Genomic DNA, 113,988 nt, shown 5'->3' with positions numbered 1-113,988 from the left:
GCAGTCTAATTTCATACTTGTCCTAATGGAATGCGCTCTTTAACGCAACTCTTCCACTTTTAAGGCCCCCACATTTTACGACTTTGATGCTAAAAATCCCTAACGTGGTTTTTATCCAAGGTACATATAGTATATTGCACTGTAAGTACTTTTGACACAATTTTGATAAGTGGTTATACCCCACGGACTGAGTTTTCATCAGACCTTATAAAATTTTTGGAAAAGTTCCCGTCGTTTTCGATGTCGAACTTCAGAAATAATTTAACTAACCAAAACGCAATAATTTTATTATTTTGGCACTTGTACCTTGTAGATAAAATAGTTCTGCAGTAGGGGACACAAAAAGATTATTAAAATTTATTTTCGAAACAATTTTACCATTAATTTTCCAAATAAGTTCACGAGTTTTTTAGGATTCCGCGACAGCTGATTAACTCGGGTCCTTCTCTAAAACTGTTTATACAAAATCTTGACTGTTTGTTTTAATATTACTTAGGACACTTCCAGCTTTACCCTCAATCTTCATTTGACCCAGTCTGTCCGTTTTCAAGGTCAGCAGGTCAATTTCCCGGTGCACGGTCCGATTTATCACTTTTCATGGAAAAGTATCAGCGACGATGGAGGCACAACGTTATGTAATTCATTGTGGATTCTTTTATTATTTCATGCAATGATTATCTAGGGTTGTAATATTAACAATCATCCACCTCTGACCTCTTGGGTTATCATGCTATATGAGTAATTCAGTTTGGAAAGTGTTTTTTTGGCTCCTTCCAACTCTGGGGGCACTGGAGGGGGCATTTTTGAAGCTATCGCCCTAAAATTTTAAACATATCTTTCTGAGAGTATGATCTTACAGCCTACAAAAAATCAGTTCAAAATTCAACTCCCCGCCAGAGATATTCATCCGCGAATTCGTCAAAACCATGTCCTAACGCCTTTTGTACCCATGACGAAGGCACCCTCTATTTGACCAATATCCACTTCTGGCGAAAGACTCAGACCCGCGTCTTGTGCCAGATCCACTCGAACGATCTGTGCACCATTTTTAAAACAAATATTTATTCGATAAATAAACAACGCATTGTTTTTCCTACTCATATTTGCATATTTATTACAGCATGGAATTTGCCCTATTTTTGAATAAATTCTATTCTGGGGCTTACCTTATATTCACCCGTGAGCACGTCAACGTCAACTTCAGTAACACAAACGGCCCAGACATCGTAACTTTTCAGTTCGTCACCAGGTTTGTCTCTGAATACAAATAATTGCAATTTCTGAAATTTGTAATATGCTTAGTAAGATGCAAAAAAATGAGGGCACAAACTTACTGATATTGAGCCGTAAGAAGGATATTTTGATTGTGACACGCTGTGACCACGTTCTCCCAGGTCGGGTCTTTTATTTCCTGTCGGAGGGGCTCCATTTTTTTCAATAAGATTTCACAAGCCTTCATCGCAGCCTAATGAAGAATTTAGAATTACACACGATTTCAATTCCTGTGAAATTTCTGCTCCACTTTTTAAGTCATAAATAGATATTATTACATATGTAAATATATTTATATATAAAAGCCTAGTACCCAGGACGGATTTTTCGAAATGAAAGGTTCCTCGTTTTTTATAAAATTACGCTTCCACCAAAATTACGTTAAGTGTACCAAAGGGGTGCGCTTCTTAAATAAATTGCTAATCTTGTTGAGGTTTGTTAATTCGACTTTTGCTGAAGAATCCGTCCCGAGTACCAGGCTTAAACTCACATGACACACCAGATCGCTACCCATAGAACTTCCAGTAAATCCACCATTTGGCGATACAAAACTATTCGTCGGCTTTATGCGAACTTTCTCCAGTGGAATGTTCAGAAATTTTGCAACGGTTTGAGCGCACTGGAGAAATACGTTTGTATAGTAAATTAGATTATGAATGTCTCAATTTAGCAGAATTTCTGTGATCTGGCACCTTCGTATTGATCCCTTGTCCCATTTCAATCCCTGCGAGAAAAATAATTATTTTACACATACAGAATTCTCAACTGTTATCAAAGCTGTTCACTTTCATTCATTTGACTGACTGATGATAATGAATTATATTTAGTAAATGAAAATGAATTTTCCGTCATTTCAGATGAATGACTGAATAAAGGGGTTGTTCACGCCTTTTATGTTTCACCCTAAGGTTTATTACATGGGGCGAAGTAATAAATGAAGTCCAATGAAGTGATATGAAATGAAATGAATTTGAAAGAAAATGGCTAAATATGAATGATAATCTTCAGTCAGAAAACGGGATGACTGAACTTCGAATGAAAAATATTGAACAGGTATGATTCGTAAATGTAGATTTTTAACTCATCTCCATGACTCACAGTCACGGAACCGTCCACCTAATCGGAAGTCGAATTAAGAAACCATACTTGCTACAAGATTGATTTATATGTTTACGGTAAAATTTTAATCTTACATGATAAACAGAAATAAAGACTGGAAACCGGACATTAAAGTCGAGATAATGCATCGGATATCTCATCGGCATTAAATGCATTCCACGTTTCCGGAACCTGTTTGTCTATTTATAGCACAACCACCAAGCAGAATTAAGCATACATAAGTAATTCAACAAACCTAATCTTAATAAGACAAGATACTTAAGTGGTGGCACCTTGTTAAAATTTTCGACAAACTTTTTTCTGACATCATAATCTGCAGAGGTTTTAAGATCCTCGATCATCTTACTGATGGGATTTTCCCCTTGGAAAGTTTCTCCAGGAAGGCCGAAGAGTGGGTCGCCCGCTTTGATAAAATTTGTCGCTCTTACTTCCATCGGGTCCTGAGATTAATGAGGTAACTTTTATGTGAAATTGGATTCTAGGTGAGAATCCTTTAGTGTTTCTTACATATTTACATACCTTCTTTAAGATATGAGCTATATGTTCGATAATCGCCTCGATAGATGCAATTCCTTGTGTGGTTCCTACAGAAGAGAAAAATCTTCTTAATATCTGATACCTGTTCACTTTCATTTATGTACATATGTGATTGATTATAATAACGAATCATTGTGAATGAAAACCATTTTTTTGAACAGGTATGGAATATAATATGTGTTTTTTTCACTGAGATTTACCAGTACCTGGCCCAGTAAGAAAATTTTGGATATTACTTAAATAATATGTTCGGGAAATCGTCCATAATATATGCTGGTTTCTGTAAGAGGATGGCAGACGTTCCAAAACAAAATACTCATCAAAAAATGTACCTTTCACGCACCTTTTATCCAAGTATTATTTACCGGAGTCAATTCCATAAAACGTACATATTATGTGCGTATTTTCCGGTCCATTTTATTTACATAAAATAATCGTTTCCGACCATGTATATTCGGTATTTATTAAAATTTTATGCAATAAAAATGGAAGGCAATTTTTTTTACTTTTACTTTTTAATTATTTTTATTTTATAAACTTGAAGTTAAAGCATGGGAATACAGTATAGCATAAATTTATCTACACTATCACCTGGAATTACAATACATTTTTTAGATAACTTATAAATATCAATTTCACAGGATGATGTAAATTGAGAATTTAAAAAACAAATTCCCAGCAAAGAACTACGAATTGGATATCCCTTAACATCAGTACAATTAAGATAAACTTTACAATTTACAACTGGCTTATTATCAACTACAAATATTTTATCTACTTTAACAAAACGACCATCTTCAGTAACAAAGTGATTATCACCATCCTTTATTCTAATACAAAATTTGTCAAGTTCAAACTTTTTAAATTCACCATTCTTCTTTGGCACATTTATTTTATGCTTAGATTTAATTGTAGAATAATGACTTGAGCTACAGTTATCATATTCTTGTACCCGTTTAACAACTTGCTCAAGCTGACGATTGTTGCCCCTAATTAATTTTTTCAAAAACTGTAAATAGCTTTCAAACTCAAAAGCGCTAACATTATCTAATTTTCCAAATTTTAATGCATCATCGGATAGATGTAACAATGAATGCACATTATAAACAATAACAGAACCTCCATAATATCTTTGTAAATCTTTAACAAATAATTCTATTAGCTCTCTTGCCGTATTATTCCAATTAATATTATTTGCGGAAGACGAGAGCAAAATATATATAGCAGTGTGAAATATGAGAAAATGGTTATAAAGATTGCTGGGAAGTATATTGCGTAAAGCTGCGGGGCCTACATATAAAAGAAACTGTCTGAATTCAGTAGCTTTAAATCTTTTTATGTCTTTTAAATCTCTAGGTTTTCTTGAAAATTCGCAAGGAAAAATCTTGGCAATTTTAGAAAAATTTTCTGAGATTATTTTAACTTTTGCTGTTGGAAGTCTAGTTTTTATGGGACCACTCAACCAAAGCAATAGAAGTTTTCTAGTAACACCTAAGCAAACTAAGTGCATATAATCCAAAACAACCTCTGACACTAAATCAATTTTAGTTTTAAGAAAGGGCGAGTCGCGCAAATGATGGTCGGAATCGATTTGTGAACGGAAGCTTAAGTCGGTACGTTTACTACCAGAAAAAGTCGGAAAAACTATTCTCTTTCCATCCCATTCACCTTCAACATCACATCTCTCACAACTACTCCTACCATTGTGAGGTTTAATTCCTTTAATAAAACTTCTTGCAGGAGCGTCAGCTATTATGCATTTAACACGGACAGAAAAATTTGTTGTCCTCATTAATATTCCACTAGTTTCTAGTTCAGTTAATTCCGTAATAAATTGGTTAAGAAATTCATCCAAGCTACTGGGCTTCCTGTCACCACAAAACAAGCCGGCAATTATTGGTCTAGAATTACTAATCTCATTAATCTTGAATAAAATAGGCCACATATCAGTTCCAGAACTCTTGCAAATTGGAAAACCATCTGTGCCAATCGTTAATGTCAACTCACTAAAAGGAAAATCTGCAGGTATAATTTTTAGAATTTGACTTTTTATCCCGAAATAGAAAAACTTTCCACCTGCAAGAGTTTGGATACAAATATTACGTGGCGTTTTCAACAATGTTTTTGAACATATTGGCAAACTACTCGAATCAAGAAAATGAGGCTTAATAATTTTTAGTAAGTCTGAGAGCGCGGAGTGTGTGACATTGTGCTTAATTGCCCAATCCCTAATTTCATGATCTATAGTAACTTTAGATGATAGGACATTAATATTCTCTACAGTAACTACTCGTCTATCTACACTAATACTTTGCGGTGGATATTGAATGCCTTGTACATTAACAACATAATTTCTATTAATAGTGGTTTCACCTACGCCAATATGTCTAATACTATTGTTAAGCTCTTGAAGTAATGTATTTGCTTCTTCGTTAACCCTCCTCCTCCTCGTCCGGTACGACGACATTCGTTGTTTTTCTGGAAGTTCTGCCACCATCCAAGTCTTTTGCGTTCCCTAACCAGCGTTGAATAATTCCCACAATTTCCGATATTGTCAATTTTTTCCCAAATTCACTGGCTAGGGTGGCTTCTAGTTAAACAGAAATGGCGTGTTAGTGAAACATAAAGCTAAATATCCAATCATACACCCACCATTAATCTATTCAATAAAAGCTTACCGATAACTAGACGATTCAATTTTAAATTGTTAAATGCTGTTTTCCCATTTGTGCCAACGTAATTTATTTTTTCAGCCAAGCCTTTAGTGAGGGTACTTGCTAAAATTCCAGTAACAACTTTCAGTGCTGATTTGCCTCCATTTCTCTTGAAAATTTCTACCTAGAAACGAGTACAAAAATTATTTCCGTCTTGGGATATGAGAATAAAAATTGCCAAATTGGTGTAAATAATAAATATCTATTAATAGCATACGAGCTTCGAGCAATTATCTTTTTCCTTTAGCCAATCCTCCAGAATTAAAACATCAGATTCGTTTTCCAGGGGGAGGTTCACTGGAATAACAACACTATTTTCTACAGATGAATTAGCGTCATCTGTCCGGAGTAGCAGAGTGCGAATATCTTGGCGAATATCTGAGATTCCATTTGCGACCATTCGCTCCAGTGCTAGTAGAAATTATATACAAATTTAAAAGATTTTAAACCATTTGAGAATTCAAAATACATGCGTGATAGAGAAAGTTCTTACCAACTTGACGAAGATAAATATCTTCCAAAGTCACTCCACGAATACGGGTAGCAGCGATTTCTGCATTCCCAGCCTGAGTCCTCACAGGAGGCGGGACATCAACTTGTGAGAGAGGGGGGGATGACCAATAATGATTTCCTGACCCTGCGGCTACTTGATGTTCATTATTTGGACTTGGTAATGTTGGTATTTGTGATGTTGGCGAATTCAACCCAGCTGGATCGTTGACAACGACATGAAGTTGGTATTTACTTCCGTCAAATTCTAGTAAATCTGAAACAAGAAATATGGTAATGTTATGGTATCGGTAGTATTTCTTATACTTTTGAATTTAACAGGCTTGAACTTAGAATTATAATTTACGTACCCTCTTCCCTAATACTTATCGATTTACTTGAGAAACTTTGAGAATGGTTCCTTTCTTCCTCTTCAGATGACGATGACGGTCGTCGCTGTCTTTTTCTTGTAGGTTTCAAACCCCTATCCTTTTCGCCAAGTTCGTCTTCTTCAGCTTCAGTTGTGTCAAGGTCCGATGAAGTGGTGGCCTATTTTTCCAAATTCTTGGCTTCAAGATAATTATCTGAGTAAAATATAATCTAATTTTATATGATGATGACTTATGTGTGAGTAAAATATTAATAAAATGAGATTCTCAATTATAATGTATTTAAATGGCGAGTGGAATTTATATAAATTAATTAAATAAGCTGATTTTTCTTACTAGTTGATTTAAATATCCGTATATCAAATAAAGGCCAATGGTCACCCGGTTTTTTGACTGCCCGTATATCTGCACTTATATCCTTACAAGGACCTGGTGGCCATTTACATTGACCTTTGTTAGTTGACAGCCAGGATGAGGGAACTACCTGAACACTACTGTCAATTTTAAATTTGACTACTGAAAACATTTCGAGCAAACAAAATTTCGGTCAACTGTATTCCTACTGGTGTGAGGTGGACTGGGAGAGCGCGTCATATATCGCGCACTTTTTCTCTTTGTGTACAAGTGATGCATATTATTTGGATAAAATGTTAGGGAAGGACCGACTGAATTACAACGTACATAATATGCAGCTTTTATGGAAACAACTTATGAAGGTTTTATTCACCCGATGCTGGTGAATAAAATGTTATTTTAATTTGATGGAAATATTGCAAGAATAAATAATTGAGTATTATGCACATAAAATGTTAATGCTTTCCCTAACCAAAATTTCCCTTAAGAAATATCGAGTTCCCTAACCAAATATGCAAGAAATATGATGTCGGTTCTTCATGGGGGGGCTCTGCAGTATGTGTTTGTTGCCGTGTCTGTCAAGGCTCGTCCAGAAGTTATTTCCCACCCATTGGCACGATAACAACTGAAATATGTACATAAATCGTGTAATTTTTCGAATCCATGTGTTTACTTAAAAAAAAAAAATTAAACAAAATATTTGTAATTTTACTTTTGCATGCAGATCATTGCCAAGTATGACGTCGTCTCGTTCGGAGTGTATCCCGAATCGCAGACTATGGAGCCTTTCAAACCAACTATGTTTCCAGAGTCGTCTACGCTTGCCTGTTTCAAAATGTATGAACAGTTGCAAAAATAGATTCGCATATCGTTACTTTGTTCGCTAGAGGTTAGTCGGGTCAAGTATTTTACTCGACCCGATAAATTTCTGAAACCGACCCGACCAAACCTAATCGTCTTAAAGCCGATTGGGCTCGGGTTTAACCGGGTTGACCCGTAACCCCACGTCATATAGGTGAGTCGGGTCACACATTTTGAAAACCCGACCAGCACGACCCGACAAATTTCTGAACCAGATCGTGTTACAGGCGGTTTTAATCGACTAACCTCTATTCACTACACTTACCTCATACGTGGTGAAGTACGGATGTCTCTTGCCAATCATTTTCATATTTATCTCCAAATCCAGAACTATTCGAACGGGTCGATTCGTCACGTGCGCCGCGACCGCACAGGCTGCCGCGGTGGGGCATGATTTTAATATTTTTGCCCCGTACCCCCCTCCAAGTCGTCTCACAATGAGGTTAATGCTGCAATTAATATTGGACAATTACAGCAAAAATATTCCTAAAATTTTGGCAAGAATTTGCGACCAACTTACAAATGATTCGGCACGCCGATGGCGGAAGCCACTACGGATTGAACCAGGTCGGGATACTGCGTAGCGCAGAAGACGTCCATCCCATCCTCTCTTGGCACGCAAATACATCTGTTACATGGTTATTATTAGCAGTAGCCGCGGAACTTTGGGTACCGAGGGACCCACAGGTCCCCATGTTATGCAAACCGCTCTCATTTTCAACCAGTTTCCTATTTTTTTTAGTTTTTTTGCGAAAAGCACGAAAACCCCACTTTTAAACATTGGTCAGTATATGGAAAATTCCAAAATTTGGGGAGAAAAATATCGAAAAAAATCCACTTTTCACCATAGAGTTTTCCATACCGATGAAATATTCTCTTTTTTTTGATAAATTTTGATGTCAAGATAATTTATGTGTTACATAAATTTGGGTATTTCGTCGGAGAATAAAATAGACAAATCTGTGCATTCCGCCGTGAACGGAAAGTAAAATAAGTACTACACAAATGTGTGTACTTCGTCATTAAGAGGTTAATGTAAAATGTTAAAAAAAAGTGAAATTACGACTGCGTCTCCATCGACATGTGATACTGCGATCCAACCCTGAATTCCCCTTTGATCGTTTGTGTCCCCTTTTCGTCCCCAGAGGGGGACGTTTTCCGGATTTCCAAGATACAATTTTCACCCTTTTTCTCCGCCAGTTTGAGCGAATCCTTCATGTCGAGGACGGGTTTCTTCACGTCGCTGTACACAATCCGGACCTTCTTAGCGGCTTCTAATGCAATGGCGCGACTCTCGGCTAAAATCAAGCCGACAGCTTGCCCTGCGTGGCGAACCTTGTCTTTCACAAAGATCTAAACAAAATATTGACCGTATTCATTATACGCTTTCAAAAAGCTAAAGTTTGCAAAAATGTTGGCTTGAAAATTCATTTGCGAACTTGGCCATCTCTAAGGCTAGTATTGGCAAATTATGTAGCCAAGCGAACTCCTCATTCATGATGAATGCATAAAATTGCCATAATTTCAACTTCACCAGATGTATGAATTTATGTATGTACCTCTTCAATAACTGGGTAAAATATGGTAAAGTTGTTCGGTCCTGGAATATCTTTAGCTTGGAGAAAGGTTACCACACCCGGGGTCATTTGAGAAAAAATGCATGAGAACCGTACCATGTACATACATAAATCCCTTCATAAATCATGTAACGCAAAAATTTCGATTTTCTAGAACCCCCCTCCCCTCGTTAAACATGTCGCACAATGTTTCTAGGCACAATATCATTGGTGCCCTAGACCCCCCGCTTCCCATGACGCACTACATACATAATTTATGAACCAGCCCTCAACACATGGTCAAATATAATATGTACATGTATAAACATATACCAGTGCTTCTGACGCGTCAATACTGGAAATGGTAGCATTGGCGACCGTTGTGAGGACAAAAGCTCCAAACAGTTCGCCAAACTCGGGATCAATGTCATTTATATATTCAGCCTCGCCTGTTGTTTTGTTTAAACAAACATGACAATACAAAATTTAAGTGAGGCAGTACCCTTAACTTTGTCGTAGTAGACTATGAGCAAGTTTTGTGAAACGGCAAACCCACCGGAAGCTTGGACAGCGGCTTCGATTTTGGGAATGGGCTGGTAAAGTGGCCACTCTTTCTGGTCAGAGTCGAAAGTCTGCTGCCCACTCATTGGACCGTGTTCCAAGTCCTGCCCTCCAGATCGTAAGGGTGCTTTTACCGAGTCTCCAAGAATGGAGAGGATTGTCTAAAAAAATGTTTTGGAATTAATAGAAGTTTAATGATGTCACGTGTCCTTGCGCACCTTGTAAAGTAGGGATTGTGCCAGCGTTTTTCTATAAATTGTGGATCCTTCCGTCGGATTATGGTCTGGCTTTAATTCAGCTTCTAAAGTATCCATCGTTTTGATAAGTGCTCCCTTATCTAAGTTCTTACCAAAGAGAAAGTTTTCCGTTTGTGTGGCATGCACCTAATACATATGCCAATTTGAGAACATTGCTATGATCAACTATTACTGTTAAACAATTGAATTAGATGTTTCGATTTTATAAGTTACAAAATCTGGCGAAATTCCACCAAATACAATGCGAGGTTTCTCCAAAACTTTGAAGTTCTTCTTGGTGTCGACTTTAACTAGAATTCCGGCATTTACGTAGGCATGTGCATTTTGATATCGTCTCGTAATCTGGCAAAATATGTAACTTAACCAAATTGGAGAAGAAAGCGTATCCATATCAAGGTGCAAACCTTGTAAGTTCTGAAATAGTAATTTCCTCCCTTGTAAGGCGGGAGAATAATGCAAAGTATCAACTTCCCCCGCATGTCTAGCTCTCTAAATGCTACCATCCCGTACAATTTGGATACCGTGGGAGACGCTCCTGTTTTCAAAAAATGCAAAATATTCTATTATTAATAGCCTGATTTACACTTTGTCAAAGGAAGTTGTGTGGGAATATACTATGTAATTCTACCGCGTGACCAGTTCTCTTCTGAGGGAAAAAATTGCTTCCGGTGTCGGTAATAATCTTATTACCAGAGCATTGACATTTGGGGGCTAGCAGGATATAGTCTCTTTATACTTACATATTGATGTTACTCTTGTGTAATTAATTATTACCGCACCGGTAGAATTCCGTAGTACTCGCTCCGGTAACAATTATTGAGAGCGTATATTTACCAATGAGAAGTTTAGCCCCCACGGCCTCCAGTAGCATAAATATGTCGGAAGGGAAGCTTCGATGAGCGTGTTTCATCATCAAATTTCCGCTTAACGTGCCTGCCTAGAATTCAAACAGAATGGAAAAATGAATCAAAAAAGGAACCTGATATGACTTTGATACTATTTCGTTAATTATTTAAGTCCCAAATGTACATATACCCAATAATATGCAAATGTCTGTATTACTGCTTGCTTACATTTCTAACGGGCACATTAGCAACCCGCTTCAAGTGGTTGCTCATCTGTGCGCAGTACTCATACCCTTTCAATTTCAGACGCCTTTTGTAGCTGGTCCATGGCATAACAAAGTGTCACATTTGCCCCAATCTTCACCCCGTAAGGTTCTATCATACTTCGCTTTAACTCTGGGACTGAATTAACATCGATGAAGGCAGAGAATGGGCCGTCATCCTTAAAAACGCCTGAAAAATAATGGGCGTACTCACGACAACGTCTTATTTTGCATCGCAACTCATTTACCAAACTTGCGAAAATCAAAATCTTTCTGTCGTGAGGGGATTCGCAAAATATGACTTCGCAACTCTCTCCAATCTAGCAAATCTACTGAAAAACCCCATTTTGGTATTGTTTCCATGGATTTCTTTAAGTTCTCCTGATGGGAATCTTCAAGATGAGTTTGCGAAATAATTTTGTGAAATAAGAACATGCACAATTGCTGTGTAAATTTGCGAAAAAAAAATCCCATGGTTTTCCAGCAAAATTTTTGCGAAATCTCGCATATTTCGCAAAACTTCGCAAGTCATGTTGCTATGCTCAATTTGAGAGATATGCGAAATATGCGAAGGTTGACGTGAGTACGCTCAATGCCTCAAAAACGATGAAAGTGATCTCGTCAACTTTTGTATTAAACATTTTCTTTCCCACCTGTCCCCGTGTTTCCAGCCACGATCCGATATTTTATGCCTCGTTCGGTAAATCGTTGCAAAGCTTTGTAAACGTCGACCAACGAGGTGGCAGTGATCCATTCTTCGCCAGACTTGAGTGTGACGTAAACATGGGAAAGGCCAGGGCAGCATTCGATATCTTCAATGTCCTTGTTCTGGCAGCAGTTTATTTTCATGGGGCAGCCATTGCATGCCTGGAGAGGAAATGGGGATGAATAAATACATATGTATCATGCATATTATTTCTCCCTTATAAATTAGTACTTGAAATAGATGAAAGGTTCTTTAAGCACCTACCGAATTGCCGTCGGCCGCTTTTCTTTTTAATTCTTCCGATGCGTCGCTAGCAAGAGCTTTAAAGGCATCCATAATCGGACGGTATCCAGTACAGCGACACAAATTTCCGTCAAAGTTATTTTCAACATCTTGCCTTTTAAAAGTTGGCTTTGACTGTTGCAAACTGTGAGTTGACATTTTTGCACACGTTAAATTAAGGTCATTTTTACACATAAATATGTACGTATCGCCAAACACTACGAACCTGTACATATTCATTGCCGGGAGTACAGAACCCGCATTGGGTAGCGGAAAACTTAACGATTTGTTGCTGAATTGGGTGATATCTTTAAGAATTAATTGTTAAATACGCGAAAAATATGTTGTTAAATTGCTCTGAGAGTATGAAATACCCTTCTTTTTTGTTGCCGAGCCCCTCAACCGTTGTAATTTCCCAGCCGTTGCACTACAGGACAGGAACCAGGCACTATATTTGAACATTGAAATGGATGAGTTCCATAAATAATCGTCATTAATAAAGCGAGAGAGAAAATGAAGTGTGCAGAAATGTTTACAGAATTCACGGCACGAATCTCGCTATGATCTAGAGATTTTACAGATACCACGCAAGCCCCACATCCACCTACAAATTAGCATACATATTCATAAAAAAGCGTTTACACAGTTTTGTAAATAAAAATAAGTTTTCCATGGATTTATTTTTTGAAACAGTAACCTTCTCTGCACATGTATTTTGTCCCAGTAAGTCCAGCCTTGTCTCGAATAAAGTCCACGAGTCGGGAACTGGGGCCGTTTTAACTGGGGGGGGGATAAAGCAGTTTTGTAGTTTTTCAGATTAATTCCTGGTGTATATTTTTTTCAAGATTTGTTTATTTATTTACCATTGTATTCTTTGTCGTTGATAAAGAATGCAACGCTGTTAAGTTTCGCGTTGTCATTTCTGAAACACAAAAAACCTTAATAGAGCTTAACTGTAACTTGGGAGATAGTAATTTGAAATTTTATAACATTATAGCCAATCGCATTTGTGGTCAGGGTTCGGAAAACCCAAGGCTGAGGTTTTTGTGGATTTTTTGTAGCTTTTGGGAGGGTTGAAAGAAAATTCTTAAAATTATGTATATATTAGAGTGAAACTACATAATTAAGTAAATAAGCTTTGTAGTTTAAGTATGTTGATTGGCTTGGAAGTCGAAAGTTCATGTTTAACATGCAAACCTGGAAATATGTAATGTTACTTGGAAATTCAAGTCGCACATGAAATTTCATGCTGAATCTGCAAATTTAATTGGTAAGTATTTTCAAGCGTTGGCTTTTTAGGGCGCCGCTTATTTCTGAGCGTGAACAATTTAATCGGTCTAACTCGGTGATAATCATCCACACCTCCTCATTGTCAGAATAAAAACTAGTTAAGCGGGTCCCCCATATTATTATGGAATAATGGTCTACTAAATTTTACGCAAATTTTAAGGTATCATACATAAAAATCGTAGGAGCGCGAAAATGTTGCTACCTCAATGAATATGTATCCCTGTATGTATATCTACTCTAAAAATAAGAAACGTTAGCATGAATATTTACATACACTCTCAATATTTTTTGACGATATTGTTACCTGCGGAGGTACTATGCAATTCTACCGCTCGGGTAATAATTTATCACCGAAGGGTAGCATATATATATATACAGAGGCTAAATCCTGCTCAGCCCCCAATGTCAGCGCTCAGGTAATAAAAATATCACCGATACCGGAGGAAATTTTCTACCCTCAGAAGACAAATTTGTTACTATAGTGTTACCACGCGGTAGAGTTGTATAGTATCTCCGCGGGTAACAATTTTGTCAAAAAATTATTGAGAGTGTAAGTCTGAAGTTTAAAAAAAACGCATCACTAATCAGAAACATTTTACATCAGTAAAGGCAAACTTTTATTGCACTACTTACTCGGAAAGTTGACTCTGTTCGGCTCCCATGATTCACCAAGAAACACACAATTTGCACCTTCGACTTAAAATATTAATCACACGACTTTTGATTGATAATTTTTAAGAGTCAGAAATCACGACGAGATTAGCAAAGATGAAACAATGAACTAAACCAAATCATTGTCGCTGGTCAGGGTTTTATATATAAATAAGCTATAAAAATGTAATGCAAACCTAAAAATAAAATTATCCAACCCCATTAAGAGCAGACACATAGCATAAAAATTGGATATCGTCGTTACACATACAAATCCAAAAGTTTTACATAGGATTATGTCTTATCTTCAAACACTGTGCATTGCAAATCCAAATCGTACTCATTGCTTTAGGGAACGTCCATATATTACGTCATAAAAAATATCTTACTCTTGTTAAGCTGAACATGAGAAGGAGAGGAAAGGAGCGCATGGGTCGTCTAATAGTCCGAGTTTTTATGATGACGTAATACATGGAGTTCCCTTACGAATACAGTGGATGACGCTTTAATGTTCCAAGTTCAGTGTGGAAACATGTACGAAATGATATGTATGCATGGTTTAGATACATTTCGTACTTACATATGTGTCTAACTCTGTCGATATGAGATACGCCGTAAAGTTTTATAGACATTTCTAAATACCAATGATTGTCTGCGTATTATTTACGTTACAATAAACAGCTAGGTTGGTGGGCAGAAAGTCTACGCAAGGTTGGGTTAGGTTAGTTATTCCGTGCCGGAACGGAATTCGAGTTGTATAATTAAGCCATATGACTTAATTAAGTTGCGTAACTTAATCAATTTAATTGACCAGTCTAGACAAGGTTAATGGGGGCGAAGGCCAACTATGTGTCTATTTAATGCTGGTGAGATACTAGAAGCTCACTATTTTAGGAGCCTCCGAGCTGATTCGCGACGACCTCGACAGCCTTACCTATCGCATCTTATCCTCCAGTGGAAATTTTACCCCCAGAAATTTAGAAAAATCATATTTTTCTGAAAATCATATTAGTGAGCCCTAGGAATCTTACTATGCTAATGCCTCCCCCCCTAATTACTGCTATTTCTCACGCTTACAGTGTATCTGCACGTGTTGGCTATGGCCCATCACTGCAAAATCATGTGCCAATGCAGATGTGTATGGTACATACAAAAACTTTAAGCTGGACACCATGGGAAAGTTTTGATGAAACGCGATCTTTACATGTTTAATTTAATTGCAAAGATTTTCATGAAACGTTTCATCAAAGTTACTGTCGCGCATTCAAAACGATTATGACAAAAGAATGAAGAGTAGCAAACCAGGTTGACTGATTCGGAAGCAATCCCTCAAAATTTACAGCATTTTGAAAAATCATGATTTTGACTGAAAACCCATGTAAAATTTCTGCCGTATTCAGGAAAGCTCAAAAATGCGGGTTCGCTTATGTGTGTATTTACTTCTGTGAACAATTTAAAATTGATCGAGTCAAGATCGGAGGAAACCACTTCATGCCTACGCATGTAAGCATTTATCAACTTTGCAATGATTTACCCTTAAAATTTCCTTTTAATCAAAAATACATCGTGTACACTTACTCTTAATTTTTACAACATTTATTACTTTGGTTAAGATTGTATATGTTAATATGTATGTACATTCACTAAAGCTTATCCATCTCCATAATTAAGTCACTTATTTAATTATGGATTCTTAGTCCCGCAAAATTTATGTTTGCATGTTGCTTCGATCCTGCTAATCACGTTAATAGCTTAAATTAAATGATCGTAAATTTTGTGTGATTACGAAACAACACGCAAACTTTTTTTAAAATCAAACAATGCAATTATGACTTCCGCAAAATTGAGAATTAAATAAATGATTGGCGTGAAGCATATTTCACACTAATGATCTCAAACGCGTTTTGTTCCCTGCTTAGATATTGAGTTAGCTGGTTGCATACGTAAGGAATGCCTGCCAATGATATAAAGTGGAATTCAAACTATGTACCTATGTAAAATTACCTCTTTCCATATTATGTATTCCAATTACATATTATGTTAACTGTCAATATATATTTGCACATTTTATAGATATAAATATGTAAGGTGTGTACGTATACATGTTGGTAGCCAAAATCTGAATTTTATTGCTACCAAGCCATCGTAAAGGCTATTCTTCTATCTATCTATACAGCTACATATGCATAAATAAAAATAAAAAAGCTATTACAATCTGGATATATTTTTTTAATTACTTTCTTGGCATTCTTTGTTTTTACCGTTTTAGACATATGTATATACATAGTTTGAGATGAAGATTTCAGAAATCCTCCTCAAGCGACGACCCCGTGACCGTGTGGACGAGGTCAAAGCGCGAAAAGTTAAAGTTTCTCATGTGTGGTGTCTATCTACAAAAGGGATGTGATGACGGAACCCCCTTCGGGAAAAAATGTAATTTTGTAGAAAACAGTCACACTTGTAGAACTGAAGAAACGAATTTGCTCATATTTACATACCTGTGTTTTTACGAGTTTGACCTTCTTTCTACCAATTAAGCATAACATGCTGTCATTCTTATTTACCTACCAGGATCAGGTGCGCTCGTCTACCTCATTAAGATTGCATGTGGAAATTTATAAATGATTCGACCCGACTAGAAATTCTGATTGGTGAAATGGAGGTTAGGTTAGGTTAGTCCTTCAGGTTTGCATATTGAAACACTTACGAGAAATTGCTTACAAGGGAGGCCTCTCACGTGTAAAACTCAGATTTCCATGGGACCTGTTTTATTTTATTCATCGCCAAAATAAATATACGAGTTTTTTTTAGGTTTTTCATAATGTCATAATTTGACCGAGACGCGCGAATTGTAGACGGTTTTCCATCCACAACGGCTGGTTTCCAAAATCCCGTGACATTTCGAATTTTAGCGCCAATTACAAAATTTGAAAATATGTGTCTTCAAAATGACATTTTATTTATTAAAAATCTAATTATAAAATTTGAATTACGCAGAATCTTTACTAGTTTTTTATAATCTAACAAGATTATAAATTTATGGAAACTTGAATACACATTTCTATCAAATATTCCAACTGGATTTTTACCAAATCAAGTAAATTATTTAGATTAAACGTGTTTTCAAATTTTTATATCTGGCGCCAAAATTCGAAAATATACGGAATTTAAAAAATTCTCGGGTAAGGGTGGAAGCCGGTTTAAAATTCGCACATCTCCCGCTCAAATTAGCGCATTTAGACAAACCAAAATATAAATAAGTACCAGCTAAATTTTCGTGCTAAACAAAATAAAATAGGTCCATGTACACAAATCAGAGTTTTACATGTGAAAGCAGTGCATTGTTACGAAAACAGATACCTTACTCGCAACAATACCAATTTTTACCCCGTTGACGACGAAATCGTCGTAAGCTTAACGACATTACGTAACATGTCTGGCCGCACTGTCAAAAATTTGGTGAAATATTTTCCCGTGTTGGGATAGATTTGGGAATAATTTCGTACCAGATTCATTGCAACGACATATTTTTTAAAATGATTCTCACCAGCGGAGATACATAAATATGTACTATGCAATTCTATCCCGTTGTAACTCTACAATAATAAGTTGTCTTCTGAGGGTAAGAGATTGTCTCCTGTGTCGGTAATATTTTTATTACCAGAGCATTGAAATTTGTGGCTCAGGAGGATTTACCCTATGTAAATATATTTATGTATGTATATATGTGACCCTTCAGTAATAAATAATTACCGAAGCGGTGGAATTGCATAGTATCTAGCTCTGCGGGCAACAATCGCATCAACAAATTGTTGAGACTATACGATACGGTAATACCCTTTATTACTGAAGTTATACATATTTACATATGTATGTATACACGAGTCTCTTGTATAAATATGTATGCTCCGGTCGTTAAGATGCAATATCATTTTTCTAAGAGTGCACTCACTAATTTCTCCGAAAATAATTGCATATTTATACATTCTCCCTAGTCTGGTACCAATCGCTTCATTACTTATTTACTGAACTCCAACCCAGCCAATAGTTTACTATTTGGTATAAAATACGATTGGTTTAAACCAATCGTACATATTTTATTTTTCCATCCATCCTTACTCATCAATTTTATATACATCATAAAATACGTGACGTGTAGAAGCGCATGTGCATACTCGTGACAAATATTTACATGTAGCCATTTTAACCTTTGACATATTTATAATCCGGTATTTTTACGCAGCGACTTACGTAACCTTGTCCTCCCAAAAAGACGGGATTTATCTACTAAATAAAATACTCGCAGTTATTACCGACGAATGATTGATTCTCATATCTCCTACCTACCTACGTGAGCATATACAGTCTCATATTATTTATTAAGCCAAAGCACTCTTAAAAATAATGCTACTCTTTTGAGAAGTAAAGGCACACTGAATTCTAAATTGAGTATGCATACTAAACCCACAGAAACATGAGCTTGATAAAAAGTAAAGTTTACTCTGGAGTTTGTAAATACACAAGAACTTATTAGAGTGAAATTCATTTGTAAAAGGCTCCCATTATTTTTAAGAGTGTACATGTCTACGCAGATGGATATCTTTTTCTAGAAATTGACTAAAACTCGTGAAATAAATTCCAAATGAGAACTTGCCTCCACCGGAGTAGAAATAAAAAATGTTCAACTTTTCAAATTTCGTCCCTTTAATCGTCATGGTACTGAGATTCCCCACACTTATCGAATCGACCGAAAAACTTGGCCACTTTGTGTCAAATCTCGTCACAAATTCGCCTCAGCTCTCAAAATGTTCTGTACTCCTGGTTACCCCGTTCGATCAGAATATGTTTGATCTGTCCCCTCTGCTTTACCATCTATCATCCCGTGTAATTCCCTCATTCCATGGGGGACTGGTGGCCATAAATGGGTCTGACGGGGACACAATTTTTGGACCACTAAAATTCGACATCTATTTCAAGCGGAGGCAAAATTACTGCTCAGTTATTCTGGCCTTCTTCTCGTCTGAGGCGGAGTTTGACCCGTTTTACGGAAAAGTTGTGACAAGTCTGCCCACCTTAGTGAAGAAAGATGAAGATTTTTTCGTCCTGGTGGGAAATTCAGGGTCTGTGGTGGAGAGGGCGTTGAGTTCGGAAAATTTGGGTGAAAGAATAAAGCATCGTGCGGGGTTGGTGGTGGGGTTGGAATTTATTGAGGGACGAACAAGATCTTGCTTCCGGTGTGGGGCTGGCTTGGGGATTGAGAGGTTTCTTATTTGGGGAACGGACCGAGTAGAGCTGGGCGGAAGTGGGGATGAATCACTAGCTAAGGTAGCAAATTGAGAACATGAATCAATTGACATATCAGACATCGGTTTACGGCACCGTGCATATAACCCCATGGTGAGGATTCTATCAACTTTTCGAGTCAGTTGGGTCACTCACCCTGCCCCCACCGAGGTAACGGGGTGTGATCGGGACGTGAGATTTTTACTGAAATTGATTCTGCAGATGGATTTACGTGTTCCTGCGCTGTTGTAGGAATGGTTATTAGGGTACCGTCAGACTCCGTGCTACGACTTATGTATTTCCTCTACGCGTACCGTACATATCTGTTCTCTTGCCTTTCAGGCCCTGCTATTCAACCCGGTCCGAAACATGAACTCTGCCGTTCTCTCGGTGAGCAGCCCCCTCTCGACGCGCTGGGTGTACGAGATGGGTTACACCCCATCCGGGCATTTTGGCCCACTTCGAGGTTACTACAAACTGGTCCTCAACCTGTTGGAGGACACTCTCAACTTTACCTCGTCTCACTTTCCCTCCACGGGCGGCGGGACGGGGGGTGAACGGGTCGACATGGGTCGGCACTGTGGGCGACGTGCTCTACGGGAAGGCAGACATTGGACACGTTACGGCAGAAACGTGGACGAGATCACGTGTCGTCGCGCACAGTTATGCAATCTCACACGAATGGCTGACTTTCTCGACGGGTTTGCCACAACCCTTTTTTACTTGGCGTTCGGTGTACCGTCCATTGGCGAACGAGGTGTGGTATTGCGTCGGAGGATCGCTGGTCGTAGGGTGGGGGACATTCTTCTTTTTCGCCAACTGGTCAGGAAGGCAGCCCACAGGGAAGTCATGTGTCATGGGGTTTTGAGTACGGAAATCAAAATTATTAATTCTGAATCTACTATCCACAGAGTTGAATATTTAGGTAGAGGTACTTACCTTTAAGGAGTACTTATAGGCATTTATGTTAGCCAGTTTCTTAAACACCACAAAACATCTAAATTTCACTAGTATTACACTTCTAAATGTCAACTTCTATTAAATTTGCCGCCTTGCAAAATTTTTAACGCCTTCTAGATTATACAGAAATATCCATCTGGCCAAATTTTCTCGGAGTAACTCCCTCTATGATTTCTGCTTTCCTGGTGTTACAGAAAACTGATTGAATACGTCGTGGGAACTTTGTTAGAACAAGATCCCACTTCCCCGCCGAATTCTGCCAGATCGTCTGTAGCCCTACGGACCTTCACTGTCTTTTGGCTTTTGTACGGTCTCCTCATCGCGACCGCGTATCGCTCCAAACTCGTCACGTTTCTGGCCTTTCCGAATGTTGAACAACCGCCAGAAACTTTTGAAGAGTTGGCGAATTCCGACTATGAAATCGGGCTGCAGTACATTAAGGGTGCGGCGTACCAAGTTCTGAAGCATTCAAAAAATCCCACGTACTCGAAAATCTTTAAACGAATGAGTCTCGAGGAGAACGACGTCAACTGTTTTTTAGTCGCTGGTAATCAACCTTTTTCACGTGATAAACTCTTAGAAATCAGAATAATCTAATGATAGGCAGTTTCTGTTTGTGGTTCTACCAAAGTAGCAGTATTGATTAGTAACACCATCTAGTAATACATACATTGCTGTATTAAAGTTTTACCATGTCGATTGCGAACAGGGTATTCCGACCTGGGTTTTAATGGGTTGGGTTTTATTGGGTTTTAATGGGTTACAAATGAATAAAACCCACTGGGTTTTACCATGTTAAGTGGGTTTTATTTGGGTTTTAATGGGTTTTATTGGGTTTTAATTGAGTTTTACCTTAAAACTACATTCTAAAAGTTAAACAGATCTCCTATACGTTAGAAGACGTTATCTCAATTCATTCTAAAGCAGTTTATTTCATTACTATTCTAATGTATGGAAATTCGGAGCAAATCAACAATTGACTCCATTCTTTAGCATCACAGATTTCAAGTGTTATATAAAACCCATTAAAACCCAAATAAAACCCAATTAACATGGTAAAACCCATTAAAACCCATGGGTTTTATAATTCTTGATTAAAACCCTGGGTTTTTCCGAACCCTGATTGCGAATCCATCAGTATGTATGGACTGATGTCATTTGATACCAAAGCTCGGTATTAATTAATACTGAAAAATTAATGTTTAAAGCCTAGTACTCAGGACGGTATTTTCCCGCAAAACGGAGGATTCTGGAAAACTTAACATCCTCCCCTATTGGTAATTGTTTTAGAGTGGTAAAATATCATTACCACAACAACTCCATATTTCATGACTCTACGGTAATCCCCGTTATTACCATGCCGGTGAAGTCATATTTCCACTCGGGACGTGATGATTCATTACCACCTTGCTAACAGTTTTTCACATGAAAAATCCGTCCTGAGTATTAGGCTTACATAAATGACAGATTCTAACAGTGTAATTTTATTTAAAAATACGTGAATCATTCTAAGGATTATGTCCCCACTCGCAGTTAAGTCCAGATTCGCCTGCATTTCTTGGGAGTCCATCGCGGATTTTGTCACACATCGCAATCTTAGCGACGCTCACGGTCAAAGTCCTATCCTCAAGTCACCCTCGTCCACGCTGAACACCAACGCGGGCCTCGTCACGGCAAAGCGGGCCGTATTTAAGGGAGAAATTGACAACGTGTTGCGATGGGCGACGGACACCGGGATCATCACGAAACTGAGGAGGCTGGATTTTCAAGATATTCGAACTCAGAGACACGCCTGGCTTCAGTTGAGCGAGGGGAATAAAAGTGTCTAGTCGATGGGAGGCGAACACAACCCTGATGAAGACGATGCGCTAAAATTGTCTCATTTTTCTGGATGTGCGTACCTATTTTTTGGGGGAATTCTAGTCGCAGGAATCTCTTTCTGGGCAGAACTCGTTGTCAACTTTCATACTGGGAAAAAGAGTCGGTGCTGTTTATGATCTTAAAGTTCCTTTTCAAAATTTTCGGGATTTCGGTATACCAATATTTCAGTGTGCACATTACAAAATAGTCTTTCCTCACAAATGCACCCTGGTCACTAAGTTCGAATCCTCTATCGGGCCAACCGATTTGATTAGTGCCGGCAGGTTTTGGTGTAGGTGAAATTCCGAATACTGCGAAAAAGACCTTTTGAGCGTTAGTGATACCGTCAGGTTTCCCGTCGTTATCACCTAGAAATAAATAAGATTGAACAATTTTTGTGTGTGCAGGAAACATTTTATTCATATTTAACTAAAATCCTATTGTCTAGTAGTTAAGTCTAAAGGTCCGTCCAAATCGAAGAGATTGTGACACTCGATTTTCATTTCATTCAACACTTTCAAAAACTCGCCAAACTGACTTCTGTTCATTGAAATGAACTCAAAAAGCGAATTTCCGCCAATGGTGATGGTAATTTCTTCACCGATTGTCGTACATTGCAAGTAAGACTTTCCTCCGAACCCCTTATTAAACACGATACAACCATTTAGCAAATGATCTGGAAAAAGGTGGTCCATAAGATCTGCATTTACAAATATTAACTAATTATTCTAATCCTTTACAAAGTTTTTAATATTTGAGCGGAGCAGTTTGTGTAGGAAGTTGGGTTTCATAAATTTTCGGTATTTCGTTCAAAAAATTAAGTAATTCATGTAAATAGTGCCCTCGGAATCTCACATGATTATTATAGTATTCTGTACATCTGTAACCGCAAAGCTTAATGTCTAAAACGATATTATTGCCTAAGGTGTACCACTCAATCGAGTGATCATCAATTCTAGCGCTCAACCTTGGCTTGAAAAATGGCTTTGGCATAATTTTGCTCATACCACAAACTGCGGTAAGGTCTGTTCCATGAGCCCCTTCGTTGTCGGATGATGATGCCGACGATGAAGATGTTCCAGACGATGAAAATTCAACACCTACATATGAATATACGATCCTTAGCCAAGCAATGATTCGGAAAAATTCTTCCTATGAAAAACATGAGTACCTGATGCTAACGGAGCTTGTGAAGATTTTTCGATTTTCCTTCTTTTACAGATGAACTTTTTGAGTTTCTGAGCAGTCGACGGTTTACTCGAAGAACCGGCTTTCCCATCCAGATCGGGCTTACCACGCTTGGGTCGCTCATTTGCAGAAACAGGCGCATCTTCAGGCACTTGTTCAGATGTAATTTTTTCGTCGTCTGAGGCTAAGTCCTTCAGATTGTTTTCCATCTTATAGACTTGTGAATAGGTTCGAACTCAGCGAACAAATGCGGATAATACTCGCAAATTTTCTCCTTAAATACTATTGCCTCTATTTATATTTTTATTCGGATATTTTTTTTATGTATTTTATGTTTATTTATAGCTGCTTATTTCATTTTCAAAACCGGTTCGGAAATGCTAATTTAAAAAAAAAATTATAAGCCTCATAATTCAGAGGTTTCCGAGAAACTTTTTCGGGAACTAATTTCAAATTTTTACGAGAGATAATTCCTCAGGATAAAATACACCTAAAATTATTTCCCCTGTATTATCACTTAACTTATATGTCACAGGTATGCTGTTTACGATTTCTCGAATTTTGAACAAGTCAGTGGTGAACGTCGAAGCGTAACCTTTCTCGAATGTTGCTTTTTGAATCTTAATTCTAAGATACTGTCCGATTCGAAATTTAGGAGTAGACGGCTTTGACTTCTGCAAATCCTCGTAACTCTTCATCCAAACATTAAATTGATTGGAAGGCTTTACATCTTTTGGTCGACAGTTTATGGACCTATGCACTGAAGAATTATAGGATTGTACAAAGTCTTGTAAATTGTCTATGTATTTCGTATCATTTGTAAATGTGAAAAACTTATTCAGACGAAGCATTAGTGTTCTATTAAATCTTTCTATCATGGCAGCTTTGAGTTCGGAATGATTATGAAACAAGTTTATTTTATTCATATCTAATATTTTGAGAAAGGCTGCACCTCTAAACTCAAGACCTCGGTCCGTTTGAAGATATTTACATTTACGACCACTGGTGTCTAAAATATCTTGAAATGCTTTTGCTACGACGGAGCAGGTTTTATTTGACAACGGTCTAACAAATGCATAACGGCTTAATACGTCGATTACGGTTAGTAAGACTTTTATACCCTTATTTTTTCTGCTAAATTTCGTAACAGTAATCAAATCACCTTGCCATAAATAGTCAATTGACGGTACAACAATCTTGCGTCTTGGAAATTTGTGACGAACGTACTTATTCCTTGTATATGTTTGGTGGCCTTGCAAAAACTCTTTCGCCTTCTGCAATGAAATATGAGCAACTTTAGAGAGTCGAAACTCATTTACACATATCCAAGGCAGTAATTAAGTCACAATTTTTTAAACAAGCATGTTGTAACGCGAACTAGTGACCTCAATTACGCTCATTGAAATTGCGCAAATTCCCATATATCCAATCCCACTTTCTTTTGCAAACATTAAGAAAATTTTAGCACCAAATTAATTTGAAAAGTTGTCACGCACTCACCTTTGTATACCTCTCTTCCTTCCAACAGGGCTGAAGTAAGGTCCTTACTTTCCTCTCGATACATTGGCAGCTCCAAATCCAAACATTTCAACCCTCCCCAACCCCCACACGCCTTCAGAATCACGCCCAACTTCATCCCAGTCTCCTTCCCCCGAACGTCCTTCCTGGTAAACGTGCACTCTTAGAAAATGCAATATCTTTTCATGAAGTAAAATGGAACGTTATGCGCTTTAAAGTAAACCTCACTTGATTCGAAGTAAAATGGTCAACTTCATTCAAAGTAATGACAAAAGTCACCAAATGTGAAGTAAAACCACTATTTTCTAAACCACAAAGTAAACTATTAGACCATTTAGAGTAAGCAAACCCCATTTAGGATATTCTTGGTCAAACCAGACGCTGACTTTTCCCTCGCTCTGATTACAACTCGCAGCTCAGCCAGTCAGTGCTGGTTAGTTAAATTGATAATTAATTAATTAGTTAGTTAACTCATAAGCAAATAATGGAGGAAACGAGGAGGTTATTGCAACAATTTGGACGGGGACGCTGAAGGGTAAGAAATTCGCATGATTTGCATAATTTATACACAAATTTAATTTACATTGCGTTTAATTTTTATTTTAATTGTCTTTAAACAGATGACGATATTACGGACGAGACTCTGTTAATAATTTCAGAAGAAAATTGTCAGGTTTTCTAGGTCATTTTAGGTCGCCTTTGGAATGCATTGTACAATTTGTGAGAACTTAGCTAGTATATCTTTGTTTTAAGTGCAAAACTAATTTTAAAACTTTAGTATAACATTTAAAAAATTTTCTTAAGTTAACAGGGTCCAGCGTTTACAAATATCCTCACTAGTGGTTCATAATAAGGGTAATTTGTAATGCAATGTTGAATGTGAAATAAAATATATTATTAAGTACTAAATACTGCGACTACGCTTAAGTAACTTTTCCTGGGGTCATCAAAGCAAGAAAGTAAAGTCATAATCAACGCGATTTAGGGTTACGGTCGTTACCCTATTGGGCGCTCAGTTACCCTGTGAATATTGTTACAGGGTAAAATGGCTTACTGTGTGGCCGAGAGAGAGCGATTCGCTATAAGTGGGGTAGTGGCACTTTGGAAGTTATATCGAGTTATATTTTACGTCATATAAAGTATGGATTTCTAAGAGTGTGACCATCTTCAACCTCACCACGTTCGGAAACGCGGTTTTCAACCCCTCCAAAAGCGTGGGATTAAGCATCTCAAAAATTGTCAAATTCTTCACACCTCCGCAAATCTTCCCCGAGGCGAAAACGGGTTGCAAAAACTCGTGCAAACCTGCCATTTTCGTGTCGAATCTGTCTAATCACCAGGGTTTTCAGTGCGGGCATTTTTTCAAAGTGTGACAAGAGTTCGTCGCACTGAAAAACGTCGACCATGGGAGCCTTATACGTTTCCAATTTGCGCATATTTTTCGGTAACCAGAATTTTCCCGGTTCCCCAGAAGGCCCTAATGAATAGGCTTTGCCAAAACGTAGGCTGACCAGTCGGCCTGAAATCGGACGAAGCATTAGTGCGCAACGAGCGATGTCGGCTGGGTCACTTTTCGTTAGTTTGATTTTTAAGGAGTTGAGAAATTTACAACTTTTTAAGTCAGGAAAGATGTCCTCTGGAAACTTTGCCTTCCTTAAATTTGGCGAGGCGTTGACCACGACTTGAATAAAACTGACGAGAGCAGGAATCCCGGTGTGCACCCCGCAATGGAATATGAGCGATTCCAACTTTGCTTTTGGTGGCAAAGGCTCGTCCAAAGTTCGTTCGAGAGTCGAAAGAAAAAATTTCAATTCTAACTCTTTCAAATTCGGACAGCAATTTTTCAAGATTTGATGGACATATTTCAAACAGTCTTCATACATAATTTCAATCGTCAAAATTCGCATGATTTCGCTGAATTTATCGCACACGTGGGTCAGCTTACAGGCGAAGTGGTACACGCGGGGGCCGGCGCTCTCCGACACCATGTAACCAGACGTGGCGTGGATCCGTTTCGCGAGTCGGTGATCTACCGAGAAACAAAAGTCGAAGAAGGAAAAGGGGTCCTGTTCTCCGTAGTGCTCGTAGTTGGACAGTTCTAACTCAAGTTTGGCCAGGGAGAGGACCATGTCGTTCCAAAATTGGCAAACTAGTCGGGCAGTTTTCAATGGGGAGGTGTCCGTATCAATGTCACTATGAATCCGTTTGAATATTTCGCTCAAAATCTGCAAGTTTGCAAATTCATTTTACTCGCCAAATTAACATTGAGCATAGTCAGGACAGAGTATTTTTCGCATGGCAATTCGTTTAGAAAAATAGCGAAGACAAAAAAATTGTGGCATGAGGGGATTCGCAAAATATGGCCAGACGGAGGATATGAGTAATCGATAAAACATAATTATTGAAAAATACCATATTTTTACATTTGGCTTGTGTGACACGCTATGTGTATTTGTATCGATATGTAAAACAAATTCTGGAGCGATTGAATTCATTGCTAATTAATTAAAATACAATTTTTTTCGAATTTCCAAAACCGGTCGGGTTGTAGATAGATAAAAAAATTACGAATCTTTTGGTGAAAGTATCATCTCGATATCTTTTTCCATAATCGAGAAATACGCTTGCCCGCTTGCAGTTTTTACGACTTTCGGCCCCTCCACCTCGGGCTTAAGGCGGATTTGAACCAAATTATGAGTACCGTTGCACTCACAAAAATCATATCTACAAATTGTGCAAATTTTTGAAGAAAATCATTTCTAAATTCCGGTTTAGACTATTGTTACTCTATCTATCCTCAATTTGCGAAGGTTGCCGTGAGTACTCTCCATTCACTCAGGATTGAACTTTTACAGAAATTGAGAATTCTGAGAAACTACGACACTGCTGACAGTCTAAAATTCCCTCAAATAATGCTGACTAGGAATTTTGATTAGTTTCTCAGAATGCTCAATTTCTTTAAAAGTTCAATCCTGAGTGGATGGAGAGTATGCCCATTGTTCAATTCATTCAAGTCTAATCCTAAATGTGTTTGGCTTACGGTCGGATTATTTAATGCGATTTCTAGCGGGGTTCGTTCCTCTAGTTGGGATTCCATTTTCCGAGAGAAATTTGTCAGGGGGTGTGAACGATCCAATTTTACTGTTTCACACATAATTTTTAACATTCATTTGTTAAGTACACTCAAAACAAAAATTTGTCGAATCAACACCGCCGGTGTCAATATATGACTTAACCGCCGTGGTTACAATTGTGATTCCGAGTGGTAATGAAATCTTTTCCGTCCGGTCATAACATTATAACTACCGGTATCAAAATCAACATAACTCGGAATCACAAATTGTGATTCACAATTGTAACCAACAGTAACCAGGCGGTTAAGTCATATATTGACACCGGCGGTGTTGATTCGACAAATTTTTGTTTTGAGTGTACCTATGTAAATAATTATATAAATATATGTATAACTTTGTACATATTTTGTAATTCAGTTTTTATTACAAGTTCAATAGCAAATATTGACGCAATTCACACATTAGTTGGAAATTTTGTATAATCAAAATGCTTAAATTAAGTTACAAACTTTTACAAATATTTGCATGGAAATGAACTTACAAATTTTTTGAACTTACTTCGATGAATAGAGGGATTCTCTTTACTTTGTAAAATTTTGTAAAATAAGTTTACAAAATGTACGGATTTTAAGAGTTACGAATGACTGCGTGAACTGCCTCGGTATTTGAAACTGTCTCTAAGTCTCACCAATAATTCAAGTAGAATAATATTCAGATTTACGGCATCAATCTATTTAAAATAACGGGAAAGAAATGTGTAAAATATTTCCATCTGCTTTTTTTCCTGTTTGAGAACAACTGTTCATTGTTAGACTTTCCTGCCCTTCATTTTATATCGACCCTTTTTTTGTGTAGCGTACCCTTTTTTGGGACCTTGCATCATGGATTTTGTGGTGAAATAGAGAAATTATAGGAGTCGATTTCAAAGGGCAAGTTATCTTTCTAATGATAAGTGCAGCATTGGTGGGCACACTGCAGGAAAAATTGTGACACTCCTTATGCACGTTCCCTTGATATTGTTCCCTTTGTTCATGAAAAGTTTTCGTGGAATGCTTTTTTTGTATTAATGATGCTTATGTATGCATCACGCATAGTTTCCATTGGTTAAACCCGATTTCTATATTATAAATTATGGATGGAGAGCAAGGCCAAGTGTACTGTGCAAATCCTTTTCGCGTCGATGTCACCGAATTTAATTTAAAAAATTGTAAATTTAATTCCTGGTGCAAGGATATATATAACATTACGATTTTTGAAATATGTGCATCTAACCCCCCTTCAAAAATGGGGGAATAAAATTTGGAAAAATGAGAAAGTCAATGCACACTCCGTACAGTAAGAATTAGACATCAACTTGTATTTGACATTCTAATTCCCACTTGAATGCGAACATTTTTATGCATCCAGAGTTTCAAAATTTGAAAATTCGCGGTTTTCCTACATACATATAAATCCTCAAAAAACTCATGGTTCCCACACTTTGCAGTCTGACAACCTAATGCCAGATTTTTCTCCTTAGAAAGACGAACATTTTAAGCTTTTGTTGTCAGACTGCAAAGTGTGGGAACCATGAGTTTTTTGGGGCCAAAGTTTCTGGGGGAGGAGCTTATTTTTGCAAGACCCGTAACAAACTATTGTCACTAATGAGAAAATGAGACATATAATTGCAATTAAAGAGCTTATTCAAATTTGTGATAAAAATTAGCCCCAAATTTAAAACTTAAGCTTTTCTGAATTTTTAATCCCCGTCAACAATTTGCAGAGAATGAGAAGTGCGACAGACCACCATACGGCACTGTCGCAACGAGAGCCAGCGGTGGTGGTGGATACCCACCAGAGTCCGAGTCTCACTCTGCTTTTTGCTAAATATGGAAACGAGTTTTGTAGTACGCTTGGTCTGGTTTTCATCGACAGGCTTATAGGCTAGTTTGGAAATAATTGCGAAACTTTAGTTTGGTCATAGTCGGGGAATTAAGATGTGAGTTAAAGTTTGCATTTAGTTAGGCCTGAAAAACGTGACGTCACGGATCGGCCGAACCCCCCCTCCCCGTATGTCACACTTTGTCACGGATGCTTCGAATCCCTCCCCCCCCCCATCCTCAGCGTGACATAATTTATGGACCACCCCATATTTTGAATCATATCAATAAAGACCGAGGGTTTCCTATTTTTCTATTTCCTAATTTTGGGTGGATGGTAAAAATTGTATTTTCCCCACTTTTCCTCCCTGGTCAATCTGGTTTTTAGCAACCATTTTTTTACTAACAATAAGGATAACGGAAACCCTGCATCGTAAATATTATCCACGCGAGAAATTTTCATGGACACAAAGAGAATGTTGGTTTTACGTGGGGCCATCCGTATATTGCTTCATTTGCGTCATCTAGAATTCTCGATTTTAGCACCCACGGACACAACGCATGCGCATGCATCAGGGGAGAAGGAATTTTAACATGGGATAGGTAGGAAGACCTCATGGATGGATGAAACAACCCACTCACTAAAATGATGACGTAATAAGTATATGGACTCTAGGTCTCATGCAAAAGGAGCTGGCATAAAGCGCATGACATATTTTTAGTGAACATGACAGTTGGAAAAGTAATTATCTTCAGTTCCATAATTAGGGATAGGGTCCCTTTTAAAATAAAATAAATTCAAATCCCATAAATATTTCGGTGGTTCATGAAAATCCACCATGCACGGTCCCAAACAAGGAGTCAGAGCCCGCGAACCAGTCAACATCTGTTCTCTAGTTCCTGCGAGGACTCTAACTGAACACATTTAGAGTTCCTAGAAAGTGTATTTGAAAACCAGCCACCGCAAAACAGATGAAAAAGTGAGATTTTGGAAGCACACACGATTTCGTGCATTTTCTGCCAAACGTGGTGGCTGCAACTCTCATACAGAGTGAGTGGTGGGTGCCATACATCCCACCACTCATATCCACATATCCTGGCATCAAAAAATTACATTTGCAGCACATAGGTGGCGTCCGCACCCCTATTTGAACATATTCTTTCCAATTTCGCCAATTTAGTAATCAGGCTCAGCTTAGTAATTTTTTTTGCAAACATTCTAAGGACGTTGGATGTTAATTTTCGTTATACTCCGAAATTATTTTTAATGCATAAATCACGAAAAATCAAAAACTAAGTAGATTATTTGGTTAATATTTTATTCAAAGCAATATAATTATGGTATTGATTACGAGTTTGTAGCTTTCGCAAAAAATAAAGTTCACAAAAAAATATATCACGGGTTTTCATGCATTTGCATTGCATTACAATTTATTAAAAATGCGAACTGAATACAAGCCTTGGATATGTGCAAGTTTTCGCAAATGAATTTTAAAGCCAAAATTTTTTTTGCGAACGTTGCCAATGATGCGAACTCGTAATGATAATCCCAGTATTTTTTCAAAATTCTGTTGTGATGCGAACATAGCATGTTATCTCGTAAATCGTAATTAATACCCTCAATGTACTTTCACTAATGTGTTAAATTACTTGACATAATAATTTAAAGACATTATTTATTTGTTTAATTTCTCTCAAACTTAGGCGTGCAAACTTTGAAAATTACGGGATGCAATGTAAAACATATAGAACAAGATCTGACAGTGTACGAGTTGGATCTCTTTAAGGAACTACTCCTCGCGATGAATGAGATGGACGAGGTCTTCATTTCCTACCTTCGGGTAAGTTATCATGATTAAATTTCTTGATAAGTCACGTTGGCTGATAAGATTTTAAGATTTGCATATTGGTCCTGATATTGTGTCCAGTTTAGTGAAGAGTCTTAGAGGAAGATATTAAAGCTGATGGTGTCAAACAACCTGACTGTCTCAAAGTTTAGGATTTTTCAAGGGAAATCGTTTTTGGAGCGACTAGTTGAAAATTTGATTTTATACTAAAATTCGACGAATACCTATCTAGACCGACTTTTACGAAAAGTTTGTAGCCATGAATTATCCAATTGTTTAATTAATGAATATATGCTTATTTATTAAAATTAAGTTTTTAGTAATTCCAGTTTAAAATTATTAAATTATGTTTGTTTTAATATATGTTTTTCTATAAAAGTTTAAATGTGAAGATTTACCCTTTTCAATATGTTATGCACAATTGATAAATTTTGAAAAATCTCAACTTCAAATAATTTATAACGACTAGTGGAATGAACAGTGTCACAATGAGCTTGTGGTGTCACATTTCGTTACCTGATGGGCAATTAGTTTATTATTACTTATTAATTATGCTTATTTGTTCTACGTAATTTGTTCATCTAGTTTATTAATGTTTAAACCCCAGAAAAAAAATACTTGAAATATTTCCTCACCCTTTTCATAGTTGCTAAATTTATGAAATGTTTACTTTGTAAATACGCTAATCGCTGAATAAATTTCGTCTTAATTTAAATTTTCTAAAATTCTATAAATTCTCGTCACACCAAGCCTGCCATATTTAATGATTAAATATGGCAGGCTTGGTGTGAAGAGACGATTAAATTTTAATCGTCTCTTCAACCAGAAAAGCAACGCACGCCACACCCAGAAGCATTAACACAATGTAAAAAACGGTCTGAATACTGCTCCCCAACTTTAATGGCGGTCCGCTCAAATCACTTGTTTCCCCTCCCCCCAGGTAATTCCCCCTCCTTGAAAAATTGTCATCTTTCTTCCCATACCGCAAAGTTAGTTGGTCCATCTCCCCATAAATTCCAGATTCTAATAATCGCACAAATTTTCTCGGTACATCGAACTCTTTCGGAACATCAAATTTCCACAAGTACGAAGTCTCCAATATTTTATCCCTGCTTATCTTTAACTTATCTGATTTTACCCATTTATTCAATTTTTCTCGATAAGGCACCAATTTTTTGGACTTTTCAATAAAAACGCTTTTTCCACAAGTCAGCAAATCTTTTTGTATTACGGTTTCAATATTTTTATGATAAGCTCTCCGCAAATTGTGCTCACCTTGCCCCAACTTAGGGAAATAGCGGTGCCTAAAATTTATAAATGTGTACAGCGCCTCATTCAAATTTGGCGGTATTATGGTTCGATACATTAAATTGGTTAACACCGAACGAAAAAATGTGTACTGGTCCATTTTTTGATAATCGATGTCATACGTGAGCGGGAACGAGTATAAAGCGAAACAATCCTTGTCAAACTTGGGGTTATCCGGGTATCCGAACGCGTCCCGGATTAATTTAATTCTACCCGCCTCGCTCGGTAACGTTTTTTGAGAACAGACCAAGTCCTGAAACGTTGTTGGCGTTACCTGGTTTAATTTCGAGTTTAAAACATCAATAGTCCCGCCGGTATAGCAGTTCGTTAAAACAACGGCGAACAGGCACCAGTGCCACGTCAGAAGCCGAAATATGCTTAAATTTTTAAGTTTTCCCGGTATTGGGTAACCCTCTTCGAACACGGACCCCAAGAAGAATATCAGCACCGGGAATTTTAAATTTCCCGCCAGTTTTAAATACAGCGAGACAATTACCGCCAAACTCGAAAGTGTCGTCCCAATCGATATCCAAACCTGGGGATGAAACGGTCTTAAATAAAACCGGAAGCTTAATTCGTATTCCGTGTAACATGTCACAAACTGATAAGCGTCCACCGTCGTTAAGACGATTTCATGGGTCGACGTGTATCGGTGGTTGGTTTGGAAACGCGGTAAATCGTACGAAACGACCGGATAAAGACATTCATCTCGGTAATAAATTACGGTTAAATTTGAATTTCCCGATTCCCTTGGAACACAAGGGAACGCCCAGACTAGCGATGCGTTCACCGATTTTACAACTTGGTACATGATATAGCGCGAAGTTTCTGAAAATCCTGTCCAATGATCATCGCCCTCCTTTCTTAGCGCTAAATAGCGATCCATATTGAGCCGCTGTCCATCAAAATGCCAATACTGTGGTGGAACGCGAAGTCTTGTGAAGGCGGCAAAAATAAATTTATGGCGCGTTTTTTCACATTGAAAGTTCTTTAAGTAAGGAAACGATAGCTGGTGGTGGAGACAAATTGTGATGTCGTAATTATCTCTTGGTAAGAACAATATTGCAAAGTTTTCCACATAGTTGAGTACCTCAGGTTCAAAATTTATGACCGGATTGTAAAACGGGTGGATATTATACGCATCGGATTTCATGGCAGAAATTTCCAATGAAAAAGAAAGAATCAAAATTATTCCAGAAATTTGTCTAGTTCGAATTTCCGACTGGGTGTATGGTGGATCTAACAATTGATTTAAATTTCCAACAAAATTGATTCCAACGAAACGAACAATTTTGCTGAAACGAACGGAGAAATTCTCGTCAAAGGTGGATTCCTTGTTTAAATAGAGTAAAACGTAACTACACGTAGACCGGGAACTTTGAACGGATCCCCAATTATTAAAGTTAGCGGTAACATTCCACATTTCTATGTAGTTGTTCCAGTTGTCATTGTAAAAATTTGGTATGGCTGATAACGTAACTGCCGCCACAAGTGGGATGGCTGTTTGATGATAATTTTCAACTTGGATCGATTGGAACGCCAAGTGCCAGTGACACCTCGAGTGGATGGGGTGGGATAAAATGATATTGTGGAGGAGGGGTGTACTCATGGCGCCAAAGTTTAAAATTTTCTTGTTTTTGGACGTGTGAAAATGATTGATTGTACTGAATGATGATAAGACAAGGAAATTTAATGCGAACAGAGAAATGTAAAACATTGCTAGATAGATACTTATATTCTTATGAAAGATCTGTATTTCGATACCTTTTTGTTTTCAGACAAATTATTGGTATGCATTTTATGTTCTAAATACTTCACGAATTATTTTTCAAACTAGATTTTTGAAAAAATCCTTCTACTGGTTCTTCTCGTTATTTACTCCGAGATAGATATTTAGCTAGGAGGTCCTATATCTACTAGAGTCATTTCCATTACAACGGGTGATATCACGACTAATATTAAGTATTGATTTAATAATAGATTGAGGAATATTATAACTAGGTAAACAACCCGGGAATTTTGGCCGAAAATTTGTTACAGGAAACCGTCTCAAAATTAGACCGTGAATAATTTATTACTCATGATTGCACGTTTTACTAGTTGCAATTTGTTTTGGGCACAAATAAACAAATACATAAATCCATATCAGAAAATTTAACATACATGCAGTATGCATCATTTTGTTATATGTAACTTTGAAAATTACAAGTTTAGTCATGAGCTAAATTATAACTTAAAATTGTGATGTATGACTTATTTTATAACTTATAAGTTATAAGTCAAGTATAATTAGAATTATAAGTTATACATATGTACATATTTACGTACGTCATAATTTTAAGTTATAAGTTTTGCGTCCATGGTATTAATACATAAATTTACAAAACATTTATGTATTTATGTATGTATGTACTTTGCATTATTCGTAAATAATTTAAGCTCGTTCAGGTTGTCATTTACGTATACATCCAGATGAAAACCAGACCAAGCGTACTACAAAACTCGTTTCCATATTTAGCAAAAAGCAGAGTGAGACTCGGACTCTGGTGGGTATCCACCACCACCGCTGGCTCTCGTTGCGACAGTGCCGTATGGTGGTCTGTCGCACTTCTCATTCTCTGCAAATTGTTGACGGGGATTAAAAATTCAGAAAAGCTTAAGTTTTAAATTTGGGGCTAATTTTTATCACAAATTTGAATAAGCTCTTTAATTGCAATTATATGTCTCATTTTCTCATTAGTGACAATAGTTTGTTACGGGTCTTGCAAAAATAAGCTCCTCCCCCAGAAACTTTGGCCCCAAAAAACTCATGGTTCCCACACTTTGCAGTCTGACAACAAAAGCTTAAAATGTTCGTCTTTCTAAGGAGAAAAATCTGGCATTAGGTTGTCAGACTGCAAAGTGTGGGAACCATGAGTTTTTTGAGGATTTATATGTATGTAGGAAAACCGCGAATTTTCAAATTTTGAAACTCTGGATGCATAAAAATGTTCGCATTCAAGTGGGAATTACAATGTCAAATACAAGTTGATGTCTAATTCTTACTGTACGGAGTGTGCATTGACTTTCTCATTTTTCCAAATTTTATTCCCCCATTTTTGAAGGGGGGTTAGATGCACATATTTCAAAAATCGTAATGTTATATATATCCTTGCACCAGGAATTAAATTTACAATTTTTTTAATTAAATTCGGTGACATCGACGCGAAAAGGATTTGCACAGTACGCTTGGCCTTGCTCTGTCTTAAAGACAGGCCATATATAATTTTTTTAATGTTGTTAAGGAATTTTTTTAACGTTGCTAGGGAATTTTTTTAACGTTGCTACGGAATATTTTTAACGTTGCTAAGGACATTTTTAAACGTTGCTAGGGAATTTGTTGACGTTGCTAGGGAATTTTTAACGTTTCTAGGGAATTTTTGTAACGTTGATAGGGAACTTTTTTACTGTCGCTAGGGAATTTTTAACGTTGCTAACGAATTTTTTTAACGTTGCTAAGGAATTTTTTTAACGTTGCTAAGGAATTTTTTTAACGTTGCTAAGGAATTTTTTATAACATTGCATAGGAATTTCTTAGCGTTCCTTGGGATTCATAATTGTCCATTGTAATTCATAATTGGGATTGTCCAGGTCCACATCCATAATCATATTCATAATCATATTCATAATCATATTCATAATCATATTCATATTCATAATCATATTCATAATCATATTCATAATCATATTCATAATCATATTCATAATCATATCCATAATCATATTCATAATCATATTCATAATCATATTCATAATCATATTTAGAATCATGTTCATAATCATATTCGTAATCATATCCATAATCATATTCATAATCATATTAAGAATCATATTCATAATCATATTAAGAATCATATTCATAATCATATTCATATGAATAATCATATTCAGAATCATGCTCAGAATCATATTCATAATCATAATCAGAAATCTTATCTCTTTCCTGATTGGTTCACCCAGAAAGCCGGCAACCAATCAGAATGCAGGAATGTCACGGAAAATTTCACGGGACGGACTTTTCGAAATTATATAATATAGATATATGTCCAACCGAATATCAAACCTTTAATCCAAAGCATCCAAAATTTCAACCAAGTTTTAGATTTTGAGATTTTCAACCAAGTTTCTAAATTTTGTTCAAACCTTCAAATAATTTGCACAATATCCAATTATTTGTAAACAAGCTTATAAGCCCGTCTCCCGCCGGGCGTAAATTATAAGCTGGAAATATTTGTCGGAGTGTTAGCAACGTTCCGTAGAAGAAGAGAAAGTACAGAAAATCATGTTTTGATATTAAGCAGAATATTCCGAATATTCTAAATGTTCTGAATATTTATCTCATATTTGATGGTGGTTATCTAGGAGTTGATAACCAACATAAAACAATCATCCCAAGACAGCTATAATCAGACTTTTTTTTACCTTTGAATTTTCGCGCCATTCGAAATATGACTTTCTTTACTTTCACTTCCGTTGCGGAACACTTCCGTTGCCGTCAGACATTTCCAGCTTATAATTAGGGAATTCAAAACCGGACCCTTTTCTGAAAACCGGTTTTCGGTTTTTCCGGTTTCCCACCCACCAAAACCGGTGAAAAACCGGTTTTTCACCGTTTTTTCAAAATAATATTTTGTGCACTAGACCGGTAGAAAAATTAAGTACCGTAAATACTCTATTTATAGCCGGGACTGAAATCCAAAATTCAGTGTCACAGACCCGGCTATAATTGAAGACCGGCTATAAATAGAGACCCGGCTAAATTCTGTTTTGGTTATAATTTGGATTTCAAATTTTAAATTTTGAAACAATATAAGTTCAACTTACACAATTTGAGTAATGATTTTCCAGTTTTATCAATTAACAAAAGATCCGATAAGTACACCAGTAGATTTGCTAAAGATGAGAGGCTGGGAATACAGAGACGTTATGGGAACCCATAAATAGAGACCCGGCTATAATTAGAGACCGGCTATAATCAGAATAGGGCTATAAATAGTGGTTTTACGGTATGTGGGTATCGTAGGTTTAAAAGCTCTAACCTTAGGAACAATGGCCTAACAGAAAAATTCACGAAAAACATCAAACTAATTAAAAAATTTATCTTCTCTAATTCTTTGAGGAAATAAATATGCTAACTTAAGGGATTATCTGTCAACGTAATATGAAGATGCCTATTAATTGTAAATTTGTAACCGAAGCCTAGTGTTATTCTAAAAATTATAGGAAATCACTATCTACTTCTACATGTAATCCAGAACAAAATATTTACTACATTCGTAGGAAATGAGATAAAACGATTCCACCCATTTGCAAAGTTGTGCAGTTTTGGCGAAAGCCTTCACGACCAACCTTACTGTAACATTTGCACTGGATTTTGACCAGACAAATTTTTATCTATTCATGGACAAGATACGCATTTTCTTAGTGAACAAGTCGGACCGCACATATGTACATATATATGTATGATTTTTCAAAATACGCATTTATACAATTTTCGACCAAAGCTTAAAGCTGTTAAAATGCTATAACTTCAGGTTTTGCACGTGTTTCTACCTATTACTGCCATATATTCTGTCTCAAGCATTCCGCGCGCAAAAAACATCAGTAGCAGTTACGTTAGCCAGTTGTACTATTTTTTATTGAATTCCCCATGCAATTGTCTATCAGAAACCATCTTTCGAAATTTTTTGTGATACAAGGTGCTAAAATGACAGATCGGACAAATCGACGTGTTGCAATTTTTCAGAAACATTTTTGCAAACATAAAAATTCGGCATTTTTCAATAAATCATTAAAAATCGGAACTAATTGCAAGATGGTCGACCATACCATAAAATGATCCACTAACATTGGCAGTGTTGATAACCGAAAACCGAATTGAAGGGAACGGTCAAAAAGGTCACAAAAAATCACGAAGGCGCACAAAACCTGAACTCGGCTGAATTCACGCCGGATCCTAAGAAAAATTTCCCTACAAATGAACGGTCCAAGTAAAACTACGTCCCAGGCCCCTAAACTCGACCTTGGACTTATGTTTTTAAGATGTGAAAAGAAACACTTGCTAACTTCACGCCAAGTAAAAATAGGACCCTTGAAAGCCGGGCACTGATCATGCGGTACGCGCTTGAAAAATGGAAATAAGTATTTTTCAAAGATAAGTAAACTTTCACAATAAAGGTCATATAAAATTAGCAAAAGCACTTTGTCCACACCCCACCAGTCCATATTATTCATAAAATTTTTTAAAATATTAATCGGACCCACCATCCAGATTCTGTGATTTTTTTATTCGGCGTAGATTGGATTTGGTCAAAAAAGTGAATTGTCTTCCTCTGGGGGTGAAATTTCTTGTCAAAAAGTATTTTTTGAAGTTATCGAGCGAATGGAAGAACCACTGGACCACAATCTATTAAAAAATAGCTGCTAAGTATTCGAGCAGGGCTCAGGACCTGCTGATAAGGCCAAAATAGTAAAAATGGGGTAAAATTCCAAAATTTCTTACTCCATTTCGGATCAAGAATAAAATTCACTGTCGCCGAACCTCAACCTTCTGGAATACGATATGTGGTCCAAACTGAAGCTAGATACATGTGCTAAACACCACACAAGTTTGGAATCCGAGAAAAAATCTGTCGCTTAGAAATGAGACTAATATTCCTTGGAATGAGTGCGTACCGCGAGTGAGATGTGGATATCTAGACTTTGGGCTATTGTAGCTTCGAAAGGAGGAAATTTTGAAAAGTGCCCGGTATATTTTGTAGGGAATTTAATAGGCTTTCTCATGATATCGTTCGTTTTTTAAAATTCACTAAACTGAGTCCGCTACATTAATTTGTTTAGTAGTCAAAACTTATGGCAGTAGTAGGTAGGTTAGAACCACGTTCGAGGTTTACTCGAAAATATAATTTATGAAAATATAAATTTGAAGTTCGGAGTATTAATTTATGAATGAAATACGGAATCGCTTAAAAAGTTAAAGGGGTTAAACAGCCGTTATCGCAGTTGGGTCGACCACCTCCCATGCAACATTCCATATCGATCTGATATCAGAACAAGATCATTCTAAGATATTGCCTGATATCAGGAATCGATTGTCATATTGATATCGGAACGACATCAGTGATCATGTCTCCAGCACGTCATTTACATGATTTAAAAACGACATCAGTTTGCGATATCTATATGATATCGTAACGACATCAGACTATGATGTCGTTGACATATCACGAGATATGACATGAATAGGATATGGTCCAAGTTGAAACTGAACCGCAATATTCAATTAGTGCAAGTTGGAGTGTAGCGGCGTGGACATCAAGTTCTGTTAAAAAGGTAATTTTTTAAGTAGAATTTGTTTACAATAAAAATGAGAAAAAGTATAGTAGGTAAAAAGAGATTACAACAACTTGCAAAAAAAGAAACTAACGAAATATCTGTTGGTATAACTTATCAATCAAGTAGTCAGTTACACGAACCAGATCAGTTAATAAATAGTTTGTCCGAGGAGGGAATTGATAATCACGAGGAAAGTTATATTAATTCCACAAGTTCTAGTGACAATTCCATCCAATTTTCAGATTGTGATGATGAAAGTGATTATAAAAATTGTGAAAAAGTGACCTCATCCTCTACTGAAACCCTAGAAAGCATAAAATCTTGGGCCTTTGACTACTCAATTAATCACAGTCAGTTAACTGGACTTCTAAAAATCCTAGGTACCCATGATTGTTTTAAAACCTTTCCGTCAGACAGCAGAACTCTTATCAAGCCCGTGAAGTTTAACGCCCCTACAGAAACAGTTGTCCCTGGAGAATATGTGCATTTTGGATTGAAGACATATACTCAGCAGGTCACAAAGCTACACCCGACATTAAATTCAATCCCCCTTCAAATCAATATTGATGGTCTTCAAGTTTTCAAAAGCTGTTCATTATCATTTTGGCCAATACTGGGATATTTTGGTGGATTAAATTTCAATCCATTTGTGATTGGAGTTTATAGTGGAAATAAGAAACCAGAGAATGTCAACTTATACCTTCAAAAATTAGTTGCGGATGTCAATGCAGAACAAATTACAACAAAAGACAAATTTAAAATACAGTGTTTTGTTTGCGACGCGCCGGCAAAGTCGTTTGTGAAGGCAATTAAAGGGCATAATGGCTACCATGGTTGTGATAAGTGCTGCGCGGTTGGAAGGAGTATAAATCGGCGTATGAGTTTTTTCGAAATTAACAAAGAACTGAGAACTGATTTACAATTTCGCCAACAAAATGACGAAGACCATCATATTGGAACAACGGAATTGACGAAGATAGATGGATTGCACATGATTAATTCATTCCCTATCGACTACATGCACTTAGTCTGTTTAGGGGTAGTCAAAAAACTTTTGAAACTGTGGATAAAGGGTAAACCAAAGCATCAAAAATTGTCAGCTTTCCAGATATCTCAAATTTCAGCAAGATTAAAAGTATTCAAAAAATTTACTTCATCTGAATTTTCCCGTCAACCACGATCATTAGAAGAAGTTGACAAATGGAAGGCAACGGAACTGAGATACTTTTTACTTTATTGTGGCCCTGTGGTATTGAAAAATATTATAACTGACGAAAATTACAATTTATTTTTAAGTTTATCCATTGCGATTAGAATATTGTGTTCTGAAACATTACATATTTCCCTTAACAATTATGCAAAGTCATTACTAATTTACTTTGTCCAAGCCTTCAAAATCCTATATGGAGAAGAACAGGTGTCTTACAACATTCACGGTCTCATTCATTTAGCGGAAGACGTGAAAAATTTTGGTGTGTTGGACAGATTTAGCACATTCAAATTTGAAAATGAACTTGGACAGTTAAGAAAATTAGTTAGGACGCCCAATTTGCCACTGGAGCAACTGAAACAAAGATTATTGGAGAGGGAACTAAAATTGGAGGCGCGAAACATTCAAATAAACGGGCCATCCTCACAGCACAACAATGGACCACATCTAGAAGAATCTATGGGAAATTTTACTCAGTATCACGTATTAATTACACCGAATTATACAATTAACTGTAGGCTTCGCCGCGATACTTTCGTGTTAATACGTGAATGCGCAGTGCTTCGGATTCTTAACATTCTTCAAGACAATGATACCAGTGAGATTTATTTAGTTGGACATAAGTACAGTAAATTGGACTCGTTATTTTCCCAGCCGTGTTCGTCAAAAGTGCTTCAGATTTATAGAGCTGACGAAAATCATTATAAACTCTGTCAAATTCGTGCTTCCGAGGTTGTATATAAATGCCAAGTATTTCCTATCTCTGCGGGAGTTATCGCCGTCTTTCCACTAGTTCACCAGCTTTAAGATGTTCTACATTGTTGAAATGAAGGAGGACGAAAAGAAATGGGTTGCAGTGGTGCCACAATCATATTTCGACAACCAGACGTGTGCATGGCCAAATTCAAAAAATGCAGCAGTAGTCGTAAAATCCGGCCGCCCCCCAAAATCATCCTTTCCCCGATATGCCGCTAGGATTCTTCATGCATATGGTGTGATATTTTATGATTTAGTTAATTGCGTTGGTATTGTTCCTTGTTCTTAGTTATTTTGTTATTATTTCAGCCACATACGAGGAGGCCCGGAAGAAAATTGTGCAAGCCGAGTTGACTTCAGATTTATCTAGTACCGAGGCGGATGATTTACCTCACAAAAGGACTAGAAAACCGCAACGATTCACATCTCCTGGAAGCGATAATGACGTAGAGGACTCAGATGACGACAACGTTTTACACGATTTAAGAGGTCAGAAACGTAAATAAAAGTCTGTTTTATCGCTTCTCTTATCTCCTTAATATTTCATTAATTTTATTTTTCTCAACAGCTTCCGCACATTCGAAAATAACCACTGAGGTCGTCAAAACTCACCTTCCGGAAATGCCTAGTCTTGCACTAGTTGGACATTGTACCGATGATAAAACATCGGATTCATTAGAAAACGCGGACGTCGTACTTGAGAATGCAGATGGTGCTATTCTAGCAAATTCGTCATCATCACAAATTGTGATGACGAATTTGGACGTGGGTAAGTAAAAAATTATACAATGCATTTATCATTTATCTTCTCCCATTTACTTTATCCTTAGTTCCTTTTGTTGTATTAAAATATTATTAATTAAAAATAGGTGAACTAAACATGGATCAGCTCAACTGCGCTTCTGGGTCAAGTAGTCAAAATCCTTCGAACGTTGTTGGAAAACTAAACGTTGAGTGCGCCGAAGGTTCTGAAATTTTACGGCAGAACATGGAGTGGACAGTAGCTGAAGCCTCACAGCCATTATTTGTGACCAATATTCCAAAAGGTAACATTTTTTGGTGGACGTAACACTTTTTATTTCCATAAACATTGTAACTTTTATGATTTTATTAAATTTAGCTGAGTGGAGCAAACTTCTTACGGACGTGGCATTAATTAAACTTAACTTGGATAATATAAATAAGAGGCTCACAAATTTTTGCAAGGAGGATTTAAAATCCAAGGAACCGCCAATAATTGAAAAACCATTTGACAATTTAGCTGAGTTTCTCGCATTTGACGAGTCACTTATGCACAATGAAGGAAGACAACTAAGACTTGTAAGATGGCTTGTTTATATATAAATATGAACTATTTTTTGAGAGAATTATTTAAATATTAATCATGTATTTTTTACAGAAGCGTCACATTTCTCGTGGAGGTAGCTCAAAAGTCCCGGAAGTCGTTGGCGACATCCTAAAGAAGCTATTTACTAACTTTTTAGCTCTTGGGATTAGCTTTAAAGGGTTAAAGCAAAATTACAATTTTTCATCAACAACGTGCTGGACTGTCATGTCAGGTACCGTATGCATAATATTATAGTATATAGTAATTGCAATCAGTATAAATATGTACTGATTGTAAATGTCTCATTCCATAGATTACATAGGTGAAGCCAAACCGGAAATTTCAGAGAAAGAATTGGCTAAAGCTGTAATTTCCTGGTTCCAGCACGCAGGTGACCGACTGAAGGCTGAGCAAACTACTAAAAAATCCAATACTAAATAATTTTTTAGCTTAAAATCATTAATGCGTGTACTGTTTGTAGAATGTTAAGTAAATAAATAAATTTTGAAGAAAATAATACCATGTCAGTGCATGTCATTTTTGTGCCAACGCATGACATCCATCAGACATCAATACGATATCTAAACAATATCAGCGGTTAGACTTAGTCTGACATCGTGGCGATGTCGGAGTGAACATCTTTATGATATCAAAAGTTGGGAAATAGCGATCCAATCTAGACATACACTGATGTAGTTCTGACGCTCACTGATGTCGTGTGGATATGTTCATATCCAAGTTTTTGTATCATTTTGATATCATATTGATATCAGTAAGTTGCATGGGCTGTTAATAATTTATGTAGTTTTTCAAATACATTGCTTTTAATTTTGTTGAGTGTTTTTGCAACTTTTTAAACTGTGTTAATCCAAAGAACTAGCAACATTCTGTTAAAAATTATCAAACGGTTTTTCAAAATAATTCCAAGCCTCAATTTAAGCATGAATGTTATCGATTTTGTTTAAATAATGTCAAATTTCGAAAAAATAATAGCGTTTAAAAATTTAAAATTTTGACGAAAATCCGGTTTTTAGAATTGCCAAAACCGGATTTCGGTTTCACCGAAAACCGGTTTTTCTCCGGTTTTTCCGGTTTTGAAAAACCGGTGTTGAATCCCCTACTTATAATGTAGAGTACAAAAAAAAATAATTCATGATGCCATAAAATCACAATTTCAAAAAATCGTCATAATTTTGCAAAAATTCATTTAACAATGAAAAAACATTACTAAATCTCCAAAAATTTGCACAATTTAAAAAATTCGTCCAGGAGGTCCCTATTTTTCATGGTTTCAAAAATGTGTACTAATTGAAGACAACTGCATGATTCAAAAATGTTAACAATTAAAAAAATGTATCGCAATAACATATAAGAAAACTGAAAAATTTGGCGGATTTTTTTTCAACTTATTTGAAAATTTTAAAAACTAAATATAATAAAAAATGAACAGGAATTTTGGAAAAGGTTGTTATCCACAAATCTATCAGGCCATGACTTTTCACTCCATCAAGGGTGTGATATGAGTATAAGTAGAGCTAATAATTGTTCCTATCCTGTAAAATTACACGGGATTCACTCAGTTATCACGAAATATTTCGTTTCAACCTCAATTTGCACTACATCCTCTATGACAAAGGCTTCATGAATTATCGGCCAAATAAAGTTAATTTGTGCAAAATCCTGGCAGTCAAGGCAAGAGGGTAAGATTTAGCCGAAGAAGAGCTAAATTTAGCTCCGGCTTTATTTAGCCGATCTGGAGCAAGATTTAGCTCCGAGAGCTAAATCTAGCTCCTCAAGCTCAATTTTGCTCTGAAAAAGAGCTAAATTTAGCTGATCCTCGGCTAAATTTAGCTTGGTCAGAGTTTGAAAAGACCGACCGCCTTTATTATGCAGCGACGGTTACTTTCGTCAATTTAGGTGAATTAAGCATATTTCGCTTAACAAATAAGCAATGGCCCAGCTTTGTGTGATCTGGCCCACCGTAGTTACAAAAACTTAAAAGTGAAGGTTATTTTAAATTCATAGTTGTAGATTGAATAATTTAAATTTGGCGGAAGATTTGGAGCAAAATTTACCCTTCGGAGCTAAATTTAGCTCCGGATCGGCTAAATAAAGCCGGAGCTAAATTTAGCTCTTCTTCGGCTAAATCTTACCCTCTTGCCTTGACTGCCTGGTGACACAGTACATACGACTCCTTTCTGAGTTTTGATATTACGCCCTATTTACTACTCGCACCTCATTTATAGAACATATGTATCTTATTCTGCTATAGGAAAAATTCAGATTTTCAGTTGTGACGTGACAAGAGGGGGGGAGGGGTCACGACGAGCGTGACAAAGGCGTGACAACAGGGGTGGGGGGTCCTAAAAAAGGTTTTTTTTGCGTGACATAATTTATGGATCACCCCTATGTAGAATTCGAATTTTCTTGAAATTAATTATTTGTCATTTTTATTTTGTTTAACCAACGTGCTACTTATCGCTTGTTCGAATTTTTCACAATGCAGCACATAAATTATTAGATATTTTGATACCTTATGTAATAATAAATATTGATGCTATGCGCCACGACCATGTACATACATACCATAATGAATTGAATTCACTATTTTTTTTTAATAAAATGAACTTTATTCAATAATTAAACCACAAAGTAAATATTGCATAAAATTAGTAATTATTTGAATATTGTGGGATAAAAAAGATTAAATTAATTCAATTCATGGCTAAACTTGAAATTTCCCAAGTTACAAATTTTTGTATCCAGATATTCTATCGGTGTCTTAAACATCTTAACTTTACCAAAAACTTAATCTTCCAAAGGGTCAGGGTCATCATTGCCCAAATATCTTAAACTTTGACACCGACATTTTGTTTGGCTCCATAAATTTGAATATGTCTCTGGCAGGTTCCTTGCTAAACTGGAAACCAAATTAATACAAGAAAACTGAATTATCACGTTACTCCATATTCCACACGTAATTAAATGGAGTGAACCTACGTAAAGATCCTTAATTTCAACCTCGTCCATTCCATCCATAGCAAAGAGGAGTTGTTTAAACAGGTCCATCTCGACCTCGGTCAAATCGTGTTTCACTTCGATCCCATGGCGTCTTGTTATCTTCAACGTTTTCAACCCTAAAGTTTAAACCCACATGGAAATAAATGCAACAGGTTTACAGTACAGGGTGGTTTAAATGTATCGCTACAGTGGAAAATTTTGCAAAGGGAAAAAGTCCCTAAATCTCCATTAGTTACAACGATTTGAGCCCCAAATCCTTAATTTTAAAATTTTGGGATTAAGATTTTTATTAATTAGTATCAAAACTGAGGGAACACTGATTGATGACAAAATTGTTAAAATTGCAGCATTTCAGTGACAAAATTTTGATAACTAATGGAAATTTACGGACTTTTCGCATTGAAAAATTACCATTGTAGACAGGGCGACTTTTACATAAATCACAATGTGTATTAATTACAAATTTTAAAAGCTACCCTTACCCTTATACAATTCCAAGCCATTCAGCAGAGCCTGAATGATATCCAGAATTTCTTCTGGATACTTGGGCAGCCTCAATTTCAAGTGTTTCAACCCCACCCAACCCCCACACGCTGTAAGAACCACACCCAAATTCATCCCACTCTCCTTCTCGCGGTAGTCCGTCCTGCCAACCGCGACTACCTCCAATCTCACCAAGTTCGGAAACGCCGTCTTCAATCCTTCCAAAAGTGTGGGATCTTGTAACTCATGAATCTTTAAATTCTTCACACTTCCCAACCTCCTGCCCGAGTCGAATATAGTTTGCAAATATTCATGCAAACCTGCCAATTTTGTCGTGCTTGTCATCCCAAATTTGTCATCCCAATCACCAGCGTTGTGAGGGACGGCATTTTGTCGAAGTCTTGCAAAACGTCGTCACACTGAAAAACGTCGATCAGCTGGTTCCGATACGTTTCCAATTTCGGCATCTTTCTCGGTAAGCGGAATCTTTGCCTACCCCAGTTTTCGGAACCGTCGATGGTTTGTATTTGATCGTATCCAAAACATAGGCTGACCAACTGGTCATTAATTGGGCGCAGCATGTCGGACATTTTGAAAAGTAGGAAGCGCGGAATGTTAAATTCTCTAAGGGCATCCAGTGCAATGGTTAAGGAGTTGAGAGATTTAGAATTTTCGAAATTGGGATAGATCCCCCATGGAAGGGTGACGTGCTTCAAATTTGGCGCGGCGTTGAGAACGACTTGAGCAAAACTAGTGAGGGTAATAAACGGCGTCCTGTCTGAGGAATTGAGTTGAAACCAGGACAACGTTCGCTTTGGTGGGAGAGGATCGAACAGCAGTTTTTTGATGTTTTCAAATTGGCACCAAAGTTGTTAGAAATCATAAGATTATTTAGTATATTTAGGCAGACTATGGTAGTCATGAAAATATGAATGATTGGAGGCAGATTCTTTGGTATGTGTGTTGCGTGGTTGAATACGCACTTGCTTTTTAGTATTGGATGTGTGAACATGTTAATTTTTGAGTGTTCAATTAAATAAATAGTTAAAGTCAAAGTTTCCAGTTATCCAGTTCTCTCGTCAATTTAATTTCATCCCTCGACTCCAATCACATTTAGGAGGTGACTTTACAACGGGTAGTTGCATTGAATAGTCCTCACATTTCTGGTGACCTCGACGTGATCCGGAGCCGTGTGGGACCCTGGGACGAGGTGAACAGTATTGGAGCTGGATTATCATCAGTTGGAGAAAACGAATTTGCGGTTTGCTATAGCCTTAAGTATAGCATTCCCAGGTAGTAGCTGTCCAAGTGGAGTCAGCATTAGTCGTTTTCTAATTGTATTTTGTTTTTCTCTTGGATTTTGAGTTCCTGAGGTCACTGTCATGGACCGACTCAGGAGATCGAGAGGCCCGCTGTGCGCTTCCATAACTCGCACCTTGGCGGAGATGGAGGCAGAACTCGCTAAAGAGGAAGCCGATTCAGATGTCCTCGCGACTAAGATGAGGAAATTACGCGAGGTTCTTCAGGACGTGGTGGACAAAGATCAAGAGGTATTGGATAAATTGGTAGATGAAGAAGCAACTGAGCAAGTTTATCAAGAAGAATTTGGTGCCTGTCAAGAATATAAAGATAAAGTCCGCACGATGATCCATAAGGCGGAAAAGTTTTTGGGATCTCAAGCAGATGCTCATAGCAGTGATTCATTTTATGGAACGGCCAGAGAAATCAACAAGAAGCGCACATTCAAACTACCGAAGATTGAATTGAAGACGTTTGGTGGTGAGCTCACGGATTGGTTGTCTTGGTGGTCACAGTTTAGCAAAATCTATGAAGATGAAGACTTGCATGATACAGATAAATTTCAGTATTTAGTTCAGGCCACGCAAGAAGGGTCAAGAGCTCGTGACCTTGTGCAGAGCTACCCGCAGACTGCTGCAAATTACCCGAAGGTGGTGGCGGCCCTCAAAGAGAGATTTGGTAAAGATAAGTTATTAAAACAAGTCTATGTGAGGGAATTACAGAAGATGGTTGCTGCGAGTATGAAGAATCCTGAGAAGAATCAGTTATTCAAAATCTTTGACAAGTTGGAGAGCAATTTGCGTGCTTTAGAGTCTTTGGGAGTGACACCAGATCAGACTGCAACATTTATTTTCCCGATGGTTGAGTCGAGTCTTCCCGAAGAGACACTTATTGCCTGGCAGCGAAGTCCTGATTTTGGTAAAGATGGATCTCTTCTGCAACCACCGAAAACCGAGCTCGATTTTGTCCTGTTTCCTACGGCAGGAGGTTGAGAACGAGCAACAGAGAAGCTTGGCTAGAGAGGGCAACGAGAAGAAGAAGAAGAGGGAAAAAGGAAGAATTACGAAGACGACAACATCCCTACAGCAGCTGGTCTATTTAGTGGACAGGGTCAGTCGTGCCTCTTCTGTGGAAAGTCTCACGCCAGCCAAGATTGTTTCAAGGCAAAGAATATGTCTTTGCAAGAGAAGAAGGATCGGATCAAGATGAAGAAGTGTTGTTTTGTTTGTCTCCGAGGTGGTCACATGGCTAAAAGTTGTAAAAGTTTTGTGAAGTGTCCAATCTGTGAAAACAAGCATCCAGTTATATTGTGTCCGTCCTTGCCATCAAATAAGAAACCAGAGACTGAAGTTGTGGTCCAGAGAACTGATCCAAGTGTGGCGATGGCCATTCACATGTGTTCTGGTGAAGTTTTGCTCCAAACTCTTCTGGTCAGATTAAGAAGTGAGAATGGAAAAGTGTCTCGAGTGGTTCGATTAGTGTTTGATACTGGTGCTCAGCGATCACCAGTATCAAATATTGTCCGAAGCTCGACGGCAAGCCAACTCAAGTACCCATCAGTTGGTCAGGAGTGGGTGCGGAAATCTTTGTTCGGAGGTGCGGTTACGAATGGGAGGATCCATTACAAATACAAATTACGCCTAGAAAGTTTAGACGGATCCGTCAAGCGCATCATGGAAGTTTTAGAGGAACCGGAAATCTGTGGGGAATTATCTCGAGTGCCAAGGGGACCGTGGCTCAAGGAGCTAGCGGGCAAGTCAATCTTCCTCTCAGATTTTACTTCAGAATGCCCGGACATTGAAATTTTAATTGGAAGTGACTACTACGGCAGTGTCATTAAAGGAAAAGTAGTTCAGTTAGCATGTGGGCTAATTGCATGTGAAACTTTGTTTGGGTGGACTTTGTCAGGGTGCATTCCTCGCCAAACGGAGAATTGTGCAATGCTCGTGACATCGTTGCTGGCTAGTGACTGGAATCCATCGGAATTGTGGAATTTGGAATCGCTTGGGATTCAAGACCCGGTGGAGAGCCTGTCAAAGGAAGAAAGGGATTCGGAGGCCAAGCAACATTTCTTGAAAACTGTTACGAGATCTGAGGACGGGAGGTACAGTGTGTCGCTTCCATGGACCAGCGGACAAGATCAGATTCCGAATAACCGATCCATCGCTCAGAAGAGATTAGAAACAATGAGTAGCAGACTCGTGTCATCTGGAAATTTCAAGATTTATGATGACATTATCAAAAGTTGGGAGCAGGAAGGAATTATTGAAGTTGTTCCACAAGCTGAGTTGGAACTACCTGCTCATTATTTACCACATCGGGCAGTCATCAAAGAAGAGAGCAAGACCACACCCGTACGCCCAGTCTTTGATGCATCTTGCAAAGGCAAGAATTCTCCATCGCTGAATGACTGCTTGGAGAAAGGCCCAAATTTAATGGAATAGATTCCATCCATTTTAATGAGATTTAGAGAAGAAAGAATTGGAGTAGTCGCGGACATTAAGAAGGCATTTCTTCAAATTAGTGTGAAGCCGGAGGATCGGAACTTTCTGCGTTTCCTATGGTGGAATGATGAGGGTCGAAATCATGTCGAATTTCGCCACGCACGAGTCGTCTTCGGTGTAAATTGTAGTCTCTTTCTACTCGCCGCTGTAATTGAGAATCATCTTGCTAATGTGAAAAATGAAGATAAAGAAGTAGCAAGAAAGTTTTTGAAGTCCTTGTATGTGGACAACTGTGTGACTTCGGTGACTACTATGAAGGAAGTCGAATTATTCAGATCCCAAGCTACCAGAATTATGGAGGAGGCGAAAATGGAGTTGCGTTTGTGGGAGTGGTCTCAGATAGAAGACCCGAAATCCGGTCATGACGACGGGGAATTCATCACATCCGTATTGGGCCTCAAGTGGGACAGGAGAATGGATTCGCTGGGATTGGACTTCAATTTTGAGTTACCGGAGAAAGTTACGAAAAGAAGTGTCTTGTCATCTTTACACAAGATATACGACCCATTGGGATTTTACTCTCCAGTCCTGCTGAAGCCCAAGTTATTATTGCAAGAGTCGTGGGCAGAGAAAAGTGGATGGGACGACGAGTTAAAATATGAACAGAAGCAGAAATTTACCAGTTGGTGTCGTGACCTGAATTTACTGAAATCAATTTGGATTCCTCGGAATCAAAGTGGAGGTCAAGGTGATTGTGCAACATGGCAATTGCATACTTTTGTGGACGCGAGTAAGACGGCCTACGCTGCAGTTATCTTCCTACGCACGGGAAGGAGAGGTGAAACTACAGATTCTACAGGCCAAGGCTCGAGTGGCTCCGCTTTAGACGATCAACAATTCCTAGATTGGAACTACTTGGATGTACAATAGGTACAAGACTGACTGTGAAAGTGATTCAAGCTTTATCACTTGAAGATATTCCTGTGTTCCGATGGACTGATTCGATGACCGCCTTATCGTGGATTCTTCGACCTAATCAATGGGGTACCTTTGTGGGGAACCGGTCGGCTGAAATCAATAAATTGAGCGAGAAGAGAGAGTGGCGACATGTTCCGGGGAAAGATAACCCTGCAGATTTACCATCCCGTGGCTGCAATGTAAATGAGTACATTGAGAGCAAATGGTGGGAGGGACCCACGTGGTTGCTGCAGCCTAAGGAATTTTGGCCACGAGAAGAAGACGATGTTGACGAAGATGCTGTCAATGCAGAAAAGAAGAAATGTTTCATCGTCACCAGTCTCATTAGTGGAAATGGAGAGAACTCGTGGTACTGTCGACGCTACGATAGTTATGGGGAGAATCTCAGACTTTTTGCATTAGTGACGAGATTCATAAACAATATCAGAAACAAGAAGGATAAGAAGACCGGGCATTTGAGTGCTGAAGAAATCAACCAGGCCGAGTTGAAATTATTCAAGTTAGTTCAGAGTGAAAAGTTTGTGATAGAGAATGGTGTCATCGCTGGATGAAGGGTTGAAGAAGATGATCATGGTTTGTATAGAGTGAAAACCAAACTTCTTCGCCGAGATGACACGCCCTCCTTCAGAATGCAAGTTCTCTTACCAAACTCTCATCCGTTAGTGGACCAGATCATACGGTGGGAGCATCTCCAGAATTGTCACGCAGGTGTGCAAATGCTGATGGGGAAATTACGAGAAAAAATGTGGATTATCCAGGGCAGAAGAGCCATTCGCAAAATTGTCAAAAAGTGTGTGAAATGTCGGCGATTTAGTGCCAAGAGCCCTGCGACGTATCCAGCCCCATTACCAGAAGATAGGATCAAAGACAGCAAGGTTTTTGAAGTCGTTGGTGTGGATTTAGCCGGACCTGTCTTTCTGAGAAATCACACGAAGGCGTGGATTGTGTTGTACACATGTGCAGTGTATAGATGTGTACATTTGGAATTGGTGTCCTCTCTCAGCACCGAAGCTTTTCTGTGGTCGCTGCAGAGATTTGTGGACAGACGAGGAAGACCCGATACCGTGTACAGTGACAACGGTACCAATTTTGTGGGCGCTGTGAATCTCTTCAAAACAATCGACTGGGAGAAAGTGGAGAAAGAAGCCCAAGTGAAACGAATCAATTGGAAATTCAGTCCTCCTACTGGAGCATGGTGGGGAGGATGGTGGGAGCGCCTCATCAGAGTGATGAAGGACCTACTGAAGAGGATGTTAGGAAACGCCCGACTTACGTATGAAGAGATGGCTACACTTTTATGTGATGCGGAAGCTGTCATGAATGCCAGGCCGTTAACCTACATCAGCGAGGACCAAGATGACCTAGTGCCCCGTACGCCATCCATGTTTCTACAGGACATCGTGACTACTGAAACCCCTGAGATGACTTGTCCTGGTGGAGATGAGTTAAGAAAGCGATTGAGGATTCGACAACAATTGAAGATGGAGATACGATCCAGATTTCGCAAGGAGTACCTCAGCCAATTGGTACAGAAAGGAAAGGACCCCAAGTCGCTACCTATCAACGTTGGAGACATCGTGTTGGTGGGAGCAGAAAATAAGAAGCGTCTTAAGTGGCCCATGGCGAAAGTGATTGAATTGTTCCAGGGGAAGGATGGACATGTGCGTGTGGCGAAAGTCAAGACGGCTAATGGAGAATTAATCCGTCCTATACCAAGATTGTTTCCCCTGGAAGTGTCGAGTGTCGTCAAGGACATTCACATCACCGAGAAGATCAAGAAAACGGCTGCGTCAAGAAAAGAAGCTACAAGAGCTGAAGAATTAGCAGTCAAGACTCGATGTGGACGACAAATTAAGAAACCCATGAGATTAGGAATTATGTGAATAGTTATGAGTGTGCATATTTATTTATGAATTTAAGATATTATTATTTGCTATGATTTCATTTTGTTCTTTTGCTCGTTTCTCACAAAAGAGGTGGGAGAAATGTTAGAAATCATAAGATTATTTAGTATATTTAGGCAGACTATGGTAGTCATGAAAATATGAATGATTGGAGGCAGATTCTTTGGTATGTGTGTTGCGTGGTTGAATACGCACTTGCTTTTTAGTATTGGATGTGTGAACATGTTAATTTTTGAGTGTTCAATTAAATAAATAGTTAAAGTCAAAGTTTCCAGTTATCCAGTTCTCTCGTCAATTTAATTTCATCCCTCGACTCCAATCACATTTAGGAGGTGACTTTACAACGGGTAGTTGCATTGAATAGTCCTCACAAAAGTCGTAACTGTTTCAAAATCGGGCAGCAATTAGTTAAGACCTGATGGATATTTTCTAAACAGTTTTCGTCATCGATGGAAAGCTCGAGAATTTGGACGGTGTCGCTAAATTTGTAGCAAAAATGAGTCAGCCTGGAGGCGAAGGTGGACACCGAGAAGGTATCGTCGTCGGGGTCGTCGTCCTCGTCCGTGGCACACATGGCGCTTATCCGTTTCGCAAGTCGGGCGTCTACTGAGAAACATACTGCGAAGAAGGAAAGTGGGTCGAGTTCCTTGTTGAGACATAAACCGAGCCTTGTATTTGGAAGGGAGAGGACGATTTCGTTCCAAAATTGGCAAACTAGTCGGGCAGTTTTCAACGGGGTTCGCTTCAATATTTCCGTCAAGATCTGGAAGTTTGCAAAATGTTTAGTTTAACTATTAGATTAACATAATTTGATTCATTACAAAAATAAATATTTGACTTGTTTACAATCGGATTATTTAGTGCCATTTCATGTGCGGTTCTTTCTTCTGGTTGAGATTCCATTTTTTACGGAGCACCAAGTGTACTGCTTTTCAATGTTCATTCATACAGATTAGTAATTATGAATTCGGACAAAACATCTTTAACTTAATAAATATTGAGTTTCAATTTGAAACTATCAAACATATTTATATTTTGTATTTAAATGTGAATGATTTACGGCTCAATTTTTAATAGAATTTCAACAGCAAATACTTCTGAATTATCTGAATGTCTTACCAGAAATTGAAGTTGGAGAATATTCTGATTTGTGGAATGAATTTATTCTAATTTGTTTTAAATGAAGAGAGCATAAATTTCCACGTTTTGCATTCCTTGCGAGAGCATATGTTTATTTTTTAGTGGTTCTCGGGCCTCAGTTATAACGCAGGACTCGATGACTCATCACCAAAATTATGAAAATAACCATATTTCAAATTCTGCTTTAGGAATTAATTTTAAAATTCTAGACAACTAGTTAATATACACAATTTTTTGTTATCTTGGCATGTCTGCTACATAAATGAGTTGCGATGTGAAATAAGATGTTATCATGAATATTACATATACGCTCAATGTTTTATTTCTGGGAAAAAGACAGTAGGGAACTTTACTGAGAAATTTTACAATTTCGTGAATATTTTTTTCAGGTCCTCATTTTGTGTTCAGATACCCCACAAAACTGTTGGTATCTCGTTGTCCATTGTATTCATCGTTCCATTCTCCACCCGCATAGTAGAAGAAGGTCGGATACCCGCGGATCGGGTGACCCTGAACTTGACACGCTTTCCGCTGTTTCGAGCAATCCACCGAGGCGAAGAAGACCTGGCCGTCCATCTCCTTCGCCGCACCGGCAAATCCTTCCCGAGATTCGATACAGTATCGACACCCTGAACGATAAGATAAGCGTTTAAACGGGTCTAAATGATATTAGGGATATTTGTTACGAAGTAGCATCATCAGCAAAAAAACAAAGTTCGCAAGTTTGCAGAATAATTTGGCCTGGAAAATCAATTAAGAACTTGTATGTCAGTATTTAGTTCGCATTTTTTCGAAATTAGGTTACAATATGAACATGTAAAGTTGTTATGAATACCACCATTGAAATTTTTTGTTATCAATCAATTTTCGAAGAAACAAAGAAGGAATCGGATGAATATTTACTTCGAATTTTAAAAGACTATGCAGACTTCGCTAATTATCTATAATAAGCTGGAAATGTCTGTTGGCAACGGAAGTGAAAGTTATTTTCCGAAACGGAAGTGAAGGTGGAGAAAGTTAAGTTTCGAATGGAAATTTGAGCAACCAACTCAAAATTTGGTCCCGCCCGGCGGGAGACGGGCTTACACGCTAGTTATCTATAAAATAAACTTCATACATAAGTAAGTGTACAAATCCAACAGGCCAATAGTTCGCGTAAATTTTCAAACATGCAATAAATTTTAGAAAGAAATTTCACGAGGATGTGAACTATCTAGAAACTATCAAATTTGGGAACCAAAAAGTTGATAAATTTTGAAAAAATTATCTTGAATAGCCGCAGATATTACATTTCGTAAGTATTAGTCAAATTTAATATATGTAATTTGACTCACGCGGATGATAAAAGAGGACGAAAGTCTTTTGGTCCTTCTTCACATATGCGGCAAAAGTCTTATCGGTGAGCTCTTCTATCTTATCGGCTCCATCGATGCCCTTCCAGAATGCCGCGGTGGATAGGGAACTCGCACCTTTGTTGTCGTTAAGGCCGCACTTTTGCGACGTGGCGATCCCCACGAGGGCAAGAACGATGAGAAACTTCATTTCGAAGTTGAAATAGGGAAAGATTTAGGTTTAGTTAAATTTAATGATAAGTTGCATTTCAATTTATACCTTTTTCCAATAGTGGTTGCTCCGTTCAATTATGGAATTAATTGAATTATATAAGTTGATTAATGTATCGTTTTCCAAGAAATTATAATGACCAGCTTTACCTCGGTTAATATACACTCTCAGAAATCCAGTATTAAAACAATACCAAGTGGTATTCGTATACCGGTATTTATGATACCTATTGATAAGTAATACTGTGTAGAAATAGGTCGGTGTCATATGAATTTTTACCATACTAGAAGCAAATTTGTATTGTCCGGTGTAATTTTTATTCCAAGCGGTAGCAACTTTAATACCGAGAAGTCAATATCTGTCTGACCATACCAGATTTCTAACAGTGCAATGACCACGCTTAAATCGGTTACTAATTATTGGCAAATGTTGCAGAATGGCAGGTGTTATGTTATCAAGATTTATATTTGATACTCAATTGTACCCAGGTTTGCACAGCTTTTAAAGACTTCACGCATATAAATAGATTAATGAGATCGTTATTACCTTAGGGAGTGTCCATAAATCACGTGATCGATCAAAAGGGGGGGAGGGGTCTGAAATTTGTCACCAATTATCACCAAGGGGGGGGGGGGTAATGGTCGGCAGTCACGTGACATGCCACGAAAACTTTTTCTTTTAATTTCTGAGGTCAGTAAATGTGAAGAGAGTAACAATAAAGTCTCTTCGCATACTATCACGCGCCTTAAATAAATTTAATAATATGTATTTACTGAATAGTGAACCTCTTTTATCTAAAATTCGTTATGCGGCGTATTTTTAAATTTTTACTTGACAATCTTGGGTCTGGTTTGAATATATGTACCACTCTTCCAAATTTCAGTAAACATTAATAGAACTCTCATTATTCTTTCAGAAATAAAGTGTATGCAGTTGTCCTTAAGATGTCATGAATGTCAAATTACTTTGTATACTTACTCATTAGTATTAAATAATTCTTTGGATAATTTTAAAATTTAATTTAACTGGATTTAAAAAAAACACAGGAATATTATTATTGGATTAATTTGTGATATGGGTTGTCATGTCGGAAATAGGTCAGATTAGCGAAAAAACTTTTTGCGAAAAAAATCCGCCACAAAAAATCACACTTGGCGAAAAATAGGTTTCATGCGTTTTACAGTAAGTTAGGTTTAATGTGTAACCTGTCACGTGACCACGGGGGGGGGGGGTAATGGATTTATCACCATTGGTCACCAAGGGGGGGGAGGGGGTCAAAATTGTCCAAAAATCGATCACGTGATTTATGGACGCTCCCTTAATGGGGAGTTTTATTACTAATAAATTATTTTGATTATTACACGTTAATTGGGACATTAACATTGAATTTTGCGTGTGCTGAACATCTGCACCCGATGCCGTTCGGATGACAAGGCGTTGCTAAATATGTTAAATTATTTATGCATTTGTTGTAATAATCAGTTTTTTAAATTTTGTCATTTTGTACATTTGCATGCACCACTTGGGTTTGTTTTTTACAAAAATTTGAACATATTCCAATTTTCATGTGATGAGATTAAAATAATTTTAAAATATTATTAATGTATTTAGCTGTACTTGTTATAATCCTAATCCTACAATGGTAACCAAGGCGGTTAAGTCATATAGACTTAATATTGACACCGACGGTGTTGATTTGACAAATTTTTGTTTTGTGTGTAGTAACACCTATTTACAATTACATTTTTAATTAATTAGTTTGACCATTCTAAAATATCCAGGAGGATAATAATGCTAAGCAATTTCTTGCCGTGGTGCATGATTGTAAAGTAATTATTGTAACTTTATTTCACAGTATATTACACAGTAAATTACTTATTTAAGTATGTGTGGCACTAAATTTTAAAAATAATTTTACCTTCTTGAAAGGTAAATGCAGTCTTAATTCTATATTAGGGAACATCCATATGTTACGTGTAAAAAACGCCGATGGTTAGACCAGCCATGCACCTCTTGCCTTAAGGGAGACGACCAGAACCCATCTACCACATTTTTTATGACGAAATATATGGACCTTCCCTTGCATCATTATAAAATACCGTAAATACTCTATTTATAGCCGGGGCTAAAATCCAAAACTGGGGGTCGCGGACCCGGCTACAATTAGAGACCGGCTATAATTAGAGACCCGGCTAAATTTTGTTCCGCCCAAAATTTTTGATGTTAAAAAATTACGTATAATTCATGTTGACTCAATTTGAGTTTTCTAATTTAGAGAGATATGCCATCAGTAACCCATTCACCTTATATATACATCTTTAAACGAGGTTTAGCAGTTTTTTTAAATTTTCTGTCATGATTATATCCACTACTAACTTGAAACTAGCAGGTAAAAATTAGTAGTTCAACTTATTCGTTGATAAGCATAATGTGCAACATTTTTCTTGAATGGGCTATGAACGTGGACACAGCGGACAAGACAAGCCAAAATTAGTGACCCGGCCATAATTGGGGACCCGGCTATAATTAGGGACCCGGCTAAAATTTTGAAATCTTGGTCTCTAGACCCGGCTATATTTGGAGACCGGCTATAATTAGAATAGGGCTATAAATAGAGGTTTTACGGTATCTTAAATAAATACATAAAATGATCATTTATGCCTCTTCCGCTCAATCAAGGCAATTACAACGATGGAGAACACACCCCATCCAAGCGCGCTCAGAAATCCTCTCACCACGTGGAAATTGTCCAGGCCCCACCCGCGCGAATTAATCGAGCGGAGCGCCTCCGCCGGAAACGTGGTGGGGAGTAAGTTACAGAAAAATTGGCGATAAAACCATGGCGCCCAGTCGAGTGGGATCAGGCTTCCTGAATTCAAATTAAATATTTAATTTATTACATTTTCAAACAAAAATTTGGATTAAAAAAAAGAACCAACCTGACGAGTATGCCTGAATTATATTGATGAAAATCACGATGATAATGACTTCTAGCTCCCTGCTTCGCACCGAAGAAACCATGCACCCTGACATAAAAAAATCAGAATTTAGATATTATGGCGAGGAAAGTGCAGTAGGAAACTACACTCTTAAAATATAATGCTACCTTTTTAACTCTGTATAATGTAATGCACTCTAAATAAATTATATACCAAGCAATTCAGAGCAACTTTAAATTTATAAAGAGTAAAGTTTACTCTGGACTTAGCATAGTTTACTTAATTTAGAATTCACACTGCAGCTAGGTAAGGTCCATAAATTGTGTCACGTGAGAGGGGGAAGGGGGGGGGTCCAAAGCTCAAATGATATTGTACCTTTGTAACACATGTTAAAGGGGGGAGGGGGTCTAGAAAATCGCGATTTTTGCGTGACATAATTTATGGATCTCCCCTTACTATTCAGAAGGGTAACATAATTTTAAGTTATTTCTACAAATTTTTTCTACAAGCATGCATAATTTCTTGCATGATTTCAACAAATGCAAGAAATATGCAAGGGCCATCTATTGGACAATCTGTACAATTAATTTGGAGTAGTCAATACAAATCGTGAACCGCTAAGTGGCGCCTATTTCTTGCATTTTCGCTATAAAATCCAACACTCTTTAGGGGTCATACATAAATTATAAATACATAAATTAAGAACTGAGTGGGGAGGGAGGGGGTCAAAGGCTGCAATGATAACGTGAGGGAGGGAGGGGGTCCAGAAAATCGGTATTTTTACGTTCCATAATTTATCTACGGCCCCTGAAAGAATATTTTTCGAAATTTAACCTAGCTATTTTCAAACCTATATAAACTCCGGCCATGGACGAAATGAAAATCAGGCTGAGCGCCGTTATCCATGACCCTTTAACTTGCATGTCGAACATGAAGAACAACATGACGACAATAATGCTAATCTGGATTACGGTTTTTACTGAATCCGTCACCATGCTGGCGACAATGCGGTGTTGGAGGGACGCTCCGGCCGCGTAGTCGCGATCCTCGAGGCCCTCCGCTCTGTCACAACTCCACAGGAACCCGGTCGTTTGAGCCATTATGAACATGGCGCTGGAAAAGTAGAATAAAATCGGTGTGTTAAATCTTAACTTTTTAGAATTGAGTGTAAATCTTCGCATATTAACTTGCAAAGTTTTGCAAAATTTGTGAGATTTCGCAAAGCTTTCATTGTAAAACGATAACATTTTTTTCGCAAATTTATCTAGTAAATGTGCATAGTACAGGGTGGTTTAAAAGTCAGGTTACAGTGGAAAATTTTTCAATGGGAAAAACTCGTAAATTTCCATTAGTTACGGAGTTGGGATTAAGATTTTTATTAATTTTTATCAAAACTCTTGGAACACTGATGACAAAATTCTTAAAATATTGAATTTCAGAGGCAAAATTTCGGTAACTAATGGAGATTTATGAATTTTTCCCATTGAAAAATTTTCCATTGTAACCTGACATTTAAACCACACTGTTGACCGTATTTCGCACGATTATTTCGCAACTTAATCCTCACCATGACAAGCTAGGGAAGCTACAGAAATCAACGGAAACAACATCGAAATATGTGTTTTTAAAAGTTGATTTCCGAAGTAATTTTTGGCCAATTCGATCACAACAGATTTTTTTAAATTCGCAAGTTTGCTGAAAGAGTTGCGATGAGAAATATCTATGACGTTGTCGCGCATACGCTCATTATTTTTAAATTTTTAGCACTTATTTTTTTACGTACATCATTATAACTCCGGGTTGTGAAAATGCTATGAAACTGTGAACCCCAAGGCCTCCATAGACTGCGTTGTACTGTACAATTTAATTTTGATTTTTAGGTTCTTGATTAAAAATACTTTTAGAAAAATATTAATTTTTGAAATAAAAAATTTACTTGAAGCGGGGGTCGAACTGTGGCAGGGTTTAAGGAGCAGGCAGTAGCAATTCTGGTAATAAAGTCGATATATTTGGATACGACGTTGTGCTTTATCCAAAATGAAAAGATTGAGTCTGGAAAATAAATTACATATTTAATGGCAAAACTTATTCAATTTCGAAATAAATTAAATCAAGTTTCAACATTTTTTTTATCCGCATCTTTGCAAAAATAAAGATGCGTGCCAAAAAATTACTTGTTTCGTCCAACGCGACCGAAATCATGGCGCCGTCGATGGTCTCGTTATCTGCAAAATTTTTATGTACGATTCGATCTTTCATGTATTGCTCAAAATTCTTTGGGAAAGATAGCAGGGCGATAGCCTTTCCGGCCTGGATGCTCTCATAGCCGTCCTGATAAGAGTTCGTGACAGCCTAAAAAAATTCAAATTGAAATTTTCAAAACTTTTCGTAATCACAAATTGTGTGAAATTCTTAACTACGGTGGACATTATTTGGCTGGTCAGCTCGTTTGCATATTTTGACGCATATCACGAAAATACCTTAGGGCGAAAATGGGCATACTTTCAAGCGAGTTATGTCAAAAAATCGAACCAAAAATGGGGAATCACGTGACACTTATCTTTCCGTTGAATGGCCCCTTCGAATATAAATATTGTTCATACGCCCGCCCTGGCTTTCTCCACGTGGAAAAAAAGGGAGAGAGAATTGATTAAAAAATTAAACTTTGCCGTCAATAAGTTTCTTCAAAGGGGGCATTCAACGGAAAGAAGAGTGTCATGCGACTGCAAATTTTGGCTTGATTTTTTGACATAACTCGCTAGAAAATCTGGATGTAGCTTGAGAAAAGGTTCCGTTGTTTGTGAGATTTATGCAAATAAAGTGACCCATAACAATCATTCCACACTTATGTACCCAGTCGAATTCCCCGTTTCCAAAGGTTTCCAAGAAATTACAAATCCCCACGTTTTCCAGACATTGGGAAGAATTCATCTTTTGAGCGCAATATCTAAAAAGTTGTGACTTATTGGATAAATTGATATCATTGGTGACCAAGGAGACCGGCATGGTTACAGGGACGCGACCAAAAATATTTTGAAATACGATAAGGATCAAGAGCGGGAGGCAAAGTTCGCCAGAAATTAATCTGAAATTGAAAACAAACCAATTACAGTGTGTAACCTTAAGTTTCTTCATTACCATATTTTTATAACCACGTTTTATTATTATTTAGAAATCTAGCATAGTCAGGCAGGTATTGATTTCTCTGAATTAAAGTTGCTACCGCTTGGTATTAAAATAACACCGATGAGAAAAAATACTACCAATATGGTAAAATTTTAATACCGAGCTATTACTTCATACACCGTATTACTTATAAATACCATTTTGGTATAGTCATAAATTAATAACGCTTGGTATTATTTTAATACCGGATTTTTAAGAGTGTTTTTGTAGCCTCACCTCCAATCGCGTTTCCGCCTCCGCCACGCCTTCATAACGAGCGCGTGGATGATAGAGCCATGGTTCGTCTCAACGTTCATGGGCGATAAGACGACGTTATCTTGCAGGGTGATGGACAATCGGCGGAACGACTTGGCCTTCACGACCCCTTCGTCTGGGAAGATCCACTCGGGTAGTTTGCTCGAATTTCGGGTAATATCGGGTTGCGGCGTGCTCAAAAACGGGACGTCTTTCTCATCCAGGCGACACAGTTGGAGGGCAACTTCTTCCAGGGAAGGGCAGTTGTAGAGGGTGAGCAGGGTGGAGGGCGCGTCCTCGGCGAGAAGTTGGCCGCCACGCATGAAACCGACCTGGGGGTAAAGTGAGATTGTTTTAGGGTTAACGGATTGAATGTATGTCATTTTTGTGCTGGTTTTAAGCAAATATTTCCTTCTTAAGGTTATATATAGTGTGTATTACTGAAATTATTGTTTCACAATGACTCATTTAATTCGAATTTGAAAAGATTTTTTACTTGTAATTTTTTTTTCTAAAAAATTACTAAAAACGGAAGAACATTTTTTTCTTAATTGTAGCATGCAATTTTATGAAATTTCCAATAACTCATCGATTAAATTTATCAACTTTTAAAATCCATGACGAATTAGATGCATATCCAAATATTGTTAACTTAAGGTGCTCACCTTATCACATCGATTACACTCTTCGATGTAATGCGTTGAAATGACAATCGTGGTGCCTCGCGTTCTTGAAATTTCGACAAGATGCTCCCAAATCCTATCAGAAAGGAGTAACACAATTTTGTCATGATTACATATTTTATTTCTTACCGGGTCATTATGTGTAAATACATACCTTTGTCGTAATAAGGGATCTAGCCCTACGGTAGGTTCGCTAAATTTATAGTAACAACATTTGTTAGCGGTTTAAGGTTCCCATGGATGACGCGTTGGCGCGTAATCTCACTCTGCCCCTATCCAATATATTCAAATGCAATTTCTAAAATGGCATCAACTTCATGAGTGTTGAGATAAATGGGACTTTTGATATTTTAATGTAAAGCTAATTTTTGGTACTACAAAACCTTGGTGTTTTGAAAAATTAGAAAATTCATTTTTAAAGAAATTTAGTGTGCAAAAATAGTAAATGAATTTTCTAATTTTTCAAAACACCAAGGTTTTGTAGTACCAAAAATTAGCTTTACATTAAAATATCAAAAGTTGCATTTATCTCAAAACTCATGGAGTTAATTCAATTTTAGATATTGCATTGAATACATTGGATAGGGGCAGAGTGAGATTACGCGCCAACGCGTCATCCATGGGAACCTTAAGAGACCGACGCCCATGTACTTTCGGCTATTTAAATAATAATTTATTTTGATATATTTTTTACTCGAGGATGAGGAGAGCGGGATTGTGGATCATGACCACGGCCACGGACACCCTCCGCTTTTGACCCCCACTGGAATTGATGAAACATTGCCGTAATTTTACAATAATAGTAAAATTTGAAGAAAATATGTCGTTTATTTTATGCAGATATTATCCATTGTCGAAGTTTTATTACCTAAGTTTAAAAGCTATGTCTTAACTGTTACTCATTCTTGTAATGAAAAGTTGGTCTCCAAAATTGCACAAACATAAATTTTGAACAAAGTTAAGCAGTCAAAGGGAACCAACTTATGTAAAAGTAGTTTTAAAATAAAAATAAGACACTCATGAAGTATCTACATATTTACTTGCCTTAAATTCTGAATGAGAGACGTAATCGGGGGCAAGTCGAGAAATGTAGAGAGAAATTTAATCTTCGATTCAATAGCATCATGCGACATGCCGTAAATCATTCCAAAATGGTGGAGAGCTTCATGAATGGTGTAAACGTGTAGGAGGGAGATTTCCTGGGGGTAAGTTGAAACAGAAAATTTTAATTTAATTAATGTCCGTTCGCATAGAGTACAACTTTTACAGAAATTTAGAATTCTCAGAAACTTCAGTCTCAAATTCCCCCGTCAGCGCAATTAAAATACTTCTGAATATAATCAATGCAAGTTGACAGGGGAATTTGAGAATGGTATATTTGAGACAAGTATATTTACATATTATCAACCAACCCGTGATGAGATTTTTCGCAAATTTGCATATTAATCTCTTTACCTGAGGCATGTATCCGCACAAGTGACCCAGGTGACCTTTCCTTTGTTGTCCAAACACGATAAGGTCACCATTATCGAGTTTGCGAAGGCCAACGATACAGGAGAGTAGGGTGGTCTTCCTGAAGCGTGAAACATTTTAAGATTTAGAGCCTCTAATTTTTTTCAGGTTTCCGAATTTTTTTAGTAAAGAATTTCATCTCACCCACAACCACTCGCTCCGAGAAGACCATAACTGCAAAAATACCAAAATCATCGTATAAGAAAATTGACACTTGAAACGAGTTCTCGAATAATCTTAAGTTTTTTTGTAAATGATTATGTATGCAGGCTTTAAAATTTAAACACATTTTTTTTCAAATTTTTTTTAATTCTGTGAAAAACAGCACGATGTTGAAAATAATTTTTGAATTAAAAAAAATATTTGAATTTGCTAATGATGCATGCATAATTTAGCTGCAATACAGATGCCTGTCTTTTTTTTACCCCATCCGATAAAAACTTACATCTCTTCCCTGGCTACCGTCATGTTGAGATTATTCAGCACAAACTTTCCCACGGCATACGCTTTCGTACCGTTTCGTACTGTCAGCGCCATTTTTGAAAGTGCTGAATCCCTACCAAATTATGTCAACTAATTAATCCAGATCTCTATATATGTCTTGTCAGGTAAAATATGTGGCACATATTGCGAAATTTATGTATTTATTGCAGATTGCATGCAATCGACCCAACGTGTAAATCAATACTGTTGGATTAAAAGTAAAATGCAGGTGTACGAAGGTACTGCAATTATGTAAGCTGCAGAGGCTGCGGAAGCTTGGGGACAATATCCCCGTACAAATTTAGATATTTATATTCCTGCAATAATATTGTACACATTGAATTCCAATCCTACAATGATATTATATATCCCAAATGTTGGGCAGACCGGGTTCATGAGTACGAGTATAAAGCATCAGCTATTCCAGTGGCCGCGGAAGTCGTGGGGACATTAGCATTGTAGGATGGGGGAGGGAGAGGTTAATATCTATAGCACGGGCAGAGGATGTACATCGTATACATAACTGTGGGAACCTCTGTCCTAAGTCTTCCGCGGCCACTGGGCTGTGGAACCATGGGGCCAATAATATGGTAAGATATGTACATACATACATATGAAGTTGAGCTGAGGTTTGGTTTATTAACATTGGAAGAATATCCCGTATGAAAATTTCAACGGCGTTCCTTCAGGGAAATTGTGTATATTAATTAGTGTGCATGTATCTATGTACATATGTATGCAATGCCATCCGCGCATAAACTTGTAGGTAGCATAGTTGGTTTTGCAGAATATACCCGACAGAAATCTCGTGCAGAATTATGCTTGTTATGCGGAAATACGTACTAATGACGACCAATTATGTATACATATGTACCTTTATGTACATATGCAAAATTCTGCAGAATCCTACACTGTTAGTAGGCAGGTAAATAATTGATTTCTCGGTATTAAAGTTACAACCGCTTGGTATTAAAATTGTGCGGGTCCGCAAAAATTTGCCACCGATACATAAATTTGTATGACCTTACTACCGAGCTATTACTACATACATCGTATTATACTTATTAATACTACTCTGGTAAATAGAGTCATATTTAAATATATGAACGGAACTTAAGAGTGAACACACACATAATTTGTATACGTGTACGAAAATCTATTTCTGTGCGGACATTGCACCGAGGTCCCCAGGCTTCCGCAGCCAGTTCTGATGTAAGTCATCAAACAGGGAAAAGTCTTCGTAAGCAAGCTGAACATGTACGTACGAATAAATAATATGTAGTTATTTATCGACACACTCACCTTTGCCTAATTGCGACCAAGAACTTGCCTGACTGGAAACTCACTCACTTACTTACATAATTCCAACTGCTTTATGTAAGGTTATGGTTACATAGTTCCATACGCGATAAAAGAAACTTCACCTCCAGGAATAAGTAATTTGTCGAGGTGAACGTGAAGATTATATATCATTATGTATACAGAACGAAGTGAAATTCATCATGAAATCATGTACTTAAGTATATATTGCCAGTTGCATATTTATTTATGTACATACAGACATACAAGTTGGGTGAGGTTCAGTGCCCGCGGAAGTGTGGGGACAATGTCCCCACGGTTATTCGATCTTCCCATCATCTACTCATGTTATATAAACCCATCCTTCTAACTTCCAACAATATTAATGTCCTCACAGCTCCCGCAAGCACTGGTGAGATTAAATAAATTGAAATACATCGAAAGTTATATTTATTTACTTAACTGAATAGAATTCCCAATTATATAAATATGTAGGTAAATGTGGTATGTTACATATTTTGTTTATTTGTATATACATACATGTGTCGTTACATTACGTAAAAATAAACATGGGTTGGCAATTAAATAAAATTGCATACATACTCTGTTAAAAATTCGCACAAGATCAACCCAGTATTCATGTAGTAACACATGAGCATCATGCAACAAATCAGAGTCGACTTAAACTTGTCCTTAATCAAGATTTCTTTGTAATTAAGTTATGTATGTACAATTTTTGTAACCTGCGTTACGTATTAATGATTTGTGAGAAAATTTGTGTATCGTCTAGTCGGAAGAGTAATTAAAGCTGGACATTGAACGTACATATCGAGGGATCTCCTTGAAAAAGGTGCAGTATTGTGTCTGCATTTTATATAGTTCGTAGTTATATAATAAGTAAGAAAAGTGTGAGATACATACATACACAGTTGTGATAATTAATCAGACTTGTACATAGAATAGAGTAACCTTGTGTACTGTATATTCAGAAAAATTGGAACCTGCTGATTTTTCCGACACTGTGAACTGTTGCATAAGTCGGTTATTTTTATATGTAGGTCTGGCTCGACGTGAATATTTAATTGAAGAAAAATTCGAATGGAAATCCCAGCTTGTTATTAAGCACATATTTACGGTACCTGCCAATATACCTATAGGACATAAATACAATGCGAGAAAGCTTACGATTACAAATTATGTATGTATGTATGTATGTATGTAAGCAGGTACCTAAAACTCGTACAACAGGTCAAATTTAATTAGATATGTCTCAAACTTTGGATGAGAATCTGTCTGCAACTTTGGTTTTTGTGATGAATGGGAAAGATTTACATACGTTTATACAGAGATTCGCATGTCTATCTGAAAACGAATTTGTCGTTGAATAACCCCGGAACGGTATGTCGCAGCGAGTCAAAATTTTGAAAAGACGAGCATGTTATCCTCAGATGGGTGTGTGCAAAAATCCAACTCTCCAACTTCAAAACTGCCTCCCCCACAGCCCCCAGAAGTTGAGACAGTCATAAAAGGTCTTTCCAAACTTAAATGCTCATACACCAAAATAATTAAACATCTTGAAAGTGAAGGGAATACATTTTCGAAATCTAGAATCAATAAGGTATTGAAAAATATAGGTAAAAAGTGAGAAAATTTGAGTAAAGGGCAACCACCACCCCTAGAAGAAAGCAAAGAAAAGTGTTAATTCCGACCGTACTTAGAAAAATTGACCTTGTGACCTCAAAAGACAATCCACCGACCCAAAAGTAAATTTCCCGTAAGGTTGGGGTGTCTAAGTCTTGAGTGAAAAGAGAAATTAAGATTTTGAAGAAACGACTTCATCGGAAAACTCGTCAGCTGACCGAAAAACAGGAAAAAAATCGCGTCCGTGTTTGCAAAAAAATTTATTCAAATTTTCTGTTAAGGAATAAGAGTGAGTTTTTGGTGACATTTGACGAAGCACTATTTTCTCTATAAGTTACTAATTGGGTTCAAAGAGCTTACTATACGATAAATGCCGAAAACAATTCACGCAAGTTGGTGCTTTCCCGTGAGGAGAACTTTTGTAAACAGTTTATTGTCGTGGGTGCAATGTCGGGTCGTGGTGTCCTCCCACTTATAAAAGTCCCCCAAAAAGTGAAGAAATCTTCGAAGTATTATGTGGACCGTGTATTGAAACCACTTTTAGAATACCATTTTCTCAAACTGTACGGCAAAAAAATAAATTAGGTGATTTTTCATCATGACGGAGCGTCTTCTCAGACCGCAAAGTTGATCCAAGATTATGCAAATGACCTTGAAGCTATACTGGAGATAAAAATCATTTCGAATAGTGAAATACCTGTACAATCCCCCGATGTAAGTCAAATGGACTTCTTTGGGTTCAGATACTTGAAAAGAAAAAAAATTTCTGAGGAGAACGATTTTTTAGACAGAGTTTGGAAAGAGTTGAAATGACTGTTTCAACTTCTGGGGGCTGTGTGGGGAGGCAATTTTGGAAGTAGAGAGTTGAATTTTTGCACACACCCATCTGAGGATAACATGCTCCACTGTTCAAAATTTTGACCCGCTGCGACAAACCGTTCCGGGGTTATTCAACGAAAAATTCGTTATCAAATAGACATGCGAATCTCTGTACTTACGTATGCACATTATACACCGGTTGTATGCACATAATTGATCTCCAAATACGTAAACCATTGCGTCGTGCATGACTTAATAATCGTCTCAAATCTGGAGCTGGACTCGAACTACATACCTAAATATTTAGCATACTGTATCTCGGTTGTCCATAAAAGTGTCGAAAATTAATTCCGGTGATTTTTGCATATCTGGACCAATTTGTGGGTGCTATATAGAAACTTGAGGCCTTACTTTTTACTATGGAGTTATATCACAAAGGATAAGAAATAAGTTAAACTTATGTATTTGTTCTCCAGAAAGGTGTCGTCCGTAAATTATTTAAGTAACGCGAGAGGGGGATGAGGAGTGAGGGGTCTAAGGCTCCAGTGATATCGTGTCTATGTTGCACATTTTTTTAAAGGGGGGAGGGGAGGGAGGTCTAGAAAATCGCGACTCTTTCGTTACGTAATTCATGGAATGACTAAAGAGAGGTTATTGTTTAAGCAAAATTAAAAATTTTTGTTATCTGTATAGGCATAAGATTTTTTTTCCTTGAAACTGGTGTATTCTTTAATTAAGAACGACATCACGTTTGTTTGGAACGGGAGGTTTTGTCTTATTTTTCTTCGAGAACAAAAAAACCTCCGTACTAAAGAACGTCCGGGAATGAATGGGAATGGTCTGAAAATGTGGTCATAAAATCACAATGAGTTATCGGAATTTTAAACTTTTTGCATATGTATAATACCAAATACGTACCTACATAATTTAGTTAATAGCTAAGGCCGCCACACCCCCGTTGGCGACTAGTTCGATTTTCTTGCGAAGATTTTTCATTAAATTTTTTCCCGAAGTTTTTGCCACTTCCGAGGTGATTTTCTTCCATCGTCCTTTGAATTTTCGAAAGGTGTCAGGCACATCTTGAAGCCGGGAGTATACTGACTTAGAACGTGCCCAGAATTTTTCGATTGGACGGAGTTGGGGTACATTAGGTGGGTTGATATCTTTTGGTACGAAATCAATATTTTTCTTTCTGAGGTACTCGGTCACTTTCTTTGCATAGTGACAAGTGGCGAGGTCAGGCCAAAACAAAACTTTATCATTTTTGTGAAACCTATTAATAAATGCTTCCAATCCAGCCTTGACGCAATTTTTCAGATAAATATCTTGATTGATATTCCCTTCGAGAACTACCGGGTCTGATACATGTCCGTGACTGGAGATGCATTGCCAAATGCAATATTTCTTTGGAAATTTGTCTTTTTTTCGTACTTTTTCTTCATAAGCCACTTCAGAGGGATCCGAGCTATGAAAAAAATGACGCCCTGGAAGATTTGAAGGGTCAACCGGAACATACGTTTCGTCATCCAGGATCACTACTTTTCCACGCATTTTCTTCAACAATTTTTGACAGCAATCCTTGATCCGACTTTCTTGTACGGGCTTGTAATTTGGTGCAGGTTTTTTGGTCCTTGCTTTGATTCCTAATTTATGGACCTTAATTTCCCCCAGGTAGCTTTTGGAAATTTTGACTTTCCTGGCAGCTACAGCTACTGACGTTGATGGCTTGGTTTTGAAAATTTTTTCAATTCTATTTTTCACTCGAGTGGTCGCTAGCTTCGCCGGACGACCAGCTGGCTTCTTGAATTGCACATTTTCGGAATCCTTGAACTTTTTTATGTAGGAATACACATTTGAACTTGGAATTCCTTCCTGCTTAAAAAAGTTCCAGGTCACCTTGGAGTCTCGGTTGGCTGTCGTGTTGTAGAACTCCATCACTCGTTTTGCTAACAGCTCCCTTTCAAACAAGCTTCTTCTACCCTTATCCATTTTTGAAATTTAAGAGTGATATACCAAATTGACCCTAATGAAGTGGGCTTTCAGAAATTTAAATTATTATAGTTCGCGGGTTTATTGATTTGTCAATATACTCGCTAGAGCGCGCATTCCCATTCATTCCCGGACGTTCTTTAATTACGCAGAAATAGTCCCTCCACGTGTGACTATTTTTCGGTCCAGTTGTTTAGGGTGTACATAAGTGCATGCGGAAAAGTTAAAGACAGATTGGTTTTAGATCAGGTTCAGTAGTTATGTAAATACTTATACATATATGCACAGAGTGAATTTTGTAAAAATCCCGTCCTGTAGAACCAAAGATGGTTATGTAAATATCCATTTTTAATAGACCAGGTATAATAAATATCGACTAGTTGAACTGGCACAAACCGGAATATTTATATAATTATTTGTGTCAATAATGAATCATGTGAACTTTTAGTGAATTGCGTACATACACACTAATTTAAAGGGTATATGTTTACTACATAGTCCAACCACCACGAAGGTAATTAGAACATTCAAATCTATGCACAGATGTACATATATTTATTCTTAACTTACATATGTATGTGCATATGTACCATGTATCATGTACATACAATGATAATGAAAATATTTAATTACAAACATGCATAGTCATAATACATAATAATGTACTCTACGAGAACAATTTATACTCCAATGAATCATACTGTTAATTTCTTACTTGTAAACATATGTACATAGGTAGATGTGTATTTTGATCTATGCAGTGCCAAATTTCGATAAAAATGCGAAGCATATTTTTGAGATGTATACATATGTACATATGTAAATATCCTCTCTGCTTGCTAAAAAATGTGCCAATTAGGGTATTTTAATAGAACATTCTCAAATCAGGGCGACGACCTTGACCTGGGTAAAACATTTAAAAATTGAGGGGCAATAAAATTATTTATGTCACAAGTTTCGGGAGATTTGGTAAATGAACATTTTAAATTAGAGTGACGCCGTAATAAATTATTTAATTTTCATTTAACCGTTCATTTGCACAATTTAAGAATTTGAATGAGCTATTAATGTATTTCATTATTAAACATGTTAAAAGATCAACACAATATGTACGTCGTAGAAAATAAAATCTTCATACATTATGATTTAAAAAGTGGAATTATTAGTCATTTACATATGTATTTACACATGTATGAATGTATATATGTACATATCAAACTACAAGTATTACAAATCTTTTGATCGAATGCGACACAGGGGGAAAATTGATTACTAAAAATCATTTACGATCGATAAGGAAATTCCCAGGAAGATGTGGCCTCAAATCTGCCATAAATACTTCAACTTTTAATTAACTCTGAATTTTTCTTGAGACAAATATGTACATATTTATTTACGTACGTCCATTGTCAATACATACATTTCGTGACTAGATATATTTATTTACATACTCGTATCTACATATGTATATCATATCAATTATTTAAATACATCTGATCATCCAGTAGTAGAGGAAACAATGAATTTATATTGCAAATTTATTTATCCATGGTGTATTTTCGCTGAGGATCAGGTACCCAAACCGAACCAGACATGCAAGAAATTTCCACGAATAAATTGCAGTTTTTTATATTTACATGCGCAAGCAAATACACATATGCATTTACATTAATCAACGTATTGACGACTGACAGAGTGATTAATGTAATAGGGAAGTAGTTCCAAACCAGGAAAGTTTCTTGAAATTAACAAAAATCACTTACTTAGGCTAAAATGAGAAAGTTTGTCCTCCAGTTTTTTACCTGGTTTCTTCTGCGAATTGTTAATCAGGATTTTTGCATCTACAGATAAATTACTTATTAAAACCATGAACTAATTACGAATAATTAAGCCATGATAAAGTCATATTCACACGTCTTCGACCTTTGAGACTGGAATCAGTCACGTACACCTAACGTCCTTTGTCAGCCTCCTCAGCCGGCGCATCTATGCATGTATTTATTGACATATATAACTATGAAAAAAAGTAGTCTCCTTACGTAAAATGTTGTCAGACTGTTACGTAAATGCATGTCTGGTCTTCGCTTGGTAAAAAGTTGACGTTGACATCGCTCGTATTTATTTATTTATGATGGAAGAGGAAAGCGAGTTGATTTTATTGTATGGTCTGGATGGAAATACCCTGAATGGAAAAAGTGGACCACTCAATTTGTAAAATATTTGTAATTTATCTTTTGATTATCGGCATACATAACTTTAATGCGGGTAAGTAAATAGAGACATCTTTATAAAAATCATACTCAGTTAAATAAAAACGTACCTACCTATAAAAATCATATGTACATAAATATTTTGATAAGTTAAATAATTTTCGTCTTCACATGGAGACTACATAAAACTACATACCTAAATTTATATACATACATACAATCAGTAAAATCCTAGCGGAATCTAGTTTATACTAGTTCCCTTTATTGGGAGGGATGCCTCATTTAACGAAAGTTTCCTTTATGTATATGTACATACGTACGTACATAATGACCGTAAATAGAGCAGGTGGAGGATAAGAAACCCTTGACCTACAATCCCATACTCTAAGAAAACTGGTGTCGAATTATCTGGAATAATTAATTATTGGAGTATAGTTCTGTATGTACATATGAATGTGCCAATACCGGTATAATAACGAACAGTACCGTTTAGTAATGTCACGGCAACGAAAAATTATAACCGATTCGGTTGGAAATCATTACAAAGTTAAAACAAGGACGGATTAAATATGTGACTCCACCTGATTTTTTTTGGTAGTAAACCTTCATTTGATTACATTAAATATGAACATATTAGTCTCGTAAAATTTGTTGGTCGGCCAGTGATTTATGTCAGCAAATAGTTCCTCAATAAAAGTTATCGTGACATGATGAGACGTATTTTAATCATTATTTAGTTTTATATGTATGTAGGTACATATATAATTACACGGGTTAGATTATATGTACGAGTGTGTAAAAACTGTGAAAAAGGTACTTAATTTGTAACAAACAAGTCACTATGCCAGTCCAAAATCAATTATTTGTGCAGTGTTTCCTTTAGCAAGTGAACTGTTTTGTGCATCATTTCCTAAAGCAATTAGTCTCTCTATGCATGCATGTGTACTGTACTCTCTGTACCACGGTGAGGGGATGGGGTATGGAAAGTAATACATTTTTTCCAGTATTATTCATGCATGCAACTGCAACAGGATAGGTATTTGTAGTTTGTAGATAAGATAGTGTTGTCGATTTATGTATCTGTGGAGGAAATATTTATAAATAAATACATATTAATTATACATACATATGTGCATGAATGCAATTTCATTGCATTCATATATACCTGCATACATTCGGACATATGTATGTATGTATGTACCTATGTATGTGCATACATACTTACACTCAAAACAAAACGGTGTCAATATATGACTTAACCGCCTTGGTTACAATTGTGATTCCGAGAAGTAATGAATTTTTTTCCGTCCGGTCATAACATTATAACTACCGGTATCAAAATCATCATAACTCGGATTCAACATTGTAACCAAGGCGGTTAAGTCATATATTGACACCGGCGGTGTTGATTCGACAAATTTTTATTTTGAGTGTACATATATACGTATTTGTATGTATGCATATATGAATCGTACAAAAAGTATGTACACCATTACATACATACAAAAGGCGTTAGGACATGGTTTTGACGAATTCATACCTTAATTGCGGGATGGTTTTTAGTCGTAGAGATTTCTAACTTTTTTTATTTGAAAGCCCATGTCTCAAACTATAGGTAAGCATATCTGGCATATGAGGCAAGGTCAAATTTGGAGAGGTGTCCTTTTTTAGTTTTCCAAACCAGTGTTCTTAAAAAATGGCGTTGAACAAAAGATTTGTTTATTAGGTCCTGATGCAAAATTCGTCTTTGCGACTATTATCAAGGGACTTAGCATGTTTTTCACTATATAAAACCACTTTTATCTCATGCTTATCTTTTAAGTCCCTTTTGTAGTCTAGCTTCATACTTGTCCTAATGGAATACTCTCGTGAACGCAACTCCTCGACTTTTAAGGCCCCCACATTTTACGACTTTGATGCTAAAAATCCCTAACGTGGTTTTTATCCAAGGTACATATAGTATATTGCACTGTAAGTACTTTTGACACAATTTTGATAAGTGGTTAAACCCCACGGACTGAGTTTTCATCAGACCTTATAAATTTTTTGGAAAAGTTCCCGTCGTTTTCGATGTCGAACTTCAGAAATAATCTAACTAACCAAAACGCAATAATTTTATTATTTTGTTACTTGTACCTTGTAGATAAAATAGTTCTGCAGTAGGGGACACAAAAAGATTAGTAAAATTTATTTTCGAAAAAAATTGACCATTAATTTTCCAAATAAGTTCACGAGTTTTTAGGATTCCGCGACAGCTGATTAGCTAGGGTCGTTCTCCAGAACTGTTTACACAAAATCTTCACTGTTTAATTTAATATTATTTGGGACACTTAGAGCTTTGCCCTCAATCTTCATTTGACCGAGTGGGTCCGCTTTCAAGGTCAGCAGGTCAATTTTCCTGTGCACGGTCCGATTTATCAATTTTCATGAAAAAGTATCAGCGACGATGGAGGCCCAACGTTATGTAATTGATGTAGATTCTTTTATTATTACATGCAATGATTATCTAGGGTTGTAATATTAACAATCATTCACCTCTGACCTCATAGGTTATCATGCTATATGAGAAATTCAGTTTGGAAAGTGTTTTTTTGGCTCCTTCCAACTCTGGGGGCACTGGAGGGGGCATTTATAAAGCTATCGGCCTAAAATTTTAAATATATCTTTTTGAGAGTATTATCTTGCAACTGACCAAAAATCAGTTCCAAATTCAACTCCCCGCCAGAGATATTCACCCGCAAATTCGTCAAAACATGTCCTAACGCCTTTTGTACATACATCTTACTCGGTACACTCTTAGGATTAGAAAACTGATATTAAATCGTTACTTACCGGACTACATAAATATATATGTATACATATATATTTAAGTGGTGATACAAATGCGTATACGCATTGTACATCCAAAATATCCATACGTCCAAAATATTAAAGCGACCGTTTGTAATTGACTTGATTCGGAAACTTTATGTTTATGCGGAACAAATATTTGCCACACATGTGAAAGATGACATAACATTTTATGACCCAAATAAGGACGGGAACAAGTATTCGTATGTAAATATGCACATGAATAATGTTTACTGTACAGAAAACCAAGAAAAAAGCATCCAACGCACAGCGTCTATAAGCAACCGTATCCTAAAGTATAAATATCCGCGTATTTATTTACAACTGGACAACTTATTCATTTGCATTGTGATAAACAAATGCACAAGGACGCTTGTACGTACACTCTTAAAAACTGGTATTACTTATGTACAGCATTGCTGACCGGGCTACATATAAATACGTTGCCTCAACCAGCACTGGTAATAAAGGGCATTACCGTTCAGTAATTTTGTGGTATTAAAAAATCCACCGCTCAAAATCAAACTGATACCAACCCGGTATTAACTTATTACCAAATCAATAATAATAATAATGAGGATTTATTTGTTCGCATCAAGTCAAACCATTACATTTTAAAAATAAGATCAAACCCTATGAAGTGGGAAATCCTTGACCAATACCAGTACGAAGGATGCACATATGTATGTGACTCGATCAGATTTTAACGGTGTACATATGTATGTAGATATGTACAATGCATACATAAATTAGTCTTTGCTCCATTATTCGTGCTAAAACCCATCTTATGCGACGCCAAAGAGGAATTAGGTATATGTACTGAAATCAAGTAAAAGTTAATGTAGGTATGCAAGTAAAAATGTCTCGGATAATTTGTGAATTATACAAGAATCAAGTACATTTATACATAAGTCCTCCTGTACATAAATTTGGATTTTTGGTTCAAAAATCAAAAGTCCAAAAATCAGACATGGGTTTAACAGAGAATTCATGGAAAACCCTTAACCATGCTAATCTCAGGGAAAAATTTATATATGTACATACATACAAATATTTGCATATTTGCATGCACCTTCTGAAAAGTGGGTTAGCCTGAGTTTGCAAATGAGGTAGGTCCATTGGTAGGTCTGAACGTAAATATGCATACGATAGTATAAATACAGAAGTAATTTCTTCATTATTCTTACTCATACTTTCCCACGTGACGACATATCTGAATTTTCCCTCCTGCTTAAAATTCTGTAAAGGTTGCCAAATAATTTTCATCGTTAATTTGGAAATTTCCTTAGTGAAGAATTATGTACGTAAGCTCATAACAGTTTTCATGACAAATGACTAAATTCTATTAAAATTAGAAACTATGGTTTCGAAAGACGACTAAATTTGACCGATTTAGACTCTGACTCGATAGTTTAGAAAACTTGTCTCATTGACCACGTTAAAATTATCAGTCTAACAAAAGTCTTTTATTTTTGACAATCTCACAATTTGACAATTATCCAAAACGGGAGCGAGTTTTCTAGTCTATCATTTTTTACATATTTATAACGCAATAGATATGTCTGACCAATTACTTTACAATTAAACTTATCCATGTGTACATACATACTTATGTAATTACGCTATGTATAATTTGACATGGTTCATTAAATTAACTGAAGGGTATTAAATTTATTTCAGAATTTGTATACAATTTCAGTATGGCGCACGCTTCGAAAGGGGAGCCAATCTCAATCTTAAAGATTGCCGAAGATAAAGTCACGATTGACGTGAACGCGATAAAATCCATCTTTGAGAAGATTGGCAACTGTTATTTCGCCATTTATTCGATCAACGGGCCCAAACGGACGGGGAAGAGTTACATGTTGTCAAATTTCATTCGATACCTGAACCAACAGAGTACTTCGAAGCACCATGGGAACGACTGGGTTTTGAATTCTGGAAACATACACACTTTTCCCTGGAGAGGTGAGTCTCAGCCTTATGTAGTAATTAACTTAGGATTAGTGACAAACTTGCGCGAAGTGTGCACAAACGTACATATACAGAAACGAAATATAGCAAAAGGATGAAACCAGCAATTCTCCCCAAAAATATGTGATCACACCCCCTAACCTCTATTAGCCCGGAAAATTGATAGAATCCTCCCCCCGGGGTCATATGCATGATGCCACAAACCGATCTAGATTATCTCGATTCGTTCTCCCGTAATTCTGATGACGCACAGACAGACGGACGGGCTAAGTCTTCGCCTAATAGGGTTTCACACCATAACAAATTTATTTATTTGCGTGTGTAAGTGTATACACTTCTTAGGTACGTGGTATGTAAAAATGTATACATAAATACTGACTAAAAATAACTACACGGTGATGATTTGTTACAAATTTGCTTCGAGTGCGCGTAAATAAATACATACATATTTACGTATTCGATTACTATACTACACATGTATTACATGAACAGATTTCTTAGAACTTAAGTATTCATTCGTAACGAATTATGTTCCAATAATTTATGCGCATACATACTTATTCATTCATACATACATACATACATACTGCACATACATACTTATGAACATATTCCTTGCTTAAGTTTCCTTTAAATATGTACATTTAGAACAAGGTTTTGCTTTTTATGAATTTTACCAGACTAAAGAAAACCTGTAGAATGATTCATATCCTCCCAAATTTTTAGGTGGAGATGACCGTCAAACGATCGGAATTGACGTGTGGTCCGAACCATTTTGGACGACACAGAACGGACGTCGAGTTGCCATCATTTTGATGGATACGCAAGGTTCCTTCGACGATAAGACGACCCTCCAGCAGAACGCAATCATCTTCGCGATCTCGACCCTCCTCTCGTCCGTCCTCATCTTCAACATTATGCGCGACGTGGGTGAAGATGTCCTCCAGTTCTTCCAATTCTTCTCCAGCTTTGCGACCCTGACCATACCGGAAGTCGAGGGTGCGACGGGGGACCGGGGGGCCGGTGCCTTCCAAAAGCTGATCTTCCTCATCCGAGACTTTCAATTCGTACAGGACTACGAGTTCGGGTATTATGACGACAAGCACGTCCCCCAGGGGCAGGAAGTCCGGGGGAAGAATTATAAGAAGGAAAAGCTGGATTCAAAATCGAACCAACCCACGGAAGTGAGATTCACGCATGACCAGGTGGTCAAAAGTTATCAGGTATTTTAAAAAATATTGGAATTAGATAAGGAACTAAATTTACATGGGGTCATTCATATCGAACGTCGCACCACAAGTCGGATGACAGCATACATATTTTCATCATATTGCGACGAATCAACCCAATTAGGAACATTATTTATAATTTCTCGTAATCTTGCATATTTCAGGTGATAAACCTCACATATTCTAAAATTACTAGACATAAATCACAAAAAAACAAATCCCACATTTAAAATTGTATTTAACCTGGAAACGTCGTGTCAAATTTGGTGAACCTTATGCTGAAATGATAAATAATTTTCAACCGATATGAGATTTCTAGATTCGAAATTTTGAGGATTTTTCGAGATGTCGATTGACATGAGTATTTTTGATAAGCGCATATGTAGATACATACGTACTTGTGTACATTATTACATGTATGTACTTACATTTTTGTTATGATTTATTATTCATTGTAGTATAAGTTATATTCGCAGAGATGTATGTGTACATATTCTATTGAGAAAAAAGCTAAACGACCAGCGCCAGTTTTTGTTATGTACATACATAGGTACATATAAAAATGTAGTACATACATACAGATCTGTATTTGCACACGTAGATATGCAAATTAGTACTTATGTATCTGTCTGCATGGATTCGCTAAACATTTCGAAAAAAAATTATTTTTTCAACATTCCCTATATATTTATGTACACAATTCCAGGACGTCGGCGTCTACCTAATGCCCGAGCCGGACAAGGGCCTAAAACAACGCGACAAAGTGGACAATCTAGACCCCGAATTTTCCCAACACATCGGCTTATTCGTCCCCCTCATGCTCTCCCCGGGTCATCTCGTCACCAAAAAAATGGGTGGCGTCGAGGTCACTGGGTCCGAAATGATTAAATACGTCACCTCCTGGGCCACCCTGTTTGAAGGAGACGATCTCCCCGAAATCAAGAGCGTCTACCATTCCGCCGCCGAGAGCCAGTTCATCATCGCGAAACATTTGGCGCTTACTTTTTACGCGACTGAAATGCAAACATTTATGCGCAAAAATTCCGACGGGGTGGGCGACTCGTTACTCTCCATGACACACGCAAACCTCGTCACCGAGTCGTTTGCCATTTACAAAAGCAAATCCAAACTTGGCGGGGCAAATTCGGACGCCAAATTTAAGGAAGAGTTCACCACCGAGTCGGTCCGTCTATTTGACACTTTCCGCTCTATTAATCACGCCAACTTGACGGCCTCCAAGACTCGGGAGGAGCTGAAGGAGACGCAGGCGCGGTTCGAGAGGGACATGCGCGCGCAGGAGAGGAGGACGCGGGAACGGGAAGAAGCCCAGGCTAAGCAGAGGGCCAAGATGGAGGCCGACATTGCGGCGGGAATGAAGAAGAATGAGGATTTGCGGGATGTTTTGGAAGAACAGAAAAAGGAGCGGGAACGAGAACGGGAGGAGGCGAAGAAAAAGGAGGCTGAATTTGAAAAGAGGTTGGCCAGCGTAGCGACGAACCAGCAGCCGTCCTTTGTGGATATGTTGCCAGGAATACTTGGAGGATTGGCGAGCGTGCTTATTCCTGGGTTAGGGGCAATGGCGAGACGGCGATAGGAATGTTTTGTGGTGTTGGGGATAAGTGTCAGCTCATTTGCATACATAAATCTTACGATGCCCATTTTCTCGGAAATATGGGGTTTTCGTGTTGAATATGTCAATCGCGAAGGTGGCAAGACATGCAAATGAGGTGGCTAGCACAAAAGATTGAACTACGTATGTACATATACTATATATCCACGAAGGTTTTAACTTTGACCGAAGTTAAGAAATCTGAGAGACTATATGTACACCCTGTCAGTCTCAAATTCCCCGGTCGCATAATTAAAATCTTTCCGACAATGAGGTGGTTATTGCCAATTTTGACCGGATTAAATAATTGTTCATGCTCAGAAATAAGAAATAAGCCGACCCGTATTTTTCATTTTCCAAAATGTTTGTGGCCGATTAAAAAAATCAGGATTTTTTAAGACGCTATAACTTTTTGAATTCTAGCCATATTTCCAAATGAAACACAATTTTCATCACAATTACTTTGCTGAAATTATAAAAACCCATTTGTAAAAATAAAAAAATGATGTATTCATACTATTTATAAAAATCCAAAAAATTGTGCTTAATTTGTGAAATCTCGTTAAAATTCGAAAAGTTACAGCGTTTTAAAAAATCCTGATTTTGGTTGAATTTTTTTTAAATATTCTGCCATGGGCGAAAACATCCGCATTCTGGAAAACGCAGAAATACGGTCCGCTTATTTCTGAGCGTGAGCAATTTAAGTCAAAATTGGCGATAGCCATCTTAAACGATCTCATGGTGAGTCTGACAGTGGCGTCGTTTTTCGGAATTATACATTTATGAAAAAGTTTAAGCCTGCGTGGAAAGAGAGTATGTTCGGAGCTTCAAAATTCCCCAGTGGATGACACCAATGGTATTGTACAAAGATTATCTTATTTATTTGAATTTTATTCTTACTTTATGGGATTTGCATTGAATATTTAGTGCTCTTCGATACATGCAAATACGATCCGTCTTCTATCTATGCATACATAAATATATAATACATTACTTGACATGATCAAAAGTGAAGTAATTTTTTGTATTTTTTACATTCTGTATGACAATACAATATTAATTAATTAATGTCAATTAGATCAAGCTCTAATAAAAATTACTTAGATTAGTGTTTGTGAAAATTAATTGTATGTAAAGAGTTATGTACATCAATTGGCAACATTCAATAATTTAAATGAATGTTTAAATACGTACCATTTAAGGATTTATGTGTGTATGTAGCTCTATACGTATTTTGTTAGTATTTATTTACATTGTTTAACACAAAAAATAACATTTTATTGTTTAATTATATTCAGTAAGTATTTATATATATGTATCGCAACAAATTTAATTACCTAAACTGTTATTAATTACTTTACCGGTGAAGTAATACTCTACCGGATATTTTAATTTATATTTATATTTGCTATACAAATTCAACAAGTACACACGTATGTATACTTATGTATGTATCAAGCCGAATATGCAAATATGTACAAATGTATGAATGAGTGTATAGATAAACGTGTCTTAGGATTTAATAATTGTTAATTCGTAATCTAACTTTTTGACATAAAATGGAATAAATTTTGCAATAAAGACTTTCCAGTCGAAAATGATTATTCCATTGCAAATCACACTTGTGCATAATTAATGTCATTTTACGCAATTGCTACCATTATTTACCAATGTACAATGCTGGAAACATCTTCCAAACGATATGTTGCCACTGGCAAATCATATCATAAATATTCCAGTCGCTTATTTAATTGGGTTTGCACTTAATCAATTAAGTAGATTGACGTACGTATGTACATGTACATATGCATATTTGCATATTTTACTGATTGAGGGATTACTTAATTAGATAGCTTTCTACCAAAATAATCATGGATTTGGTCCAAAACAGCAATAAAAAAAGCATTTGCCTAAATTGTTTTCTGGATAAATTGTTACACAGATCTCACTCTAGACCAGATACATACATACATACAAGTCTTTAAATATTTGAACAATTGGACACCAAATTGGCCCGAATGTATTTAAAATATTACCTCTTGTCTGCATTCCTGACGATATCAATCTTCTCCAGGTGCAAAGGTCAAGATGATGATGACGACAATGGTGAGTTAATAAGCCTTTATACAAAAAACTTGATCATTTTATAAAATTTAAAAAAAATAAAAAATACAATTTTTTTAGTCTATTTTGTATTACCAATTATGTATCAATACTGAGACAATTCACGCAGTCCTTGGTAATATTGTAAAATCCGTAAATTCCCTAAACTTTCAAACTACTACAAAATTTTTCAGATACATACATATTTCTGACGAGAATTAGCCTAAAATTTTTTTGTAAATTTATGTACATGGTAAAAGCTTGCAAAATTATTTTACAAAACTTCCCGATTTTACGAGTTATGTAGCAAGGACTGCGTGAATTGCGCACTATTTGGTAATAAGCCAAGAGTATAATTCATCCATGCATAGCTTTATTACCGCATTATTTACTTATTTCGATTTTTTAATCTTACATTCTGAGCTGAATTTTTAAAGATATTTTTTCCTGGCAGCCGTCACGACCAGACCACTCGTGACTTTGCCGACCCTGGCGACCACGGAGGACCCCGTGCAAACAGCCCTCATACTGAACCGACTCGGTGAAGCGGTCGAACTAGTGGATGGCTTTATCACGGGGATATTTTGCATTCCATTTGTCGCCATTGGAATACAAAATTGTGGAAACCGTGGTGGTGGGAATATGCAAACGATAAGCGATACTATGCAGCCACAGGGAAATTTAAATATTTCGAAAACTTGAATATTCAAATGGTGATTGTTAATTTTATGAGAATATATAAGTAAATAAATAAGTGAAAATAAATGGGCACTCGAGATTGGCTTACGAGTCTGGATTGATTAGCTTGCAAATGTTTTGTGGTAAATGCTTCCATTTATCCTATAGTAATTGACTTGTAAATTTGTAACATTATTTCTGGAACCTGTTGAATCGATGGGAAAATTTTGGATCGCTTTGAAATGTGCGAATTATTTACTAATTTTCGAATATATTATGAGAACCTTGTTTCTGCATTGTAATTTTTTATTAGCATTACCATATCATTAATTCATATACAGCAATGCCCGTCATAATTCTGCCGGAAGAGTCATATGCGTACCGCTATCAGTAATAACTAGATTATTACAATTTACAACCAGTTTCTTAAAAGTGTGATACAATACATAAATACATACATATGTACTCACTAATGATCGGAAATAATTAATTATTAGTCATTAACGATTAATACGTACTTATTATTATTACATGATTAGTATTAATTAATTATAGGCAGTTCCAAATACTCCATCATTATTTCAGAAAATATGTATGTGCATGTCTTAACTTTGGCTAACAGTAACTAAATGAAGATTTCTATCTTAATTTTAATTGGATACAAAAATGTCGCCCTAAATTATTTCCCAATTGTGAGCAATGCTCTAAAAGTGCCTTTAACTATGCCCCGAAAGAACTTTAGTATGGTGTTCCGCCTAATGGCAAAAATCCCTTCTGCTCCAAAATCCAGGGGACGACAGGACCTGCGCACCCGTGGAATCAGCTTTTTGTCCAGAGCACTCTCGGTTTTATGTTTTTCCAAGATTTCGGTATTTTCTTCAGTTGGAGTCAATCCTTCCCCCAACCTCTAACGCGATTCCCCACATAATTTGCAAAGTTAGTGTCCACGTGGTCATGATCAACTGTTATTGAAGACAAACTTATTCTTTAAATCGGACTTCATTGCTTACTTCTCCCTGTATTAAGCATAGGGTGAAAAATGAAAAGAGTGAAAAATTCTTTCATTCACAATCATTCATCTAAAACAACGGAATCCTTCAATCACTTTCATTCACATGACACGAAATTCATTTTTGATTCACTATCATTCATTATCATAATCAGTCAAATGAGTGAAAGTGAACAGGTGTTATTGGGGTAGAGTGACACGAAAAATTAAAACTTGCAATACGTCATCCAAACGAGCCTTATATAATTTATCAAAAAATTCTGCACATTTTTGATATATTTACCATCGTATGAACGTCCAGCCTGTCCCATTCCTTGATAATGACGAAATTGCAGTACAGACAAAATTGCCCACACATTCCGTGCATGTAAAAAAGGATGAATCCAATTATATTCATTACTTCCTTGTGGAGCAATTGGACGCAGTTATACTCGTGATGAACGTTTCCAAAGTCGAACAGTAATTTGTCTCGGTTTTCAATTTGTGGGCCAAATTGTAACTCCGAACCGACAATTGAGCAGATTGGAACTATTTACATAAATAAATAAATATGAAACAATCAATCGCAAAAGCTATAAATTAAGGGTCTGGGAAAAAATTTACTTTTCCAAAATTAATTTCACGTTAGAAACAATAATTGCTAGGGACCCAAGATTATTATCAATCTATGTGGGGACAACCACGATTAATTGGCATCGTTTCTAGGGAACGCTTGAATTTGGTTTGGTCACTGTGCCCTCAAGTTTTTGAAAAAAAGTTGTTTTCTTTTGTTTCATGGATACACAATATGCAACTCATGCCATCAATTTTGTGATTCTAAGCCAATCACTTTAAGAGACCATTTATCTCCATTGGACAAGATGACACGTTATTAAAAAATATATATACATACCTAAAATATTTATAACGATAAAATTGACAAATTAAACGTTACATACTTATTTGAGAAACTTGTCCTCTTGTGTATTACTGAATTTTATTATCAAAGTTGACGTGGTTATTAAGGAATTTCTCCCAGGCCCTTAAATACTATACGCTTAAAAATCCAGTATTGAAATAGCACCAAGCGGTATTCATGTATGTGTTACTACCAAAATGGTATTGGTAATACCGTGTAGTAATATCTCGCTATTAAAGTTTACCATATCGGTAGCAAATTGTTGAGGTACAATATAACTACCAAACGGTGGAAAGTTTAGTACCAAGAAGTCAATTCCTGTGTGGTATGATTATATCAGATTTCTAACAATGTACTAAATCGAGAGCAAACTTACGATATGCATATGTAATTTTAATACCAAGTGGTAGCAAATTAATACCGAGATATTTATAGACGCCTGACTATACCAGATTTTTAACAGCATATTTAAGTATGTACATACAAAAACTTACACACAAACATTGCCGACAAACTGCCAAACGCAAGTACCAAGAACCAAATTGTGACGGCAGTGCCGAAGAAAAAGAAAAGATCTGCCAATAAGGCGACATTGTACGCCAGGTATCCGACCATCGTCTCCGTCATAGTTTTTGGCAGTATCGTATGTGCAAAAATGGGTGTGTCTGGAGCCAAAATGAAGAATCCGAAACTTGTCCAAGGTCCGCAAGAGGTGAAGAAAATGCAAACAGAGAGAACCAGATCGATGGCTCGGGAGTAAAAGGACTCTTCAGGAATGTATTTCTGCATCCAATTTCCTTCGGCAAGAAAAATATATTGGTACATATATGATAATATTTTCATGTCTATATTAGTACAATTAATAGTTTGGTATTCAGTTCCTGCATGCCAAAATAACCACTTTCCACCCGTTACTTCTTGAAAATGGTTACTTGCCCCCGAAACTAAATATATATTTTCGTGGGTTCCAGTTGCCGCGGAAGCTATGAGAGCATTAACATTGTAGGACATGGGAGGAAGGGATTTATAACATGAGAGGATGATGGGGATATCGCATAACAGTTATGTTCCCATGTTCCCGTGCACCCTTCCGCGACCACTGGTGAATACGCCCACTATTGAGTACTTATTTAATTGTTCAAATGATCACGCACCTTGAAATTGCACCGAATATTTTAGCACTCTATTCATCCCGGTATTGATCTCCTCTTGCTTAAAGTAGACTAACCACAGGGGAAACGAAGCCATGACGGTGGTAAACCCAAAAGCAAAGCAGATGTGGAACGACGGGTGATGACTACCACCCGGGTATTCCGTGTAGATTTGGTGTGTCCGCCAACAATTATTTATCATTTGCAGAGTCACCGAGAGGCAACCGTATAGCTGCAATTTTCTCAATTTTTGCGTGCCCACAAATTTCTGGGTGGAAGGGTCAAACTTCATCCCGAGGGGACCCAATAAAGAGAAAAGTTTGCCGGAAATGTAAATCAATTTGTAAAATAGTTTCGTATACATGGTAAGTAAATATGTGAATAAAAAATTCAAGCTTATGAGAAAATGTTCTGCCTTAGGGGGAATATTGGTGCGGACTGTGGCGAAGTTTAAAAAAAAAGTAGCTGGGTAAAGCTTTGGAAGGTAATATTCATGATAATTTGTAGTAATTTGTGATTCCCGTTATTATTGGCCTCGTACCATATTTACATTCCTAAAAACAATGTTACCCTTTCAAAAATAAATGCGGCCTAAATTTGGTATTGTGCAAATTATACCAAAGTCAGAGTAAATTTCACTCTTTATCAACTTAATGTTAGTCTGGATTGAATTTACGCAAATATTTAGTTCGCTTAATACAGAATCTAAGACTGCATTTACTGATCAAAAGGGTAACACTATTTTTAAAAGTCTGCATACAAAAATACCTATGTATAATCTCCATAAGTAGTAATTGTAAGATTAAAAAGGTAAAAACGAAACCATTTACTGGCAGGTATATAATTTGCTGAAATTGATTATGGACATGGTCATGATACATAGATATTCATGTATGTAGGATCAATAAGTATTATGGTGTCAAACTTCATATGTATAGGTAGATATGAGGTATGGTATGTCAGTGTGTTTTGCATCCTTATTTTCCCCCTTCTCGCCTTCAAAATACTTATGACGGGATTAATAATTAAATATTTTGTTGATGTGCAAGAAATGATATGCCATTCATTATCTTTTTTCATAAAAAAGTGGAGATTATTGACGAGTTTGAAATTGAGATGTAGGTAGGTAAATTTATTAGTGCTCGACTGATGTGGCCACGGCGTTTACAATCATATACAAAAAAGTTTCATAAATTTGCTTAAATATATAGAGATATTACTATTTCGATATTGGTTTAGCCTAGTTTAAGTATTAAATATTAGCCTAATAGTACATCAGTATTATTATAGGCTTCTCTCACCTCAGTAGCTTGAGTCAAATAATGCTTAATACATTTTAATTTAGTCTCATCTAAAAATGGCCTAGAAAACTTACAAAATCGTTTCTACTTGTGGGAAGACACTGGTCAAGTTTGGTATTAAGTACTTTGCGGATTAAGTTGTAGCATGGGCAAATACATATGAAATTATATAAATCTTCAATTGCAGACTGGCATATGCTACATAGAGGGTTTGTATCTTTGTTATAGATAATATTAATTTCATTTAATATTAAAGATTTGTTTTTAATTGCAAATCTAGGGTACATTGTCCTTAATTGCATGCCCAACTTAACTAGATTCCAAGACATATTTCCATTTAAGAAACCTTCAACCTGTACGTGCAGTTTAATGTATTTAGAAATTGAGATCTAATCATGTATGGATTCTCGGATTGTGTTAAGTAAAGGCAATGATAAGGATCAATAGTATGAGAGGAGAGTGCATTTGGGAAAAGGAATTTCGTTGTTTATATTATGTAACAACTCCAGGAAGTAGAGGAAATGTGATTTGCTTGTTATAAGATATTTTTTACATTTTTAGGTTTCTCATTTTACCATGATGCATATAACAGTGGGCAGGCTTAGGAGGGGAGCTTGCGAGGTTGATAATAACAGATCTTGATGCCCTTTGGATATGTGGTAGGGTCTCATGAGTGTACTATAACCCTGAAGTGGTTTGACTCCATGGCCCCATCTGCGCCCGCCACACCCACTCAAAAATGCCCAAAAAACGCTTTCACTCCAGTTTTCACTCATTCAAATCCACGCCAAAAATCCAATTTTACTCGGATTTTGAAATTTCTTTCACCATTACACTCCCAGATAGTTGCTTTCTTCAATCCAATATCAAACTCAATTTTGCTGATGACTATTTCGCAGGCATAATTTGCGTTGTTGATTACTACAACAATCCTCATTCAGAATTGCAATTTTTAAAAATACTAAAAATTTCGAAAAAATTGAGTTTGATATTGGATTGCAGAAAGCAACTATCTGGGAGTGTAATGGTGAAAGAAATTTCAAAATCCGAGTAAAATTGGATTTTTGGCGTGGATTTGAATGAGTGAAAACTGGAGTGAAAGCGTTTTTTGGACATTTTTGAGTGGGTGTGGCGGGCGCAAATGGGGCCATGGAGTCAAACCACTTCAGGGTTTTAGTTCACTCATGGGACCCTACCACATATCCAAAGGGCATCAAGATCTGTTATTATCAACCTCGCAAGCTCCCCTCCTTAGAATGTTAATTTGTAAGCTGTTGTACGTAGCTCTGATACTGAGTTATGCGCGTTGATACCAGCGCATGAAGCCATATTTTCCGTTCTCAGGTGACAATTAATCTTAAGAGAAGCAGGACTATATAGATTTTGAAGAGTGAAAATATCGCTTGCATGAATACGTAAGTAAGCATCAAGAAATGTCAAGTGTAGATTTATGTCAAACTTCATCGCAAGGGGACCCCACAAAGAGAACAGTTTGCCGGAAATGTAAATTAGTTTGTAAAATAGTTTCGTGTACATTTTAAATAAGAAAATAAAGTAAGTTTTTTGGAAAATTTGAATATTTGCCTTAGTGCGAATATTGGTGGGCACTGCTACATAAAATAGAAAAAAAATAATTGGTAACTTGTGGTTTCAATTATGTATTGTCCTACATACATATGTATGCATTTAGTCTTGTAAGTAATAATTTAAAGGTTAATGCGAAACTAATTGATTGTAGAGATATATAATTTGATGAAGGACGGTCGTTTATTAAATTGATTATGGACATGGTCGCGTACAATATAGGACAGGTAGGGGTATCAAAATATCTTGACGGTATCCATTCCAAATAGGTGAATTATGGCAGCTGGATTTTTTGCTTTCGAATTTCCATCAAAAATAAATAGGTCATCATGCATACAATTAGTGTATAATACAAGAAGAATCTTGGAAAAAGTTGCCCCCAACTATCCGCTATGGCCATTTTTGTGAGTTTGGGTAGGATTCGTAATACAAAGATTTGTTCGTTACATTTTGAGTTAGGAAGCTGAAACATAAATAGAGCCAGAAGAATATTTTTGAGTTTTTCCCATTCGTACTACCGTGTTAGCTCCTAATCCACTGCTGTGTTAAATTCTGGACAGCTGCAGATTTTCGTTCATTGCTCGTTAGACTTGCAGGGAGCGGTCCCAGACCTCATATATATATTCTGAATCCACTTGCCGAGACCTTTCCAGCGATACCCCATTTATGGGATTATATGAGACATGAAATTTTCATCCAAAATTTGAAATGTGAGAAGGGAACAAGTCCAACCGATTTCAAAGATTGAGTTTTATTCACCAAGCGACGCGTTTCGCAATATAATTCAGCTTCATCAGGCTATGTGATGATTATTACAAGTATCTTTCCTCGAGGTTTCTACCGTTATAATGTTGAAACTTACACTCTAAAATTCACATTATTTTGTTGGGTGGGTTTTGCAGTACATTCCAAGAGAGTTCACCTCTTTAAATGACATTACTAAATTTAGATTCTTCACTATGTTTCTATATCTAAAATTTGTACTCTGGTAAGCTTGTTCACTTGTGTATTGCAATATAAATTTTTTGCAAGCATACATATTCCTATAGAATGGCATAACTATGTATACATTATTTTCCCGTATTGGATTACCACTTGTTACATTTCGATTTCATTTCCGTACATATAATTTATCCCCAAGTTATTTCCCAATTGTTAGCAAGGCTCTAAATGTTCCTTTAACAATGCCCCGAAAGAACTTTAGTATAGTGATCCGTCTAATGGCAAAAATTCCCTGCGCTCCAAAATCCAGGGGACGACAGGACTTGCGTACTCGTGGAATCAGCCTTTTGTCCAGAACACTTTCGGTTTTTATGTGTTTCCAAGATTTCGGTATTTTCTTCGGTGGCGTCAATCCTTCCCATAGCCTCTAACGCGACTCCCCACATAATTTGCAACGTTAGTGTCCACGTGGTCATGATCAACTGTTATTGAAGACACATTATTCTTTAAGGTTCTTCTGGATGACATATGTACATACCATTCGAAATTTGAATTTCAGTAGAAATTTCTAAAATCGATTTAATTCACGTTCAAGTTTTTGAGATAACTACAGTTTTTATCGAACTAATGTAAAGTTAATGTTTTGTTTGTACTGCAAATGTTTGGAAACAAGTAGTTTATATGTATACATTTGTGACATTATGAATCACTGGGAAATATTCTAGTTAACTATTTTTTTCCAGGAACAGAATTCCGAAGTATTTATATGCACAACCTTAGCGTCTTATCACAAATGCCATGAAATCTGAGTAGATTTTAGAAATTGTCATTTAAAGACATTAGGGATACTCATTATGAGTTCACATCGTTGACTAAGAAAAACAGTTGCAAAACATTTTGGCTTGAAAATTGATCTGCGAACTAGTAAATCATCATCCAGAAGAACCTGAAGGGAACGTCCGTACATTGCGTCATCAGAAAAGGTAAATTTTTAGACCCCCCAACCTCCCCTGCCTTATCCTGCTCATGGTAAGCCTGACACGGGTACGATAGGTGACCAGGGTATCCTACCCCGGTTTTTTTGGGATGAGGTTTTTGGGTTTGTTTGGGGGTTTTTCCGGTGTTTTTCTAAAATTTTGAGGCGGATTGAAACAAAATTTTCTTTTTTTCTAGCATAACTCAGAGGTTTTCCGAATCCTCTAGGTGACCCAAAACCATCTTTTTGATGACGTAAAGTGTGGACGTTCCCAGATTTAATTCTAAACATTTTTAAAATCTATTTACCATCGTATTAAAGTCCGTTCTATCCCATTCCTTGATAATGACGAAATTGCAGTACAAACAGAATTGCCCAAACATGCCGTGTATGTACAACAGGATGAATCCCATTATACTCATGACGTCCTTGTGGAGCAATTGGACGCAGTTATACTCGTGGTGAACGTTTCCAAAATCGACCAGTAATTTGTCTCGGTTTGCAATTTGTGGCCAAAATTGCAACTCGCGACCGATAATAGAACAGATTGGAACTAGATAAATACGAAAAATATTAAACTTAAAAACCCCTAATTACATCAATTCAATAGAATTATACACTCTTAGAAATCCAGGATTATAAAAAATCCTACAAAAAATTAGGAATTATATGACACTCGTCCTTCCATTAATGAGGAGTGGAATCCTTACCGTAGGAGGAAAAATATTGGCGGCAAAATTCAACTTTTGATTAAATTTGCTCGCTTTTTCCTCCACAGGGCGAAAACAAAGGGGCACGTGAACTTCCTCCCCCCGTATTTTTCGCAAGCCGCTCTATTTTTTTTCGTCACCAGGATGAGACAAGTCAAATGCACTCATGCACACGTGACGTTGTCAATTAAAAAATTCAATACTGTCACGTAAAAAGATCTTATTATCAGATAAAAATGTTCATTTTTTTTAAATTACGACGTCACGTGTGTTGATACACGAGTTCTTTGGCTTATCTCCCTCTGGTGATAAAACGTGTCTTAAATCGTTACCCAAAAATAGAGCACAATAATACCTCCCCGGGTGACGATTCGTCTCAAAATTATTTACATATGTTTATGCACTTACGCACAAAAGTTGCCGACAAACTGCCAAACGCAAGAACAATGAACCAAACGGTCACCGTAGTGCCGAGAAAAAATAAAAAATCCGCCATTAAGGCGACATTGTACGCCAGGTATCCGAGGATAGTTTCCGTTATAGTGTCTGGCAGTATCGTATGCGCAAAAACGGGTGTGTCCGGAGCCATAAGGAAGAATCCGAAACTTGTCCAAGGTCCAGAAGAGGTAACGAAAATGGTCGCCGAGACAACCAGATCAATTGCTCGGGAGTAAAAGGACTCTTCAGGAATGTATTTCGGCATCCATATTTCTTCGGAATAATGAAAGATATATGCATAATTAGTAAGTGTGAGCAACATTTAGGCATAATCAGGACAACTTTTCAACAAATTGTGCGTGAATAGTGACAAAACCGGTGAGATTGCGCAAAATATTTGCTGAAAAATAAAGTTTTTTGTTCTAAAATTTATCCATTTATCCGGCAATTTGGCGTTTTATCCCAATAACGGGCTTCATAGAGATTTAAGAAATCCGCGAGGACTGAAATTGTTTCGCGTCGTGCAGATTTGTTAAATTTCTTTCACGTCAAAGAAAGAAGCGGAAGAAACGCAGGGTGAAAGAAAACGCGCGAAATTATTTACAGAGGCGGCAAGTAGTTTCTTGCACCTCGCATTTCCGACAGGTCGAAATAACGACAAGAAACTAAATACTTTCTTCGTTATTTCGTGCAAGTTATTACTTTGCACCAAAAACTAAATACACAGTTATGATATCACATATCTACATGATTGACGGTCAGTTTGGCGAAAGCCAGTTTGGCGAAAAAAAAATGTGGTAAAAAATTGTCATGAATGTACTAAATGGCGAAATTATTGTCGCATTTGGCGAAAGTGGAAAACTCGTTAAAGTACATTTGGCGAAATTAAAATTTCGCATTTATTTATGTCAAATCGCACAAATTACAATTAATTCGTATATTGTAAGATAAAATAAAATTAAGACTTGTAGTCTGGAGTGCTTCGATAACCAATTAACAAATTTTTCATAACTCGCCCGGGTCCTGTACTTGCCGTAACTTCATAACTTTTTGAACAAAGTGATTCAATTTCCTATATTTTTTTCCTTTGCAACCTTGGGTGGACAGTACCTTTATCTATCTTATGAAGGATATTCTCAAGAATTTAGCTCCCGCGGTAGACAATACATAAATTTCCAGATAAGCGGTTTATAAACCCTAATTCTTTTCTGGAACTTGTTATGCCAGCCTTCAGCAAAATTCTAGGTACGAGGAATTGACAGTACAAAGATATTCGGTTAGGAGTTCCTGAGTGAAGAATGTTAGCATGTACCGAGAATATTGAGATCCATATGGTATTATCTGGATTATTTTTTGGCGAAAAACTTTCGCCAAAGTGTTTTCGCCAAACTGACCGACTACCATCTACATATGTCCGCCCACCATTGAGGATGAGTATTAAATCATAAGTATGTATGTATAGTATGTGAATACATACAAATTCTTACGCACCTTGAAATTATGTATGTATTGGTGGGTACTGTGGCGACATTTTTTAAAAAGTAGCTAGGAAAAGTTCTGGAAGCTGGTATTCAGCAGCGACCAAATTACTAAGGTAATTGTAGTCATTTGTGATTCCCGTCAATTATTGACCTCGTATCATTCATATGCTCTTAAAAATAATGCTACCCGTATACATAAACAGTAAATGTAGTCTAAATTTTGTATTAAGTAAACTATGCTCAATCCAGATTAAACTTTACCCTTTATCGAGTTAACGTTACTCTGGGTTTAGTTTATTTAATACAAAATGTAGATCGCATTTACTGTTGAATTCAGACTTAAGAGTGCATTTACTTTTTACAAGGATAACATTATTCATAGCAGCGTACAAATACATTTGTATGTAGTCTTGTAAGTTATAATTTTAACGATTTAATGGTAAAAATAAAACTATCTACGGACAGATATATAATTTTTTGAGGGATGGTTGTTTATTAAATTGATTATGGACGTGGTCGCGGTTGATGTTCATGCTCCATCAGGCAGCAAGAGGCGGTGTACATCAAGCGTTTTGGATGAAGCCTGGCACTATTTTCTGTGGCAGGACAAGTTGGTGGCGGTACCATGATCAGTCTGTCGTTGCACAGGCGTCTACGGAAAAGGTCATGCCGCATTCAGGATTTTACATGCGGAGGGAGATTATTAAATAGGAGAGCATCTCAACAACATTTACACGTACATAGTGTGCCCATTTTACAGTCAAAAGTAAATTGATTAGCACATTTTACAAGGTAAAGATAAGCTAGTTTCCAGTAGTAGAATTATAGAATTAGAGTTATTAGTATTATATAGAAATGCATTCAAGAATTTGTAATAATATAATAATATATATAATAATATATAATAATATAGAATATAATATATATATAATATATATAATAATATATATAATAATGTAATATTAACAGAATTTTTAACTCTTCTCTATTTGGTGTCAAGGCCGATGATCTGCTGGTAAAGTTGTTAAGTCCATCATTTCACGAATTTTACAAATGTGATTGTGAAAGCACACTGTTGAGCTTATGTACAAACTTATGCGTCAGTTGGTAAATTTTGCAGCCAATTAATCCCAAGTTTTGGTACGTAGTTTGGTGACACAAATTTTCCACAAATACAGTGTGGTTTTAGGATTGGTGTAATTTTAAGATGGGTCTTTGTGCCGTGAGAAGACTTCTCGGGCAAGCTAGAATCTGTGTCATTGTTCGCAAGGAACTATATTATCTACACGAGTATTTAGCAAACCAATATTGTGCTGCTGAGTTTATCGTTTTCTTATTACTGAGGTAGTTCATCAAACTCTAAATCCTGTGTGACCCTGCTATTTTAAAACAATTGCTCAAATTTGAATGCATGTAGTAGTGTAGCGGTGCTGCAGCTAAATGGTTGGTCGTCTAATTCATCACGATTTGTAAAAATTGATTTATTCTCCACGGAATTTGAAAATTTAAAAGATTTGAAAATTTGAAAAGAATTTGTAATACATCACCTGTCAATAAGGCACAAGGAATACCGCCAGAACTGGTTTTATCATATCATCTATGAAAAAATAGATACAAATCTATTAAAATTTATGAACGAAGGATATCGCCTTCATGCAAACCTATTTAGTATCACTAACGTTCTTCCTTTCTCCTTTAACTTTGGTTACGCTCTGCTAAAAACTTCCTTCTCCTGTTTTCGTTGCCTTCCAATTTGGTAAGAAAAGGCGGAACCAAACCTTTGCATTAACTTGCTGGTGATTCCGTGAAAGAGAGAACCGAAAATGTTTGACCAATATTTTTATAATTGAAATGTTGAGCTGTATACACATATGCTAGAATAATATGGGCAGTGAAAATTTCCCTTTCGTTTATGATTTTTTGTCTAAGGTTTTATTTTAAACCAAAATGCTTATCAACTAACTGAAATATCAGTTTTTAGGAATGGGTTAATGTAAAAGTACGATTGTGTAAGTCAGAAACTGTCAAAGAGATTTTATAAATGTTTACTTGTTTTTTATGAATCCCCAGTAATACGAAAAGAGCATATGAAACTGTTGACACGAGTCACATTTCTTGTACAGGCTCACTAGCTTGTCCAAAGAAGACACGATCTGTACAATGAGGGACGAAATATGTTCTCTCTTGCCCAATACATATGTGTACATCCAAGTCTAATAATACGCTGATAAAAGTGAAAGTTGCTCATGATGGAATAGGCCATCATGAGTGAAAACATCGCTTACATCGATATATAATTCAGCATCAAGAAATGTCAAGCGCAAATTTATTAAAATTACGACAAATATCACTTCAACTACATTAGACCAGCCTGCCAATTTCACACGGTATATTAACTATACCCAACTTGATAGAAGCAAAAAATATACAATGGATTATGAAATACTGGAGATTCGTTACAGATACTACAAAACGCATTTGAAACTTTATTCTTTTGTACAAATGATACGAGACGTCATAATGACATAAATTCGCAAGAGCTAATGAAACTACATCTCATTGCATTGGATAAAGTTCATAATTAAAGAAAAATTGCTATTGAACTCGTATTCAATATGCATAGAAATATAAAAGCCGCAATAAATATCGCTTGTGAGATCTCTAAAATATTATTCTACGAAAAGTTTACAAGGTGGGTGCCTACATAGGTATGTACACGTAGTCATAAAAGACTTATAAATAAAGACGCATAAATATTAATATTAATACAATTAAAACCCACCTCGATTCTAGTTTTGAATGTTTTCAAAGAGTAGCTGCATCACTAACAACGATTTCACAAAAACGAAAATTATCGAAGATAATAGTCTTAACTTCCGTATGCACAATTCTTCAACTAAAATTACACTACATACTGAACAATTTTACCGCTGCGGTAATTATTTATAGCTCAAGGGTGACACATATATCCCGAGCCGCAAAAGGCGTTTATTTGCCAACGAAATTGCCGACGAAATGCGATGATTTGCCAATTATATTAAGGTGACCCTTTATAGGTATGAGTTCCTTGCTGATCAAGGTATCATTTTTAGTTACCTTACATTAATGCACTGGCTCAACGCTTGTATGTCACTTGTTTTTCATTGTAACGATTAGCCATTTAAAATATGCACCACTTCAACAACAATTTATCGGTATTCTGCTAAGCGTTTATATTTCGTTACAACATTTGTAACTTCTACATGCAGATAAAGTGCTACCGATTCCTCATTGCCAAAGAGGTACTTAATGGGTACCTAAAAAATGTGAACATACTAGTATTTATTCACGGTACTGATTTGGTGACGAATAGGCATTGGTTTTTGTGTAAGCTGTAAAAACCGCCAAACATACCTACATACATTTATATTCTCCATTCGTTCAAGTCGTGCCTTCAGACATTGCTAAAATGTCGCAACTTAAAAATTTTTCAGTTATATATTTCCCCTCTGACAAAACTATTGAAGTAGTACCAAGTGGATTTTAGAAGTGTCCATTTCCAATAAATCTACCCACAGGATTTCGCAAGATTCAGAAGGATTCAAGCTCGACTCATGATCCAAATTGGCCAATTTGGGAAGTTGAATTTAAAAAGAGTTACGGTAAGCAATTCAGGGTTCTTTAAATTTCCTATTTATATTTGTTGCAGATGATTTTTCTGCAGCTGATATCAAAGGAAAAAACTTTTAAGCGTAAATTATACGTAGATAGTAGTGAAAAAGATTCCACTCAAAATGTAAATCATATAGCTGAAAGCAATTCGATTTTTGTAGGCGAAGACCAAGCAAATGTTCATGTGACAAATTTGTTTCCACCTAACATAACGTTTGAAGATCAGAAGCTGACAACGCTGATAAATAAACTTAGAGGTTAGTCGTTTGATTAATAATGTGTTACAATTATGGCGTTTTTTGACGTATTTCATAAAATTTTATTTTAATATGCATTATAGGATTTCAAGCTGTATCTTTACAAAATCAACTCAAGAAAGTCGCGAAGTCAAAGGTATGCTTCTTCGCAGTACTAATTCTGGAAATACACAATCCAGGACAGCAAATGGCACTTATGGCCACTTAGGAGTGCAGAAGATTTAAAAAGACTTGATGAAATTAAAAAAAAATCTGGATATTTTCAATGAACAGGTATTTAGTAAATTAAGCATTAAGTATCCACAAAGCAGTTGTGCTCTTATATTTTATTAAAATATGACCATTTGTTTTTTACAGATGCTGTTGCTATCCGGTCATGGAGACACTGATGCTCCCAAAACGGTTAACTTCATTCTAAAATCCATAATTAAACATCAATTTGATCTGCAGCTTCGCTTCACTTCTGATTCTGGAAAAGATTCTGCCTTGTGGAAAAAAGAGTTTAATCATACCGTTGTGCAATTTATTTGAAACAAATGGGAGAAACTATACATTATCATTATAAATATGCTAGTTATTAATTCGTATGTAAGAAATTATAAAACTGCAAGTTAATAAATATTTAGTAATGAAATATTGTTGTCTGAATGACTGTTTTTCGGTAACGATAAATAAGTATATATTCTGCACCAAATAGTAACTTTATATCGGCACTTATTTGTAAGATTTTTAGGTAGCTAATCAACACCTTGAAATATTGCTACATTTCGGCACCCAATAAATGGCACATTTCGTTACCAAATAAGCGCCTCTCCTCAGTACCCGCATCAGTAACACAAAGCGTTGCGTTTCGGTAATACTGAAGTACTATTTTTTGAGTACTATTTCAACGCTTAGGTTGCGGCTCGGGATATGTACAGTATGTCACTTTATTGTAGATGCAAGGCATGCATGCATTATATAAATCACAAATACTCCACAACGGGTTAATATTTCAAATTCGTTTTTAGAACAATTATTACCAATATTTCATACTACATTCGTGCAAAATTTCAAATGAATTGGGCTAAAACTGATGAAGTTATAGATATTTAAATGTCAAAAAATTGCAAATTGTACGCCACAAAATTGTAGATGCAGCTGAACCGCTCATTCAATATGTTGCTGCCTACTTTCAGCGGCAATACCGGCTTGAATTCGTCTTAAGCACGAATCTACCAATCAATCAGTGACACTTTGGTCGATCTTACACCAATGTTTTGTGGCTATGGTTTTCAGAGAAGTTGGATTTGTCGGTTTCCGTTTTGCGGCAGGACGCTTCAGGGTCCCCCATAAATGCTAGATCGGATTGAGGTCAGGGGATTGAAAACCCCAACCCAATACCTTTATTCCATCACCCTCGAAGCATTTTGAGAAGATTTTTAAATATTTAGATAATACTCACCATGTTGGAAGAAAAATCGCTGACCAAAGTCCGATTTTGTTTCAAAACGACAAAGATTTATTTTTAGCAAATCAAGATTAGCCTCGTTTGTCACGATGTTAACGACACATTTCAATGCTACTATCCCGTTTTAACGGAAACTGCCTCAAACCACTGAATTCCGGCAAGAATTCGAAAGTTTCACACCACATACTAAATGTACCCACAGCCAAGTTTTCCTTGATATCTCTATTTTTAACAATTATTCACAGAAATCTATTGTTCGCACTTTCGTCTTGCTTCCACCACACTCTGGTCAGAGGAGGACCATGCTCACCGTTCTTATAATTTCCGTGTCATCACATGGTGATATACTGCGTTTTTGCCCCCGGTCGTGAAGGTTCACAAAAGTTTCGATCCATTTTCATTTTGGACAATATTTTGTGGAATTTCATGTTTTCCGAAAATTGTTCCAGAACTTAGCCCTTTTTAATAACTCACGACATTTTCCGCCCGAAATTCTAGATTGACTTCGTTGTTACGTAACAATTTAAAATAAAATTTCTACAAAATATTTTCTATTGACAATATAAACAACTGTTCTTACCCTATATAAACATTCCCGAACAAAATTTGTATGTAGACTGAAAGACTGGGTCGTTATCGTAATTAAACTCAGGATCAGCTGCATCTACAATTTTGTGGCGTGTAATTTGCAACTTTTTGACATTTAAATATCAATAATTTGATCAGTTTTAGCCCAATTCATTTGAAATTTTGCACGAATGTAGTATGAAATACTGCTAATAATTGGTCTAAAAACGAATTTGAAATATTAACCAGTTGTAGAGTATTTGTGATTTATATAATGCATGCATGCCTTGCATCTACATACAATAAAGTGACATACTGTACATACACAGAGGCTAAATCATGTGCAGCCTCCTATGTTAACGCTCTTGTAATAAAAACATTACCGATACCGAAGCCAATTTGTTACCCTCAGAAGATACCTTGTTACCATGCTGTAGAATCGGACAGTACCTCAGCTAATGACAATTGTGCCACAAAATTATTGAATGCTAGTGTTCTCAAGGTTGGACCGAAATCTTTGTCGGTGTGCCTGGCCGGCAAAGATTTCGGTCGAACCTTGAGAACACTATTGAATGAAGATTTGCATTCTTATTCATTACAAATTTTTCCCTGAATTATTTCCCAATTGTAAGCAATGCTCTAAATGTTCCTTTAACTATGCCCCGAAGGAACTTCAGTATCGTGTTCCGTTTAATGGAAAATATTCCCTCCGCTCCAAAATTCAGGGGACGGCAAGACCTGCGCACTTGTGTAATAAGCCTTTTGTCCTGCGGACTCTCGGTTTTTATCTTTTTCCAAGATTTTGGTATTTTCTTCAAATTGGAGTCAAGTCTTCCCCCAATCTCTAAAGCGAGTCCCCACATGATTTGCGTTGTTAGGGTCCAAACGGTGAAGAGTAACTGTTTAATTGAAGACGAATTATTATTTAAGGTATTTCCAAATAGATACATATAGATGACGAGTATTGAAAATTTTAGTTTGTCATATCACTACTATACCTTTATTCATTGAGGGTCTTCATTATTTCTTCGCATCCTTAGTATTCTTCGTATCGTAAAACAACTTATGACGCTTACGAAATTTTGTAAGCGTCATAAGATTTTGTCATCGAAAATCGCGTTACTACGCTTACGATTTTTACGCAACCTGACCTCTTGTTTTCTCTTCGTAAACTATTTTACGATATTAAGGATACGAAGGAATAACGAATACTGTATTTTTTTAAAATTTTAGTATTCTTCGTATCGCAAAATGAGTTACAACGGTTTCGAGATTTTTCTAACTTCGTCATGTATGTATTTGCATCGAAAGGGTGGTCCATAAATTACGTAACGCGAGGAGGGGTAAGTGTCAATGGCTGCAATGATATCATCCCTAAGTTACACATGTTACACATAGGAGAGGGGGTGGGGAGGGGTAGTCTGGAAAATCGTGATTTTTGCGCCACGTAGTTCATGGACGGCCCAGGCTAAGATTCCGATTTTTACGAAGCTTGACCCCTCGTTTTTCTTCGTAACCCATTATACTTTACTAGCAAGGATACGACGAAATAACGAATACCCTCATTATTATTTTTACATACCAACGAATGAAGGTCCAACCTGTCCCATTCCTTGATTATGGTGAAATTGCAGTACAAACAAAATTGTCCAAACATGCCGTGTGTGTACAGCACGATGAATCCCATGACATCCATGACTTCTCGGTGGAGTAATTGTACACAATTGTACTCGTGGTGAACGTTTACAAAGTTGGACAGTAATTTTTCTCGGTTTTCAAGCTGTGGCCGAAATTGTAACTCACGACCGATCATTGAGCAGATTGGAACTAGATATTTTTAAAAATGCATACAAACAACATTAGCCATCACAAATTCCCAACTAAATTCAACTGAATGTTATACTTGTAGAAATTCATAATAATTCCGCTGGGTATTATTTTAATATATGTAAAAAATATGTATGTATGTATTAAAATACGCATAGAACCTTACAATACACATGTATTTCACTTGACATGTTTCGCACAGATCTTGTTCGAACCAGGACTAAAAAATCAAGTAAGGGGCCGTCCATAAATTACGTAACGCAAGAGGGGGGGAGGGGGGGTCATGGGAAGAGCGTTACGAATTGTTATGTAGGGGGAGGGGGGCAGGGTTTGGAAAACCCCGGGGTTTTTGTAGAAAAACCCAACCCCTGGGGTTTTTCAGGGGTTTTTGGGGTTTTTGTGGGTTTTTGGGCAGGTTGAACCAGAATTCCTAAAATTATTTATTAGAGATAAACTAATTTTATATACAATTTTAACATGCAATTTTAACCGTTATCATTGATTTGGACTGTTACATCGAAAATTTATGTTTGACATGTAAATCTGGATATATGCAATGATATTTGGAAATTCAAGTCGCAAATGAAAATTCTCAAAATTTCAAGATAAAGCAGAAAAGTTAATTAGCATTGATCTACGTTGTAGTTTAAGGGATTTTGTTTCAATCTACCTCAAAATCCTACAAAAACCCCGGAAAAACCCACAAAAACCCACATAAACCCACATAAACCCACATAAACCCACAAAAACCCGCAAAAACCCCAACCCACAAAAACCCGGGGTAGCGAACCCTGGAGGGGGGTATAACAAATTTGTTACGTAACGCATTTCATAAACGCGATTAAAAATCGGATTGAACTCATATCATCCAGAAGGTTTCAGTGTACGCATGTAAATACGTTTTTCATTATGGTGCTCACATTAAAAGAAGAGCAAAATTCTTGCCTACTTGTGAACCATCATTCCTCCACAGTGACCTAGGAGGGCGATGGTGCGACGTAAGTTTCACGATTAATTGAGCCTTACCTTTAAGATGAGAATTTGATCGGAATTTGCCGATCACCTGAGCCCCAACGAGGTCACTTAGGAGGCATGATGGTTGTCAAGAATTGTACTCATCTATTAATGGTCGTACGATAGTTTTCCGGGTGCAACTTTACAAAAGGTTCCATTGTGAGTCTTGGTAAACGTTGAGAGACCTGTAAGATTTACAATTTCCATTTCTTATATGATGATGTCGAATATGATTTCGTTGTTCTTGAACAAGAAATTCGCAAAATTCTAATTTATCTAGCAATTTAAAAGAAATAGAAGCAATAAAAGCGACATTTGTCTACACAACCTGGAACAAATGAAAATTTTGCAAGTTACTGTTAAAGAAATTACCTGCGGTGAAATCAAATTTACGTTACGTTACGAAGGGGGAGGGGGGGTCTAAAAAATGATGATTTTTGCGTTACGTAATTTATGGATGGCCCCTAATACATATTGTAGTGTCACACTAACTCTTGTTTTTGTTTAAATAGTTACTTGATTTTTTTAGTGCTGCCTTTAAAAAATCCGTGCGAAATATGTCTGATATGTATGCGCAAACTTACAGACAAACGTTGCCGACAAACTGCCAAATGCCAGAATCAATCCCCAAACGGTGACCGCAGTGCCGAAGAAAAAGAAGAGATCTGTCATTAAGGCGACATTGTACGCCAGATATCCCATCATCGTTTCCGTCATGGTTTTGGGAAGTATCGTATGCGCAAAAACAGGTGTGTCCGGAGCCATAAGGAAGAATCCGAAGCTAGTCCAGGGTCCGCAAGAGGTAAAGAAGATGTTCGGTAAGAGAACCAGATCGATAGCTCGGGAATAAAAGGACTTTTCGGGAATGTATTTCGGCATCCAGTTTCCTACGGGATAAGAAATCATTTTGTAACTTTGATAAAATTTCAATGGAAATATTACGCGTGGTCATGACCATTTTTGTATATATACGTTTTTAGTATGGATTATGTATTAATTATGCTTAGTGCCACAATTCTCATTGGAAGTATAAGTATTAAAATCACAATTTTTCGAAAATTTTTAGCAATTTTAACACCGTGAAATCAATACTTGCCTTATAACCAGATTTCTAACAGTGAGGAAACTATGTATGTAAATAAATGTCTGAAAACAGAACCGTTTATATGTATCTAGATTTACGAATTCTCGAATTCATGTTTTGCAATATCCACGGCGGAAATTTTCTGAGCGTTCTGCTAAATAAGTTTCAATGCTGAGATATTGTCGTGAGTAGGTTCACTAATTGGGTAACAAATCATAACCACAAATAATTACTCACCTTGGAACTGCACCGAATATCTCATCGCTCGATTGATCCCATTTTTCAACTCGTCCTGCTTAAAGTAGAGTAACCAGAGAGGAAAGCAGGCAATGACCATGATGAAAGAAAAGCCGAAACAGATATGAAACGACGGGTTGTAGGAGCCACCCGGGTAGTCCGTGAACACTTCGTATGTCCGCCAACAACAAATTATCATTTGCAAAGTCAAAGAGAGGCAGCCGTACAGCTGCAATTTTCTCAATTTTGGCGTCCCCACAAATTTCTGGGTGGAAGGGTTAAAATTCATCCCAAGGGGACCTAGCAACGAGAAAAGTTTCCCGGAAATGTAAATTAATTTGTAAAATAGTTTCGTGTACATGGTAAATAAATAATTTGAGATTCTTGAAAAATTTGAAGAGTTTCACATTGAGGCGAATATTCGTGGGTACTGCGAAAATAAGAATAAAATCCTTGGGAAAAATTTGTTTTGGAGAAATATTTTGTAATTCATGGTAATTTGTGATTCCAACCAATTATTTTTGGCATATGTACATATACAGTCTTGTTGTAAGTAATAATTTTAGGAATTTATAGGTAAACTAATTGCTTGTAGAGATATATAATTTGTTGAAGGTAGGAATGTCGTTATTACATTGATGGTCGTGGTACAGAATTTGACTGGGGTATAAAAAACATCTACTAATATTTTGTTGAATCACGAAAAATTCAAGCAAACGATTAGTATGGCTTAAATTATTGGTTTAACAAGGATCAATAAATTAAATTTCACAGGACACGTACATACTTTGAATTAGTTTGAATTGCATGGAAACAGAGGCTTTCCAATTTTCCAATTTTTGATGGATGGGAAAAAGTGCCTTTTCTCATTTTAGTTTTTCCATCTGTAACCTCAATTTGGTTGTTATTAATGGTAAGGATGGGTAAGGCAAACCCTGGATAATCAAAACCAAGAATTGTGCAGTGGTGTGTGTGTGTGTGTTACCAGTTGAACTTGGCGCTTGATTACACACGTGTCTCACATTGTCCAAGCTAACGTCACCTAGCGGCAGTTTGGGAACTATGTTGCATTTTTCGTTTCTAGAGGGCGTTTTTCGCTAAAGTGTCAAAACGTTGACGAACACGAGAACAAGCAAACACACCTTTTGGATCTGCCGAGACTTGATCAAATGAACGGGCTCACCCCCTAGAGTTGACATTTGACCTGTGACATGCGTACACCCCCTAAAATTTACACTTTATCTGTGACCTGGGCACACCCACTAGACTTGACATTTGACCTTTGACCTGGGCACACCCACTATACTTGACATTTGACCTGTGACCTAGGCACACCCCCTGGACTTGACATTTGCTGCGACCTGCGTACAACCCCTAAAGTTGACACTTAACGGACTTGACACTTGACCTGTGACCTGGGCATATCCACTATACTTGACCTGTGACCTCTGTGTCCCACGGAATAGTTGAAACTTGACCTGTGCCTTACAAATTTTAATTACCTATCAGCGCCACCTATCGGATGTTGGCTGTTTTTCAGCGCTAGAGGGCGGGCTTTTGCTTTAAGTGCCTAAACGTTTTTAAAACGTTAGAACAATGGCACACTTTAGAATCGCGACCGAATGTGCTTCGTGGTCACACCCTTTAGAGTGGTGACTGAATGTTTTTCATGGTTACACCCATAGAGTCGTGCTTGAACGTTTTTAGCGGTCACACCCTGTAGAGTCGTGGCTGAACGTTTTTAGTTTTCACACCCTTTAGAGTCGTGGCTGAACGTTTTTCATGGTCGCACCCTTTATGGTCGTGACTGAACGTTTTTCATCGTCACACCCTTTAGAGTCGTGGCTGAAGGTTTTTCGTGGTCGCACCCTTTATGGTCATGACTGAACGTATTTCGTGGTCACACCCTTTAGAGTCGTGGTTGAACGTTTTTCGTGGTCACACCCATAGAGCTGTGACAGCAAGTATTAGTCAGCAGACATTTGTATCTGTGACTAAATAAAATCGTTTTGCTTAGAGCCCGCAATGCAGGCTTAAGAGACTAGCACATAAATATTATTATTACAAAACATTTTACATGACAGCTTTTCATGAACAAAGAGAACGCATGACTGGTTTTTGTGAACAAAATTATTCAAAAGGAGCGTGCACAAGGCATATTTTGTTTGAATACTAATTAATTATACTTAATGCCACAATTGCGATTGGAGAGATAAGTTTTAAAATCAAAACAATCCAAATCCATGAATATTTCGGGGATTCATGATTCATGAAAATCCACTATGCACGGTCCCAAAGCTGGAACTTCGTCAACATAAATGAAGCTCGCGGGAATAAAAAAAGTCGCAATGAAATACATTTCACATTTCTTTCTGGCTAGTTATTTTTTTAAAGGAGGTGAGGTAAAATGACCGATATGTTACATACCCTTTCGCGTCGATTTCATCGAATTAAATACAAAACATTGCAAGTGATATTGTGGATACAAGGATAAATGTAACATAACATTTCTTAAATTATGTGCAACCACACCCCCTATAAAAATATAGGAAGAAAATTGGAAAAAATGAGAAAGCCAATGTGCATCCTGTAGGGCAAGAGTTAGACCTATACTTGCATTTGCAATTTGACTTCCCCCTTGAATACGAACATTTTGATGCATCAAGAGTTTCAAAATTCGAAAATTGGCGGTTTTTTGACATACACATAAATCTTTAAAAAACTCGTGGTCCCAGCGTTTCCCTTCGGACAACCAAAGGCCAGATTTTTCTACTTGGGAAGAGCTACATTTCCAGCTTCTGTTGCCCGAAGGGAAACGCTGGGACCATAAGATTTTTGGGGTCAAAGTTTCTGAGGGAGGTTCTTATACGGCAAGTGCCGTAACAAACGAGGGCTAATGATGTACCAACATTTAAGTTTTTTGTATTTTGATAAGCCAACATCCCAGTGTAGATAATTAAATGAAGCGCATGATTGAGTGAGCGCGACAAGGTGCGAAGGATACGCCACTGACGCGCGATGGTGCGGGATACCCACCAGAACCCGAGTTTAACACTTTCAATCGCGAAATATGGAAAATGCTTTTATGGAACGCTTGGTCTGGTTTTCCTCAGGTAAATTAAAATAAATTAACCCCGTAAATCTGCATATTACTCAACTTCAAACATTGGTAAGACCTTTCAGTTACATATAAATACTCTTTGCTATTGAAATGCTAGTATAAATAGAGCCACAAAATAATATTTCCATATTTATCCAATTATTTATCAATATTCAATATTAATGAACATTTTAAAATACAGTAAAATTTGGTTGTCCGTATCTCTCCCCAAATTTCCCCAGTGGTCAACATGGAATCTCAACCCCTGGAAAGAACCCCACAGGAAATGGCACTAAATAATCCGATCGTAAGCCAAACATTCCATAACATTAATTTCAACTTTTGACTTAACTACTTTGCAAACTTCCAGATTTTGATGGAGATATTTAAACAGACCTCCACCCCGTTGAAAACTTGTCGACTAGTTTGCCAATTTTGGAACGAAATGGTCCTCTCCCTGCCAAATACGAGACTTGCGTTAAAATTGAACGACGAGTTTGACCGGAATAAGAACACATATTCCTTTTTCGACTTATGCTTCTCATTAAATGACCGACTTGCGAAACGGATCAGGGCCTCGTGTCACACCGAAGTGACGGACGACTTCGCCTTCAGAGTGACCCTCTTCTGCGACAAATTTAGCGACATCGTGCAAATTTTGGAGCTCTCCATCGACAGCGACAGCTTGCAATATATCCACCAAGTCTTGACTAATTGCTGCCCGAATTTGCAACAGCTACGAATTTTTTGCGGATTTACAATTCGCGAAAGAATTTTGATGGAACCGCTGCCACCCAAACTAAAGTTGACATCTTTTGTACTTACTGCCATATCAAAAGTACAGGTTTGGAATCTTACCAGTTTTGCTCAGGTGGTTGTCAACGCGTCGAAAAATTTAAGAGAGGTCACCCTCCCATGGGGAATGCATCTTAATTTGAAAAAATTAAAATTCCTTGACTCCTTGACCATCGCACTGAATAACCTTTCATCACGTCACATCAATCGCTTTAAATCTTCCGAGCTCTCCCGTATGCTGAATCAGATTGGCCACCAACTGGTCACCCTAGGTTTTGGGGCATCCGATGACATGGACACCATCCTGGATTCAAAAAACTGGAATAGACAAGAATTCCGGATACCGGGAAAGATGTCGAAACTGAAAAAATACCGGAACGTGCTGGTCGACGTTTTTCAATGCGACGACGTCTTGCAAGACTTGCAAAGAATGCCCGCCCTGACAACGCTGGTTATTGGGAAGACGTTCGGAACAGGGTCGGCAGGTTTGCATGAATATTTGCAAACTATTTTCAACGCGAAGAAGGTTTTTGGAAATGTGAAGATTTTGAAGATTTTTGAAATGCATGATCGCACGCTTTTGGAGGGATTGAAGACTGCATTTCCGAACCTGGTGAGATTGCTGTTGGGTACGAACAGTAGGACAGGCGACGACGGGGAGGGGATGGAGTTGGGCGGTGTTCTTAAGGCGTGTGTGGGTTGGGTGGGGTTGAAACATTTGGAATTGTGGCTGCCCTTGTACCCAAAAGAAATTATGGGTGTCATTAAGGCTCTGTTGGATGGCGTGCAATTGTATAAAAGTGAGTGATAGATTTTAGAAATTGTAATTGCATCAGGTGATATGCTGTCCTGGATAAGCAGCATATGCAAAAGTAGAATTGACGGTCCCCATTTTCCCTCCCTCTATTAATTTTACTTTGTGTATTTTGATACACTGTGTATCTATTTACATTATCTGTGGTGAGTCGGGTTACACATTAAAAACCCGATAAATTTCTGAATCCGAACAGATCAAGCGGATCAGTTTTTTTAACCGGCTTGATCCATGACGCGACTCACCTCTTACGTGTATCATTTTTATATAAATACGGCCCGCGTATAGTTTATGTATTATTGTATTAGTATGCTAATTGCTTTTATTTCCATATTGTTTTAAACATCAGAGCTTAAAACGTTGACAATTATGGAATGCTGGGGGGATTGGGTGATACGGGATTTGACCGAGGTCGAGATGGACATGTTTAAACAACTCCTTTTGGCGATGGATGGAATGGACCAGGTCGAAATTCACGATCTTTATGTAAGTTACTTATTAAGCTACTCCATTTACATAATTACGTAATGCTGATTAATGTGATACATACAAAGAATTATTACTTATTTTTCTTCCAGCTTAGCAAGGAATCTGCCAGAGACATATTTGAATTCATGGAGTCAAACAAAATGTCGGTGTCCAAGTTTAAGATATTTTCGGGAAAGACGTATCCTGACTATGAGGAAATTTGATTGTGTGCTAATATATTTTAAGGGAATGGCGTTAACACTTGCTTATACGAAAATAACTCTTTAAAATGCCAAATTTCGCCATGAATTGCATAATCTAATATCTTTCGTTTCATAATATTCAAGTAATTACTTAATTTATGAAATATTTACTTTGTATTGCTGAATAAAGTTAATAAGTTAAATTCGCTCAAAGGATGCGTAGATTAAAACATTCTTTGAACAACGAGCAATAAAATAAACTTAATTTCACAGAAGCGAATTTTAATTTGATTCACTCCAAAGCAGAGTTTTCCTATTTTTCCAATTTCCCACATCTTTTAGTAAAAATGCCAGCCTCCGTGGTCAGTTTAGTTTTTACAAATGGAAACTGGATATCTAATTGTAAAAAAATGCACACGATAACTTTTCATGAACAAAGAGAACACATTTTGACTTTGGTTGAGGGAAGAAAATCATGCAAAGGGAGCGTGCATAAAGCGTGTGACAAATTTTTTGAACCCTGCAGTGTGACCAGACCACCAATTGTTATCAATTCTACAGTTGACATTGGAAATATAAGTGTTTGAAGTAAAATTCCTAAAACAGCACTACTTCATGATCTTTTCTAGTTCCCGCGACGAACCCACCTGGCTTTTTTTATTTGGAGTGAGCCAGAAAGGGTTCGTGGAAAGTGCATAAGGAAAAACGCCACGATAGAGGTACGATTTCTGACCCCCTATTGGTAGCATTAACGCAGCGCGTGGTGGCTGCTGCACGCCCAAGCAGTGTATGCTTCGCCCCACGATGGTGGTGCACCACCGCTCATATCCACATATCCTCGCATCAAAAAATTACGTTGGGAGCACCTAGGTGGCGTCGGCACCGCCATTTAGAGCATCAAATTTGGGGAACGCGACTCCAAAATTGGCGAAATTGGAGAGAATATGTTCAAATAGGGGTGCGGACGCCACCTATGTGCTGCAAACGTAATAATTTTTTGATCAGGATATGTGGATATAAGCGGTGGTGACGGTGAGAGTTGCAGCCACCACGTTTGGCAGAAAATGCACGAAATCGTATGTGCTCCCAAAATCTCACTTTTTCATCTCTTTTGCGGTGGCTGTTTTTCAAATACACTTTCTAGGAACTCTAACTGTGTATCAGTTAGAGTCCTCGCAGGAACTATGTAAGGATAATTTTGTAGCTTAATTCATAACAGTATTTCAAATTGAAATTTTCAATAGGAAATGCTATCCAAATATGTGCTTACATATTTGTAAGGTCTTACCAGTAATTGAAGTTGAATATTGTTCAGACTAATAGATTTTTTTAATCAACCGGAAAGAAATGTGCAAAATAGTTTTTTATTCCTGTCGAGAGCACATTGACTGGTTCGCGGGCTCCAATTTAAATATATGGATTCCTTGTTTGCCCCGGACATGAGGGACTCAGTTCGACATTCCGAATTTGGAATTTAATTTCAAAGAATTTATCTTTCCAAAAAATTTCAAACGGACCATGGTGGTCACACTAGATGCAGTGCTTAATGACACCTTATGCATGCTCCCTTTGCATAATTTTCCTTACTCAAAACCATAGATCCTGTATATAAATAGAAACCAAAACGTGTTCTATTTGTTCATGAAAAGTTCTGGCGTGCATTTTTTTGTAAAAATAAATAAATAATATTGATATCCAGTTTCGTTGGTAAAAGCTAAATTAACCAGGGAAGTGAGGAAAATGCTCGAATTGAAATTCGTTTCAGTGAAATTAAATTTATTGTTTCAAAGAAGGTTTTAAGCCACTTATTGCTTGTTCGAATTTTTCACCACACAATAAAATATTATTGCAGATGCTTTAATACCCTACGGCTTAATAATATTGATGCTATGTATGTGCTACGACCATGTCCAGAATCAATTTAATTAAATTAGGCCAGTGACCTTATCTTTATTCAACAATACAAAGTGAATATTTAATAAATTTAGTATGTATGTAATTTTTTAAATATTATGGAATAAGAAAACATTAAATTATTTCAATTCATGGATAAACTTCTAATTCCAAAAGTGACATTTTTGTATCAAGAACACTGCTCATTCAAGCTGCTGCTGCTGCTTACTCAAAAAAAGTAGTTTTAAATATTTCAGCACAAAATCAAATTTCCAAAAAGTCGTGACACTCCATTCCCTCAAATATCTTAAACTTCGAGACCGACATTTTATGGGCCTCCATAAATTCGAACATGTCTCTGGCAGATTCTTCGCTAAACTGGAAACAAAATGAATATAATATTACCATTTATTATTAAATTAATGAATATTCAGCACATAATTAAATATGTAAATGACAAAGTGATTAATAAGTATCTTAACTTACGCAAAGATTCCCAATTTCGACCTCGTCCATTCCATCCATCGCGAAGAGCAGTTGTTTAAAGAGCTCCATCTCGATCTCCGTCAAATCGTGGGTCTCGTCAGGGCCATGGTAGCTCAAAATTGTTAACGTTTTCAGCCCTGAAGTTTAAATCCACATGAAAAAATAAAAGCAATTATCTTATCTAACATGTGATTTGATAACCTGGTACTCGCCACATCACTCACCTTTATACAATTCCATACCACCCAACAGACCCCGAAAGACATCCACAATTTCGTCCGGATACGTGGGCAGTGATAATTTCATGTGTTTCAACCCTCCCCAACCCCCCACACGCCTTCAGAACCGCGCCCAACTTCATCCCACTCCGCTCTCCGCGGTGATCCACCTGGCTAATCGTGCCAACCTTTAATCTCACCAAGTTCGGAAACGCAACCTTCAATCCGTCCAAAAGCTTGGGATCATGCGACTCAAAAATCTTTAAATTCTTCACACCCCCAAAAACACTCCCAGCTGCGAAAATGGTTTGCAAAAATTCATGCAAACTCGTCGACTCTTCTGTATGTGTCTTTCCAATCACGAGCGTTTTCAGGGCGGGCATCCTTTCCAAGTCTTGCAAGACGTCGTCACACTGAAAAACATCGATCAGCACGTTCCGATACTTTTGCAATTTCGGCATCCTTTTCGGCAATCGGAAATCGGGCCTATCCCAGTTTTCGGAATCTTTAACCCATTCAATGGTATCATGTTCGCCAAAACATAGCGTGGCCAGTTGGTCACCAATCTGACTCAATATACGGGAGAGCTCGACAGATTTGAAGCGATGAATGTCACGCGGTAGAAGATCGTCCGGTGCGATTGTTAAAGAGTCGAGAAATTTCAAATTTTCAAAATTCGGGTAGCTTCCCCATGGAATTGTGACCTCGCTTAAATTTGGCGAGGCGTTGAGAACGACCTGAGCAAAACTGGTAAGGGAACGAACCGGTGACTTCAGTTTGGATTTGAGTACAAAAGATTTCAACTTTAGTTTTGGTGGGAGCGGTTCCAGAAAAATTTTGTAGGAATTCTCAAATTCGGACAGCAATTTGTTAAGACTTGGTGGATGTATTTTAAGCAGTCTTCGTCTTCGATGGAAAGCTCCATAATTTGCACGATGTCGCTAAATTTGTCGCAAAAGTGGGTCAGTCTGCCGAAGCCGAAGTCTGCCACTTTAGCGTGACTTGTGCCCGTGACGCTGATCCGTTTCGTGAGTCGGTCATCTAATGAGAAACATAACCCGAGAAAGGAAAATGGGCCTTTCTTCCAGTCTAATTTGTAATCGAGTTTTAATCCAAGTCTTGTATTTGGAAGGGCGAGAATGATGTCGTTCCAAAAGTGGCAAACTAGTCGACAATTTTTCAACTGGACGTCGGACTGCTTTAATATTTCCATCAAAATCTGGAAATTTGAAAAATAATAACTCTTTAGGGAGCGTCCATAAATCACGTGATCGATTTTTGGACAATTTTGACCCCCTCCCCCCCCCCTTGGTGACCGATTTAATAAATCATAATTGAGTTCTTAATTGTATCCATTCTAAAAATATTTGGGTGGGTTTTTTTGTTTTTTACATACAATCGGATTATTTAGTGCGATTTCCTGTGGAGTTCTATCGTCTGGGTGAGATTCCATT

General features: G+C 37.0%; 15 protein-coding genes and 2 long non-coding RNA genes across 20 annotated transcripts in view; 8 read left to right on the top strand and 9 right to left on the bottom strand.

The window, feature by feature from the left end:
* Nucleotides 1-746: 746 nt before the first annotated feature.
* LOC118439331 (xanthine dehydrogenase/oxidase-like) lies at nucleotides 747-2,732 on the bottom strand. Its single transcript, XM_035860564.1, has 6 exons — nucleotides 2,627-2,732; nucleotides 1,965-1,996; nucleotides 1,763-1,891; nucleotides 1,335-1,465; nucleotides 1,167-1,257; nucleotides 747-1,035 (listed from the first exon to the last, which is right to left on the bottom strand). Exons 1-6 carry the CDS (start codon nucleotides 2,730-2,732, stop codon nucleotides 919-921), a joined length of 606 nt encoding a protein of 201 aa, XP_035716457.1. The 3' UTR covers nucleotides 747-918.
* A 3,208-nt stretch (nucleotides 2,733-5,940) lies between these two features.
* On the bottom strand, nucleotides 5,941-14,263 carry LOC110860745 (indole-3-acetaldehyde oxidase). Its single transcript, XM_035860627.1, has 22 exons — nucleotides 14,129-14,263; nucleotides 13,069-13,127; nucleotides 12,903-12,985; nucleotides 12,742-12,809; nucleotides 12,580-12,653; nucleotides 12,432-12,513; nucleotides 12,188-12,350; nucleotides 11,871-12,084; nucleotides 11,183-11,407; nucleotides 10,944-11,046; nucleotides 10,514-10,644; nucleotides 10,071-10,451; nucleotides 9,848-10,013; nucleotides 9,625-9,740; nucleotides 8,799-9,088; nucleotides 8,256-8,363; nucleotides 8,001-8,184; nucleotides 7,587-7,699; nucleotides 6,857-7,499; nucleotides 6,503-6,715; nucleotides 6,136-6,408; nucleotides 5,941-6,053 (listed from the first exon to the last, which is right to left on the bottom strand). The coding sequence occupies exons 12-19, from the start codon at nucleotides 10,164-10,166 to the stop codon at nucleotides 7,412-7,414; spliced, it is 1,161 nt and encodes a 386-aa protein (XP_035716520.1). The 5' UTR covers nucleotides 10,167-10,451; nucleotides 10,514-10,644; nucleotides 10,944-11,046; nucleotides 11,183-11,407; nucleotides 11,871-12,084; nucleotides 12,188-12,350; nucleotides 12,432-12,513; nucleotides 12,580-12,653; nucleotides 12,742-12,809; nucleotides 12,903-12,985; nucleotides 13,069-13,127; nucleotides 14,129-14,263; the 3' UTR covers nucleotides 5,941-6,053; nucleotides 6,136-6,408; nucleotides 6,503-6,715; nucleotides 6,857-7,411.
* Nucleotides 14,264-22,308: 8,045 nt separating this feature from the next.
* Nucleotides 22,309-23,781, bottom strand: LOC110860744. 2 transcript variants are annotated; one of them, XM_035860619.1, is made up of 3 exons: nucleotides 23,421-23,781; nucleotides 23,257-23,349; nucleotides 22,309-22,617 (listed from the first exon to the last, which is right to left on the bottom strand). In XM_035860619.1, exons 1-3 carry the CDS (start codon nucleotides 23,644-23,646, stop codon nucleotides 22,346-22,348), a joined length of 591 nt encoding a protein of 196 aa, XP_035716512.1. In that variant the 5' UTR covers nucleotides 23,647-23,781; the 3' UTR covers nucleotides 22,309-22,345. The 2 variants fall into 2 exon arrangements, with proteins under 2 accessions (XP_035716512.1, XP_021965533.1); XM_022109841.2 differs by having other exon boundaries at nucleotides 22,380-22,949; nucleotides 23,421-23,775.
* A 1,165-nt stretch (nucleotides 23,782-24,946) lies between these two features.
* LOC118439323 lies at nucleotides 24,947-25,856 on the top strand. Its single transcript, XR_004837351.1, has 2 exons — nucleotides 24,947-25,490; nucleotides 25,576-25,856. It is a non-coding gene; the product is annotated as an uncharacterized LOC118439323 (long non-coding RNA).
* A 155-nt stretch (nucleotides 25,857-26,011) lies between these two features.
* LOC118439322 lies at nucleotides 26,012-28,795 on the bottom strand. Its single transcript, XM_035860558.1, has 3 exons — nucleotides 28,588-28,795; nucleotides 27,996-28,096; nucleotides 26,012-27,180 (listed from the first exon to the last, which is right to left on the bottom strand). Exons 2-3 carry the CDS (start codon nucleotides 28,050-28,052, stop codon nucleotides 26,185-26,187), a joined length of 1,053 nt encoding a protein of 350 aa, XP_035716451.1. The 5' UTR covers nucleotides 28,053-28,096; nucleotides 28,588-28,795; the 3' UTR covers nucleotides 26,012-26,184.
* Nucleotides 28,796-42,388: 13,593 nt separating this feature from the next.
* On the top strand, nucleotides 42,389-44,229 carry LOC118439375. Its single transcript, XM_035860626.1, has 7 exons — nucleotides 42,389-42,619; nucleotides 42,693-42,872; nucleotides 42,952-43,152; nucleotides 43,253-43,429; nucleotides 43,504-43,703; nucleotides 43,783-43,942; nucleotides 44,024-44,229. The coding sequence occupies exons 1-7, from the start codon at nucleotides 42,436-42,438 to the stop codon at nucleotides 44,149-44,151; spliced, it is 1,230 nt and encodes a 409-aa protein (XP_035716519.1). The 5' UTR covers nucleotides 42,389-42,435; the 3' UTR covers nucleotides 44,152-44,229.
* Nucleotides 44,230-48,659: 4,430 nt separating this feature from the next.
* Nucleotides 48,660-49,505, top strand: LOC110860743. The gene has a single exon (XM_022109840.1). It carries the CDS (start codon nucleotides 48,660-48,662, stop codon nucleotides 49,503-49,505), a length of 846 nt encoding a protein of 281 aa, XP_021965532.1.
* Nucleotides 49,506-49,685: 180 nt separating this feature from the next.
* Nucleotides 49,686-50,957, top strand: LOC110860742. The gene has a single exon (XM_022109839.1). The coding sequence runs from the start codon at nucleotides 49,686-49,688 to the stop codon at nucleotides 50,955-50,957; it is 1,272 nt and encodes a 423-aa protein (XP_021965531.1).
* Nucleotides 50,958-52,678: 1,721 nt separating this feature from the next.
* On the top strand, nucleotides 52,679-53,818 carry LOC110860741. Its single transcript, XM_022109838.1, has one exon. The coding sequence runs from the start codon at nucleotides 52,679-52,681 to the stop codon at nucleotides 53,816-53,818; it is 1,140 nt and encodes a 379-aa protein (XP_021965530.1).
* Nucleotides 53,819-55,297: 1,479 nt separating this feature from the next.
* Nucleotides 55,298-56,521, bottom strand: LOC110860740 (thioredoxin domain-containing protein 5). Its single transcript, XM_022109837.2, has 2 exons — nucleotides 56,314-56,521; nucleotides 55,298-55,608 (listed from the first exon to the last, which is right to left on the bottom strand). The coding sequence occupies exons 1-2, from the start codon at nucleotides 56,519-56,521 to the stop codon at nucleotides 55,373-55,375; spliced, it is 444 nt and encodes a 147-aa protein (XP_021965529.1). The 3' UTR covers nucleotides 55,298-55,372.
* A 1,843-nt stretch (nucleotides 56,522-58,364) lies between these two features.
* Nucleotides 58,365-65,769, bottom strand: LOC110860739 (ABC transporter G family member 23). The gene is made up of 15 exons (XM_022109836.2): nucleotides 65,542-65,769; nucleotides 65,241-65,270; nucleotides 65,040-65,157; nucleotides 64,629-64,783; nucleotides 64,279-64,347; nucleotides 63,739-63,777; nucleotides 63,567-63,660; nucleotides 62,884-63,233; nucleotides 62,335-62,566; nucleotides 61,656-61,833; nucleotides 61,418-61,533; nucleotides 61,265-61,335; nucleotides 60,332-60,594; nucleotides 59,482-59,568; nucleotides 58,365-59,411 (listed from the first exon to the last, which is right to left on the bottom strand). Exons 1-15 carry the CDS (start codon nucleotides 65,631-65,633, stop codon nucleotides 59,194-59,196), a joined length of 2,112 nt encoding a protein of 703 aa, XP_021965528.2. The 5' UTR covers nucleotides 65,634-65,769; the 3' UTR covers nucleotides 58,365-59,193.
* A 6,709-nt stretch (nucleotides 65,770-72,478) lies between these two features.
* On the bottom strand, nucleotides 72,479-74,606 carry LOC118439324. Of its 2 annotated transcripts, XR_004837353.1 has the most exons (4): nucleotides 73,367-74,606; nucleotides 73,251-73,313; nucleotides 73,130-73,168; nucleotides 72,479-73,065 (listed from the first exon to the last, which is right to left on the bottom strand). It is a non-coding gene; the product is annotated as an uncharacterized LOC118439324 (long non-coding RNA). The 2 variants fall into 2 exon arrangements; XR_004837352.1 differs by having other exon boundaries at nucleotides 73,251-74,606.
* Nucleotides 74,607-77,545: 2,939 nt separating this feature from the next.
* LOC110860831 (atlastin) lies at nucleotides 77,546-82,803 on the top strand. Of its 2 annotated transcripts, none has more exons than XM_022109946.2 (4): nucleotides 77,546-77,687; nucleotides 78,068-78,355; nucleotides 79,088-79,584; nucleotides 80,297-82,803. In XM_022109946.2, exons 2-4 carry the CDS (start codon nucleotides 78,088-78,090, stop codon nucleotides 81,182-81,184), a joined length of 1,653 nt encoding a protein of 550 aa, XP_021965638.1. In that variant the 5' UTR covers nucleotides 77,546-77,687; nucleotides 78,068-78,087; the 3' UTR covers nucleotides 81,185-82,803. The 2 variants fall into 2 exon arrangements, with proteins under 2 accessions (XP_021965638.1, XP_021965639.1); XM_022109947.2 differs by having other exon boundaries at nucleotides 77,562-77,687; nucleotides 78,087-78,355.
* Nucleotides 82,804-83,130: 327 nt separating this feature from the next.
* LOC110860827 lies at nucleotides 83,131-84,268 on the top strand. The gene is made up of 2 exons (XM_022109941.2): nucleotides 83,131-83,305; nucleotides 83,757-84,268. The coding sequence occupies exons 1-2, from the start codon at nucleotides 83,218-83,220 to the stop codon at nucleotides 84,002-84,004; spliced, it is 336 nt and encodes a 111-aa protein (XP_021965633.1). The 5' UTR covers nucleotides 83,131-83,217; the 3' UTR covers nucleotides 84,005-84,268.
* A 23,639-nt stretch (nucleotides 84,269-107,907) lies between these two features.
* LOC118439330 lies at nucleotides 107,908-110,047 on the top strand. The gene is made up of 4 exons (XM_035860563.1): nucleotides 107,908-107,964; nucleotides 108,028-109,252; nucleotides 109,616-109,752; nucleotides 109,845-110,047. The coding sequence occupies exons 1-4, from the start codon at nucleotides 107,908-107,910 to the stop codon at nucleotides 109,956-109,958; spliced, it is 1,533 nt and encodes a 510-aa protein (XP_035716456.1). The 3' UTR covers nucleotides 109,959-110,047.
* Nucleotides 110,048-111,846: 1,799 nt separating this feature from the next.
* On the bottom strand, nucleotides 111,847-113,188 carry LOC118439366. The gene is made up of 3 exons (XM_035860616.1): nucleotides 112,541-113,188; nucleotides 112,317-112,453; nucleotides 111,847-112,208 (listed from the first exon to the last, which is right to left on the bottom strand). The coding sequence occupies exons 1-3, from the start codon at nucleotides 112,620-112,622 to the stop codon at nucleotides 112,095-112,097; spliced, it is 333 nt and encodes a 110-aa protein (XP_035716509.1). The 5' UTR covers nucleotides 112,623-113,188; the 3' UTR covers nucleotides 111,847-112,094.
* Nucleotides 113,183-113,988, bottom strand: part of LOC118439365 — an 828-nt gene continuing 22 nt past the window's right edge. The window contains exons 1-2 of the mRNA XM_035860615.1: nucleotides 113,931-113,988; nucleotides 113,183-113,753 (exon numbers count right to left, since the gene is read on the bottom strand). The exon at nucleotides 113,931-113,988 is cut by the window's right edge and continues 22 nt beyond it. Coding sequence (XP_035716508.1) covers nucleotides 113,340-113,753; nucleotides 113,931-113,987 — 471 coding nt within the window. The 5' untranslated portion in view covers nucleotide 113,988 and the 3' untranslated portion in view covers nucleotides 113,183-113,339. The remainder of the gene's footprint in view (nucleotides 113,754-113,930) is intronic.

The sequence above is a fragment of the Folsomia candida genome, unplaced genomic scaffold (assembly GCF_002217175.1).
Source record: "Folsomia candida strain VU population unplaced genomic scaffold, ASM221717v1 Fcan01_Sc034, whole genome shotgun sequence".
NCBI classification, from domain to species: domain Eukaryota; kingdom Metazoa; phylum Arthropoda; class Collembola; order Entomobryomorpha; family Isotomidae; genus Folsomia; species Folsomia candida.
This window is presented reverse-complemented; position numbering and strand designations above follow the sequence as displayed.

Coding starts and splice junctions, on each gene's coding strand:
- LOC118439331 (XM_035860564.1), bottom strand. CDS start 2,732: ATGATCGAGGATCTTAAAACCTCTGCAGATTATGATGTCAGAAAAAAG. Junction 1,997..2,626: donor TCTTGTCTTATTAAGATTAG/GTTTGTTGAATT, acceptor TTTTTCTCGCAG/GGATTGAAATGGGACAAGGG. Junction 1,892..1,964: donor GACAAGGGATCAATACGAAG/GTGCCAGATCAC, acceptor GTATTTCTCCAG/TGCGCTCAAACCGTTGCAAA.
- LOC110860745 (XM_035860627.1), bottom strand. CDS start 10,166: ATGGATACTTTAGAAGCTGAATTAAAGCCAGACCATAATCCGACGGAA. Junction 8,364..8,798: donor ATGTCGATGGAGACGCAGTC/GTAATTTCACTT, acceptor ACCATGTAACAG/ATGTATTTGCGTGCCAAGAG. Junction 8,185..8,255: donor ATCGGCGTGCCGAATCATTT/GTAAGTTGGTCG, acceptor TATTAATTGCAG/CATTAACCTCATTGTGAGAC.
- LOC110860744 (XM_035860619.1), bottom strand. CDS start 23,646: ATGGAAAACAATCTGAAGGACTTAGCCTCAGACGACGAAAAAATTACA. Junction 23,350..23,420: donor ACAAGCTCCGTTAGCATCAG/GTACTCATGTTT, acceptor ATTCATATGTAG/GTGTTGAATTTTCATCGTCT. Junction 22,618..23,256: donor AGACCTTACCGCAGTTTGTG/GTATGAGCAAAA, acceptor ATTTATTTCTAG/GTGATAACGACGGGAAACCT.
- LOC118439322 (XM_035860558.1), bottom strand. CDS start 28,052: ATGGAATCCCAACTAGAGGAACGAACCCCGCTAGAAATCGCATTAAAT. Junction 27,181..27,995: donor TCGCATTAAATAATCCGACC/GTAAGCCAAACA, acceptor GCAAACTTGCAG/ATTTTGAGCGAAATATTCAA.
- LOC118439375 (XM_035860626.1), top strand. CDS start 42,436: ATGTTCTACATTGTTGAAATGAAGGAGGACGAAAAGAAATGGGTTGCA. Junction 42,620..42,692: donor TAGGATTCTTCATGCATATG/GTGTGATATTTT, acceptor TTATTATTTCAG/CCACATACGAGGAGGCCCGG. Junction 43,153..43,252: donor GATGACGAATTTGGACGTGG/GTAAGTAAAAAA, acceptor AATTAAAAATAG/GTGAACTAAACATGGATCAG.
- LOC110860743 (XM_022109840.1), top strand. CDS start 48,660: ATGGAGGCAGAACTCGCTAAAGAGGAAGCCGATTCAGATGTCCTCGCG.
- LOC110860742 (XM_022109839.1), top strand. CDS start 49,686: ATGTCTTTGCAAGAGAAGAAGGATCGGATCAAGATGAAGAAGTGTTGT.
- LOC110860741 (XM_022109838.1), top strand. CDS start 52,679: ATGTGGATTATCCAGGGCAGAAGAGCCATTCGCAAAATTGTCAAAAAG.
- LOC110860740 (XM_022109837.2), bottom strand. CDS start 56,521: ATGAAGTTTCTCATCGTTCTTGCCCTCGTGGGGATCGCCACGTCGCAA. Junction 55,609..56,313: donor CGTCCTCTTTTATCATCCGC/GTGAGTCAAATT, acceptor CTTATCGTTCAG/GGTGTCGATACTGTATCGAA.
- LOC110860739 (XM_022109836.2), bottom strand. CDS start 65,633: ATGGCGCTGACAGTACGAAACGGTACGAAAGCGTATGCCGTGGGAAAG. Junction 61,336..61,417: donor CAGTTCGACCCCCGCTTCAA/GTAAATTTTTTA, acceptor TAAATTGTACAG/TACAACGCAGTCTATGGAGG. Junction 59,412..59,481: donor AATTCAGGCATACTCGTCAG/GTTGGTTCTTTT, acceptor ATTTGAATTCAG/GAAGCCTGATCCCACTCGAC.
- LOC110860831 (XM_022109946.2), top strand. CDS start 78,088: ATGGCGCACGCTTCGAAAGGGGAGCCAATCTCAATCTTAAAGATTGCC. Junction 78,356..79,087: donor ACACACTTTTCCCTGGAGAG/GTGAGTCTCAGC, acceptor CCAAATTTTTAG/GTGGAGATGACCGTCAAACG. Junction 79,585..80,296: donor AGGTGGTCAAAAGTTATCAG/GTATTTTAAAAA, acceptor ACACAATTCCAG/GACGTCGGCGTCTACCTAAT.
- LOC110860827 (XM_022109941.2), top strand. CDS start 83,218: ATGTATTTAAAATATTACCTCTTGTCTGCATTCCTGACGATATCAATC. Junction 83,306..83,756: donor AGATGATGATGACGACAATG/GTGAGTTAATAA, acceptor TTTTCCTGGCAG/CCGTCACGACCAGACCACTC.
- LOC118439330 (XM_035860563.1), top strand. CDS start 107,908: ATGGAATCTCAACCCCTGGAAAGAACCCCACAGGAAATGGCACTAAAT. Junction 107,965..108,027: donor TGGCACTAAATAATCCGATC/GTAAGCCAAACA, acceptor GCAAACTTCCAG/ATTTTGATGGAGATATTTAA. Junction 109,753..109,844: donor TCGAAATTCACGATCTTTAT/GTAAGTTACTTA, acceptor TTTTTCTTCCAG/CTTAGCAAGGAATCTGCCAG.
- LOC118439366 (XM_035860616.1), bottom strand. CDS start 112,622: ATGAAATTATCACTGCCCACGTATCCGGACGAAATTGTGGATGTCTTT. Junction 112,454..112,540: donor TGGTATGGAATTGTATAAAG/GTGAGTGATGTG, acceptor TTTAAACTTCAG/GGCTGAAAACGTTAACAATT. Junction 112,209..112,316: donor TCGAAATTGGGAATCTTTGC/GTAAGTTAAGAT, acceptor TTTTGTTTCCAG/TTTAGCGAAGAATCTGCCAG.